General features: G+C 44.1%; 6 protein-coding genes and 1 pseudogene across 6 annotated transcripts; 6 read left to right on the top strand and 1 right to left on the bottom strand.

Moving 5' to 3' along the window:
• The first annotated feature begins 31,087 nt into the window (after nt 1-31,087).
• Nucleotides 31,088-32,699, top strand: LOC136527110 (uncharacterized). The gene is made up of 3 exons (XM_066519729.1): nt 31,088-31,469; nt 31,552-31,614; nt 32,390-32,699. Exons 1-3 carry the CDS (start codon nt 31,173-31,175, stop codon nt 32,441-32,443), a joined length of 414 nt encoding a protein of 137 aa, XP_066375826.1. The 5' UTR covers nt 31,088-31,172; the 3' UTR covers nt 32,444-32,699.
• A 2,889-nt stretch (nt 32,700-35,588) lies between these two features.
• Nucleotides 35,589-43,438, top strand: LOC136529269 (uncharacterized). The gene is made up of 8 exons (XM_066522355.1): nt 35,589-38,766; nt 39,084-39,187; nt 40,204-40,257; nt 40,391-40,453; nt 40,541-40,636; nt 41,018-41,089; nt 41,221-42,643; nt 42,765-43,438. The coding sequence occupies exons 3-7, from the start codon at nt 40,221-40,223 to the stop codon at nt 41,424-41,426; spliced, it is 474 nt and encodes a 157-aa protein (XP_066378452.1). The 5' UTR covers nt 35,589-38,766; nt 39,084-39,187; nt 40,204-40,220; the 3' UTR covers nt 41,427-42,643; nt 42,765-43,438.
• On the top strand, nt 42,301-44,083 carry LOC136525800 (uncharacterized). The gene is made up of 2 exons (XM_066518665.1): nt 42,301-42,643; nt 42,765-44,083. Exons 1-2 carry the CDS (start codon nt 42,301-42,303, stop codon nt 44,081-44,083), a joined length of 1,662 nt encoding a protein of 553 aa, XP_066374762.1.
• A 17-nt stretch (nt 44,084-44,100) lies between these two features.
• LOC136525799 (uncharacterized) lies at nt 44,101-45,372 on the top strand. Its single transcript, XM_066518664.1, has 3 exons — nt 44,101-44,500; nt 44,610-44,801; nt 44,897-45,372. Exons 1-3 carry the CDS (start codon nt 44,101-44,103, stop codon nt 45,370-45,372), a joined length of 1,068 nt encoding a protein of 355 aa, XP_066374761.1.
• Nucleotides 45,373-45,720: 348 nt separating this feature from the next.
• LOC136526994 (uncharacterized) lies at nt 45,721-49,104 on the top strand. Its single transcript, XM_066519586.1, has 6 exons — nt 45,721-45,918; nt 46,034-46,089; nt 46,202-46,265; nt 46,420-46,512; nt 46,603-46,683; nt 48,942-49,104. The coding sequence occupies exons 1-6, from the start codon at nt 45,859-45,861 to the stop codon at nt 49,059-49,061; spliced, it is 474 nt and encodes a 157-aa protein (XP_066375683.1). The 5' UTR covers nt 45,721-45,858; the 3' UTR covers nt 49,062-49,104.
• A 245-nt stretch (nt 49,105-49,349) lies between these two features.
• On the bottom strand, nt 49,350-50,315 carry LOC136525798 (E3 ubiquitin-protein ligase RING1-like). Its single transcript, XM_066518663.1, has one exon. It carries the CDS (start codon nt 50,313-50,315, stop codon nt 49,350-49,352), a length of 966 nt encoding a protein of 321 aa, XP_066374760.1.
• A 19,546-nt stretch (nt 50,316-69,861) lies between these two features.
• On the top strand, nt 69,862-74,838 carry LOC136527597 (mitochondrial phosphate carrier protein 3, mitochondrial-like; annotated as a pseudogene).
• Nucleotides 74,839-101,607: the final 26,769 nt, after the last annotated feature.

The following is a 101,607-nucleotide window of genomic DNA, read 5'->3' as shown; positions in this document are numbered from 1 at the left end:
AGCTTCCATGAAGAAACGACTGTCTTCTGCTTCATCTGCATATGTCTGCCCATGCAACAGAACTCTTGGTAGTGGATATTTCTAAACAATTGTATTGTCATGTGTCTTGGTGTAGGACAACAAATACTTGTTCTGAAATTGTTCTATAGCTTTGCTGATGACATCTTTATCTCCATCAGGTAAGTCTTCATAAGGCACCATAAGAATATCGTTGTTGTTGTAAGCCGCCATGACGATTGTGGGGTCCCACCGAGCGTGCCAGAACGTGTGTCGGCAAAAAAGATGTCGTGTCGGCACACAGCAAGCCAGAAGGGTCTGCTCGATGGAGCTGGAGATCCATCTGGCTTCACCACAGGGATAATCGATCCTGCGTATTCCTCCTGAGACGTGCCAGTCAATTTGACCTAGCAATTGATAAGGAGAGAAAGTTTATCAGTAATTTGGGGTGGAACATGCCGGTCTGTGCCCAGATAGTTCCAAGTGTGCTGCTTCGGGAGCAGCCATACGGGAAGAGCGATTAAATAGCCGATACACACAGAAATTGGCTGTTACGGACTATAAGCCTCATGGGTAGCGATTGATTTTATGTTGATAGGTACAATGCACGTATATGTTAATGAGATCATCAGCAAGGTAGATATTACTAGTATGAATCATTGAGCCAATGAATCTAATGATAAAGGATATAGCACGCGAACAAATCGACTATTTAATATTAACAGATCTACAGACGCTCTGAATCTAATCTATTACCATCAACAGTGAGGTTAGACTGGATCGATGGTAGCTATGATGATAATAACAAACTAAAACTGAAGAATCCATAAAACCATCTACACTTCGACTGGCTTTTCGAAAGACATGCTATATGTGAAGGCTCAGACAAATCGGCTAAAATAGTCAATTCTGGTGAAGAGGACTACAGCGTGTGAACAATCGACTATTTTACATGGATAGACCTATGAACTCATCAGACCTAACCTGCTATCTCTAACAGTGGGGTTCGACCAGATTGATGCAGCCGTGAAAAAGATATCAAATCAAACTTTTAAAGTAAACAAATCCATTCAGGTTCGACAGAATCATGTAAACATGTTGTAGGCGTTAACGCACAAGCGACCGGCTATTTAGCCAATGCAGGCATAGCAAATAGTTAAGGTCATGCCTAATCAAGAACAAATCTATAGTGCTATCAGCGGGGATCGACCGGATCGTTACAGCCATAATAGTGAACCATAGACTAGATTTAACTAACCAGCAAACCTCTCTAAGATTATTTATGCCTTAACCGTGTACTATGCACGATCAAGATCAAAGTAAAACAGCCGATGAAACATAAATCGTCGCTCAAGGTAGACAATATCGTGTTGTAACAAAATGAACGACGGATCTAAAGGATATGAGGCTGATCTAAATCGATCTTGAGTGGGCAGATTGATGTTGTTGTAGACTAATGACAATGAAAAACATCAGCAAGATCGGTAACTTAATGAATCTACCAAAGATTGCCATTCTTTAGTAGAGCCGATAACTTGACCTTAATCTAATTCGAGCAGTGGAGGTCGACCGGATCGATGTAGCCATACTTGAACTAGACAAGAGTCGATAACTAGCTTATACCAGAGTCGCAGTAGAGGTCGACCAGATCGATGCAGCCATACAAACAAAAATATAAGCCATGACGGTACTTACAGACAAGCCAGAGGCCGGGGACCGATGCAGCTCTGTACGCTGAAGAACTCGCCGAGATCTACTCTACTCCTACTCCTAAGGGGTGGCCAGAGCTAAAAAAAGTAAGTAACTTGTATTTGATTGATTGTGTGTCCTTTACAATAGTCAGGGTTCAATATTTATACCCGGAGCCTAAACATGAATCCTACTCTAGTATGACTCAATACAATCTTTGGTATATAAGAGAATATTCCTCAGTTAAGATAACTTGGACCCTAATCTTTCCCTTTTTGTAGAGTCCGATATGTATTTCTTGACGCCAACCGTAGCCCATTATCGTTATCTGCTAGCGTCATTCAAAGGGAGCCAATTACAGTGCCTCCTCTAAATTAGCTGATATCGATCTTCATGCAATTCAGTCCTTAATCGACACAATTTTGGAAGCTTCAAGTTCCCACGTTCTTTCCCCCAAATTTTGGGGTAAACAAGAATAGAATAGAGCCCTCCAGACCACTATGAACTCTGCACCGAGGCAGAGCAACCCAGAGAGGAGCGACCAAGTGCTCCTTCCCTCCGTCTTTCTTCTCCATCGCTGGGGAAGTGACCTCACCATCGATGGGCCATAGGATACCACCGAGCGATCTCCTTCCAAATCTCTTACACACTCTTGTTGTAAACCCCCGATTTTTGGGTGCTCTCGAATACAAAGAACTACTACTGTTGGACGTAGGGCCCTAATAGCCCAAACCAGGATACATCACCGTGTCTTCTCTGTGTTCTTGAGTCCACCTGAGCCACCGAAGACTCACACTTAGTGACACCCGATGAACAACAATGCTTGCCATGGTTTCTACCCCACGACAGTTATCGCGCTAGGTAGGGGAGCGCGAACAATTCAGTTCAAAAACCTCCACGACCAGGCCATCCACGTCACTCAAAAAAGAGCAGTCATTCATTCCCTTCCTCTTTCCCTCCTCCATCCACATGCCCCCTCCCTTTTACTCTCCAGAAACATAATTCTTGGCTTAAAAAAATGATTTCCCCCTACAATTTAGTTCAAAACCCTTTGCGACCAACCGACCACGTCACCCGAAAAAGAGCAGCCATTCGCTCCCTCCCTCTTTCCCTCCTGCGTCCACGTACACCCTTCTACTCTCCAAAAACTTGATTTTTGACTTAAAAAATAAGGCTCAATCCTTGACTTCCAAAGGGGAAAAAGCTGAGGCTTGATCCTTAACTTCCAAAGGGGAAAAATGAGGATCGATCCTTGACTTCCAAAGGAAAAAAAAGATCAACTCCTTGGGCATGATTGGTAGGGTGGACAAAGATGGATCGCATGTATGAAGAGGGCCTGGCCAAGATAAGACAGGTTGGGTTGGTGCAATAGGTCTTGTTTGGTTTGATGTGTCTGTGGAGTCAGGCTTGTACAAGAGATTATGCTTACCTTGCAAATCTTTGGCAGAGCTATCGGTTACCACCCTACCATCTCTCTTCTATCCCCTGCTCGCTTCTTAATCTTTTTTTATCTATAGAGATCTTTGCTTTGGTGATGGCACTGTAGGTGAACAGTGTTTCTTATGATTCCTACAATCATTTTACTGTTCATCCACAGTGATCCGCCCATGGTCGTCCGATCCTGCTGCGGTGCAAGGATGCCCGTGATGCGCGCCGAAACTCTAGAATGCTCTAGATTCCCCACGGCCCCATGGCCCAGCATATTCGCCCACCGCAGCGGGGGATATTTAACTTTTTACCATCATAATGGATGGCGTAGTGGCAGAACCGCTCGAAATAGCACATTTATAGAGGCGCTCGTCTTCCACCAGACACTAAGCACCCCATAAGCAAGCTACAGCGGGCGGTATTCGCCGGGCATACCCCAAGGGAAAGCCTAAAAGATCCACATTTTTCCCCAAGGATCCAATAATGAGAACGAGTTACAATACTTAATCCATTTCATACATCCAGAGTTCTTAAAAATTACATTATTACATTGCCAAATTCAGAGTGCGGAATATTAAACATCGCAATGACAATAAACATCAAGTAAACATCTATCGATAAAAGCAAGGATTCGTCTGTGCCCACTAGAAGAATCCTTCACACACGGCTATATCTCAAGCAGTACCTACAACAGGGGTAAATAAACCCTGAGTACACAATGTACTCGCAAGACTTATCTAGCTAATGGGAATAATTTCCTGACTCCAAGGGATATGCAAAGCTATCTGGCTTGCTGGTTTCCTTTTTATAGAAAGTAATACTAATAGTGAGTCCTTATTTATGTTATTATTAGCAGCCATGATTAATTTATTATCTAGCCATTCTATGTAAGCACATGTTCTACTTTCAAGCAAGAGTTGAGCAATCAGTTCCATTTTATCACCTTTCATCTTTCAATTCTTACTACGGTGCTAGAGTTTAGACAAGTTATACTAGATTTCCTAGCTATTCATGAATCAATGCCCCCAGCTGGGTATCTCGAAAACACATGCCCTGCTTGTACCCTAGGCACAAGCTGGACCAACCCATCACCCTCCTGTCATGGGGTCCAAGTCCTCGTCCAAACTTGGACTCTAAGCCCCCGCTCCTAAGTCCCAGACTTAGTACGGTGCAAGGACCTCCACCATCCCTGCCTCCAACCAGTCAGTCTAGAAAGAGCTAGAATCCATGATAAGAGAGCGACAAGTCTTCCCTACACCCATACCCAAGTATGTGCTCGGGATAATAAGTCTATGACTTGCCTAGCGTCTAATGCAATGGCCGGTCCTTAACCAACATAGATAGAGAAAAGTGTAACCAAGCTATGCCATGTTGGTCATAGGACACAACCTCTTACACCCACTAGTACCCAAACCACATCCCTGCCCGATCACCACTTTTTCTTTCCACCATTTTATCATGAGTGATCATAATTATCACCTATTATGAGTAACGGTAGGTTACTCACGCTACCGAAATCCTGAGCATAGCAGCTACTCGACCTATACTAGTATGGCTCATAGGTAGATATATTTATGCATGTAGTTTCCATAAAATGCCTATAACGTAAATGCACATCATATATATTCAGTGATCATTTAAAATAAGGGTTATGCACCGGGGCTTACCTTGGGTAGGCGGTGGGTCAACAAAGTCAGCACCAAAAGGCTCTAGGGCTCCCTCCTACACGAGGATCTCCTCCTCATACTCCTCAATGATCTCCTCGTAGTCTTATTCATCCACGGGCATGAACTCTACCAACTCGTGATCTACATGCATAAATGATGATGCAACACTTAGTAATACGACAATAGCAACTCTTAACATAAAAATATAGCTATCAAGCTACTCAGTGAGTTCTACCGACTAAGGTGCTAAGTTACCTACTGTCAACACTAACAAGTATGCCACATGACATATATTATCTTTGCAACTAAAGGTATTCTTACTCTTAATACCGATTTACTCTATATATGATTAAATAGGGAGTACTAGCTACTATATTTATCAACCTACTCTAGGGCTACAAAAATTACAGTGAGTACATAATAATCTAATGAACCTACTATAAAATTTTTATGGCTAAAGCTATCATCAATTTGCCACACAAATTCCTATAAATATTAAGCTACATAATACTAAGCTTTCTAAATTGAATTTATGAACCTATCATTATCACAGCTAACTGTAAACTAACTACACCAACAGATAGATAACATTTTTGTGAACTTAATAAATTTTGTTTCACTATTTTTGGATACCTACAACATTTACTATCATTTTCAAACTTCAGCTCAAAACTAAATTGAATAACTGGAAAATGAAAAACTGATTTTTACCCGCGCGGTCCATGAGCGAGCGGCTCAGCCCACTCTAGCACTCCACGCGCGCATGTGCAACACATCGGCGTGGCCCATGCACGACCGTGGCCCAGCACGGGGAGACCCACGCGTGCGCTGGTGATTATGCAAAAGAGACCCTAGATTTCAACTGAATGAACCCGTAGTCCTTTCCACTATTTCACTCTCTCTCTCTGACGCTCGCACTTAACCCCCGAGTTCACTATGAATTCTCATTTTGAGGTCCTTGGCCGGAACTTAATAGAGGCCGCGACATCTTCGGCCAAACGCCGGCGAGCATAGACCCCCTCTGCAGCAATCCTCACCACTGCGACATTCCTCATCACAAGCTCAATTCATAGAGGTAATAAACACCCCGATTGGTGCCGCACAGAGGCATGGCCATGCACCATGGCAGGGTTTGGCCACGGTGACGCCGGTGAATTCACCTAGCCTAACGCATCTACCACTACTCCAGGAGCGAAGGTGCCTCACCAGATACACGAAGGATGGCCTAGACGAAGTCATGGGACATGGTAGGCTGGTTGGCCATGAGCGCGAGGTCGTTCTAGTTCATGGCAAGCACGACGATGACGTCCCTAGTGACCTGCTGCTCCACCAGTGAAACTATTGCACGGGCGAGTCAACCAAGTCAAGGAGGCACAATTGCACCGCTCAATTGAGATAAAGGATCAAGGAGCGATGCCCGGATGAGCACTCGCCTTGACAGCCATGGCAGTCCACCACGGGGAAAACACCCTACATTACCGCACTAGAGGATGACGGCACATCAAAACGACTCCAATTGCAAGCTAACTACCAGAGCTAGTTGGTTGCTCGGTTAATTGGACGGAGGTGGACTACGCAAGGCTAATTAGATGGACGATGGTGTTCGGACTTAAGGGGGTCGACCGCAGGGGAAAACTCTAATTGAAGCCTTGACACTGTATGACCGCAATAGTGGCAAGCTTGGCACAAAGCTGGACTCTAACTCGACCTCCAGACGTGTGCAATTATAAGGATGGGGCTAGCTCTATGGGTTTTGCCTTGGCGCGGCTCGGCCGGCGTGATGCCATTGAAGGCGATGTGATGGAGGGCTTGGCGTGGCACAATTACTAATTGGGAGAGGATGACAGCGCGATGGTGATGGCTCCATGTGCACGTACGAGTTCAGCACGACGATGTGCGACCGCAGCGCCACGACCCACAAGGCGATGATGGCTTAGAACTACGTGCCATAGAGGCTGATGACAGCATCAGGAGGCAGTAGCATGGCGATGCACGAATGTGGACATGATGGCAAAGGCAGGCGGGCAGGCCCACACGTGTGAAGACATGAAGGGTCAACGACAGTAGTGGCCGGTGAGCGGTGGTCAGAGCATAGCACAACCGGGGGCGCAGCTCAACATGACAACGAGCAGCATGGCTCAGGTGCACACAACGATGGGTAGAGCAGCTAGGCTTGCTGGACCCCCTCCGTGTGCGCATGTACATGAGACTTGTGTGCCAGGGCACGGCAACGATGGTACAGGCCCACGCGGTGGTGCGCGTGTGCGCGCCAGGGGTAGGCCAGTGCAGCGCACCAAGCCAAACCGAAGCGTGGTGACTATGGCCAGACGCTGCAACCGCTCGGGAACGTGTCTTGCACGCTTTTTAAAGCCACTAAAAAATCCAACTCGATGATCCAGTAGCTACACCACCTATTTTACGCTCGAGATAGTATGTTAAACTACTAAAACTAACCATGAAATCACACTACTTCTTAATCTAATCTGCCTACAAAAATTCCCAAACCTAGCTTCGTCAAAGCGTTGTCCGACTTAGGAATTTTGACTAAGTCTTAAACGGTTTCACATCGAATGCGATTTCCAAGCAATTAAGTAAGATATCTAGTGAACTCCGTTCTCGACCGCAAGTATTTCACTACCACCTATGAAGCTTACACTACAAACTTTATTAAAGTGTCGGGTATGTGTTCTATAGCATTTTCGTTCAATAAAAATTCATTTAGAACTCTAAGCGATATAACGCGACATAAAATATAACATTCGTTTCCCGTTTCCCACAAATGTTTCAAGTCACATGAATTTATTTGCACATTAGATTTCATACACTATCACATAACCATGATGCACATGCAGTGTCTTAGCAAAAGATTGTATAGTGTAACACTAAGGGTGTTACAGGTGCCTCCTCAAATAGCAGCTTTAGGTTTGGCGCTGCGCTTTTAGCAGCAGAGAGAGAAAAACAATACATATTTACCACTTTTGCTCGCTAGCTCCGCTGTCCAGCTCAGATCTAAGACAGTAGGCTTAGGTAAAAAGACCTCCCCTGTCCTTGGCATCTTTATCCTCCCCCGTGTGGCCCGGCCCACTCCACTCTCCCTCCCTTCACCGTCTTTCTTTACTCCGTGCAACGCTTGCCCGTCACCGTCGTCGCTGCCACCGCCATGTAAACCACCGCATTAGGATATGTACTGATGTATGGTGTAATGAAGTGACAATGTATGGATGAATCCAGTGACATGAACCAGCAGTACTAAATCCAGTGACATTAACCAGCGGTACTAAACCCAGCGACATGAAACACACAAAGTTTTGCCATACACATTGTTCTGGCCACACACACTGAGCTGGCCACATACATTGTTTTTGGCCACATACATATCGATGTTCTGGCCAACAGAAGGCCTTAGTTACACAAAAGAGACAATTTTTGGGCCTTTACAACCAAAATGAATTTGTCCTTGATGGTGCTCTCATTTTTTCTTTTTGTTGGCTGGTCTCTTCCTTACCTTTGTAGCTAGCTGCTTCTTCCTTGGAGTCATTTTCATAGGTGGTGGGTCCATAGATGCACTTGTTGTTTCATCTACCTCATTCACAACTTGTAGATCCCAGCAGAGATTCCTGTTGAATGCAAGACATGTTATCAGAATGACAACAGTAAGTTTTTGCCAAGCATGTATTTTGAAGTAGGGCATACCTTCTAGTTGTTGTAGTGGTTGAAGGTGGTGCATGCTCAACCTCAATTGGCTGCAGCTTCCAAAGCCTCCCTTGCTGCCTTAGTTGCTGCTTCTTTAGCCACTGCTGCCCTTGTTCTTGTTGTATTTCCTCCATTAGGGGTAGGATCTGTCTTGCTCTTCTTCCTTCCAGGTTTAGGGGCTGACTTTTTAGTTCTTTTCCTGCAATGTAGTTGTTAGGGTCAGTGGTTAACAGTTAGAATTAAAGCTAATAGTAGGGGTAGTACATTACCTTTTTTTGGTACCAGTCAGTGAACACCTCCTGCCTCTAGACCTGTGGCCATACTCACCACATCTAGGGCATTTGACCTATCTTGTTGCTTTACCACTTCTCTCAGATGGAGCCATATGTCGTTTCTTCTTCTATCTGCTTGGGTCTATCTTCTTCATATTTGGTGGGAACAACTTGAAGCCCTTGTCCACCTCTGGCCATTGTCCTCTATCTATTATGCTAGGAATGATCCCACGGTATGCATGTAACACCCCTGGTGTTACGATCTCGTTTAGCACCGCAATTTAGGCCTAAGTAAAATTTTTAAAGTGAGTTTCTCATGTTTTTAGTTTAAAATGTACTTGAGGCGATAAACGAATCCGGTGACCCAGTTTTGTGGACTCGAATAAATGCTCAAGTTAAATTACACAGTGCGTAGAAATAACTGAGAATGTCGAACGACGATGCTAGCGGACGGTTTGTCCTGTTAGATTAAGCATGAAAAATCAACTTTTATAAATAAAATAAAATCCATTAATAAATAGAACGATACATATATATAAACTCATGGGTTTATTTTGTTAAGCACGAACTGACGAGAAAGAGAGCACAGCAGCTTCGTTTATTTTTTCGGCGTGCAACGTACTCGCCTGGCATTACTTTTGATTACTGTCTCGTTCTCATCGTGGCCCTGCAATTCTCTGCATTGTAAAGTCTCCTCATCCATCCGCTCCATGCTCTCCAGCTTTTGCTTTGCTTCTATCTCTGACTTGATTACTTCTATCTACATTTGCTGAGCCAAACTACCGTGTGTGCACCAAGGCCACGGCTCTGCTCTCCCTCCCTAGCTCGCCATCCCTCTGTTTGCCTCGCGCCGATGCCGACTGTAAATATCACGATTCACAAGTCTACCACTAACAGTTAGGATGCTCGTAAGTAATGCACGACTAATAACAATCTGGATCCTTCCCATGTACTCTGACTACAGGCAGTCAACATCTTCCTGGAATTGATTCCGACTGTACAACCACTGAGTCACCGCATCCAGAACCAGGTGCAGCCAATAGAAAATCTAACTTTCGAAGCATACAAAGGACTAGAAGCTAATGACAGTGATTAGACTAAGCTGGCCTGCCAACCACGACCACACTGTTGTGTTCAAAAGGTATACCCGGCCGGTCATAGTATAATGATGGCTCAGACTTTGGTCATGGTCACCTCTGTAGTCAAGACTTGCCCTTCGGGCACTCCACTTCTCAGGCACCCTTTCCACACGGAGCACTGCAGCACCGTAGGATCACTCTAGCACCGTGAGAGTCGCTGTAGCACCGTGGAAAACACTGTTCATCATAGAAAACACTGTTCATCCGAGCATCACGTCGTGCACAGGCAGCACTTTATTACCTTTAACCAAGCTAGTTAGCCACTAACCTTACGACGCGTCGCTGTCATGCCTACGCTTCTCTAGTTCATTCACAGTAGCCATGCCTAACCTTCTCGCCGTCCTTCTTATCCTTCTCTTGCTTAATTCCATCCCCGCGTCTCCTGCCTTTAAAAGGATACGCCGAGCCATTTCGCTCCGCTGCTCACTTGCTTATCTCAAATCAAGTTTCTCTGTTCTTGCCCGTGAAAGCTACGTCTATCGATTTCTTCCGAGCTGCAATAATCAGTTGAGGTAGCTAGTCTGCAATTGATCTTCTCATTCTCTAATGTTTCCTTGCCCTGTGGTCTCCTCCCCCATTAATTCCTTGACTTGCATGAATGAACCAGCACCCCACCGCCAAGCACGTTTAGCCCAAAGCACACTTTAGTCCTGATGTGCTCATTAGGTCCAAAGACCACTCAAAGTCCATCATCTGAATTGATTCAGTCATGACCAAACACCCACTCCAAGTCCATCATGTGAAATCCAATTCACATGACCAGCTAGCCAAATGCTAGCTCCCCCTCCAGCCTTCGCGTCTCATGCCTATAAAGGACACACCAAGCCCGCCGAGCTGTCCCACTCCACCACTCACCATCTTACTCTCTAAATCGAGTTCCTCTGTTCTTGCTTGGGAGGGTTGCGCTCTGCCGATCTCTCTCTTCGAGCTGTAATCGACCGAGATAATGAGTTGGTAGAGTTCATGACTGTGGGCGAGCAAGAGTACGATGAAGTCATCAATGAGTACAATGAGGAGATCCTCGTGCAGGAGGACGTTTTAGAGCCACCCGTCACTGACTTTGCTAACACCGTGCTCGCTGAAGGCAAGCCCCGGTGCATAACCCCTACTTTTCTGCAGTTTAAATTATATTTGTGCATTAAGTTTTAAGGTGTTGAATGAAACCCACTTGCATATATATCTTTATCCTATGAGTCTTACTAGTATGACCGGATCATGTAAAATGCTATGCTACAGGACTCCAGTAGAAGTCGAGTGATTGCCTGTCACTCGCGAGAGATAGGAAATATATTATTTGATTATTGTCACTTGAAAAATATAAATGGTGGAAAGGAAAAATGGTGACCGAGCAGGGATATGGTTTGGGTATTGGTGGGTGTAAGAGGTTGTGTCGCCATGGACGCGGGGCATAGCTTGGTTACACTGCTTTCCCTATCTGGTCGGTTAAGGACCGATCATTGCATAAGGCTCCAGGTAGGTCACAGACTTATTATCCTGAGCACATACTTGTGTATGGGCACTTGGAAGACTCATTGCTCTCTTGTCGTGGATCTGGCTCTTTCCGGACCGACTGATTGGAGGCGGGGATGGTGGAGGTCCTCGCACCGCTCTAAGTTCAGGACTCAGGGGCGGGGGCTTGGAGTCCAAGTTTGGACGGGGACCTAGATACCCAGGACAGGAGAGTGATGGGTTGGTCTTGCTTGTGCTTGGGTACAAGTGGGGCATGTGTTTTTGGGGTACCCAGCTGGGGGCATTGATTCACGAATCATCGGGAAATCCGGTACGGCTTGTCTATGGTTTAGCATCGTAGTAAGAACTAAAAGATAAAAGATGGAAGATGGAAAAAGGAAATCTGATTGCTTACCACCTACTTGAAAGTAGCACAGGTGCTTACATAGAATGGTTAGTTAATGAACCAATGTGGCTGTTAATAAAAATCGAATATAAGGACGCACGCTTAGTAATGCTTCATGCAAATACAATAAACCCATAAGCCAGATAGCCTTGCATATCCTTGGAGTCTTTTCTTTCCTCCTGTCGAGTAAGTCTTGCTGAGTATAATTGAGTACTCAGGGTTTTATTCCCCCTCTTGCAGGTGACAGGTGGATGCTAAAGCTGACTCTTGTGTGTGGATTCCTCCTGGTGGACTCAGCGAGGATTCTTTTACGCTGCGATCATAGTTGTTATTTATAACTCTCACCAAATGCTTTTATAAATGAAAGTTTCATAATCTGTTATCATAGTTTATATATCAATGCTTCATCATGTCATTAATAGATGTTTATTTCCGCTGTAACTCTATTCACATGTTTATATTCCGCTGTTCAATTAAGTTATTCATAACTCTGATAATATAATTACATTCCTCTGTTATAGTAAATAAATATTATACTCTAATGTTGTACTAAAAGTGATGTAAGAAATGGTTAAGAATGTTGTAAGCTTTATTCTCTCATTTATGATCCTAATGGCAAAAATGTGGATTTTTCGGGTTCTCTCCTAGGGTGTGCCCGACGGAACCGAGTAATTTAGTGTTCTCCCTTGAGTGCTTAGTGTCTAATGATAGACAAGCACTCCTATGAGGCATTAGATTAGGTAGTTCTGCCACAGGTGGTATCAGAGCGCAAATGAGGAAATAAGGCTTCAAAAACCTTTTCTAAAATAAAATTTGACAACAAATTCTTTTCAAAAGTTAGGACGTTTATATGCGAAGTATATAAGTAGCCCTATTATTATGGTTATGTATCCAGGATAGAAGGCACTCTGCTGACTTAGGTAGGCTTAATCAATTTTTTCTGCAGGAACACTGACTCGAGCATAGTCCGATAGTATCGACTAGCTACTGGGAGAGAACGATGTGCCAAAAATCTAAGAACGGTTGCCCTATATGTTGGCAACAGTGAAAGGACATATAGGACATGCATTCATGCATATCCTAGTTGTGCATTGTAGCGCTCGTATTGCTTACTGGTACGCCATCCATAGGTGTCACGCGTGTCGTATTATGCACGACTGAATCGTTTATGTTCTAGAGTTAGGTCTACACTGTGGCTTCGTGCTCCGCGTTCGCCCATGGTTCATGCCTGTTGTGACCCACGTCTCCCCGTACCCCTTTTCTATGCTCTTGTCGGACCCTTTCCCTACAGTCATACTAGTCAGTAATGGCTTCGGACGTCGCTCACCTCGAACGCGCGATATTTGGTCGATTCGTTGTTGTGATCTCGTGCGGGAACCCTGATGAACCATGCCAGGACCACTGAGCGCTCCGCCTTTATAAGCAGAGCCTGACTTAGCTATTGGTATCACCACTTGATGCACTTTAGCTCGCTTAGCTTTTCCTTTGAGCCCGCCTTTCTTTTCGCTCAGCCTTCCTTGCAACCACCGCCAGGGATGGCAGGAGCCTGGGTTAGTACCTACTGCCTAAACATTGAGGGTTTTCCCAAAATCCTACAAGCCACCCTACAAAAGCTTGGAGTCAAAGATTGTCCCAAGTATGAGGGCCATGAGTATGAGGAGCATGGCACCGAGCGGTGTGAGGTTACCGTCTACATCAGGAAGAGTGAGGAGTTCCCTGACCTCACTAAAGCCTAGAGTGTGACCGCAACCAGGTTTTGCTTCATCGATGCCTACCAGGTTGTGGCTCGTAAAGCCTTGTGGTACCTCTGCCAGATCTATGAGGAGCCTATTGCCCGTACCCCCATGCAGTTCTTTCCACCTTTGGACAGGAATCGGTGGGCATGGAGGGCTCGCATGGAGGCTTTGCAAGGGTGGGGTGCGCAAGAGGATAGTCCTACCATGCTGCACTTGACCACGTACCTGCTTGCTCTGGATGAGCAGTATGACCGGCAAGCCTTAGAACTAAGGATCTGCCTCCGTCGAGCTGAGGAAGCCAAGATCTTCACCCGGATGCTCGAGGTGCAGCTCGCTGAAGTGCATGCCAGTGCTGCAGCTGCTGAGAGCCAGGAGACTGCCATGTTAGAAGATCTGAAGGAGGCTGAAGACCGGCATGTCCATCAGCTACGTGAGGCCTATCTTGTCACTAGGGCCAAGCGGAGGACGTTGGCTGCTGAAAGGCAGGATGCCCCAATCTTAGAAGGGATCCCTATCCACTCACCAGAAGGAAGGAGAACCGGTCTGGCAGTGCCGCTAGCACCTCCACCCTCAGAAGTGTCAAAAGTAGAGCCCTTGATTCCTCTCACTCAGCCATTGCCACGAGAAGATGTAGATTAGTGGCCTTGGGATGTTGTACCCATAGTAGTAGTGTTTTTCGTTGCTGTCCTCCGGTATTGTGTTCACGCCGTTGTTGTTCATCCATAGTTGTTGAGATCATTTGCCAGTAGGGAAGGTGAATGTTGTATCGTGCATGGGAGCCTGAATGCCTATATGATGTACCCATATTAGACTGTTGGAACATGCATTTTATTTATTTCGCTATGTTTATTGTGTTCATCTACCTTAAGTTCGTTAGATGTGCTTAAGAGTTTTCATGGGCGAAATTAAGCAGGCTGCAAGAGAAGTTGACATTTAGATGCCAGCAGATTAGCCATGAACATAGGGCACTGTATCGACTAATTGTGGATGTCCCAACATAACACTTGAATCTCTTTAAAACAAATCCGCCATTGGATTTGAATTCCTTGTCCCTTGTTGTGACAGAAACCTTTGTTGTTTGAATTTTTTCCCTTGCAATACTCCTCTTATTCTGTGGTCTATGACCCCACCGCCCTCATGGCATGTAAGTTGGTAATAGTTGCCTGGTTAAAAGCCTATGGTGCCGCAATGAAATCGAGGGCTCTCTGTGGAACAGCTGCCACATGGTGACACTGCTCGGCACGCACTGGTATCGAGGTTGTTGACCATGTACTTTTACCAAGTTACACTACCATACCGCTTTGCTACAAATAATTTCCTTGGAAATGTTTAGGTGTTTAAATGGGAAATCCACAACGGGTTGATGCAATGGTATTCTTTAAAGGTAAATAAAAAGAGGTGGTTTTGGAGGAAGAAAGTATGACATGGTCTCAGTCTACAGAAAAGACGGATGTGGGCAAGGGCAAGGAAAGGAAGGAAAGAAAAAGAAGAGTAGTAAGGAAAGTTAGCCTCACGTAGTAGGGAGTGATTGTAAAGCCTGAGGGGATGTCATGTCCCAAGCCCTGTGTTTAGTTGACTGCACTACATATGCTGGGTTATTACGTCGCGTGTCCTACGAACACCGTCGGTGTCGGGTCCATTATCGCCCCATTTTTGCATGGCCATGACATTGTGCCGCACTCGCCGTCCTTATGCACTGTGCACTTTTACTTTTCCTGGCATCCGGTCAGCTCTCTACCCCGCACCGTCATTCCCCATACCGGACCCCCCTCATTTCCCCTTCCCTCTCCTTTCTCTCTTCTTTTGGTGACACAACCGCCCGCATGCCTACCTCCTCGAGCGGACCCCCTCTCCTCTCCTTTATTTCCCCCTCTACCGCTCACGCAGGAAGCGCACCATGTTCGATCTTATCTTCATAGCATGAACCATCTATGTATCCCATCCACTCCACCTCCACTGCTAGTGATTTGCGCTCCACCTCCGTTCGCCACTATAAGATACCCTTGGTCCTCGCTTTTCTTCTTCATCCCATTCCCTCGCATACGGAGCAGAGCTACGAAATCCAATTGACCTTGTGAAGCTAGGTTCGTCAGTCTGAGGTGATGGTGTAACCTGAAGAGAAGAAAGGATCTGGTTCTCCGAAGAAGTTCAAGTTCCTTTGGATAGTTCAATTTTAGGATTCGCAATGTTTTACTTCTCAGTCGACTGTTTTTGGATCTGTTGGTGCTATGCCATGTTTTGGATAATCATTATCTTGTTGTTTCTCTATTGTCCTCATCTATCTCAACTTCTGGATTAAGTCTCGGTTGTACCAGGTTGTTCTTAACCATGTATCCCTAGATCCCCGTATGGTTAAGTGTTCGAAGTCATGTAATATTTTGTGTAATCCCTGATCTATGGAATGAGATCGCGTTTTCCCCTCTTCTGGTTCTTGCTTTGAATCTCGGGACGAGATTCTTTTTAAGGGGGTTGGTTGTAACACCCTTGGTGTTACGATCTCGTTTAGCACCGCAATTTAGGCCTAAGTAAAATTTTCAAAGTGAGTTTCTCGTGTTTTTAGTTTAAAATATACTTGAGGCGATAAGCGAATGCGGTGACCCAGTTTTGTGGACTCGAATAAACGCTCAAGTTAAATTATGCAGTGCGTAGAAATAACTGGGAATGTCGAACGACGATGCTAGCGGATGGTTTGTCCTGTTAGATTAAGCATGAAAATCAACTTTTATAAATAAAATAAAATCCATTAATAAATAGAACGATACATATATATAAACTCATGGGTTTATTTTGTTAAGCACAAACTGATGAGAAAGAGAGCGCAGCAGCTTCGTTTATTTTTCCAGCGTGCAACGTACTCGCCTAGCATTACTTTTGATTACTATCTCGTTCTCATCGTGGCCCGGCAATTCTCTGCATTGCAAAGTCTCCTCATCCATCCGCATCCATGCTCCCCGGCTTTTGCTTTGCTTCTATCTCTGACTTGATTACTTCTGTCTACATTTGCTGAGCCAAACTACCGTGTGTGCACCAACGCCACAGCTCTGCTCTCCCTCCCCAGCTCGCCATCCCTCTGTTTGCCTCGCGCCGATGCCGACTGTAAATATCACGATTCACAAGTCTACCACTAACAGTCAGGATGCTCGTAAGTAATGCACGACTAATAACAATCTAGATCCTTCCCATGTACTCTGACTATAGGTAGTCAACATCTTCCTGGAATTGATTCCGGCTGTACAACCACTGAGTCACCGCAACCAGAACCAGGTGTAGCCAATAGAAAATCTAACTTTCGAAGCATACAAAGGACTAGAAGCTGATGAGAGTGATTAGACTAAGCTGGCCTACCAACCATGACCACACTGTTGTGTTCAAAAAGTATACCCAGCCGGTCATAGTATAATGATGGCTCAGACTTTGGTCATGGTCACCTCTGTAGTCAAGACTTGCCCTTCGGGCACTCCACTTCTCAGGAAACCTTTCCACACAGAGCACTGTAGCACCGCAGGAGCACCCTAGCACCACGAGAGTCACTATAGCAGCGTGGAAAACACTGTTTATCATAGAAAACACTGTTCATCTGAGCATCACGTCGTGCACAGGCAGCACTTTATTACCTTTAAGTAAGCTAGTTAGCTACTAACCTTACGACGCATCGCTATCATGCCTATGCTTCTCCAGTTCATTCACAGTAGCCATGCCTAACCTTCTCGCCATCCTCCTTATCCTTCTCTTGCTTAATTCCATCCCCGCGTCTCCTGCCTTTAAAAGGATACACCGAGCCGTTTTGCTCCGCTGCTCACTTGCTTATCTCAAATCAAGTTTCTCTGTTCTTGCCCGTGAAAGCTACGTCTATCGATTTCTTCTGGGTTGCAATAATTAGCTGAGGTAGCTAGTCTGTAATTGATCTTCTCATTCTCTAATGTTTCCTTGCCTTGTGGTCTCCTCCCCCATTAATTCCTTGACCTGCATGAATGAACCAGCACCCCACCACCAAGCACGTTTAGCCCAAAGCACACTTCAGTCCTGATGTGCTCATTAAGTCCCAAGACCACTCAAAGTCCATTATCTGAATTAATTTAGTCATGACCAAAGACCCACTCCAAGTCCATCACGTGAAATCCAATTCACATGACCAGCTAGCCAAATGCAAGCTCCCCCTCCAGCCTTCGTGTCTCCTACCTATAAAGGACACACCAAGCCCGCCGAGCTATCCCACTCCGTCGCTCACCATCTTACTCTCTAAATCGAGTTCCTCTATTCTTGCCTAGGAGGGCTGCGCTCTACCGATCTCCCTCTTTGAGCTATAATCGACCGAGATAATGAGTTGGTAGAGTTCATGACTGTGGGCGAGCAAGAGTACGATGAAGTCGTCGATGAGTACAAGGAGGAGATCCTCGTGCAGGAGGACGTTTCAGAGTCACCCATCACTGACTTTGCTGACCCCTACTTTTCTGCAGTTTAAATTATATTTGTGCATTAAGTTTTAAGGAGTTGAATAAAACCCACTTGCATATATATCTTTATCCTATGAGTCTTACTAGTATGACCAGATCGTGTAAAATGCTATGCTACAGGACTCCGGTAGAAGTCGAGTGATTGCCTATCACTCGCGAGAGATAGGAAATATATTATTTGATTATTGTCACTTGAAAAATATAAATGGTGGAAAGGAAAAATGGTGACCGGGCAGGGATATGGTTTGGGTATTGGTGGGTGTAAGAGGTTGTGTCGCCGTGGACGTGGGGCATAGCTTGGTTACACTGCTTTCCCTGTCTGGTCGGTTAAGGACCGATCATTGCATAAGGCTCTAGGCAGGTCATAGACTTATTATCCTGAGCACATACTTGTGTATGGGCACTTGGAAGACTTGTTGCTCTCTTGTCGTGGATCCGGCTCTTTTCGGACCGACTGATTGGAGGCGGGGATGGTGGAGGTCCTTGCACCGCTCTGAGTCCGAGACTTAGGGGCGGGGGCTTGGAGTCCAAGTTTAGACGGGGACCTAGACACCCGGGATAGGAGAGTGATGGGTTGGTCCTGCTTGTGCTTGGGGTACAAGCGGGGCGTGTGTTTTCGGGGTATCCAGCTGGGGGCATTGATTCGCGAATTGCTAGGAAATTCGGTACGGCTTGTCTATGGTTTAGCATCGTTGTAAGAACTGAAAGATGAAAGATAGAAAAAGGAAATCTGATTGCTTACCACCTGCTTGAAAGTAGCATAGGTGCTTACATAGAATGGTTAGTTAATGAACCAATGTGACTGTTAATAAAAAGTGAATATAAGGACACACGCTTAGTAATGCTTCATGCAAATACAATAAACCCACAAGCCAGATAGCCTTGCATATCCTTGGAGTCTTTTCTTTCCTCCTGTCGGGTAAGTCTTGCTGAGTACAATTGAGTACTCAGGGTTTTATTCCCCCTGTTGTAGGTACAGGTGGATGCTAAAGCTGACTCTTGTGTGTGGATTCCTCCTGGTGGGCTCAGCGAGGATTCCTTTATGCTGCGATCGTAGTTGTTATTTATAACTCTCACCAAATGCTTTTATAAATGAAAGTTTCATAATCTGTTGTCATAGTTTATATATCAATGCTTCATCATGTCATTAATAGATGTTTATTTCTGCTGTAACTCTGTTCACATGTTTATATTCCGCTGTTCAATTAAGTTATTCATAACTCTGATAATATAATTACATTCCTCTGTTATAGTAAATAAATATTATACTCTAATGTTGTACTAAAAGTGATGTAAGAAATGGTTAAGAATGCTATAAGCTTTATTCTCTCATTTGTGATCCTGATGGCAAAAATGTGGATTTTTCGGGTTCTCCCCTAGGGTGTGCCCGATGGAACCGAGTAATTTAGTGTTCTCCCTCGAGTGCTTAGTGTCTAATGATAGACAAGCACTCCTGTGAGGCATTAGATTAGGTGGTTCTGCCACAATGTAGCCTAGAACTTCTCAACTGAGTAGTAGTTGTGCACATACATGTCCATATTGGGTTGCCTTAGGGTCGTGATTACAACCAATGCATGTGGGCAAGGCTTTCCAGTCACTTGCCACTCTTCACAAGTACAGATATGTTGTGTTGGATATACAACATGCCTCCTAACCTCCTCATCTTTGTAGATCTTAGTTACTTCTACTTCCTCTGGGTGCCCTTTAGTCACTTTCAGATGGCCTAAACCCCTGGAGGCTGCATTGAGCTGATGGATAACTGCAGGTAGAATTCCATGAGACATAGCATTAGCTATCTTCCTCCTCTTTGCAAAAAGAGTGAGTGTCTTCTCTCTAATAGCATCAGCCAAGCAGTGAATAGGTAGATCCTTGTGCTCCTTCATCCAAGCATTCTAACTCTTAGCTAGATTATTGTTGATGTAGTCACATTTGATGTCTATCCTTGCCCACAGCAGGTTGTGATGTTGTTTGAGCTAGTGAAGCACATCTGGACTAGCATCTACTACCTTTTCAAAGAAGTACTTGAACTTGTGTGGTGTATATGCTCTAGCAGTAGGCCACATGTTCTTGGCATAGACATCTCCTGCTCCCTCTGTTCACTGTTAGGGAAAACCTTGGCAATTGCAACTTCAAGGCGCTTACAAGCATCAGTGCAAACAGCTAGCTTGTCCATGGGGCCTATTGCCTTGCTCAGTTGTTCCATAAACCATGTCCAATTTTCCTTTTTCTCAGAGTCAAAAAGTCCAAAGGCCAAGGGGTACATCTAGTTATGCCCATCCAAAGCTTGAGCTACAGGCAGGTGTCCATTTCAAAGTCCATTCAGTGTTGTTGAGTCTATACTAATATAGGGCCTACAACCATTTCTAAAACCATCATTTGCAGCCTTGAAATAGCAAAAAAACATTTTCAAATGAACCTTGTCCTCCACAGTCTCAGTGTCTATCTCCAATATACTCCCAGGTGACCTCATCTCAACCTCTGCCTTGAATCTGTACAACCAATCAAATGAATCATCCCATTTACCAAACAACTTGTTGGCTGCCCTTTGTCTACCATAAACTACAATCTGATATGGGATCTCTATTTAGTACTTAACCTAAAGCTCATCCTATACTGCCTTTGGCCCTATGCTAGGCTTCCTCTTGAGTAAGGGTATGGCCCTCTCTACCACCCAAGCCTATGATGCCATTGAAAACCCAAGGACTCTAGCTCTAGAAGGACAATTGTGAATGCCTTCATTTATTTGCATCTGCAAAATGACATAAGAAGCCTGCATAAGTAAATATTTCATGAAAACATTCACAAGAATATTAAATTAGTTGAATAGCAAAAACAAGAAAATATACCCTGACACTCCCATCATGTTGTGTCCTAGCTCTAATAATCCAAGGGCACCCAAGAGTAGCACAGTGTCCCCTAAACCTTTTCTTGTCAGAATGAGCAGTACCAAGTTCAAACTCCTTTACTATGGCATGCTGCCTCACTGCTAGCCTAAAATCATCCATACTAGGGTAACAAGTCCCGACAGACATGTTAGGATTATCCCTATCCCACCCAAACATTGGCTCTTCTTCTACATTGTCGTCCACTGGAACAACAGATTCACTCATATCTTGTTGCATTTTAGCTATCATTGTAGGGATACATATTGCTTCCCTTGCTGCTTATTTTGCCCTCTCATCTGCTACCTTAAATCCCATTGCTTTATATACTTTGTCCTCATCTACAGCTATAGTAGCATCACCATCATCATTGACATCTGGAAGTATGATCAGATTGGCCCAATCCACTGGCTCTGGTATATCAGTAGGCACAGATGGAGGTGGTGAACTATATGTATCACTAGTGCCCTCTGCATTCTCAGGTACATTAGAACCACTGCCTCCTACATTTCTAGGAATTCCACTACCTTCACCAGTAGTGACACCAGATGCACATCTACACGTAGAACTATCATTACCAGAGTATGCATGTTTACTGACAACGTCAACTACAAGAAAAGCAACCCTTTGTCCCCATTTGTCCTTTACCATTTGCTAAAAATACTCATCCCTTCTCACTCTCCATTCAGAACCACTGTTAGTGTCAACTACCTAGACTAATAGTGTTTGCGATGGCCCCCAGATGATCTTTGTGGCCATCTCATCATGAAATTTCTCTAGAGTATACTGCCCAATTCTATCCAACCACAACTCATGCTCTTGCTCGACCATTTCTACTAGCCCATACTCCCCATCAGTGACATATTTACCAACCTTAACAACTAATCTAAATGCATTGCCAGGATCAATCCTGACAGAATCAATCAACAACAAAACAACCAACAAGTTAGAACAAATATCCTACACGGCATGGTTCTAAACAAGTCTACCATTTCCAGTGCAGTCAAAGATTGAACTTACCAAATGGGGCACCTGCTAGATACCATTGCAAGGAGTAGTACTACATAGCACAGATGGAGAAAAACTGAATCAGATCGATGAACCCTAACCCTAATCCCAAAAACACAGTGCAATGCAAACTGCGGATAGGGCTCGAAGCAGGCACATACCTTTACTCCATCGCAAAAGTGCTTGGGGGCGACTAGGACCTAGCTCTAGGTGGGGGCGGGCGGCAGCGGTGGTGACGGGCAGGCATTGCATGAAGCAGAGAAAGATGGGGGAGGGAGGGAGAGTGGAGTGGGCCAGGCCACGTGGGGGAGGATAAAGACGCTAGGGGTAGGGGAGGTCTTTTTACTTGAGCCTGCTGACTCGAATCTGAGCTGGATAGTGGAGCTGGCATGCCACATGAGTAAAAGTGGTAAATGTGTATCGTTTTTCTCTCTTTGCTGCTAAAAGCGTAGCACCAAACCTAAACTGCTATTTGAGGAGGCACCATCCATTATGATTGTAAAAAGTTAAATATCCTGGGTGAGGGGTGGGCTGGTGGCACCGGTGGCCTCACGGGCACCAGCAATGGCGTCGTGACCTCAGGGAGGGGCACTGTCATGCCAGGAGGAAGCCACTGGTGTGGCCCTACTGGGGGCTGTGCCATAGAGCCTGGGTGCCGTCGGGCCGGCCGTGCACGGAGGTGGCCGCACTCTGTTCCTCCCACAGCGCCACCATGTTAGGAGAGAGGGACAGAGAGAGAGAGGGGAGGCTACAGCGGGGTGGCGTGCGGCGTAGAGCCAGCATCGGGGATCGGTGAGGCCGATGCAAAGGCCTTGTGTGGGGCATTGCGGCCATGCAGCACAGCGACCGGAGGGCGCAGCTGGGACGATCGGAGCACGGTGGGGTTTGTAGGAGCGTTGGATTTTGTTTTTGCTTCCTATTTGGACAGCCCCACCATCTCTGGCTCTATGTAGTGACATGCTTCGCCTCTCTCAGCGCCTCAGTGGTTGGCCTGGGTGGCTTGCCGGTGGATTTGCTTGGCGGCCAGACCTGCTGCCGCATCTGCTCGGCGGGCCACCTCTTCCTGTCCCCTACTGTCGGATCTGATACATGGTTAGCCTTGCTAGCGAATGGACTAGATGGCGATGGCGCATCGCCTCTTCCTCTCCCCGGCGCATCGCCTCTTCCTCTCCCCGGTGCTTTCCTCCCTACCTAGGTGCCAACAAACTAACATGTTTTCTCCCAATTTAGGAAGGTAAATGCAGAACCAGAGCAGGGTGGAAAGGTCAGAGAAATCACCAATCCTAGGTCATTCAGTCTTACGGAAACATGTGAGTTTTTACAAGGGTTAATTGGATCTGTGCCATTATAATTCTCCCATTTTTGAAGCGCACCATTACTATTCGACAAACTACGCCATTGCCATTATAATTTCGCGCTTATTTGAGGCACGCCACTATCTACGCCGAATAGCATCTTGGGGCCACTTTCAGGCGTACAAGAGTGATACATATATTCGTATGGACTGTTTTGCCCTCTAATGAAAGGATAAGGCCGCCCGATGCTCACATCCTCTAGACAATTTGGTCGTCCCCGTTTCCCATTCTTGTTCCTCAATCCCTAACCCTAGAACACCCGCGCCTGTCCCCGTCCTCTGTTCTTCATCGACAACGGCACTCTCCATTGGCTTCTCCCCTCTCCATCACCCGTGCCTTGGTCGTCTTAGGAGATGGCCAGCGGCGTATCGTCCAGCAGGACCTAGTTTGGTGACCTCCCTAGGATCGACTGCCCCAAGTGCAGCCTCAAGGTGATAAGATGCAAGAGCAAGAACAATGATGTGTACTACAAGTTCCCTAACCACTTTCTGGTATGTTGTGCGCTGGCAGCCTTTGTTAGCTTCAATTTTCTATGTTTGTTGGTTTGAGCAAGGTTTTCTGTTGTCGCAAAATGACAACAAGCGTCCATACTATTGATTTGAGGAAGCCTATGTGGAGTACCTATGCTCGAATCACCATGAGTTGATGAATCTAGCTCCTATAGAAGAAGTTCAAGTAGTTGGAGGAGAGGTCCATACCGACCTGAAACTCAAGGTTTGTGAGTTGAAGCTGCAGATGTGTGAGATGAAGGCCCAGCTTGGTCAAGTGATCGTCAAGATCATGGAGGCCAAGGAAGAGATCAAAGAAGAGATAGCTAAGGGAAAGAATTCTCCACTAGTGATTAGTTGTCAGATTATTTAGGTTAGCTGTAAGTTTAGTTGGTAGTATGTTATCTGAACCCTTATCTGAATGTAATTTAGGCACCTTTTATCTGAACCCTTATCTATCAAGCTTTGGTCATGTCATTTAGGTAGCTGTTATCAAAACTCTTGTCTGAATGTGGTTGATATGCACTGGTTAATGAATGTGGCTATCATCGGACATGTTTTTGATGTTTGTGACTGAATGTTTTGCCATTGCATGCCCTCAATAACATACCAGATAAGCAATCATGCAATTAACTAAAATCACCAGATCACATAACAGGTTGGCAATGCCCAAATAACATAACAAGTTGGTTTTGTCCATGCAACATAACATACCAGATGACAAGAGGCACCATTCTAGGTGCAAAGTTCCCAAATTAGTGTTACCTAACATGACTACGCATCATGACTACAAAAGACACATGAGGTGCTACTTTAACAATTCAAAAGAGGCACCATTCCTGTTTGCCCATCAACCAACTCATGTATCAGCAGCCCTTTCATGTCTTTAACTTGACTGTTGAAGTTCTCTGATACATTGTTTGTTAGGTAGTCACATTTGTTGTCCTCTAAGAACCCACACCTATACCAGATCGTATTGTGGTGATCCTGCAAGTATTGAATTGCATCTGGAGCAAAGTCATGTATCTTCTTCATGTGCCACCTGAACAGCCCTTTAGTGTAGCTCCTAACAGCTAGGTACAGATGAGTTATGAAAACATCTCTAGTGTAATGCTTCATGAAGTTGGAATAGAGATGTCTCATGCACTCTCTGTACTCAACCTCAGGAAACACAGCACCCACTGCCTTCTCCAAGCCCTTACATGCATCTGTGTAGATCACTAGATCATGAGGGCTCCCAACAGCCCTTCTCAACTGCTGCATAAACCACTTCCAACTGTCCTCATTTTCACAGTCAAAAATTACATATGCAATGTAATACAACCAATTATGTCCATCAACTCCTATAGCAGATGCCAACTGTCTAGTGTATTTACCAATCAGACTAGATGCATCTACACCAATGAATGGCCTACAGCCAGCTAGAAACCCATCCACACATGGTTTGAGAGCTACAAATATCCTCTTAAACCTTCTTTTCTTGCCTACTTTCTACACATCTATCTCTACAATGCTACTAGGACAAGTTATCTCCATCTGAGCTTTCCAATTAAATAGCATTTTGAATGACTCTGAATATTTACCATGAATTTGCTACAGTGCCAACTGCATGCCTAAATATGCCTTGCTGTACTTGAGCTTTATTCCATAATCTCCCTCAACCTTCTCATTTGTTGCCTTCAGCCCCTTGCTTGGATTCTTATTTAACCAGTCTATTAGTCTATCTGCCACCTAGCTTTGAGAAGCCATTTTGTTTTCAACAAGCTTCGTGGTTGGACAATTGTGCTCTGCTGGTAGAACCTTAATATGGACAAGGCAAGCATGAATAAGTAGTATGCACATCCAAACTAAATTAATACAAAAGGAGCAAGTAGCTACAAGTAGCATGTACCTGTATAGTTTTCTAATCATGAATCCTTGAAGCATGAATGCGCCAAGGACAACCAGGGTGTTTGCACTTTGCAATAAACCTGGTAGGGTCAGTCTTGATGCCACGAGCAAACTCAAATCATGTCTTCACAGCATGGTGCCTCATAGCTTTCTTGAATGCTATTATGTCAGGAAACAAGGCACCCTTCTCTATTCTTGGGTTCTCAGGATCATGGAGGACCCTTATCTCATCAGGATCTGCATCAGTAACCTTTGCCTCAGGAGGTATAGCCCCTTCAACAACAACATTTTCATTGGCATCATTAGTAGGCATAGATGAATCAGCAGTAGCATTCATAGATGGTTGTACGGGTGGAATTGAAATGTACATATGCTCATCATTGACACCAACATATTCTTCTTCATTGTCAAAGATGTCAGGGACTTCTTCTTCAACACCTTTGGATTGTTTACGCTCTGTACTAGTAGGCATTGTTGGATGAGGCTGTGGTTCTGGATCATGATGTTGTGGTGGTTCAGGCTGCATTGGTGGATCAAGTTGTGGTTCTGGATCATTAAGATGTGGTAGGTCTGGTTGCATTTGTGTACAGGCAGGCTTCTTTGATGCATCTATGTCAGGTGGAATCACACACAGGGGTTCTAAATCATCAAACTCATGCTGTTCCCACACAGTATTATCCACTACAACTAAGAGCACTTGGCAATGCATCTCTGACTTAAACATTTCAAACAAGTTTTGGAACTGCACTTCATCTACAAGCATTACATCCTCACCAACAATCTTGTCAAAGAACCAAACTGTGGCCTTCTGGTTAGAGCTCCAACTGACCACACTGGACAGGCTAGAAAGCAGCAAATCAAATGTAATCGTGCCTGCCTCCACAACCCAGTTAACAACCTTTCCCTTACAGTATGATTTTTTCCCATCACTGTCTTTCGTCATAAAGGCTTCAACTTTGATCTCTAACGAAAACATAGACATCCTAGCACAACAGAAATGAGAAGAAAAGCAGTCAAAGCTGAATTGAAACAAGTACGAGCGGAAAACCCTAACAACTTATACTGCATAATCGTCCCAAGTTAGTCCACAGCAACTTCAACCACGAGTTAGCGTTCTACTAAGAGAGAGCATACCTGAATCCGAGGTCGGCGTCTTTCGGCGCCGTCGCTGAAGACGCAGGTGGGATGTCACCGGTCTTCATGGCCACTACAACACTACTGGACCGGCGCCTCAGCGATGTCAACCTTCATGGTTGGAGGATGCCCACTCCGCCTAGTCTTCGCCGGAGACCAAGTGCACCGCCGCAAAGCGCCTCGCCGTCGCCGGTGAACAGGATTTGCGCCGCTGGTGTTCTAGGGTTAGGGATTGGGGAAGCGAGTGGGGAACAGGGACAGCAAATGGACAGAGGACGCGGGCGTCGGTGGCCTTATCCTTTCGGGGGAGGGCAAAAGAGTCCATACGAAAATACGTCTCACTCCGATATGCCTGAAAGTGGCCCCAAGACGTTGTCGGGCGTAGATAGTGGCGTGGCTCAAACAAGTGCGGAATTATAATGGCACTGGAGTAGTTTGTTGAATAGTAATGGTGCGCTTCAAAAACGAAAGAATTATAATGGCACGGATCCAATTAACCTTTTTTACAACCTCCAATTCTCAGTGCGTCTCTGAAATATGTATAGCTGAATTGTTTTCAGCATCCTTGGCTTACCATATACAGCTGTGACCCTGAATATGTGCTCCATGCTTACAATGAATAGTCCTACGATGCTCCACAAGATCTATACCTGATTACTGATAATTGCGTGAATGATATAGTCATATATGCATTAGTGCTTTGCTCAGACTGATTCTGTTTCAGGTGTGCTCTCTATGTTATTGCTTTGCAGTCTAATAAGCGTCACTTCCCTGCAACATAAAATGCATCACTCAATGTCATATTAATCTTGACAAAACCTTCAACTTTATCTTTCGTTGTAATTTATTTTATCTACAATGGCTGAAGTAGTGTGCCCCTAATTTGGTCGTAGCTTATGTTATCCCTGTTTTTAATAGAACCAATATGCTACACATAAAGAATTTCCATTTCCTCAATGTACCAACAAATACAAGTACCAGCCATTTTCCATGGCATGCCAACATATTTCATCATCAGGTGATTATGAGGTGATAGGTTCATTCGTATTTATGATAGCAAACAAACCTTCATTTAATTGCTATCACTTCCTGCCGCAAGAATGATATACATCTGTAACCCAATATTCAGGAAAACATTTCACAATCTATGATTTACACTTCCTGCAACTATATTGGAGGGAAAAAAATTCAGTTTGCTGTACAATATAAAAATCTGCGTGTACTCATCAGCTGTCCACCTAAAATGTAGCTTATATAATATAACGTGGTGGTTCACAGATCACCTAGCGGAATTGAATTTATATGCTTCGCCTATATTACATGGACGACCAAATTGTCTAGAGCACATGAAACTAAATGTATCCCTCTGCTCACTAATATTCTTCTTTACCTCACACCCATTTGGTAATTTGGTTTCGCAGAAAAAATCTGACCATATGCTTTTCGCCTATAGACCTGCTAACAATTTGTCGTCCGCGACTAATTCACATCAGTCTCTCAGGTTTAATGGTGTTGCAGCTTTTAAAATAGCAATGCAGCATGAAATTTGTTTGCGGCATGGTCGATGGAGTGCCTACAAGTGCCAAGGGAGATGGTGTGCAAGCGATGCTATAATATGGTCTCCAACTTTATTACTGTCGTGGATGTATCCGAATAATATTGGCCTTGCTCGTTTCTCTTATAATCCGTACTTTTCAGCTTATTTTTTTCAGCTGAAACAGTATTTTTTTCTTACAACAAATTAGTCGGAACAATGTTTCGGCTTGTTTTTTCAGCGAAGCGAACGGAGCCATTGTTACGGGCACTTTAGCTTTTGCAATGTTTAGTGCAAAGCAATTATTCACTTCCACATCCTTCTCTGTGAGCAATACTGTGGAAATACTACATTTTGTACTCGCAGGGCGCTGATTCTGTGGATCCCTCTGCTTACTACATTTTGAACACCAATTAAGAAAACCAATATCGCTGAAAAAATAAGCCAAAACACCGTTCCACCTTATTTGTTTTGAGAGAAAAACGCTGTTCCGGCTGAAAAAGACGGATTATATGTTGCACCTGCAGTTCCCTAAATACATGACATCTTACTTTGATGAAGCTGATATGTTTACTCTTCTGCCTTCCTGTGGTTTGCACAAAAAATGTATCATGCCAGCATGCCCTCCACTCCATGGGACATCATCGCCAAACAGTTTCCATTTCCAACTGCAGGTGCAACATATATTTAGTGTTCTAGCTTGGATTGTGGGAATACTACATATTAGTAATCTGCAAGCAACACTGGAATATAACCAGCAAATGCTATTCCCGTTCAACACCCCGCGAACGCGGGGGGACTGGCTAGTTTTATATATACTTGTGAGCACAAATCGAGTAAGACTGTCTCCAACAGAGTTGGCAAAACACGAAGTCGACGCAAAATGCATTCTCCACAGTAGTTTTAGGCGAGAGAAACAACCTCCAACAGACGACGCAAATAGAGGATCCATTTTGCGTACCAGGCGATTCGTAATGCAAAAAAACGTCGCCTCTCTCCACGATGCAAATCTCCGGGTGCGCTCCTCTCTTCCTCCTCTTCTTGGCTAGCGGCAGTAGGGGCAGAGGCCGCCCCGTGGGGCTGGAGGACGAGCTCGCCGTGCGGTTGGTGGACTAGCTCGCCGCGGTGAGGCTGGGGCCGGAGCTCGCCCGCACGGTGGCGGCGGGTCCAGATCTCGCCGGGCACAGCGACGCCAGGTCCGAAGTCGCGCGGTGAGGCTGGGGCTGGATCCCGAGCTCGCGCTGTGAAGCTAGCTGGCACGACGACGGCCGCCCCGGACCACGCTCCTCTTCTTCCTTAACGCCGGCAGCCACTCCCTTCTTCCTCAACCTCCTCCTCGGACGACGGTGAGGCGCGGCCGTCGGAGGGCACAGGTAGGTCCACATTCTGGCGGGGTTGCGGGCCAGCGGCGGTGCTGCTGCGCCGGGGCGCTCCGATGGGTCGCGTGGGAACCGGCGGATTTTCCTGCGGCAACCGCCGGAGCGCGTCCGTGCGGCCGCGCCGCAAAGCTGGGGCGGCGCCAGTCCTGCCGCCTGCTGTGCTCCCCTGCCGCGGGGCTGCACCAGGGCGAGGTGCCGGGGAGGGGGAGACGGACGCAGGGGAGGTCGAAGAGGTCGTGGCAGGAGGCAACGGCGAGGAGGGCGGAGTCGGCGGAGCATGCGAGGTGGTTTTTTTTCTGTCTCGAGGGCGAGGAGGGCGGAACCGTGGCCGAGTTTTGCGTCCGTCGTTGGAAATGTGAAGATTTGGGTGCGCGACCTAAATCCACGAATGCGTCGTCTTGTACAAATCGACTTAAACAAGTAGAAACAAGCTAAAGAAAAAGAAGCTTCGCACGCATCTTGCGATACTGCGTGCAAGCTTGCCATGCTTGACGCCGCGCGCATGACGCTGCCATGGCGGGGTCCTCGTCAAGATGGCGTCCAGCAGCAACGACCTCAACAAGATACTCCCCAACGCCGCCATGCGAGCCTTGAGCCTGCGGGCGCGCGGGGTGCCCTGCGTCGTGCTGGACCGCGCCGACTGCATCGCGTCCCTGTGGCAGCGCCGCACCTACGACCGCCTGCGCCTGCACCTGCCGCGCCACTTCTGCGAGCTCCCCGGGATGCCCTTCCCCGACCACTACCCGGAGTACCCCACCAAGCGCCAGTTCGTCGACTACCTCAACGCCTACGCGGAACGCGCGGGCGTCCAGCCGCGGTTCAACCAGGCCGTCACGTCCGCGCGCTACGCCGCCGCCGCGGGGCTCTGGCGGGTGCGCGCCGAGGACGTTAGCGTTGTTGCGGCTGCTGAGGACGCCGCTGCTGCTACGACGACCGAGTACATCGGCCGATGGAGCGTGCACGGCGTGGTGGCTGCCTCGCTGGCGTGCTGCGACGGCGCCACCATAGCGGCACGAGCAGCGACGCGCGGCAGATAGCGGACAGCGCGGTCGGGGTCGGCGGGGCGTGGCCCCCAGCAGTGCGGCCACAGCCCACAGCGCCCACGTGCTGAGGCAGGACGGGTGGAGGGACACAGAGGTGACCGACAAGGGACGAGGTTGCGGCCTCCGGATTCCGGAATGTTCGACGACGAGGAGGTGGCGTCCCCCGCGGTGAACTCCGACGCGGTGCTCGACGCGCTGCTGCTCAAGGCCGACCGGTGCTCCGACTCGCTCCGGCGGGCCGGATGGAGCTCCGAGGACGTGTCGGACGCGCTCGGGCTGGACCTCCGCCGGTGCAAAGAGCGGCCGCGCCCCGCCGTGCGGTTACCGCCAGAGATCCATGTCAATGTCAAGGTTGCATCCTGCATCGATGGATAAGCTCCTGCGAAGGAGAAAAAAAACAACACGGGGTCACGGGCGGTGATTGGATCGTCCACCACAAAACGGGGTCTCCGCATGCAGCATCTTTGCTGCCTCGAGGAGCGTGTTGGCCTGGCCCGTGACGCCGTTCAGCCTACCAAACACCGGCACAATGCAGCCCGCGAGCCTGGCCGAGCTCTCATCTCATCCAGCAGCCTACCAATACGCCCCTTGTTTCCTCCGCCCCGCCCGCATCGACCGGCCGGCCCCCGTCGGCGCGGCCGCCCCAGCACTGGCCAGGCTCATCGCTTCTTGCTCTCCGTCGGCGGCGGCGCTCGGTGCTGGCTGCCCTTGCCCGCGGCGCATCGCCTCTTCCCTTCCGTCGGCGACGGCGGCTCAGCTGGGCACCTGGATCTGGCAGCAGTTCGCGCCCTTGTCCTCCTCCTCCGTCCCGTCGCTGCTCCCCCAGGTCCTCCATATCCTGTCTTATCTTATCCGTCGTGAAGTTCTTCTATTTTTTTTTTCCTTTTACCGACTCTTTAGCTCTTCAGATATACTGCCGCCAACACCAGCTCCAAGCAAACAGGGAAATCATGGTCCTCAAACACCAGCAGGTATAAAAACTCAATTCACACGCTAACAACCTTCGCGTCTATGACCTATAGACACACCTCTTGTACGGCTCCATGGTGGTTTTGGAGCATCAGTGCATGAGTAGGGTCACTACCTGCCAGCCATCAGTACATTCCTCTTTTGGTGCTTCACAATCTTTAAGACTTCCTCGAGCAGCTACGTCAAATACACTCCTGAATTTCTTTTCCCATAGACATGGCCCTGTAAATTTCTTTAGTTACTTCTATGTTGTCTGCAGCAACATTGTGGACGATCTATCTTTTCTTAGGAAATTGTATGGCGTAAAAGTATGCATTTGTAGCCTGTTCATTGTACAAAAGCGTGCGGTGTGTTACCATTAGGTTTATGCTCCATTGGCAGTTCCTTTTGCTCGCCTGCTCATTTTGGACTGCTTAGTTTTTCTGGTGAATATACTCATGCACGTCATGCTTCTTTCAGTCAATGCTGCATCTATGTAGTTTTCACAATCGTTGTGCTGTTATAGACTGCTTAGTCCTTTCTGCCACCACGCAGTCTGTTAATTTTAGCTCTTCTGCTCCGTTGGCTGCTCCTTTTGGTCAGCTGCTCGTTTTAGACTGCTTAGTCCTTCTAGTGGATATGCTCGTGGATGCTATGCTCTTTTTCAGCCAATGCTAAAACTATGTACTTTCTAGAATCATTGTGCTATGTTCGGGTTCATGGTCGCCTCCGCTACGCGTGTGGATCATTGCCGCCCCAACTGTTTTGTTTTTACCAGTTTAGCTCATCTTCCTGCAGATGTGTTTATGCTTGGCATGGTCCATGTCTGTTGCCTCCTCTTTGTGCTGGTGAACTGTTGCAACGACGTCACTGTTCTTACGGCGCAGTGGGCTAGAGGTAATGTTCCGCAGTCTTGTATGCATCTAATGTTTCAGCCTTTGATATTGTTGCGTCCTCTTCTGACTTCGTTGTGTGCAACATATGTTCTATCTTCCTAATTGTTTGTGTACCAGGACATACCGATGGATTCATTTAACCTTTTTTTTTCTTTTGTTCCTTAATAAATACAAGACAGCAGTGTTAGTTGATCTCCACCGATAGACCCGACGGCCTATTGGGCCCTTATCTCTGCGCCCTGATCGGGGGTATCCAACCATAACTGGTTGGTGGACCCCTGTCGTACAGCACATATATATAGAGGAGTGGGGAACTGAGCTCAGCTCACGAGGTTGAACGGAGCCGTCATCCCACCTACAGAAAACTCTAATCCGATCCTAAAGTAGTGCTGCCAGCAACGGGATGAGCCCGCCACCACCGCCGTCGCCTCTGCAGGGCCACCGGACCACTGCAGTACCACTGGACATCACCTCCTCGCCACTACGACGTCTACTACACCGCGGCATCGGCGTCCACGCTTGCCGATGCGCCTCAACAGAGAAAGACGAGGAGCCTTCCCAGATCTACGGGTCACACAGAGAGGTAATCATCGATCCTAACAATGGTATCAGAGCTAGGTTGCCTCTGTGTAACCCTAACCCTAACCGAGTAAAAGAAAAGGGAAAGGACCGGGGGTGGCGGACGTCACTGGAACCCCGGTCACCACCGCCACCGCGTGGGGAAAGAAGTCGCACCGTTCGACGACGCACGGCAAAGAACAGAAAAGATCAAATCCAGTTCGGATCTGACAAGAAAGAGGGTTTTTCCCAACTCTAACCCTAACTCGCGTGAGAAAGAAGAAGAGTGGGTTCGGATTTGGCCGAACCCTAAGACCTAACCCTAGATCCCCTTTTTCGGGTGAACAACTAAAAAGAAAAAGAAATAAAAAAGAAAATGAAACCCTAACCCTAGATCCATTTGGATGAACTCCGAAAAGAAAAGACAAAAGCAAATCAGAGAAAGGGGAAAGGGGGAGGGTCGGATACCGAACCCTAACCCTAGATCTAAACCCTAATCCCCAACACTCAATGGTTCGGATAAGAGGAAAACAGATCCAAATCAAAGAGGGGGAAAAGGGGAAGAGAACGAACTCGCCGTGCACCGCGCTGCCGACATCGCCGTCGCGCGGGAAAAGAAGACCAAGCCGGGGAAGATTTTTCGTCAGGCTCGGCCAAGGGGGCGCCACTGCCAGGCCGCTCGACGGCGGCGTGCTCACCCGTCGGGGAGCACGCATGCCGGCGAGGGGGTCGGCGACGGCGCCATGGCACTCGCTCCACCGCCCGCTCGCTCGCCGTCTCGCTCTCGGTCACTCGGTTGCGCTGCGGCTGAGAAAGGAATAGAGAGAGGGCGAAGAGAGAGAGCAGCTGAGAGACTGAGCTAGGGTTCGCACCGGCTGCGGCGTCGGTGGGTTTTTATACCGCCCGAAACAAGCGCTCGGCCGTCGGATCAAAATCAATGGCACAAATCAGATCGGGCCGTCGCCGGCCCAGGCGAGCGAGCGCGCGAGGCTAGATTCCTGGCCCAGGCCCAGGTTGCGGCCTGAGCGTGGGGGGAGCGCGCGGACGTGGGCCATGGGCCGCTTTGCCGGTTGGGCCGAAAACAGTGAAAGAATCCAGATCAGTTTTTAATTTTTCCTTTTCCAGTAATTGCTAATTTCTGGAAAATGAAAAATAGCTCAAAAGAAAAATAGAAAAAGTATTTTTCTGTGTGGGTAAAATTCAAGAAATTGAGTATATGTTTTCCGCTGCTAAAGAAAAAGTATATTCTCCAGTGTTTTTGAATCGACGTGATATTTAACTGGAGAAAAGAAAAGTTTTCCCAGTAAATCTTTATTTCCTAGAAATTGATTAATGGATTAAAGGAAATCGAAAATACAGTTTTCCCTGTGGGTAAAATTCAAGAAAAAGAGAATTTTTCCACAGCTAAAGTAAAGTTGTTGATTCTCTAGTTATTTTGAACCAATGTGGTATTTAATTAGAGAAAAAGAGATTTTTTCTGCTGCTAAAGAAAATGTTGATTCTCTAGTTATTTTGAACCAATGTGGTATTTAATTGAAGAAAAAGAGATTTTTTCCGCTGCTAAAGAAAATGTTGATTCTCCAGTTATTTTGAACCAATGTAGTATTTAATTGGAGAAAAAGAGATTTTTTCCGCTGCTAAAGAAAATGTTGATTCTCCAGTTATTTTGAACCAATGTGGTATTTAATTGGAGAAAAAGAGATTTGACATGATTATGATGTTGTTATTTTTTGACCAACGTTGTTAATAACAATATCATAATTTTAATGATTTATGCATTAATTCTACTTCTGCCCAACGGTGATGTAGAATTAGTGTATAAGAAAAGTTGATAATTTTAATGATTTATGCATTAATTCTACTTCTGTCTAATGGTGATGTAGAATTAGTGTATGAGGACAGTTGTAAAAGTTAATGATTTATGCATTAATTCTATTTCTGTTTAACAATGATGTAGAATTAGTGTATAAGAATAGTTGTATATTTTGATTTTGACCAACGTTGGAATCAAGGCATGCAAATGGTGTTATTTTTATGATAAGAAAAGTTTTGACCTAGTTTTCATCTTGTCTAAGGTGGACTGGGTAGTCACCTCACTATGTTCCACTGAGTTTGTGGCACCGGTGAGGGAGACAAAAGAGAATGATGCCACTTGGGTAACTAAAGAGAGGGATTTTGAATTCCAAAAGATAGTCCTATGACTTTTGTGCATAGGAAGTGGGTCACTGCCAACAAAAAATGTTTTGGCTGTGATAAAGAAAATGATTAAACCTGTAATTGTAGGCTCAATCTCAGAGTGTGACACAGTCACCGAGTACCTCGATAGAATAAAGAGTCAGTTCACTGGCTCTTCAAAGACATGCTACCCAGCTGATAAAGCAGCTGGTGACAGAGTGTTACTCTGGAAATGGTGGCATAAGAGAGCTCACGATGCATTGTCGAAATTATGGCACTGTCGTTTAGGCCATATTTCGAGGGAGAGAATAGAAAGACAAGTTAAGAATGATATTCTTCCTCCATTAGAGCTCTCAAATTAAGAACAATGTAGGAAATGCATAAAAGGAAAGTATGTAAAAAAGATTAAGAAAGATGACAAACGAAGCGTAGGAATTTTATAGATTATTCACACAGACATCTGTGGTCAACTTTCCTGTAAAGAGTGTGGATGGTTATGATCCGTTCATAACATTCACAGATGATTACTCCCATTATGGCTGTATTTATCCAATCAAAGAAAGAACAGAAATATTGGATAAATTTAAGATATTAAAGATTACGATAGTCAGGTCTGACTGTGGAGGAGTACTACGGTTGGTATACCCTAAAAGAATGGCATAGTAGCCCAGTATTCTATACCGGGTGAACCTCAGTAGAATAGAGTAGCTAAAAGAATCAATCGTATCTTGATGGATATGGTGGGCAGTATGATAAGTTACTCCACCTTACAGTTGAGCCTGTGGATGAAGGCGTTAAAAACCCCATTCATATTCTCAAAAGAGTACCAAGTAAGTCGGTGCCCAAAACACCATATAAGTTGTGGACAGAAAGTGTACCCTCACTAAACCACTTGCGTGTGTGTGGAGGAGCCCTGCTGAGGCTAAAGTATTTAACCAAAATATTGGGAAGTTAGATTCCAAAATAGTAAGGTGTCATTTCTTTGGCTACCCAGAAAAGTCAAAAGGTTTTCGTTTTCTACTGTCTAGAGAGACATACAAAGTTTGTGAAAACGAGACACGCTGTCTTCCTAGAGGACGAATTGATGAGGGAGAGCATGTTAGCTCGAGAAATTGACCTTAAAGTGAAGCGGGTGTAAGCGCCCACTCCAATAATTCATGAGCCAATTTTCTCACTACCTGCTATAGCTGCACCGATAGTGCTAGATACTGTGGTGTCAGCACCTGTTGTTATCCCACCTATGGCAACAATGAATGACGATAAGGAACCTATTCTTTAGGATTCTATAGAACCTATTGTCACACATGAGGGGGAGCAACAACAGCCTCAAACAGAAGATGTGCCAAAAGTGGAGGCCCCTAGAAGGTCTCAAAGAGTTAGAAAATCAGTTATTCCTGCTGATTATGAAGTGTACAACACTGAGAAATTTCAAATGGATGATGATCCCACCCCATTTGAAGAAGCCATGAGAAGTGATCATTCATCAAAGTGGCTTGAGGCCATGGAAGATGAAATGAAATCAATGAATACCAATATAGTTTGGGACTTGGAAATAATTTCTAAAGGAGCCAAAACAGTAAGCTGTAAAATGGGTCTACAAAACAAAACTTGACTCTCAAGGGAATATAGAGGAATATAAAGCGTGACTTATGGCAAAAGGCTTTATGCAAAGAGAAGGGATTGATTACAATGAGACCTTTTCTCCAGTCTCATGTAAGGATTCCTTCAGAATCATAATAGCATTAGTAGCACATTACGATTTAGAATTACATCAGATGGATGTAAAGACGGCATTTCTCAATGGAGACTTGGAGGAAAATATTTACATGGCACAACCGAAAGGTTTTGTCATGGAAAGAAAGAATGAATGTGATGCCGCCTAAAGAAATCCATTTATGGATTAAAACAAGCTTCAAGACAGTGGTACTTGAAGTTTGATCAGACAATAAAGAATTTTGGGTTTAAAGAGAATGTAGAGGACAATTGTGTCAATACAAAGTTTAAGAATGGGAAGTTTATCTTCCTTGTCCTGTATGTAGATGATATCTTACTTGCTAGTAGTGATGTCAGTCTACTACTGGAGACAAAGAAATTTGATATGAAAGATCTTGACAAAGCCTCGTTTGTTCTAGGGATCGAGATTCACCGAGATAGAAGAAAAATGGTATAAGGACTGTCACAAAAGGCATACATGGAAAAGATCTTAAAGAAATTTAGTATGCACAAATGTAGTCCCTCACCTGCTCCTATAGTCAAGAGCGATAGATATGGGGATTTTCAATGCCCTAGGAACCAATATGAGCTCAATCGATAAAGTGAAAGTGGTTCCATATGCTTCAGTTGTCGGAAGCTTACAACATGCTCAAGTATGTACGCGCCCTGACTTGGCATTTGTTACCGGGTTTTACTTGGCAGATTCCAGAGCAATTCTGGAATAGAACACTGAAATTAGTAAAGAAAATCTTGCATTATTTGCAAGGAATGAAAGACCTCATGATGACATATAGAAGATCTGATTCACTCCACATGGTGGGATATTCAGATTCTGATTATGTGAGAGTGAATGCATATCCAGACGTGGATTTTCTATCATCTCGCAAAGGGGAGCTATTTCATGAAAAAGCTCAAAGCAAACTATCACTACATCGTCCACAATGTATGACAGTTTGTAGTGTGTTATGAGGCAACGGGCAGGTAAACTGACTAAAGAAGTTCATACCCGGTTTGAAGGTGGTTGACGACATCTATAGACCACTTAAGTCAAGTGGTGCTGCCAAACATATTGATATAGAGTATTATGTTGTGAAAGATAAAGTCCGGGATCAAGTCATAAGTCTTGAGCATATAAGTATCGAAAAGATGCTCGCGGATCCACTTACAAAAGGCTCACCACCCAACATGTTCAGAGAACATGGTGTTCAGAGAACATGTAGCTAGCATAGGTTTAAGGGGAAGCCTAAAATTCCTGGACAAAAGAAGGCCCAAAGATAAGTATCTATTTCAGAACAGAGTAGTGTGTTGTAGCTGTTAAGTCTATTAGCAATGGACCGTGACGATGAGACATGCTCTATGCGCTAATCTGTAATGGAATGAACAAAAGTAAATGATATAAAATTGAAAGATGGAATGAGATCAAGGGGGAGAATGTTAGTTGATCTCCACCGATAGGTCCAACGGCCTATTGGGCCCTTGCCTCTGCGCCCTGATCGGAGGCGTCCAACTCTAACTGGTTGGTGGGCCCCTGTCGCACAGCACATATATATAAAGGAGTGGGGAACTAGGCTCAGCTCACGAGGTTGAACGGAGCCGCCATCCCACCTACAGAAAACTCTAATCCGATCCTAAAGTAGTGCTGCCAGCGACGGGATAAGCCCGCCACCACCGCCGTCGCCTCTGCAGGGTCACCGGACCACTGCAGTACCACTGCACATCACCTCCTCGCCACTACGACGTCTACTACACCGTGGCATCGACGTCCACGCTTGCCGATGCGCCTCAACAGAGAAAGACGAGGAGCCTTCCCAGATCTACAGGTCACACAGAGAGGTAATCATCGATCCTAACAAGCAGAACACCTATTTTTTTTATCCTTTTCGTCTTCATGCTCAGACTAGCTGCTCTTAACGTGCTTTTGTATCCAGGTGCTATTTTGTGTTCTTATATGCACTTTGTGTTGAAGCCATCACTGGCCACTCTGTCAGTTATCCACCCAAATAAGACATTTAACGTGCCTATGTTGCTTTGTTTCCTTTTGTTCCTTACAAATGCGGCTGTGAGCCTATTCATTCCTCCTCCTTGTTATCTGCATTTTGGGTTAGCCTCACGCAGTTTTGGCACTGTTTGTTTGTGCCGTTCCCTGTCAGATATCCATTGCTGGGTGATTCGTACCGCTTCCATTGCTGGATCCTCTTCTTGCTGATGAACTGTTGCGACAACATCTCCCCTCTTACGGCACGGTGATCTCCAGGTAATGTTTCGTACTCTTATTGTGTGCTCTTATTACTTCATTGTGCACATTACATGTTCTATCTTCTTAGTTATTTGTGTAGCAGAAGATACTAACGGACTCATTTTATTAGTTTCCCCTTTTGTTCCTTTAAAAAAAAACAGAAAACCATCTTTTCCCCTCCCTTTTCGTCTTTGTTTCGTATTGCCTTCGCGCTATTTTTTACCTGTGCCTTTCTGTTACTTGCTACCATATATAAGCTCGCATCCTTTGCTTTCTAGGTGCCTTTCGGGGCTTGTTATTTTATTTTCTGTGCCAGGTTCTATAGTTACTGTGTGCTCAGCTTCTCAGCAATGTTTGTTGTTCATGTGTCTTATCTATCCATTCTGCGAGTAGTGGTACAGCGTTGTCAGCTTCCATATGTTTCGCTTGTACATGAGGTCCCCGACGACGGTACTGACCTATATGGCATTGAGGTTGACCTGCCTTCATTGTCTCCACAACGTGTGCCACACCGGCTTTTTTTTTTGGTCAGGTTCACATCTCGGTTGCTCTGCCACCAATGAAGATGCTTCTTTTCAGGCACTCAGTTGTCTACAGGCTATATATGGTTTCACCATAGTAGACTATAGTTCCTGAGAATTGGTTCTGTGCAGGCAGCTTATGAGGCGCCTATTTTCGGTTGCCAATAGAGGCGCACACATTTCGCGCATGGTTGTTACAGCTTCGCAGTATGGGTTACCAAATAGTTTAACCATGCTTACCTCAGGGGAGGAGTTGCTGCAGGAGATTGACTGTATTAGCAATCCTTTCTGAGGTTTGCTATGTTCAGCCTGTTGCTCGTGTGCTATTTGTTATTGTTTGCGGGATTTCACGGCAAAATTATGCTGCGCCGATCACAAAAAAAAAAAAAAGCTGCACACCTGCCTTGTTTTCCAACACAATCTCCCTTTACATTACTGTATCTGTGCTTTTGTTTGGGGCCTTTCCTCTCTCTTGTCTCCTTGTTTTTATTGCGTCATTAGTGTCCACAGCAGTGAGCTCTTGCGCCCTCATGGATGCAACTATTCAGGGAGATACGTCGGGATCATGTACGTGGTACCAAAAAAGCTTCTGCTTTTGCCTGCCATTTTTTACAGCCTTGTTTATTTGATGGAATCCCCTTTTTCCTTATGCATGTTGTATGTATGGGCACGACTGTTGTCAAATACAATCTGCTTACAGCTGCTTCGGTGTCGGTGTCGGCGCCTGAGGCAGGATCTTCTATACCAGGACATAAAAGAGGCTGTATGTTGCTTGTCTGCGTTCTTCACGTTGCAACCTCTGTTTTAGACTGCCTCTATTCTCTTCTTATCTCATCCATTCTTGTGCCAGATGTCCCTGCCCGCCATGTTGTTTCCACTCCTCGTGCTACTGGATGTCGCCGGAAACGGAAACAAAAATTAAATCAGTGTTGCTTGGCTCAAAGAGGTACTAGATTGTTAAGTTGGCCCTTATCTATGCGTGCTACATGGCATAGCTATTGGCGGCTTTTCTATTCCGTGGCCCTTTTCTTTTGCCTTCCACCTATCTCCTCTACTTGCTGATGTAGCTATACAATCAGGAAATTCTGCCGCTGGTTCGATAGATTCCAGATGCAGACTGCTTACAGCTGCTTCGGTGTCGGTATCGGTGCCTGAGGCAGGATCTTCTATACTAGGACATAAAAGAGGCTGTCAGCCTGTTCGCTTGTTGGTTTTAGCCAGCCCAAACCAGCCAGCCAACAATGTTTTTCTCTCACAACAAACCAGCACCAGCCAGTCCAAACCAGCCCAGAAACTAATCAGTCTGCGTTCTTCACGTCGCAATCAGGAAATTCTGCCGCTGGTTCGATAGATTCCAGATGCGTACATTTCGACGAGCCCTTCATAGAAGCACTAAAAGGTATACTTTCCTTGGTTTCCGTAAGCCTTTCCCAGTCTATGAAACGAAACCCGGTGTTTCCTGCTTTTCGGGCACTGCATTCTTGTTAGCACAGCATAGTTTACATCCTGACACCTTTCCCATGTCTGCAGCATCATATCCAGGAAGATCATACCATGGCTCACCGGATTTGCAATTCCCCTACTGCCATGCTGTCTTCTGGTACAGCGAAAGGGTTAAGCGTGAATCATCATACCGTGCAAGAAAGGTGGTTTATAACGGTTGCTGTAAAGGCGGGAAAGTCTCTACCACCGTTTCTACCACGCCCAGAACCTTTGACCTCATTGGCAAGGTTTGATGGCGATGCAAGGTCCAACGAATTCATGAGAAACATTAGGCAGTATAATTGCCTCTTCGCTTTCACATCGATGGGAGCAAACATAGACCGTTCAATGAATGATGGACATGGTCCTCCCGTGTTCAAGATATGCGGTCAGATTCATCATCGTATTGGCTCTTTGCTCCCACCAGACGGCAGGCCTCCAAAGTTCTTACAGCTATATATATACGACATGTCTAATGAAATCAACAATAGGATAAGATCGTTAAACCGAGAAGAGGCATCCCAGGCAAACAGATTGTTAAACCGAGAAGAGGCATCCCAGGCAAACTTAGATCCATCTATAGTCCAGTCCCTTGTGCACATGCTTGATGGACATAATCCTTTTGCCAGACAGCTTAGGATTGCAAGAGACAGGCGGCAAGATTATGGTGACCAAGAATTGATAATCAGAAATGTAGGAGCCAGAGAGGGAGATCCAGTTCAGTATAACTTGCCGACTACCGATCAGCTTGCTATGCTTGTTGTGGGGGATTTCTCCTTAGACACGTTTCAGCGTGACATAATCATAGAAACACGGTCCGGTGAGCTTAAACAAATATCTGCTCTCCATCCTGCTTTCATGGCCTTACAGTATCCCTTGTTATTCCCATTTGGTGAGTGTGGGTTCCAGGTGGGTGTCCTATACCAGGGTGCTAGACCTACGAACAGAAAAGCACGCATCAAGGTCACTATGCAGGACTACTTTCGCTACATGTTTCACTATAGACAGAACCAACCCAATCCATATCTTTGTTGTGGAGCCTTGTCGAACCAGGCTAAGGTCGATGCTCGGGCCTGTATCGACGAAAGCAGGCTATGGTACATACTTGATAACCAAAAGGATATCTGTATGGAAAGCATCCAAAGTATATCCGATGCTGTTAACCGTGGTTGCATAGATGGCAATGAAATGGGCAAGCTGACTGTGCTGCCTCCATCATTCACAGGTGGTCGGCGCTACATGATTCAGAATTATCATGATGCAATAGCTATATGCAGAGAGTATGGCCCGCCCGATTTCTTTGTCACTTTTACGTGCAATCCTAAATGGCTAGAAATTGTTGAAGGTATCCTTGAAGCAGGGCAGAGACCAACTGATAGAACCGATATTATTGTTACAGTCTTTAATATGAAGCTTGAAGAACTCTTAGATGATATACGAAAAGGACACGCTTTTGGTCCGTGCGATGCAGGTATTGTCATCAAACTCTACATGCAAATTGTTCAGTAATGACAGGCCTATCTATTCCTTGTTCATCCAGTCATGCTGTTTTCATGCTTCTGTGGATCTTGACTGCCTTCTTCAATTTACAGTTCTCCATACTGTTGAATTCCAAAAACGTGGCCTTCCACATGGACATATCATTTTATGGACCTCCACTGATACATTGCAGCTGACTCCAACATTAATTGATTCTTTTGTGAGCGCCCAGATACCTGACCCAAAGATTGATCCACTGGGCTATGCTCTTGTGTCCGAACACATGGTTCATGGCCCATGTGGAAAATACAACGTTAGCTGTCCCTGTATGAAGAATGGAAAATGTTCCAAGTTTTTCCCAAAACGCTACCAAGAAGAAACATGCGTCGATGCGGACGGCTTTGCTATATACAAGTGTTGCCAAAACGATTTATACATCGACAAAGGAGGCCTCCAGCTGGATAATAAGTGGGTTGTTCCACACAACATTTCGTTGCTGAAAAAATACCAGGCTCACATCAATGTTGAATGGTGCAACAAAACAACCTTCGTAAATTACCTCTTCAAATATGTGACCAAAGGTGCAGATTGTAGCAAAGTGTACCTCCAAAGAGTTAGGAACGCGGAAGATACTCCATATGACAAGGAAACTGAAACTGTCAATGAAATAAAGGAGTACTTAGATTGTCGCTACATCTGTGAGCAAGACACTTGTTGGCGTGTATTTGGATTCGACATTCACAGGCACTATCCTTCTGTTGAGAGGATGCCCGTTCATTTGCCCAACGACAACTTCATCACGTTTAGTGCCAAGGCCAAGATGGATAGGGTTCTGTCACAGGAATTTTTACGCAAAACAATGCTTACTGAATGGTTCATAGCTAACCAACTACATCCTGAGGCTAGAGAGCTTACTTACTGTCAGTTCCCTTCTAAATGGAGATGGGAAGCAAAATCAAGGTCATGGGAAAAACGTTGCCACCACCGTCCCAAAATATGCCGCCTAGGTTATGTGCACCCCTCTGCAGTGGAACGTTTTTACCTTAGGATGCTCCTGCTGGTGGTCAAAGGAGCACTCAGTTTCACAGACCTCAGATATCACAACGGTATTCAACATCCTACATTTAAAGAGGCCTGTAGATCTCGTGGCCTCCTTGGCGATGATCAGGAGTGGTACAATGCTTTTGATGAGGCTGCGGCTGGGGCTACGTCAGCACAGCTGCAGAATCTATTTGTGACTATGATCCTTTTTTGTGAAGTTGGAGATGAATATGCCTTCTTTGAAAAAGTCTGGCGCCTCTTGGCTGATGACATTCAATATCAGTTTAGGGATATAGTAGGTCACAAGAATTACCAGATGCTTGACAGTCATATTAGAGACTACTTGCTCGATGAATTGTCAACAATATTTGCCAAAAGTGGTTCTAAGTAGGTCACAAGAATTACCAGATGCTTGACAGTCATATTAGAGACTACTTGCTCGATGAATTGTCAACAATATTTGCCAAAAGTGGTTCTAGCATTCGTGACTTCAACCTGCCACAAAAAACCAGCTCCAGTTATTCTTTATCTACAAACCATCTCATTGATGAAGAGCTGTCATACCATTCTGTTCAGTTGTTGCATGAGACCAGCCTGTCATCCACTCTGAATTCTGACCAACTTCGGGCCTTCAACTGTATAATTGACAGGGTGCACAACAATAAGCCCGGTTTTTTCTTTGTCTCTGGTTATGGAGGCACAGGAAAGACCTATCTATGGACATGTATAGTCACCCATCTAAGAGCGCTAAGAAAGATTGTTCTTACTGTTGCCTCTTCGGGAATAGCTTCTCTGCTGCTGCTGGGGGGTGTGTGTGTGTGTGTGGGTGGGGGGTGGGGGGGGGGGGGGGGGGGGGGGGGGGGGGCGCACAGCTCATTCCCGTTTCAAAATTCCGTGTGATCTAGACGATGCTACAGTTTGTGACATTAAAAGAGGGTCCATGCTGGCAGAGCTAATAGAGGCAACATCACTGATAATATGGGATGAAGCTCTAATGACTAATAGAAGAGCTTTTGAAGCTTTGGATAGGACTCTTCGCGATGTGCAGTCTACTCATTTCCCAGATGCTGCTGCTGTACCGTTTGGTGGAAAGGTTGTAGTGCTCGGTGGTGATGGCAGATACTACCTGTTATTGAAGGTGGGAGTCAAGCAGAAATTGTAAATTCGGCTATAGTTAACTCCAGTCTCTGGTCCGCTGTTACAGTTCTGCACTTAACAGAGAATATGCGTCTGTCATCATCGAGCGAAGGTTTAGATGCCCAGAAAGATTTAGCTGATTTTAGCAAATGGATATTAGATGTCGGTGAAGGCAATATAGAGGCTGTGGCAAAGGAAGGGGAAACTGAAGCTTCATGGATTAGGATACCAGATGATTTACTTCTTATGACTGAAGATGATAAGTTATCTTGCATAGTTGATTCTATTTACCCAGATTTGCAGATACATTATTGGAACGAAGCGTATCTTAGAGAGCGAGCTATTTTAACACCTACAAATGATGTAGCAGCGGCAGTCAATGACCACATTGTGTCTTTATTACCAGAGACACAAGAAGAGTACCTCAGTGCTGATAGCGTATCAAAGTCCACAGGTGGCCACAAATCTTATGATTTATTATATCCTGTTGAATTCTTGAATTCCTTAAATGGAAACAATTTCCCACCCACAGATTACTTCTGAAAAAGGGTGTACCAGTGATGTTACTGCGTAACTTGAACCAGTCTGATGGTCTGTGCAATGGCACAAGGCTTACCATTACAGCCCTAGGAGACAAGATCATAGAGGCAAAAATCATGACTGGAACTCATGCAGGCGAAAATGTCCTTATACCTCGGATTTCTTTGACTCTAAAAAATACAAAGTGGCCATTTGTTCTTGAGAGGCGTCAATATCCAATAAAAGTATGTTATGCTATGACTATTAACAAAAGCCAAGGCCAAACTCTTTCTACTGTTGGTGTCTACCTTAAGAAGCCGGGTTTCACCCATGGCCAGTTGTATGTTGCCGTCTCTCGTGTTACTTCAAGACAGGGGCTTAAACTTTTAATAGAGGATGAAAATGGTGCCTGTACACATGAAACAAAAAATGTTGTTTACAAAGAGGTGTTCGCTTCTCTTACATCTACAGAAACACCAGCGCCGCTTACTATAGGCGGCACCACGCATAATGTGTCACAGGATGAACAGTGGTCTTATCGCTGATATTATGAACCCAGTTAATATTCCGGTAAGCAGCTTGAATGCCCTGTACTTATATTTATTTCTATATTGCTACCTTTACATTTGGGTAATCTGGACCAACCAAATAAACTAACAAAATTTCCCTTATATTCCCACTGTAGACAACTCCTTCGGGTTTCGAGCTTCATCAGACACTGCAGGAACACACTTTCACTGAGTGAGTTGGATTACCATCCAATACCGGTGCACATGATCATCACAGTTCAGACACTCGCGTTGTGTTTTGCAATCCATATCACTGACAGACCTCACCGTCTTACTGTTAACAGGCGTCCTACACAAAAACAGTCTGTTCACAGGCAGCTATTCCAGGATAGCAACACCGATGAAGAGGTACGCATGCAACAATTGTTTGGTGCCATCATTCGGTACTTTGTAAATCAATGCACAAACATATGTATTCAAGTGCTCAGGTTTGCCGCAGCTTGTTCATTCCCTGAGCTACCTGAGTATTAACATATGTACACATTTGTTTCTCAACATACAGGAACAAACAAGTAGTGAAGAAACCAACAGAAACAAGACTGGACACCGCCAAAAAAAAAAAGGCTGCCTCATTAGCCGACTCCACAGCCAAGAAGTAGGTTTGCATACAGAGCTCAAGAACAGCCCTGCTAGGCTGCTACACCGACATCAATCCAATAATATTAGCTTTTTGTATTATGTACAGGTCAAAGACAGAAGACTCCAAACAGGAACAAAAGAGCAGTGGACGAAACGAACGCTAACAACAGCACCGCAAATGCCCCAGGTTCAGACAGATCTACCTCCTTGATACAGACCCCCCTGGCTCTGCTTCTTATTATATAATCAGCATTACTTATATAAACTAAAATGTTTGTTCTTCCTCTGCTGTTGTACAATCTATTATAGCATTTCCTTCTCTGTTTCTCTCTACGCAGATTGCTTAAATTTTTTTGGGCTAAATAAGACAATTCCCTACATGCTCCATCATATGCATGTTACTTTTTGACATGCCTCCACTTTGTTGCGTCATAGATCGCCTCTACAACTCCGTTTTTTGCTCTCTAAGGTTGCGTTTGGTTCGGAGTTAAGGTAGAATGGGATGGTCCTGACTCTAGTTCGTGGGATGGTCCTGACTCTAGTTCGTGGGATGGGGTAGTTTCATTTTCTGTTTGGTTGAAGAGATGAGATGGACCCTGTTTTTTTTGGTTTGAGAGACAAAATGGGATGGAATGGTCCTCACTCTTGTTTGGATGAGGGGATAGAGACATGACATCTGTATGGGGTTACCTCCCTCACAACATAGGTAAAGTTACCTCTATCTATTTGTACTCACACCTGATTAGTGAACTCTTGGTACATGTACACGTGATTAGTGAACTTTTGGGTACATGTATGGGTATTGTCATTGAAAATAATCATCACATCACATGTATATAATAAATGGCAAATTCATATGTAAAATGCAAGTGTGAGGCTTACTATAATTTTAAAGTTCATGCCTCACAAATATTAGCAAGTGACATGCTTACAGCTAACGTCAAGTTCTAGTTTTCAAACAGTACAGATTGCAGGCTTTTGTACATAATAACAGCAAACTGAAAGCCTTATGCATAACAGCTAACACATACTACAAGGTTCAAGGCTATGACATAATATAAAGTTCATGCCTCCGACTTAGTTAAACCACACCTAAATTGTTCCATTGGTCGCAAGCAAAAGAACCATTACAGTCACCATTTTACTGTCCTGGGAACCTCTCAGCAACGAACAAAGCAACCCAAATTAACTTATGATCAAATGGAAGCTTGTAGAATGCCTTCCCAATGCCTGGGTTGGCCACCAGATGTTGGAAGTACACAGATATGTGTGTGGCCTCAAAACCTGGAAGGCCAACCAACATATCAAATAGATCTTCTGGTAATTCATTGCTGGGGCCTGGCGGGGGTGGAGCAGTGGACTTTTCTATAGCTTCTGCAACTACAAGTCTGTCACCAACACGATTGATCGCAGCAATCAGTCCCTCTTCTTCATCTACACTAACTTTTTCTTTCTTTGTCTTGCTGCCCGATGAAGTAGCCCCATGATTAGTAGGCAATGTAGTGGCATCACTCCCACCTTGTCCATTCATCTCACCCCCAACATTTGCAGCCATGTCTTCATTTTCATTATTAGCATCTTCTGTACCTAATGCAGAATTCGAATCCTCGGCGAACCTTCCTGTAGCCATGCTGTTTCCAAAGATTGTTTGCATCTCAGAAAAGTGTGCAAGAGGCTTGTTTAAGAATTCAGCATCAGCATTGTGATCCTATAATGCCAACACAAGTAGCTAAATCTGAGAAGCCAACATATTTAGAAAGGTTGGGCCAATTATACCTGAACATAGCCATTGTAGTGCTCATCATCAAGAGTGATTATGAATTGATTTCATCCCAACCAGCAGCACTCAGTTTCCTAAGCCTTGTTATCTTTGCAAACGTTCTTTGCCATGTCAATACATGTCCATACAAATTCATTCCAGCAGCGAACTTGTCCATACAAATTAAATTCAGCAATCAAACATGTCCATACAAATTCATTCCAGCGGCGAATGCTCCAAATATTTAGGAACAGATGCTCTTATGTGTGTGCCATCAATAGCTCCAATACAATCCTAGTTTAGTTTCAATACAATGAAAATAAGTTAGGGGCTAAGACAAGGTGGCATAACTTAATGTGAAAAATGACGTAGGGATTAACCTCAAACCTTAAAATAAGGATCCCACCGACAAAAATGATTCCTCTTACTGCACCTTACGTAGGCTCAAATGATTCCTCTTACTTTTTCTCCTACTTAATGAAGCAAGTGTCAATGCACGCTTTCGAAAAAAAATTCCTCTTACTTTTAGTTTTATGCCCCATAAAAACACTTCCCTCAACATTACTCTCTATTTGTAGCACTGTTTACCCTGCTTTTAGCTTGTTGCTCTACACAAGTACACATGCCATGTATACCTATGTGCTCTGTTCATTAGTTTCCTAACTTTTTTTTGCATATTTTTCCAGACAAAAAAACAAGGGAAACCAGTTCGTGCTTTTGTTATATGGGAAGGATTAGCTTCTGCACGCTATGACCCCCCATCTTCTCTGCTCGCAACAAAAGAGATAGCCTGTCCAAATATGTAGAAACAAAGTGCTTGATATCTGTGTGTTATATGTTTAGCGTCAATATGCCTAGAAACACTTCCTTTCTGCATCATCATGGACTTATTATGGGCATCTCAGCTAATGAAATGTTTGCAATACCAACACATGTAATGTATACCTACACAGATGTAAAATACGCATGGTGTGTATATATCTACACCATCATGGACTTATTATGGACATCAACAGCATATATATGTAGCATGCAAAACCTGCATATAAACCTACATGTGTTTGCTCAGCCATTGCGCGCGGTTCCTACTAGTCTCAAACAAAGAACGAGAGGACGACAAAGCAAGCAGCGACGACGACAAAAGACTGAAGGATAGCCGGTGCACAAGCACCGCCGCCGCCGGCGTCAGCGTCACCGTCGTTCGCTTCATTCCTCACCCAACCGTCCCCGTCCGGCCCGCGTGGCAATGGCAGCCAAGCCAGGGGCCCCCATCCGGCCATCACCACGGGCCCCGGTGCCGGCGCCTCCGTCTCGCCACTTCCTTCTTCGTGGCCGCCGCCCTCCTGTGCCCCATCCGCCGGCTGCTGCGGCAGCTCCTGTCGGCAGACCGGGCACGAATTGTGGAGCCGGAGCCACGGCACGATGCAGTCGGTGTGGTACGCGTGCTTGCACGGCAGCTCCCGCGCGGCCTCCCCGAGCTCGAACTCCTCCTTGCACACGGGGCACTGCGAGCCGTCCGACAGGTGCGCCGGGGAGACCTGCACCGTGGGGAGCGAGTCGATGGCCGACTCTGGCGCCGGCGCCGGCCCGGGGCGGTCGTCCTGCGTGAGTCGCTCGATGAGCGCGTTCAGGTTAGGCCCGATGAAGAACTCGTCCCAGCCGACGACGGGAGGTGGCGGTGGCGCGTCGACGTCGTAGTCCTCGTCCGGGCGCCGTGTCGCCAGCGCTGGCGGCGGGGACGGGACGCGCCGGGGGCGGCGAGGGAGCGGCGTGTCCGCGTCGGCCGTGGGGTCCCTGGCGTCGCCGGTGTATATGACCCAGCGGCGGGGCCCGTCGTACGGGAGGAACGGCGGCTGGAAGAACTGGTCGGCCGGCGGGACCACAGGCCGCGGCGCGGGCAGGTCGATCTCGTGCAGGAAGCGGCCGAAGCAGCGCGGGCAGAAGACGTCCGACGTCGGGTACGAGACGGCGCGCACCGTGCGGCCGCACACGTAGCACCAGTACAAGCGCCACGTTCGCCGGCGCCGTCCTCGCACGCCTCCGCCCGCGCCCGTGGACATGGTTGGAGAGCAGAGCTAGTCGGAGTAGTCGCCGCACCCCGGCTCCGCTCGCCGTGGCTTGAAGGAGGCGCGCACGAGATGGGAGCATGGACCTAGTATAAGAGGATTCCAAGGGAACGGGACAGCAATTTGATTTGGACAGCGGCAAGGTTGGCATAGAGAGGGTTGGCGGGAAGGAATGCCTTTTGCCAAGAGATGAACACGATTCTGTCTTACGGGGCGTGCTGTACGAAATCTGAAGCAAAGCATTGCACGTTCCTTCCTTCATGCGAGCTGCGAGAGGCCCGCCAGTGGCAGGTCCGCCGGTGAATGGGATACTGACATGGCAGTTGGCACTGGCAGTGACGCAAACTTGTGGCCGATGCTATTTTCCATTCTACCCGAATTTAATTCACTTGTCTTGTGTTTATGGGTTCATTTCCTGGATTTTTTTTGAAGAAAAAATAAATTTCATTCTAAGTTTATATATGTAGCACACAGAGATGGGATATAGAAAATGTTTCAATGAAAGCTTTTCAGGACAGTACAATTTCTAGAATGCATCCAAGACTCAAAAAGAGAACAAGCAAGAGGTAGGTTATCATCCACTTAATTATGTTGATAAATGTGTTATCCTAAATTGTTATGGAGTACGTGCAATAGTTGGGTTGATACATAGACCATTCGTTGTTAAATACTCCTTCCGTTCTAAAACATAGTTCACTTTATGTCAAATATTTTCAATTTTGGCTAAGTTTTTTTCTCCTACAACTAAAAAGAACAAAGTGTGGATATCGTTTTGGTGCGACAATTGCCTTGGGTCATCCGTCTGCCACCCCATGTGATCGATCCCACCTCCCACGTTGTTTAAAGGAAAGGAGCGAGCGAGAAAAGAAAAGCCCGCGATTTGTCTCCTTGATTGAATATTGCATGTTTGCAAAATAGAAAGTAGAAAATTATTGTGCTATCCATATACACATTGCATGTTTGCATGCACCAACATACATGGTAACGAGCAAAATGAAAGAGAATTAACACAGAAGGAAAGAAAAATAAGACAAAAGGAAAGAGAGAGACTGCTATCGATCATCTGCTATAAATACTGTGGCCTCGCCATAGCGCCCACCCTTGCCAGCTTAGCTCGCCCTCGCTCGCACCGGCCTCCGCCCTCGCGCCCTCCCACGCCCATGCCCTGACTTGTACATTTTTATTAATTGGACACTATCTTTCCACGATTTATTGACAAATATTTAAACAAGATGCTCATAGATTAGCCAAACAAGCTTGACAATTTGTTTCTCAATCTTGTACTTCTACCTGTGAAAAAATAGTTATTCTGGTGTTTCTATAATGTATTAGGGCAATCACAATGCTATACCTATTAATTTCCATAGTCACTACATATAGAAACCATGGTCCTAATGGATAGTTTCTACAGAACAATTTTTTATCCAACCACATATATTATCTCCATTCTTTACCAATCACATCCCTTCATGCCTTGGTTCTCATGTAGACATGTCCCAAAAATCTGATATGTGTCATGATTTTAGAATTACATGCTACTCATAGGGCTGGATGATGAGCAGATGGTTTCTTTGTGCCCAAACTACTTGCACCAAGCACTGAGGTCCTGGGATCATGCAACGGGGATGTTGTATAGTTTGGAGAGGATGGTTTAGAAGTAGAGCTTGTTGAAATCGAGCATGGAATGATGCTTACATGGTGTTGAAAACTTTAGACATTTAGAGGTTGGCTGGAACTAGATGGTGCTTGGGAGGTAGTAAAACTGACAGCCATCGCGCCTCAATGAAGAGTTGACGATTGACTTTGTGAAGCAAATTTAAAAACCTTTGTGTTATAAGGGGGCAAAAATTAAATTTGTGGTTTCTGAGCAGATAATTTCTCCTTGTGAAAGTGTTTCTAACTAATTTAGAGTGGACCAATGAATCTATGAAAAATTATTTTCTCAATTCCAACTTATATGACGTTTTGGCTTTTCTAGATACATAACTTTTTTATATGCTTAGATATACATAATTAAAACAATATATCTAGAAAAACCAAAATATCTTATAATTTCGAACTAAGAGAGAAAATTTCAATTATTTATACGGTGAGTATAACATACTTAAGGTATTACAAGAGATTTTTCAAGACACACAGTATTACCCATGTGACAGGAATTAATATTTATATATATACTCGAACTTGTGTATAGGATGGTATGAAGATACAGCAGAACTTATTCGTGGATTTATTGGCGTACGAAAGAAATAGATATCAGAGATTTCTTTCTGCCGATATAAAACATTATCTTAGTCGCATCATGGAAAAGTCTATACAGTAGAGTTTGTGAGCTTACAACGCCGCGCTCCGTGACTGTGTTAATTTCACGAACTTTGCCTTTTAGATTAAAGAGTAATATGCATCGTAGGCCCTAGAACTTGTCTTGGGGTGCTACTTAGGTTCACAAACTCTCAAATCGTACTTCTAACACCCTAATGTTGTTTAAGTATGTCACTTAGGTCCATAACTCATCGGAACAACGTTTTGGCCGACGTGGCGTGGACAGTGTGGCGCTGACTATGTAAAATGTCCTAATATGGCTAGAGGGGGGTGAATAGCCTATTTAAATTCTACAAACCAATTAGAGCAATTTGATTAGTAAGACAAATAGCGAAATGCAAACTTGCTCTAGCTCTACGAGAGTTGCAAGCCACCTATCTAATAATTCTAGTTGCAATGATTACTAGACACACGACTTGCTATGATACTACTCACTAAGAGCTCTCAATCTTGCTACACTAAAGAGCTCCACTAGATGAACTTAAATAATAAATCAAGCTCTCAATTCTAATTACACTAAAGAGCTTGCCATAACTAGTTTGTAAGAATATAAAAGAGTGAGTAGAGTGATTATACCGCCGTGTAAAGGGATGAACCAATCACAAGATGAAGATGAAATCAATCACTGAGAGAATGCCAAATAGCAAGAGACAACCGATTTTCTCCTGAGGTTCACGTGCTTGCCAACACGCTACGTTCCTGTTGTGTCGACCAACACTTGGTGGTTCGGCGGCTAAGAGGTGTTGCACAAACCTCGTCCACATGATTGGACACCGCAAGAACCTACCCACAAGTGAGGTAACTCAATGACACAAGCAATCCACTATAGTTATCTTTTGGCGCTCCGCCGGGGAAGGTATAAATCCCCTCACAATCATCGGAGATGGCCACGAACAATCACCGACTCGTGCCAATCCTCCACCGCTGCACCAAGCCATCTAGGTGGTGGCAACCACCAAGAGCAACAAGCGAATCCCATAGCAAAACATGAATACCAAGTGCATCTAGATACAATCACTCAAGTAATGCACTTGGATTCTCTCTCAATCTCACAATGATGATGAATCAATGATAGAGATGAGTGGGAGGGCTTTGGCTAAACTCACAAGGCTGTTATGTCAATGAAAATGTGCAAGAGAGTGAGCTAGAGCCAGTCATGGGGCTTAAATAGAAGCCCCGCGAAATAGAGCCGTTGTACCCCTTCACTGGGTACTGATCGGGGTGACCGGACGCTCCGGTACTACTGACCGGACGTGGGGCTCCGTGTCCGGTCGCTCGATGGCGGCCACGTGTCATCCTGTGTTCAACATGAATCGTCTGATCTCAACGGTCGATAGTTCACCGGACGCTCCAGCACAGGTGACCAAACGCTAAACCTCCAGTGTCCGGTCGTTTACAGTAAGGTTCCAAAACCAGTTTTCTTCAACCGGACTCGTCCGGTGGTACTTGACCGAACACATCCAGCGTTCGGTCAGTCACCCTAATCACTATGCAGCTACGTCACCTTTGACCGGACGCATGCTTCCAGCATCCGGTCAGTCAGAGGCCCAGCGACCAGTCACATGATCGACGCTGGGTCATCACTGCCACGCCTGACCAGATGCACCGGTCCCTCAGAGACTAGCATTCGGTCAGAAGAAAAACAGCGAGACTGACCCTCTATCATCTCTATCTCCTTCACCCTTGCTCAAATGTGCCAACCACCAAGTGTATCACTTTGTGCACATGTGTTAGCATATTTTCACAAATATTTTCAAGGGTGTTAGTACTTCACTAGATCCTAAATGCATATGCAATGAATTAGAGCATCTAGTGGAACTTTGATAACTGCATTTTGATACGAGTTTCACTCCTCTTAATAGTATGGCTGACTATCCTAAATGTGATCACACTTACTAAGTGTCTTGACCACTAAAACAAAATGGCTCCTACATTTTATACCTTTGCCTTGAGCCTTTTGTTTTCTCTTTCTTCTTTTCCAAGTTCAATCCTTTGATCATAACCGTGCCATCACCATTGTCATGATCTTCGTCATTGCTTCATTACTTGGAATAGTGCTACCTATCTCATGATCACTTTGATAGACTAGGTTAGCACTTAGGGTTTTATCAATTAACCAAAACCAAACTAGAGCTTTCACTGTGTCCAAGAGCACGTGAGCCTAGTTTGGGGCGTGAGCCTGGTTTTCAACTGGCCGGTATGGCGGCGGCCATTGCCGGAGGCGAAACCTCATCGACGAACACAGAGAAGGGCCTACAGGCCATTATTCGTCTTGGTAAAATCACGGGATGAAAGAGGAGATGAAAGCGAGCTCACCATGGGGCTTCTCGCGGCCGGAGGTGGCTTCGAAGACGGCGTACGGCTCTATGAGCGGACGACAACTCATGCCCTGTACTTTTCTCCTGTACTTTTTAAAGACGGCGGACGACATATGGCTCGGCGAGCATCCGAGCGCCATTATGGCGCGTGCTCGTGCTGCTGCTGCTACGCCTGTCTCGCTGCGTACTACCACTGTGTCGCTGGCTCACTACCACGCCGCTGCCCTACCATCCACCGCGACTTTGCCGAGCTACGCCACGCGTGTGTTCACACCCGCTCGAGGCAGCGCCCTTCGTCCAACTGAGTCGTGACGACCCATCAATGCCTAGCTCGCCTGCTCGCAAGTGGACGCCCTGCTCCGGCCATTATTGGCCTTAACCGAGTTGGAGTAGTCGACGCCGTCTCCACCGGGTGTAGCTTAGAAAAACCACACCTCTTCACCTATTCAAATTTGCACTGCCATGAGCCTCCCGGTCCAATTCCTCACACCAGAGAGTGTCCATGAAAGTTGCTTAGCCATCCAAACCACATCAAGCCTTAGCCGTTCACTGTCCCTGGCCAATTTCAGAGTTTCCGAGCCACCGGTCATCTTGCCGCCTAAACAAAGCATCCTTGGGGGTAAGCCTCTACGGTGGGAGTTAGCTCAATTCCTTGAACCAGTCGATTGATCCTAACCATATAGTGTTGCTAGGGCCAAGCTCGCCTGGTCGTGCAGCCGCTAGGGGCACCGAGCTCAAACGCAGCCTATGAGGGCATGGCTGGTGAGGGCCACGACCGCAAGCAGCGGGAGGCGCGCATGCCGCTGCCCCACACTAAGCGCGCGCGGGCGCCATACGTTGACTTCCTCAAGCTTGTGTCATCATGACGTGATCTGACGATGGGGTGCGCGACATCCACCGAAGCGCGGCGTGACATGGTGTGGGTTGGTGCCGATGCCCATGTGCAGCGGAACTTCTCGCTGCCCTCCGTCAACCATCAGTGTCTGTGGCTAAGGGCCATGTCGATGCTCAGCACCCTCGGCCTCACCGGCAGCGCCCGTCACTCTGGCTCGTGTAGGCACGCGATGTTGTCGGTGGAGGAGATGATGAAGGGCGACAATGACCACGCCCCTGAAGCTCCACACACCGACGCTGATGTCGCCCAATGAGCCTGAGGTGATCAACATGTGGGAGCTCATGGCAGGGCTCGAGGATGACGTGTCGATGCTGCGCGCCACATACAAGAGTCTGCCACTCGATAAGTCACCACAGGAGTTCGCCTTGGAGGCGCCACCGCTGCCGCAGTGGATGCAGGCCGACATGGACATGCCCATCGCCTTGGTGTCGCCCCTATGGCCATCGGGAGGTGAGCTGAAGTGAAAGGTCCTAATGGCTAGAGGGGAGGGTGAATAGCCTAATAAAAATTTCTATAACAACACTTAACAAAATAGTTTGACAAATATGAGGTGAAGCAAGTGTTGCGCTAGCCTACTCAAAACGCAAGTCATCTACCACAATTCTAGTTTAGATAGTATCTATACACACAATAGCTATGACACTACCCTATGTTAGTGTGCTCTCAAAGGCAAACTAAAGAGCCACACCAACCAACCATGCAAGCTCTCACAACTAGCTACACTAAAGAGCTTGACAACTAGTTTGCAGTAATGTAAGGAGAGTGATCAAGAAGGTTATACCGCCATGTAGATGAAGGAACCAATCAATCACAAGGATAAATAACAATGAAGACCAATAATCTCATAATCAATGATGAACACAATGATTTTTACCGAGGTTCACTTGCTTGCCGGCAAGCTAGTCCTCGTTGTGATGATTCACTCACTTGGAGGTTTGCGCACTAATTGGCTTCACATGTCAAACCCTCAATAGGGTGCCGCACAACCAACACAAGATGAGGATCACACAAGCCACGAGCAATCCACTAGAGTACCTTTTGGCTCTCCACCGGGAAAGGTCAAGAACCCCTCACAATCACCACGATCGGAGCCAGAGACAATCACCAACCTCCGCTCAATGATCCTTGCTGCTCCAAGCCGTCTAGGTGATGGCAACCATCAAGAGTAACAAGTGAAACCCGTAGCAAAACACAAACACCAAGTGCCTCTAGATGCAATCACTCAAGCAATGCACTTAGATTCACTCCCAATCTCACAAAGATGATGAATCAATGATGGAGATGAGTGGGAGGGCTTTAGCTAAGCTCACAAGGTTGCTATGTCAATGAAAATTGCCAAATGTATGAGCTTCAACCGGCCATGGGGCTTAAATAGTAGCCCCCATGAAATAGAGTTGTTGTACCCCTTTACTGGGCACAACACGGGGTGACTAGACGCTTCGGTCCGATCGACCGGACGCTGGCCATCAGTGTCCGGTCACGTGATACATGCCACATGTCCCCTACTTCAAATACTGTTCATTAGATTTCAACGATCATCTGTTGACCGGACGCAGCGCACAAACTGACCGGATGCTCAGCCTCCAGCGTCCGGTCGTTTCCAGTAATGTTCTAGAAACGATTTTCTTTGACCGAACACGTCCGGTCATGCTTGACCGGACCCTGACAGCGTCCGGTCACACAATGACTTTCCTCAGCGCTGTCTGACAACAGGACCGGACCCTAGACCTCAGCGTCCAGTCAGTCCAAGAACCAGCGTTCAGTCATTTGACCGATGCCAGCGTCTTTACTGTCACACTTGATCGGACACGCCGGTCCCTCAGAGACCAGCATCCGGTCACTCAGTGACCAGCAAAACTAACTCCTTTCACCTCTAACTTCTTCACCCTTGCTCAAATGTGCCAACCACTAAGTGTATCACCTTGTGCACATGTGTTAGCATATTTTCACAAATATTTTCAAGGGTGTTAGCATTCCACTAGATCCTAAATGCATATGCAATGAGTTAGAGCATCTAGTGGCACTTTGATAACCGCATTTCGGTATGAGTTTCACCCCTCTTAATAGTATGGCTATCAAACCTAAATGTGATCACACTCTCTAAGTGTCTTGACCACCAAAACAAAATAGCTCCTATGGTTTATACCTTTACCTTGAGCTTTTTGTTTTCCTCTTTCTTCTTTCCAAGTCCAAGCACTTGATCATCATTATCATGCTATGATCTTCATTTGCTTCACCACTTGGAATGTGCTACCTATCTCATAATCACTTGATAAACTAGGTTAGCATTTAAGGTTTCATCAACTCACCAAAACCAAACTAGAGCTTTCAATCTTCCCCTTTTTGGTAATTGATGACAACCCTTTCACAAAGATATGAATTGAAATTTAATTAAATCCATGTTGCTTGTCCAAGCATATTTACCATGTGTAAAAGAATATGGACAAGTTTCATGAACCCCATATGGTAGCAATTGCTCCCCCTACATATGTGCTAAGAGTTTGGATTGTAGCTTGCACATATGCTTAGATAGGAAATATAGGAGACAATGTCTACCAAATGATGCTAAGGTATAAAAGATGGACCTTTGAAGCGTGATACCAATTGTAGTGCACCATTATACCATCCTTAGCACCATGGTTAGCTCTATACTTCTTGAAAACACACTTTGAAAAGATACCACTTGGAAATACTTGGAAATGAATTCATTAGATATCCTATGCATGCTAGTTTTTCATTTTATCATTCAAACCTACAACTAGCATGCACCACACAAGCATGGATATTGAAATTTAAAACTTGTGCCATGCAAGCGAACATATGAAATGCACATTCAAATGCACTATACAAGTTCATGAGCTTGCTTCCCCTACTTGTGTGCTCAAAATTTTAATTGATCCCTTTCCTTTGTCATATTTTCCTTCATGTCAAGTTTTTCGCTTTGTCCAAATTCTCCCCCTTGTTGTCTTCTCACCACCTTAGTACACTAATATATCTTTTGACTTTCTCTCATGTACTAATATCTTTGTTATTTCTCCCCCTATCACATATATCTTTGTTTCTCTCCCCCTTTGTCATTAATGACCACAAAGGCTTAAAATATAGATAGGTAGAGATTATCAATGTCAATCAGTGGGGTGAGGATTATTTTCCCAAATTTGGTCCAATCTAGATCATTTACCAAAGATATTTAACTCGGTTTAATCCAAGGATAAGCTTCTTCATACCTCCAAATAAGGGTTATCTTGTACCATGTTGAGTTAAACACTTAGAGTTCATTTTCTAGATTAAACACTAGGTTTACAAGCCCACAAACATGTCATATGCTACCACTAGATCAAGTCAAGCATAGAAGCAATAGTGGTACCATACAATCATCAAATTCATTTGATTTTCATGAATGAGCCTAATAAAATTGAACCCCTTTAAAGGTCCTAATAAAATTAAAAATATGACTAGATGCACTAAACATGTCCTTAGTAAGGATGTATGTCATGCCAATCAACTTTTACCTTGAATAGCTCAAAGAAGAGGCATGTCATATGAGTGGGGGTGCATCAACACATATTTGAGAAATCCAATATGTTCAACTCATTCTTTAGCTTGCAAAACCTTTTCTCATCCAATGGCTTGGTGAATATATCGGCAAGTTGATCTTTGGTGCCCACACTCTCAATACAAATGCCCCCTTTTTGTTGGTGATCTCTTATGAAATGGTGGCGGACATCAATGTGCTTTATTCTTGCACGTTGAACCGAATTGTTGGTCCACTTGATTGCACTCTTATTGTCACATAGCAATGGCACTTTCTTAAACTTGATTCCAAAGTCATTCAAAGTGGCCTTCATCCAAAGAATTTGTACACAACAACTACCGGCGGATATGTATTTGGCTTCGGCGGTTGATAATGCAATACTATTTTGCTTCTTTGATGACCATGAAACAAGTGATCTTCCCAACAATTAACATGTGCCTGATGTACTCTTCCTTTCAACCTTGCATCCCGCATAATCCGAGTCAGAGTAACCAACTAGCTTAAACTTTGCTCCTTTGGGATACCATAAACCAATATTTGGTGTATGCTTCAAGTACCTCAATATCCTCTTTGTAGCCTTCAAATGACTTTCTCTTGGTGAGGCTTGAAATCTTACACACATGCATACACTAAACATGACATCCGGCCTTTATGCGGTCATATAGAGTAGGCTTCCAATCATAGACCGATACAATTTTTGATCCACCATATTTTCACTTGCATCACTATCCAAGTTGCCATTGGTTCCCATTGGTGTGCTAATGGCTTTACTATCAATTATTCCAAACTTCTTGATCATGTCCTTGATATACTTGCCTTGACTCACAAATGTACCATTCTTCAATTGCTTGATTTGAAGACCAAGGAAGTAACTCAACTCTCCAATCATGGATATCTCAAACTCATTAGCCATCATTTTTCTAAATTCTTCACAAAAGTCTTGATTGGTGGATCCAAATATGATATCATCAACATATATTTGCAACACAAATAGATCTTTTCCAATCTTCTTGATGAAAAGAGTGGTGTCAACCTTGCCCATTGTGAACCCTTTAGAGAGTAGGAAGTCCCTCAATCTCTCATACCATGCTCTAGGTGCTTGCTTCAAGCCATACAATGCCTTTTTCAACTTGTACACATGGTTGGGCTTCTTGTCATCTACAAAACCAGGAGGTTGCTCAACATATACTTCTTTATTGATGTAATCATTGAGAAATGCACTCTTAACATCTATTTGATAGAGCTTGATGTTATGGGCACAAGCATAGGCTAGCAAGATTCTTATTGCTTCCAATCTAGCAACCAGGGCATATGTTTCTCCAAAGTCAAGACCTTCAACTTGTGTATAGCCTTGTGCTACTAATCTTGCTTTGTTCCTTACTACTATCCCATCTTGATCTTGCTTGTTTCTAAAGACCCATTTGGTTCCAATCATATTGTGTCCCTTTGGTCTCTCTACTAATTCTCATACTTTATTTTTTGTGAAGTTATTCAATTCTTCATGCATAGCATTCACCCAATCATCATCCTTCAATGCTTCTTCTATCTTCTTTGGTTTAATGGATGACACAAATGAGAAATGCTCACAAAATAAAGCCAATCTTGATCTAGTTTGCACACCTCTTGAAATATCACCAATGATAGTGTCCAATGGATGATCCCTTACAACATTGGTTGGTTGGAGTATTGGAACTTGATTGCTTGCACTTGCTTGATCATTGGATTGAGATGATGTACTAGCCACTTGATCTTGTTCATTATCATAAGAGCCACTTGTACTAGTTTGATTTGTATCATCTTGCACATTTGAGTTTGAGAGCATTTGCACTTGATCATCTTCATCATTATTCACTTGCATAGGCCTTAATTCACCAACATCCATGTTCTTCGTGGCATTTGAAAGTTAAATGCCTCTAACATCTTCTAAGTTCTCATTCTCTACTTGTGAACCCTTGGTTTTATCAAATTCAACATCATGAACTTCCTCAAGAGTACCACTATCCAAATTCCAAACTCTATATGCTTTGCTTGTAGTGGAATAACCAAGTAGGAATCCTTCATCACATTTCTTGTCAAATTTGCCCAATCTAGTGCCTTTTTTAAGATATAGCATTTGCAACCAAAGACCCGAAAATATGCAATGTTGGGCTTTCTACCATTCAAGAGTTCATATGGTGTCTTTTCTTTCAATGGGTGACAATAGAGGCGATTGCTATAATAGCAAGCCGTGTTGATAGCTTCGGCCCAAAAAGATTGACTCACATTGTACTCACTAAGCATAGACCTTGCCATATTAATGAGTGTTCTATTTTTCCTCTCAACAAGTCCATTTGATTGTGGAGTGTACTTGGTCGAGAATTGATGTCTAATTCCAAATTCATCACATAACTCATTAATTCTAGTGTTCTTGAACTCACTACCATTATCACTTCTAACTCTCTTGATGGTTGTTTCAAACTTATTATGAATGCCCTTGACAAATGATTTGAATGTTGCAAATACATCACTTTTGTCCACTAGAAAGAATACACATGTGTATCTAGTATAGTCATCCACTATCACAAAGCCATATTTGTTTTCACCGATACTAGTGTATTGTGTTGGCCCAAACAAATCCATATGCAATAACTCAAATGTTTTACTAGTGCTCATCATGCTTTTCTTAGGATGGGTGTTTTCAACTTGTTTGCCGGCTTGACAAGAGCTACAAAGCTTATCCTTCTCAAACACAACATCTTTCAAGCCTCTAACCAAGTCATGCTTAACCAATCTATTCAATTGTTTCATTCCAACATGACCAAGCCTTCTATGCCATAACCAACCTATGCTAGACTTAGTGAACAAGCATGTTGATAATCTAGCTTTACTAGTATTGAAATCAACCAAGTATAGATTCTCATATCTAAAGCCTTTGAAGATCAAGTTAGAGCCATCTACACTTATGATCTCTACATCATCTATCCCAAATATGCATTTGAATCCAAGATCACACAATTGAGCCACGGATAGCAAATTGAAGTTTAAGCTCTCTACTAGCAACACATTGGATATGCTTATGTCATTGGATATTGCAATCTTACCAAGCCCTTTGACCTTGTCTTTGCCATTGTCACCAAACGTGATACTATCATAACCATCATTGCCATTGGTGTTGATTGAGTTGAACATTCTTGCATCATCGGTCATGTGTTGAGTGCACCCACTATCAAGAACTCAATGCCTTCCTCCGGCTTTGTAATTTGCCTACAAAAGAAGATCAATTCTTTTTAGGTACCCAAACTTGCTTGGGTCCTTGAAGGTTAGTCACTAAGCTCTTTGGTACCCAAATAGCTTTCTTCTTTGAGCCCATCCATGGTTTACCAATGAACTTAGCCTTTATATCATTTGCACCCTTGGTAAGTATATAGAAAGAATCAAACTTAATGGAGGATACATTAGCTTGTGACTTCTTGTTCATGCACTTTTGCTCTATATGACCAACTTGCTTACAACTAGTGCAAAACCGACCATTGTTCTTCACAAAACTAGTCTTGCGAGGAGCAAAGGTCGCCTTGCCTTTCTTGGTGGTATAGCCCAATCCTACTTTGTAGAGAAAAACTCTTTGGCTACCTAAGCACATAAGCAAGCGGTCCTCACCACCATAAGCTTTAGCTAAGGTGTGAGTGAGCTTGTTGACCTCCTTCTTGAGGTTCTCATTCTCAACCACTAGTGAGGTGTCACAAGTGAGACCATCACTACTATATGAGGTAGAAGTGGAAGTGCTACAAGAAGGGTTAGTAGGAGCAACAATGATAGGCATAGATAGTGATTCATCAATTATATCACAAGTTAAACCTACATTGAAAGTTTCAACATGCTTCTTTTTATTTTGCTCATCAAGCAAAGAGGAATGAGCCTTTTCAAGCTTTTTGTGAGCTTTGCCAAGCTTCTCATTGGCTTCCTTTAGCCTCTTATGAGATGCATTGAGCTCATCAAAGGCTTGTTTAAGGGCTATTAGTTCCTTATGCAAGCTTTTGCATTCCCTTCTCTTGATGTCAAATTGTTCTTTAGCATCTTCTAGCATGTCAAATAATTCATTTTTGGTAGGCTCATCATTATCACTATCACTATCACTATCATGGTTATTTTCATTTTCATCATCATGTTCTTCATCGCTTTCATCATCACTAGTTTGTACCTTAGTGGCCTTAGCCATGAAGCATGATGAAGATTCTAAGAGAGAAGGCTTCTTATTGATAGCAATGCTTGCAAGAACCTTCTTGGTGGTCTTGACATCATCACTATCATCATCATCACTTGAGGAAGCATCACTATCCCAAGTGACCACATATGAACCACCCTTCTTTTTCTTGAAGGCCATCTTGTCCTTCTTATCTTTCTTTTCCTTCTTGTCCTTCTTCTTATTCTTCTTGTTGTCATCATCATTGTCGCTATTATATGGGCACTGAGCAACAAGATGATCTTTGCTTCCACAATTGAAGCACCTTCTTGACTCTTCTTTGTTCTTGGATGAAGACTTCTTCCTTCTAGCATGGTAGCCCTTCTTCACCATGAACTTGCCAAATCTTTTGACAAAGAGAGAAATCTTTTCATCATCATCATCATCATCCCATGAATCATCATCTTTACTTGATGTTTCTTGCTTAGCTTTGCTCTTGGATGATGTGGCTTTGAATGCCATGCTCTTCTTCTTCTCATCCTTCTTCTCTTCTTTCTTCTCCTTCTTTTCTTCCTTCTCATCATCATCTCTATGTGTATCATCGATCATGATGTCTCCCAACACTTAGTTTGGTGTTATGGTGTCCAAATCACTCCTTACTAGAATAGTGACCAATGTGCCAAATCTTGAAGGTAAGCATCTTAAGAACTTGTGAGAGAAGTCCTTGTCCTTCACCTCTTCTCCAAGTGCTTTGAGATCATTGATAAACACTTGAAGCCTATGAAACATCTCCGGCACACTCTCATCCTCCTTCATCTTGAAGCTTGCAAACTTCTCCTTGAGAATGTACGCCTTCGCACCCTTCACGGCTTGAGTGCCTTCAAATAATTCTTCCAACTTCTTCCATGCCTCATGAGCCATCTCAATATTCTTGATTTGCTCAAATATTCTTTCATCAATTGCATCATGAATAGCACTTAGAGCAATGCCATTGTTTTGGAGAAGCACTTCTTCGGCCACGGTGGAATTCTTCGGATCTTCAATCTCAATTTTGGTTTCTACCACCTTCCACACTCTTCTATTGATTGACTTGATATATGTGGTCATCTTTGACTTCCAATATGGATAATTTGTACCATCAAATTAGGGTGGCTTCTTGGTGTTGTTGATTTAAGCCATTTTTACACCGAAGGTTGTTAAGCCTCAAATCATGGTGACCTTGGCTCTGATACCACTTGAAAGGTCCTAATAGCTAGAGGGGGGTGAATAGCCTAATAAAAATTTCTACAAAAAACACTTAACAAAATGGTTAGACAAATATGAGGCGAAGCAAGTGTTGCGCTAGCCTACTCAAAACATAAGCCACCTACCACAATTTTAGTTTAGATAGTATCTATACACACAATAGCTATGACACTACCCTATGTTAGTGTGCTATCAAAGGCTAACTAAAGAGCCACACCAACCAAGCAAGCAAGCTCTCACAACTAGCTACATTAAAGAGCTTGACAACTTATTTATGGTAATATAAGGAGAGTGACCAAGAAGGTTATACCGCCGTGTAGATGAAGGAACCAATCAATCACAAGGATAAATAATAATGAAGACCAAACATCTCGGAATCAATGATGAACATAATAATTTTTACCAAGGTTCACTTGCTTGTCGGCAAGCTAGTCCTTGTTGTGGCGATTTACTCACTTGGAGGTTCACATGTTAATTGGCTTCACACACCAAACCCTCAATAGGGTGCTGCACAACTAACACAAGATGAGGATCACACAAGCCACGAGTAATCCCCTAGAGTACCTTTAGCTCTCTGCCAAAAAAAGGTCAAGAACCCCTCACAATCACCATGATTGGAGCCAGAGACAATCCCCAATCTCCGCTCAATGATCCTTGCTGCTCCAAGCTATCTAGGTGGCGGCAACCACCAAGAGTAATAAGCAAAATCCGTAGCGAAATACAAACACCAAGTGCCTCTAGATGCAATCACTCAAATAATGCACTTAGATTCACTCCCAATCTCACAAAGATGATAAATCAATGACGGAGATGAGTGAGAGGGCTTTAGCTAAGCTCACAAGGTTGCTATGTCAATGAAAATTGCCAAAGGTATGAACTTCAACCAGCTATGGGGCTTAAATAGAAGCCCCCATGAAATAAAGCCATTGTACCCATTTACTGGGCACAACGTGGGGTGACCGGACCCTCCGGTCTAATCAACCGGACGCTGGCCCTCAGCGTCTGGTCATGTGATACACGCCACGTGTCTCCTGCTTCAAATACTGTTCGTCAGATTTCAACGGTCATCTGTTGACCGGACGTAGCGCACAAACTGACCAGACGCTCAGCCTCCAGCGTCCGGTCATTTCCAGTAAGGTTTCAGAAACAATTTTCTTTGTCCGGACACGTCCGGTCATGCTTGACCGGACCTTGACAGCGTCCGGTCACACAGTGACTTTCCTCAGCGCTGTCCAACAACAGGACCGTACCTTGGACCTCAGCGTCCAGTCAGTCCAAGACCCAGCATCTGGTTGTTTGACCAACGCCAGCGTCTTTGCTGCCACACTTGATCGGACACGCCGGTCCCTCAGAGACCAGCGTCCGATCACTTAGTGACCAGCAAGACTAACTCCTTTTCACCTCTAACTTCTTTACCCTTGCTCAAATGTGCCAACCGCCAAGTGTATCACCTTGTGCACATGTGTTAGCATATTTTCACAAATATTTTCAAGGGTGTTAGCATTCCACTAGATCCTAAATGCATATGCAATGAGTTAGAGTATCTAGTGGCACTTTGATAACCGTATTTCGATACGAGTTTCACCCCTCTTAATAGTACGACTATCAAACCTAAATGTGATCACACTCTCTAAGTGTCTTGACCACCAAAACAAAATAGCTCCTATAGTTTATACCTTTGCCTTGAGCTTTTTGTTTTTCTCTTTCTTCTTTCCAAGTCGAAGCACTTGATCATCATTATCATGCTATGATCTTCATTTGCTTCACCACTTAGAATGTGCTACCTATCTCATGATCACTTGATAAACTAGGTTAGCACTTAGGGTTTCATCAATTCACCAAAACCAAATTAGAGCTTTCAGGAAGGCTGTGGTGTACTTCACGAGCCTCTGCGGCATGCGCAAGACGTTCATGGACTGCTGCGTCGTGCGTAGCATCCTACGTAGCTACAGCATGTGCTTAGACGAGCGCGACGTCTCCATGCACGCCGTCTTCAAGGCCGAGCTCGCGGAGCTCCTTGGGCCCAGCTTCGTAGGCGCCGCGCTCCCACGCGTGTTCATCGACGGCCAGTACCTCAACAGCCAGTGCCGAGGACGTGCACTTCCTGCACGAGGCGGGCGAGCTCGGGCGCGCCCTGGAGGGGTGCGAGGCTGCGCCCTCGTGGAAGCTCGGGTACATAGAGGCGTGCACTGCCTGCGGCGACGTCCGGTTCATGCCGTGCGGTTCGTGCCGTGAGAGAGAAGGAAAGGTCTATTTCTTTAATAAGAAAACGCGCGGTTTGCGTGCGCTTACGCCACGCTGTCTAAGCCACGTCGGCCAAAACGTTGTTCCGATGAGTTATGGACCTAAGTGGCATACTTAAACAACATTAAGGTGCCAGAAATACGATTTGAGAGTTTTTGGACCTAAGTGGCACCCCAAGACAAGTTCAAGGGCCTACGATGCATATTACTCTAGATTAAATATCACTTTAATATTGGTATTTAATTTTATAATATTGTTATCTTATCGTGCAATCCATGTATTTTTTGTATAAAAGTTTAGCTGTCCCTTAGCAACGCACGAGCACGCTACCTTAATGCATATTTGTTAGTTTGGAAGGTTAACTTTCTTTGACATATTACCATTTGTAGGGCCTTGGAGCAGTAGCTATCAAACTCATACAGTTTGTTCAAACATGCGGTGTATCCTGTGGCCATTTAAATAGACCATTTCGTCCAATACTGTTGATCAGCATATAGTTTAATTTTAGACAAGCACGACCACTAGCGGCTCAGCAAAACTGCTTTAGTTTGTTTTAGTTCTTAAGACAATTCAATTTTCAATTCTAGATTTTTTATTATTATTTTCCAACTTGTTGGAGCTATGGACCCTGCGGATGTCATTTGTCTATTGCATATGAACCTTGGTGGATGTAATTTGTAATTCATTTATTTAGGCATTATTATGAGTAGGGGTGAAAATGGTATGAATATTTTTCGACCGTATCCAAGACCAAATTCATTTAGAGGGTTTAGATCTATCCGTATCCGAGTCCGGATATTCAACATTGGAAATTATTGGCGCACGAAAGAAATTGATATCAAAGATTTCTTTCGACCAATATAAAACATTATCTTAGCCGCATCATGAAAAATATCTATAAAGTAGAGTTTGTGAGCCTGCGACGCCGCGCTCTTCGTGACTTGTGTTAATTTCACACACTTTATTTTTTAGATTAAATGTCACTTTAACATTGATATTTAATTTTTATAGTATTGTTATCTTATCGTGCGATCCGTGTGTTTATAGTATAAAATGTTAGCTATCCCGTAGTAACGTATGGGCACGCTACCTATTAAAAAAAAGGGAAACTAGGTATAAAAAACGAGACAGAAAAAAAACATAATAACATGCCTCCTTGAATCCTTGATCCACAACCTACATCACCTGGACCTCTTCCTGGACACAAAATGTATGTCTACTTGATTCACAGCCTACATCAGTTGGGCCCCCTTTTCGTAGGCAGCCTGGGCTCATGGAGACCCTTCGGCGGTTACTCCTTGCTTATAGAAAACGGTACGGACAAATTCGAATTTGATTTGAAATTCAGAACACTAAATTTAAAACCAAAACAAAAACGGTTTAGACTCTTTTTCGACCGTTTTCTACTTTTCTACTTTTAATTTAGAATATCTCGAATTCGAAATTCGGTTTAACACTTGCATTCCAGCTTTAGAAAAATTGTATCTTTTTCATACGATCTCAGATGAATATGATTTTTATATGAAAATTATAGCTCTCGATGAGATCTATAACTTTCTAGTTTTTAGTTTTTTCATTTGAGGTCTCTAAGATGTTCAAAAAAATTAAATAAAGTTTCAATGGTGTATTAATTAATCGCGTACAAGCGCTTGTTGCCTTAGAAAAATCATATTTTTTTACATGGTGTCGAATGGAGATACTTTTCAAAAAGTTGTATGACTTGTTAATTATTATGCACTTGGTCCTAGGGTCAATATTCTGTGTTGATTTTTCATATACCGACCGTGTTCGACATAATTTCGCTCGAATTAGTTCATTTTCGAAATTCTCGATATTCCGTAAGTTCGTGTTCATTTTCATGTCCGGCTTTACCACTTTCGCTTTCATTTTTGTATTTAAATGTAGAAGTAGAAAACGGTTGAGAGGTTTTCCGACCGTTTTGATCCTCAGAAGTATTACCCGTACTATTGCCGGCTCCACAGCTTTCTAGTAGTAGGTAGGCAGATGATAGAAAAGAGTAGATAGATGATTAGATGAAAATTTTATTTATAGAAACTATATATTATGAGTATTGTAGAAACTATATATTATGAGTATAGTTTTTTTATATAAATAATATCTATATTAATTAGCAAGTATAGAAACTAGTATACCATAGTTTCATGATTAGTACGAGTTAGATGAGTTTTATACGGAGGTGAAGGGGAGAAAAAAGCGTTTGTAATCTTATAGCTAGCTTGTGCATAAGAACAAAAAAAAATATACTTTACGACAGAAGGAAGTGGGTTTACTGTTAAAAAAATATGAATGGGTTGATTGATGGGCTGTAAATATACGTATTCTTGCTCTTAGGACATCCTCAACGATAGAGTCAACTTTCTAAATCATATGAGCTCAAAAAAGATAAAAATGAAACAATATAATATACCAATATAGAAAATATATAAACATAGAGATAAATAAATCGTAAGAAAGTGTATATATATTAGTTTTTCATAAAAAACTAGTTTATCATTTTTTGAACTTTTTTATTAAATAAAATATTCTACTAGCCCGCTGTTTTTAAGAACGGTCCTTGCGGAACCGGCTCCTGCAAGCAAAACACCTGCACGAAAAACCGCAAAGCCAATCACAAGGCGTAGTCCCGCGAGATCCGTCAAGCAAGCACGCACTACTTCCAGGTCCACTTCCCAGGGAACTGCATCGGCATCGTCGCGGCCGCCGAAATAGATCGGGGACCTGCTGGACTCCGCCGCCTCTCCTCTCCCGTTCCCCATCGCCAAATCCACGTGAACGCGAGAGCGCAGAGAGCACCACCGCCGCCGAGAGGATTGACCCAGCGGAGCAGACCCTCCAAAGTTCGGCCTCCCGCTTCCCCGCCGCGGCGGCCTCTGCCCCGAGTCTAGCAGGAGGTGCCCCGCTGCCGTTCACGATCCAGGCACCCAATGAGAAGATCGAGATGTATTCGCCAGCGTTCTACGCCGCCTGCACGGCCGGAGGCATTGCCAGCTGCGGGCTCACCCACATGGCCGTCACGCCGCTCGACCTCGTCAAGTGCAACATGCAGGTGAGTGGCTGGAGAGGTAGATCCGGCGATTGACTGGTGCCAGGGCTACTAATCGGGTGCGGTTTGATAGATCCAGTCGTGCTGATTGTCTGATTACGCTTTCTGTTGAACCATCATTCTCATAGCCGCTTCCTTTCTTTGTGTTGTCCAAGCAGGTAGTGTGTAGTTGTGTACTTGGCGTATGATTTACTGATGATAGGTTGTCAATGAGTGTATCATGGAGTATGTTATATATGTTTGATTATTCTTTAGCCATCTAATAGGGATGCTGTAACCTATCATTTACTATTAGAACTGTTGTTTAGTTGATGTTTGTGATCAAATTTTCTGTGCATTTTCACCTTTCTAGTGTCTAGTATCCAACTGGTTTCATAATAACAATATATCCTATGGGTTTACTTCCCGGATTGTTTTAGTGCAATTTGCACAGTTTTGTGAGCAAATGTGTTACGTCAGATTGTTATATGCGTGCTTCTGTAATTTATGTGCACTAGTTACACTACTAGAACGATGTCCCAATTTGGCATTAGCCTCAACGGTCGTCCGCGGGGCAGGGATCTTTAGTCCCGGCTGGTATTCCTTTAGTCCCGGATGGTAATACCAGCCGAGTCCCGGTTTGGGTGATGCCCCGGGAATAAAGATTAATCTTTAGTCCCGGTTTGGCCCCCTAACCGGGACTAATTATCACGGCCTATAGACCAGCTCATTTCTTCCTCCCCGAGCCCGAGCCATTCCATTCAAACTCACTGCCTCTATTCTTCAGCTTGCTGTTGTTCTTGCTCTCTCCCCCTCCATTGGTGTTGCTCTTCGATTTTGGAGGTAACAAACTTAATCCTCTTATGTTTTATCAGTAGCTTATCTCATTTTGCGATGTAGATGCATGTGTAACTTTATATGTTGGACTTTATTATGATTTTATGTCATTTTTAGCTCAAAATCACATAATGATTTGCATATATGTTTGGATAAACAAAAGTTAAATTAGTTCATCAAAATCACTTGATAGTTTAGTATTGCTAGTATATGTAGTACATTTCATGGTTTAGTTAGATAAATAAATATTTTTATTTTTTTTAATATATTACTTTAGAAATGAGAAATTTACAATAGTTTGCAAAAATAAGTATAGAAAGTAACTTGATATGGTAGATTTGATTATGATTTCTATGTCATTTTTAGCTCAAAATCACTTGATGATTTACAATAGTAAAATCACTTGATAGTGCTAAATCCCAACGGCGAGTTCTACTTTGATCCTAAGGAATAAATGATGTAAATTAAATGTTTATTGATATCGTTATTTTCGAGAACAAGATTATGAAAGTGTTGTATATATACATATATATCTATAATATATATAGTTTCATACTTTATTCGAATATAATAATGCTCGAGATGAGAATTAGATGTAATTATATGCGTGCGTGTATTTATATTAGCAGCGTAGAATACGTACATAAAAACATATTATATATTAAACAAATATGTGTAACTGAACTGAAAACAAATTAAACAAAAAAAAAAGAAAAAGAAAAGGAACCTTTAGTCCCGGTTGGGGTTACCAACCGGGACTAAAGGGTGCGGCCACGTTTGCTCGCTGGAGGGCCTTTAGTCCCGGATGGTAACACCAACCGGGACTAAAGGTCCTCTTTAGTCCCGGGATCGTTGTCCCGGCGCGGTAACCGGGACTAAAGGCCGTTACCGCCCGGGACAACAAGGCCATCCTGTAGTAGTGTTAGGTTGACATAAATCATTCGCTGTTATATGGATACATAAGTATATTTCCGCTGGTAACTATAGCTAGCTTAATAGGGCATGAGGTTTTTTACTTCAGCTTGTACCAAACTTTTATATGCTTTCTATAAAAGCAGGATTTTTACCTCTGTCAAAAAAAAACTTTTGACTTTAGCATTTTGATAAACTTTTCAGATTGATCCGGCAAAATACAAGAGCATCACATCTGGTTTTGGAATACTGGCCAAGGAGCAAGGAGTGAGGGGCTTCTTCAGGGAGTGGGTGCCCACCCTGCTTGGTTACAGTGCTCAGGGAGCTTGCAAGTTTGGATTCTATGAATTCTTTAAGAAATACTACTCAGATATTGCTGGGCCTGAGTACGCTCAGAAATACAAGACCCTGATATACCTGGCTGGGTCGGCTTCTGCTGAGGTGATTGCTGATGTGGCTCTCTGCCCCTTTGAAGCCGAAGGTCCGTGTGCAGACACAACCTGGATTCGCTCGTGGTCTCAGTGATGGGCTCCCTAAGTTCATCAAATCTGAGGGTGCCCTGGGGTTAGGAACTAACCTTGTTTTTCTTTAATCCGAGTTAATTTATTCTGTCGGCACTAGTTTCTTTTGTGTTCCAACATTTTCTTGTCAAACCTGCAGGCTTTATAAGGGAATTGTCCCTCTCTGGGGTCGTCAGATTCCTTGTAAGTAAATCTGATCTGGATGGCTTATTTGTTTTGTTAAGATGTAATGCTTATATTTTCTCCATGTTGTATGTTTTGGGCCCTTTGGTGGTGTTTCATATTAATGGCTCTCCATGTTGGTTGTATTATTGTAATTTATTGGTCTTTGATTTGGTGTCATTTGGTTGCTTGAAACTGTGCTTTTCCAAATCAAACCCTGTTGAAACCTACCCAACATATTTCTCTCAGTTAGCCTCATATGTTAGTCCCACGAGGCCACGAGCCTTGTGCCTTCCATTTTGAACTTTATGATGTACGAGTAACACAACTGCACTTCATAGTTCATGTTTTGTTATTCCTCTTTGATGACTTGGGTGAAAGTTCACCTCTATTTTGTATTTTTTTTCTTCTTTATAATATATAAGGTTTCTTACCCTTTTGAATGGCCTTGATTTAAATTATGTTCATGGAGTTAAAATTCGTCTTGATAAGTTGTAGTGCTCTGATTTCGTTGAGTTTAAAACTGGCCATTTTTATTAATCTATTTTTTTGTTTCTTAATATAATGCAGCCAGCTCTCCTGTGTTTTTCGAGAAAAAACCTGTTTCTGTTATAAAAGCAAATCGGAGCTAAACTGATTTTGATATATCATATATGCCTCTCAGCTTTGTTTGATATCCATTGTTCTTGAATTGAAGTAGCTGTGATTCACGGTTTCCATTGCCATTATTTTTGTGTGTGGAGCAATGATTATATCATTCTCCTGCCACAATGATTATATCATACAAGAAGGGATCGAGTTCGGAACGATGATATACGTGATAGATTAGGGGTAGCACCAATTGAAGAGAAGTTTGTCCAACACCGGTTGAGATGGTTTGGACATGTCTAACGGAGACCTCCAGAGGCACCGGTGCGTAGTGGAATCCTAAGCCAGGATAGTAACGTAAAGAGAGGCAGAGGAAGACCGAAGTTGACTTGGGTAGAGGCAATAAAAGGAGACTTGAAAGGATAGAATATACCCAAAGACTTAGCCTTAGATAGGAGTGCTTGGAAGACAGCTATTCACGTGCCTGAACCTTGATTGCTTCTGCTGGGTTTCAACTCTAGCCTACCCCAACTTGTTTGGGACTTAAAGGCTTTGTTGTTGTTGTTGTTGTTGTTATTGTCAGAGTTGTGATTTCTTCACATGCTGCTTCAACAAAGTAGGAAAGGATACTTTTTGTTCACTTTCAATATAAGAAAAAAGCTCTCCGTATATTACACATTGCGGAATTACTCGCCTTATAATATAGACATGCTCAACACATTAAATTTCTACGTTTTAAAGTGGTTTGTTTCTTGACTTATGGCAGAACTACAGATATGTGCTTCTGTTGTGGTTATTGGTTAACATAGAAACTTTGTTGATGTTTCTTGGTTTTGAATTTTAGGAGATCAAGTGCAGCATCTATTTTAAGACTACATCACTGCACTTCAACTTGATATTTGTGCCGGATACTTTGTGCTTCTGGTAGCTGTTAATTTATGTTTGACCTGATTCTATTCAGATACGATGATGAAGTTTGCTTCATTTGAGACCATTGTTGAACTTATCTACAAGCACGCTGTTCCTGTTCGAAAGTCACAGTGTAGCAAACCTTTCCAATTGGGTATCAGCTTTGCCGGTGGCTACATTGCTGGTGTTTTCTGTGCCATTGTTTCTCACCCTGCTGATAACTTGGTCTCTTTCCTGAACAATGCCAAGGGTGCTACGGTTGGTGATGTAAGCACTTTCTACCTGTCACCTGTCACCTATTTAAGATGTTTAATTCTCTTTCCAATTTGGCTTTGTTGTTCATCAGCTACTTGCTGTATATTTTGTAGGCTGTTAAGAAGCTTGGCCTCTGGGGCCTCTTCAGTCTTCACTCGTGGTCTTCCTCTTCGTATTGTGATGATCGGTACTCTTACTGGAGCCCAGTGGGGTATTTATGATGCATTCAAAGTCATGGTGGGACTGTAAGTGTCTTAGTTTAACAGAATATACATCAACTTTTTAGAAGGATAAAAAAACTGATGATTCCTAAACCCTCCTTTTGCAATCACACAGGCCGACAACTGGAGGTGTCACGCCAGCACCAGCTCCTGCTGCTGAGGAGGCTGCATTGAAGGCCAGTGCATGATCTCCATATTAAGATATAACTAAACAATTATTCTTCACAGAGACAATTGTATTCATTACATGAGTTCAACCCTACTTATGCGTTGAATTTTTTAGAGGATGGTTGTCATCTTCTGAACGAGAGCAACTTGCTAAGCCGGGAATCATAGTGTTCTGCCCAAGTATATCGGTAGTGCTTGTAATAAGTTTTAGGTGGGCAAATTATTGTTAGTAGCCCAGGTTTTGCACCAGAGGCAAGGTTTATTCATGGTACACTGCCTGACTGCCTTTCTGCCGTTCATGTTCCTGAAGGAGCTGTCAATTTTGATATACAATCATGTGAGTGATGGGAAGATTCAAGCAGTCTGTTTCAGTAAGATGCTTTTATTTTTCCTCAATTAAGAGTTGCTTGTGCATTGCTCATTAAATCAGCATTCTGTTGGGCTAGCTACTTGTGGCAAGCATGCTCTAGTTCATATCTTCGATAAATTCTCTGTACAAATATTGAAGCTAAAGATCCCTTGTGTGATGGTTGCTGCTTTCTGTATTATCCTGCATTCAGTTGAAGCGTCGTTTCCTTTCATTTTGGTATATATTATTTCAACATATTCTTTTATGCTATCCATTGGCAACGAACAGTGTTTTTCTCTCGTAACAAATCAGCATAAGTATTAGCATAAGTCAAATTTCAGTGAAACGAACAGGGCAAAGGAGAATGGTACTAGCAAAGGAAAGTTGTAGGTTTGATTTCAGGAACCAAACCATTCTAGAGGGTCCATGGTAAGTCTATTCTTTAAATTTGGTAAAATAACTTCATTTCTCACACTAGTAGGAATCATTAGTCTATGAGGAATGAGGTAATGGTACATCAAACCATCCTATCCTACAAACCAAACAAAAAAAAATGAGTGAGATGATGATGGAGTAAGCCACACCCTATTGATGTGCATCCTCGCACGACTTGATGGTGCAGAACTGTAGCCACGAACCTGCCCTTCTGCATTTTCCAATCTCGATCCCTGATGTCGCCATTGTCATTCCCCATCAAATATATTTGGGCACCCACAATAGGTTGTTAACCCACTCTATAAGATTCCATGCAGGAAAGAGAATAGAGCAAAGAGGAGTTGTCGCTATCTTAGAGTTATCGCTATCTATATGATTCCACATAGAAAAGAGAATAGGGCAGAGAGGAGTTGTAGCTATGGTGGGCTAGCAGTACTCGACAGTCACTAGCCTGCCCTTCTCCATTTTCCAATCTAGATCCCTGATATCGCCATTGCCATTCCCTATCAAATACATTAGGGCACCCACAATAGGGTTGTTAACCCACTCTATAAGATTCCACGTAGGAAAGAGAATGGAGCAGAGAGGAGTTGTCGCTGTATGATTCCACATTTCCACATAGGAAAGGAATAGGGCAGAGAGGAGTTGTCTCTATGGCGGGCCAGAGCCGCTAGCATGCATCCTTGTGCTAAGTGAGCTCCGCCTTGTAAGCCAACACAGGAGGGCAGAAGACATAGAGGAAGGTAGAGGGTGAGATGGCACGGGCTCACGACTATCAGCGCGATGAGACAAGGCACACGGCGTGGCCACCCGCCCAAAAAGCCACCACAAGGCTCACAGCCACCAAGGCGAGTCGTTGCTCGGCCACCACCGGATGTGAGGCGAGCAGTCGCTTTGCCACTGCCGCACCCTTAGCCGCGCCGACGGCGAGCGCTGCTTCAGCCTCAGCCATGCCCACGTCATGCCTAGGACCTCGACACGATGGGTCGTCCAGCACGACACGTAAGCACATCTACAATGCTACAATGCAATCTTTTAATATTTACTATACTACATCTTATCTAATTCTTAAATGGATTATGAAAATCATTTAAACTTATAAAAAAATGGTACACACAACATATTTTTTTATGTCACAAGCGAATAAAGAAAACTAGCAAAGATATTTTAAGGTCTATATTTGGGCTTGCATGACATGGACGTGCCATGGACCATGCTTGGGCTGAAGCAAAGACTTCTCATGCCATATCGGTACAACCCGATGTGACTCTGTGCTAAGATGTCATGATCCGAAGCGGCATGAAGTATGAGATGGCCGTCTCATGCCGGCATGACATGGCCAAGTCCCACCTCTAGTTTTGTCTAGACATATTTGTGATGACCTCTCATCACAGACGCATTTTGTCTAGACACGTCTATAATGAGTACTCATCACAGACGTGTATGATGTGACATCACAGACACAATCTCAAACACGTCCAATCCACGTTTGTGATGCGTGTAAATGCATATCAACATAGTGGTATGTGCTAAATAAGAGTAGGGTGTGTGTGTGCACATGTAGGTCTAGAGGTGAATGTGCGTGGATACATGTGCATTTGCATGTGATTCACAATATATATATATATATATATATATATATATATATATATATATATATATATATATATATATATATATATATATATATATATAGACACACACACACACACACCACATAAGCTCTCAATGAAAAACACTAATAAGCTATTTCCCTCGGCTCATGAAAAATGTTACATATAAATATATACCACAGAATAAGGTGATGAAAAAATATGCAAGATGCCTTTGTTTGACCCTTGCATCAGAACAAAATGATTACAAATAAACAAAACTATTAACAATAAATATTGCTCAAGTAGAAAAAAACCCTAAAGGTGTAACAATAACAAAAATGAAACATCTAGCTATCAAGCTATTTACTCAGACTACCTTGCTATATATCAACTTCCTGATTTTCTATGTAAATGCCTTGGATGAAGCTTTGGTATTGGAACTGACTTCGAACTCCAAGCTATTTAAACAGCTATACATCCAGACCTCACCAATACCAATTTTAATGTTTGAGGCTATTTGTTTACGTCTAAACACAATGTAAAAGTTACTACGAGATAAATCCTGCTAACAACTCATATTATCTGGAGTTTCTTTGGAACATAGAAATTTCATAATTATTATATAGGAATTTTACGAAAAACATAGAAAATAAGGGGGGGGGGGGGGGTGGAGCTCGCATTCAAACGGGCCTCGCTGTCACTTGGACCAGCTCTCTATACTGTAGGACATAATTTTGCCTTCCAAGTTCGGAGCTCTTGTGTTCTTGCCCCTACTTTGATGTGCAATTGTGATTTTGCCATCGTTTTTCTAACTTTATGATTTTGCCCTTCACTACAAGTAAGTCAATGCGATTTTGCCCCTAATCAACGGTCAAAACAGGGGCAAATTCACAAAGACCAGGGGCAAAATCACGTTGACTTGCTAGTAGTGAAGGGCAAAATCACAAAGTTAGAAAAACAAAGGTAAAATCACAATTACACTTCAAAATAAGGGGCAAGAACACCAAAAATCCTCCAAGTTCTGTACGCCGCACAGTACACCCCCCAATCTTTGTTGTTGCGTGTGCGTGCATGCCACTGCTATACCTAGGAGCACGGCTCCTCTCCCCGTCCTATTCCGCGGTAGACTAGGGGGAGGAACCACTGGGCGCCGGTCGGAATCAGGAAATTTCTATTTGCCCCGCGCGCGCGTTAGCCGCCGCAAATAAGACAAGCAAGCATAGTGACAACTGGTCGAGCGCACGAGACGTACTATGGCCCCGTTTGGCCGGGCTCCGGCTCCTGCACTGTAGGCGGGTGTCGGTCGCCCAGCGGCCGACAGGTGCCTACAGGAGCCGGAGCCGCAAAGCCAAAAAAACGAGCTTCTCTGGCTTCGGTGGTGTCAGTGAGAGAGGAAAGGAGGAGAGAGAAAAATGGCTCTGGTGAACAATAATCGGGTGTCGGCCGCCCAGCGGCCGACAGGCCAGAGCCTGGCCAAACGGGGCCGACGTGTTCGCCGGTTTCCTCAGCACCTGCTGCACCTGCGCGCACTAGTGCTTACACTGTTGCGCACGCGGGTAAGTAACTTGGAAGCATGGGCGGCTTTTGTCCTTCCCAAACCCTGCATATCCTCCTGCATGTTTTGTTTTGCCTTGGTTGCCGCTGACGGCCTCTAGACTAGTACTCCCTCCGTCCGGCGAGCAATGCAATTACACTACAGTGTCATAGTTTACTGATTATAGATAAAAAATATCAATATTTATGATATCAAATAAATATTATTAGATTAACTATGAAATATATTTTCATAATAAATTATTTTCGAACCATAAATGTGAATATTATTTACTTGAAATTTGGTGAAACGTGAACCACTTATGTTGGCACATAACTCGTAGTTGCATTTTTTTTCTGGATGGAGGGAGTAGCTCTCTCCAGTAACCAATTGTGTGCGCCAAACATCGCCTGTTCCTGGCCATCTATGATATATCTACTAGCCACTGCTGCCCGCGCTTCGCTGCGGGTGATATGCTTGGTATAGGAAATCTTAGGAAATATGGCAAGGGAAGATCATATGTCTAATATGTTTTTGTATCGCCTTGCTACGAAAAGGCAGGTCTATTTGGTACATTAAATGTTGGAAAAATATGGGAAGGAAAGGTAACATGTCTTTTTTCATTACAGTGTTGTAAAGGAACATAGAAGTTGGTTGTCATTATATGATAACTATTTTAGGCCAGCAAATCAATGCCACGTTAGTGTAAAGAAGTGTTTAATAGAGTTGGGCTCAAGCAATTAACACACTTAGATTCAAAGCACAATATTGGGTGGGATTACATTATAGGTGGAAAGAGTAAGAACTACAACGCAGGTACATCTCTTGATGCGAGGGTCTACAAAAGAGTGAATTATGATTCACTTTCCTTAGGCCAAAGCATTACAGTGTGTGGGATTACATTATACGCAGAAAGAGTAAGCACTACAATATGGGTACATATCCTCCTGCGCAAAACAACTTTTAAGGGTTTAGCTTCGGACCATATTAGCTTCATTCCATGAGGGGACGATGTGTCCACTTAGATCATGCTTCAAAGCTTGAGGAATCCTTTGGGAGGATGGCATGACAGCAGACACCATCCCTTGGCAGTGGCTATGTGAGTGGGAGGATTTATTCTCCATCAGCTGACCCTGTCATAGAAATTACATGGGGACGTGTGTAACACCCTCGGGGTTACACTGTACAACTTTTTGCTAAAACACTGCATAAGCATCATACTTGTGTGTAAATAAGTGAAGTATAGAGTGTAAAGCAACGTACATAACTTCAAACGTTCGTCGAAAAAACGAAACAAATGTTATATTTCATGTCACGTTGTATCGCTTAGGGTTCTAAGTGAATTTTTATTGAACGAAAATGCTATAGAACGCATATGTGAAACTTTGATAAAGTTCATAGTATAAACTTTGTAGGTGACGGTGAAATACGTACGATCGAGAACGGGATTCGCTAGCTAGTGTATCGAGTAGCTTGGAAGTCGCATTCGACGCGAAACCGTTTAGGACTTAGCCGAAATTTTCTAAGTCGGATAACGCATTGACGAAGCTAAGTTCGGCAATTTTTGTAGAATGATCGGGTTAGGTAGTGGTGTGGTTTTTGGGTTTCTTTTAGTAGCCTGATATACCGACTAGAGCATAAAATAGGTGGTGTAGCTACTGGATCGTCCAGTTGGGTTTTTGGGTAGCTTTAAAAAGCGTGCAAGTCACTGTCCCAGCCAATTGTAGTGTCTGGGCACGATCACCATGCCGACACTCATCGTTGCTGCGTCTGCTGCCTAACACCCGAGCCACACACAGGCCGGCCCTACCGCTGGCCCCATGCTGTAGGCCATGCCGTCGTTGCTGCGCCTGGGATGCCATGCACACACACGCACGCACCGCTGCCGGGCCTGCCTCTGGCCACCGTCGCCCGCAACGCTGTGGCTGGCCCTGCCACTAGCCTCTCACTATAGGCCAGGCCATCATTGCTGCGCCCTGGCACGCCACACACGTACATGCTCGCGCACAGCCACGCGGACCCATACCGCCGTGCCGCGCACTGGCCGCTTTGCCACCTCGCGCTCGCACAATGGTGCCGTACGCGCGTATGAAAGGTCCTAATGGCTAGAAGGGGGGTGAATAGCCTATTAAAAATTTCTACAACAACACTTAACAAACTGGTTAGATAATTATGAGGCGAAACAAGTGTTGCGCTAGCCTACTAAAATAGCAAGCCACCTACCACAATTCTAGTTTATATAGTTTCTATCCACACAAAAGCTATGACACTACACTAAGTTAATGTGCTCTCAAAGCCTAACTAAAGAGCCACACTAACCAAACTAACAACCTCTCACAACTTGCTACACTAAAGAGCTTGACAACTAGTTTGCGGTAAAGTAAAGAGAGTGAGCAATTTGTTTATACCGCCATGTCGAGGAAGGAGCCAATCAATTACAAGAATGAATACCAATGAAGACCAATCACCTTGGAATCAAATGATGAACACAATGATTTTTTACCGAGGTTCACTTGCTAGCCGGCAAGCTACTCCTCGTTGTGGCGATTCACTCACTTGGAGGTTCACGCGCTAATTGGCTTCACACGCCAAACCCTCAATAGGGTGCTGCACAACCAACACAAGATGAAAATCACACAAGCCACGAGCAATCCACTAGAGTACCTTTTGGCTCTCCACCGGAGAAAGGTCAAAAACCCCTCACAATCACCACGATCGGAGCCGGAGACAATCACCACCCTCCACTCAACGATCCTCGCTGCTTCAAGCCGTCTAGGTGGCAGCAACCACCAAGATTAACAAGTGAATCCTACAGCAAAACACGAACACCAAGTGCCTCTAGATGCAAACACTCAAGCAATGCACTTGGATTCTCTCCCAATCTCACAATGATGATGAATCAATGATGGAGATGAGTGGGAGGGCTTTGGCTAAGCTCACAAGGTTGCTATGTCAATGTAAATGGCCAAGAGAATGAGCTTGAGCCAGCCATGGGGCTTAAATAGAAGCCCCCATGAAATAGAGTCATTGAGCCCCTTCACTGGTGAAAGGTCCTAATATGGCTAGAGGGGGGGGTGAATAGCCTATTTAAAAATCTACAAATCAACTAGAGCAATTTGATTAGTATGACAAATAGCGTAATGCAAACTTGCTCTAGCTCTACAAGGGTTGCAAGCCACCTATCCAACAATTCTAGTTGCAATGATTACTTAGGCACACAAACTTGCTATGTAATTACTCACTAAGAGCTCTCAACCTTGCTACTCTAAAGAGCTCAACTAGATGAATATAAATAATAAAGCAAGCTCTCAATTCTAATTACACTAAAGAGCTTATGTCAACTAGTTTGCAAGAATGTAAATAAGTGAGTAGAGTGATTATACCGACATGTAGGGGATGAACCAATCACAAGATGAATATATAGCCAATCACCGGGAGAATGCCAAAGACAAGAGACAATCGATTTTCTCCTGAGGTTCACGTGCTTGCCAACACGCTACGTCCCCGTTGTGTCGACCAACACTTGGTGGTTCGGCGGCTAAGAGGTGTTTCACAAACCTCGTCCACACGATTGGACACCGCAAGAACCGACCCACAAGTGAGGTAACTCAATGACATGAGCAATTTACTAGAGTTACCTTTCGGCGCTCCGCCGGGGAAGGTACAACTCCCCTCACAATCACCAAAGGCAGCCACGAACAATCACCAACTCGTGCCGATCCTTCACCGTTGCTCCAACCATCTAGGTGGTGGCAACCACCAAGAGAAACAAGCAAAATCCGCAGCGCAACACGAATACCAAGTGCCACTAGATGAAATCACTCAAGCAATGCACTTGGATTCTCTCCCAATCTCACAAAGATGATGAATCAATGATGGAGATGAGTGGGAGGGCTTTGGCTAAGCTCACAAGGTTGTTATGTCAATGAAAATGAGCAAGAGTTATCCTTTGAGCCGGCCATGGGGCTATAAATAGAGCTCCCATCAAATAGAGCCGTTATACCCCTTCACTGGGCAAAACGCGCTCTGACCGGACGCTCCGGTCATACTGACCGGATGCTAGCCCTCAGCGTCCGGTCGCCCGATGGACGCCACGCGTCACCAGCTTCAAATGCTGTTCGTCAGATTTCAACAGCTATGAAGCTGACCGGACGCTCCGGTAAAACTGACCGGACGCTGAAGCCCCAGCGTCCGGTCGTTTCCAGTAAGCTCCCCGAGGCATGTTTTTTTCGACCGGACGCGTCCGGTCCACCTTGACCGGACATAGCCAGCGTCCGGTGCTCAACCCTTAGCCACTGTGCAGACCCGTCAGTTTGACCGGACACAGAAACCAGCGTCCGGTGCATCTCAGGTCCAGCGTCCGGTGCAACACCGAAATTGGCGACCTCTCTGCCAGCTCGACCTGACGCAGCCTTTCAGCGTCTAGTCGCTGAGTGACCCAGCGTCCGGTCAGTAGACCAACGCCAGCATCATTTCGACCAACTCCATTTCAACTCTAACTTCTTCACCCTTACTCAAATGTGCCAACCACCAAGAATTTTGCATCCAGCGCAAATAGAAAATAGATATTTCATTTTTCCAAAAGCCTTGTGCACATGTGTTAGCATATTTTCACAAATATTATCAAGGGTGTTAGCATTCCACTAGATCCTAAATGCATATGCAATGAGTTAGAGCATCTAGTGGCACTTTGATAACCGCATTCCGATACGAGTTTCACTTCTCTTAATAGTACGGCTATCTATCCTAAATGTGATCACTCACTAAGTGTCTTGATCACTAAAACAAAATGGCTCCTACATTTTATACCTTTGCCTTGAGCCTTTTGTTTTTCTCTTTCTTCTTTTCCAAGTTCAAGCATTTGATCATCACCATGCTATCACCATTGTCATGATCTTCGTCATTGCTTCATCACTTGGAGTAGTGCTACCTATCTCATAATCACTGTGATAAACTAGGTTAGCACTTAGGGTTTCATCAATTAACCAAAACCAAACTAGAGCTTTCAACTAGGCACAACACGGGGTGACCGGACGCTCCGATCATATTGACCGGACGCTGGACCTCAGCGTTCGGTCACGTGATACACGCCACGTGTCCCCTCTCTTTGAATACTATTAGCCCAATCTCAATGGTCAACAGTCGACCGGATGCTGCGGCATAAGTGACCAGACGCTGAACCCCAGCGTCCGGTCATTTTCAGTAAGCATCTAGAGACGACTTTTCACGACCGGACTCACCCAGCGTTCGGTCATACAGTGACTTCCCTGTGCATGATCGACAACACGACATGATGTAGCCTTCCAGCGTCCGGTTGCTGAGCGACCCAACATCCAGTCAGTTGACCGATGCCAGCGTCCACGCTACTACAACTGACTGAACATGCCGGTCTCTCTGAGACCCGTGTCCGGTCACCTTGTGACCAGCGAGACTAACTTCTTTTCACCTCTAACTACTTCACCCTTGCTTAAATGTGCCAACCACCAAGTGTATCACCTTGTGCACATGTGTTAGCATATTTTCACAAACATTTTCAAGGGTGTTAGCATTTCACTAGATCCTAAATGCATATGCAATGAGTTAGAGCATCTAGTGGCACTTTGATAACCGCATTTCGATATGAGTTTCACCCCTCTTAATAGTATGGCTATCAAATCTAAATGTGATCACACTCTCTAAGTGTTTTGATCACCAAAATAAAATAGCTCCTACCATTTATACCTTTGCCTTGATCCTTTTATTTTTCTCTTTCTTCCTTTTTATTCCAAGCACTTGATCATCACCATGGCATCGCCATCTTCATGTCATGATCTTCATTTGCTTCATCACTTGGAATGTGCTACCTATCTCATGATCACTTGATAAAGTAGGTTAGCACTTAGGGTTTCATCAATTCACCAAAACCAAACTAGAGCTTTCAGCGTGGCCACGCTTGGCTCTGCCCACACATTGCCTTGCCGTGCATGGGAGTGCCACCTGCTCTTGCCATCACTTTGGCTCATCAATGCTGCGTTGTTGCTTCCCCTGGCCGACGCTGTCCACCGCAGCATAGTGTCGTGCCGCCGTCAACTTGCGGGTTGTGACAGTGCGGCCAAGCGTCTTGTGCACGTCTTGCTGTTCCCCATCGCCCGTGCACGCTTGTGCTTTGAGATGACGGCCATGTCCGTCACGACATTGCCGTGCCTAACTTGCCCGCCTTCCCTATTCCTCTATCGTCGGGCCATGCCAAGGCAACCTCACAGCGTCAGTTGAATCCATGAAATTGCGTGCGCCCGTGGTTGGAGTAGAGACCTAGCTACATGCCAAACCCTTCCACTATTGCTATCGGCCGTTGCCGAGCCTCAATTTGGTAGTTCTGTCATCGTCGGTCATTTAAGACCCCGCGGTAGCGCCCGTCCAATTCCCCTAGCCCCGCCTATCCCCACCCAATTCATTGGCATGGTACCTTCGCTCTGCTCCACTCTATCCTGTGTGCACCCCATTTCACCCCGTTACTGCCTGCTCAGCGCTGCCACCGTAGTCGCACCATCGCCGCCGTCGCAAGGCTTGCCGTGTGCACGTGGCCAAGCTCGCTCGGTTAGTCTTCAGTCAAGCCACCACGACCGATAGGTTTAGGGTGAGTCTCTATTGCCCATCCTTGAGCTTGTTCGCGTTATCTGTGCCATGGCTCACGAGAACATGCCCGCCATCGTAGGGAGGAGTCCCTCGCCATGGAGGGAGCTCAGGACAGCGTCCTGTTCACCGTATCACCTCCCACCGCTTCATGTTGATGTTGAGGTGAGCATCGGCTCCTTAGATAGGGTTATGAGGGTTTGGTGTGGCCGGCGTAGCCGCCTGATGCCAGCGCTGCCGTGTCGGTGCGCGCGTGAGTGCCGAGGGACTCAGCTGTGGTAAAGAAGAAAAAGGGGAGGGTGCTAGATGCGAAGACAGTGACTCAACTAAATAGTGTTTGAGTAAGCTTTGTGAATCGAAAAGAAAATGGGGGTTCTTTAGCAAAAGCGCCAGCCACGTGCGGGCTCCGCCATGGCCCACGTAGCGTGGGCTGTGTTTGCGTGCCGCTGCGCGGGCCACGCCGGGTGCTGCGTGTGCGCGTGGTTGGGACGTCGGGGTGGGCCAAGTCGCGGTTCGCGGACCGTGCTGTGAAATAAGTTTTCCAATTTTTCAGTGAATTATAAATGTTTATTCAATATAGTTTTTAGCTGACCTTTGAGAAATTATAGTAAATTCTGTAGATGTCCAAAAATAATGAAACCAAGTTTGTTAGGTTCACAAAAATTCCATCTATCTATTAGTTTAGTTAGTTTATAGATAGCTGTGATAGTGATAGGTTCATAAATCCAAACTAGAGAGCTTAGTATTATGTAGAGTAATATTTGTAGGAATTTTTGTGGTAAATTGGTGATAGCTAAAGCTATGAAAATTTTATAGTAGGCTCACTAGATTATTTTATACTTGTTGTAAATTTTGTAGCCCTAGAGTAGGTTAACAAATAGAGTAGCTATTATCCTTGTTTTATCATATATAGAGCAAATCGGTATTAGGAGTAAGAATACCTTTAGTTGATATAATAATGTATGTCATGCTTCATACTTGTTAGTGGTAACAGTAGGTAGCTTAGTACCTTCACCGGTAGGACTAGCTTAGTAACTTGATAATATATAGTTTATTTTAAGAGCTGTTGTTGCCATATTATTAAGTGTTGCATCATCATTTCATGCATGTAGATCATGAGTTGGTAGAGTTTGTGCCCGTGGATGAGCAGGATTATGAAGAGGTCATTGAGGAGTACGAGGAGGAGATCCTCGTGTAGGAGGGAGCCCCGGAGCCTTTTGGTGCTGACTTTGTTGACCCGTCACCTACCCAAGGTAAGCCCCAGTGCATAACCCCTATTTTTAATGATCATGGACTATATATATGATGTGCATTTACGTTACAGCTATTTTATGAAAACTACATGCATAAATATATCTACCTAAGAGTCCTACTAGTACAAGTCGAGTAGCTGCTATGCTCAGGATTTCGGTAGCACGAGTAACCTGCCATTACTCGCAATAGGTGATAATTATGATTACTCATGATAAAATGGTGGAAAAGAAAAGTGGTGACCAGGCAGGGATATGGTTTGGTACTAGTGGGTGTAAGAGGCTATGTCCTACGGCCAATAGGACATAGCCTGGTTACACTTTTTCCCTGTCTGTGTCAATTAAGGACTGATCATTGCATATGGCTCTAGGCAAGTCACAGACTTATTATCCTAAGCACATACTTGGGTATGGGCGCAAGGAAGACTCGTTGCTCTCTTATCATGGATCCGGTTCTTTCCGGACTAACTGATTGGAGGCGGGGATGGTGGAGGTCCTTGCACCGCACTGAGTTCAGGACTCAGGAGTGGGGGCTTGGAGTCCAAGTTTGGATGGGAACCTAGACACCTAGGATAGGAGGGTGATAGGTTAGTCCTGCTTGTGCCTAGGGTATAAGCGGGACGTGTGTTTTCGGGGTACCTAGCTGGGGGCATTGATTCGCGAATCGCTGAGCGATCTAGTACGGCTTGTCTATGGTTTAACATCGTAGTAAGAACTGAAAGATGAAAGGTGATGAAATGAAACTAATTGCTCAACTCTTGCTTAAAAGTAGAACATGTGCTTACATAGACTGGCTAGCTAATGAATTAATACAACTATTAATAATAACATACATAAGGATTCACTATTAGTACTGCTTTCTGCAAAAAAGAAACCATCAAACCATAAAGCTTCTCATATCCCTTGGAGTCGGGAAATTACCCCATTAGTCAGATAAGTCTTGCGAGTACATTGTGTACTTAGGGTTTATTTACCCCTGTTGCAGGTAATGCTTAAGAAGTGCCCTTATGTGGAGGATTCTTTTGGTGGGCATAGACGGATCCTCGTTTCTTATCGCTAGATGTTTATTTTTACTTAATTTCACTGTTTAATATTCTGCACTCTGACATTTGGCAATGTAATAATGAATTTCTATGAACCCTAGATGTATGAAATGCATTAAGTATTGTAACTCGTTCTCATTATTGGATCATTGAGGAAAAAGGTGGATCTTTTGGGTTCTTCCTTGGGGTGTGCCCGACGGATACCACTCACTGTAGCTTGCTTTCTGGGTGCTTAGTGTCTGGTGAAAGACGAGTGCTTCCATAAGCATGTTATTTCGGATAGTTCTGCCACAAGGCATCCGTTGGGGAGGCATGGGGGTAGGTCCACAATCACCGCTTGGATTTTTCTCCATAGTTGAAATTGAAATTCCACCTAGCATGGGGCACTCCCTCTCTTCCAAAGTGAGGGTCCTTCTCCTAGCCCTAGTGATAAGGTAGAAATCCTTTAACTGTTGAGTGTGCTGGCCTTCGGCTTGCTTGAAGGCTTCAATTGTTGTAGCCTCACGGCTCTCCACTCTAGTTGCTTATGCCTTAGGCTCCGCAAGTTGCACTTCAAGGCTTATGTCTGCTTCTCAGCGTCCTTTGCTCTTCGAATGCACTTCCTCAAATCGGTGGCCTGCCTGTCATATTGCTTATCTAGGGAAAGCAAGTGGTTAGACATGAACGTCGTAGTTGGGTCAGCTTCCCGTAATTCAGGCCCTTCCAGGGCTATCAAGCAATAAATAAGTCAGAAAAGTTTCGATCAAATAGTGCTATAATATTATAAGATCATATAGGGGCGACGTCTATGAAATATTGCAAGTACGAAATGAAAGCAGACATGGAGGAATGAAAAAACAAAACAAGGAAGGAAAATAGTGCACATAACGTACGAATGAAGGAGAATATATATCAACAGTGTAAATAAAATATAAAAAAGGAAAAGATAAAAGGAATGGAAATAGAAAAATAAATAGAGAAAGGAAATAAAAACGGAAAGGGAAAAACATTCTTGGACACGGACGCACCCTAGCCGCAGGGCTATTTCTTTTCTCGTATAGTTTGCTCAAGTCGAATAGCAGTCTGAGCGAAGTTTGCAAGCTGAAAGAATAAATAAGGCCCACTAAAGAAAAGCCCACTTAATAATAAAATTAATACCTGAGACTAGGAAGATTAGCGCCCAGAATCCCATCCTCAAGCTCACATCCCCGACACCGCTGTATGCTGAAGCGCCGCTATGGCCGTGTGCTGGGAACCCTAGCACCACTCGGGCCCAGCGCCCTGGCGGAGTCGGCCCACCTTTCGCTGTCCGCCTAGGTGCTGACACCCACTCACCCAGCGCGGGCAGCGCTTAGGCCCCTAGCCTCGGCTGCCCACTTGTAGGCCCCCTGTGCCTGGTCTGCAATAGAACGGTGGCACATCAGCGCGGCGACGTGCTGGTTCCCTACCTACCTACCCCGAAGGCGAGGTCGAGACGACTAGCAGCGGTGGTTTCGCACGGCGGCGAGAACTAGCTGTTGTGGCTATGCATGGAGGCGAGGATTGGCGGCGGCGTGACGCACGGAGGCAACGATCAATGGCTGGTGCGCACGGAGGCTTCAAGGTGAAGCCCACGCTCATCGCCCTCATCAGCGCTAACCACCCCTCATCGGTGTTTTTCTGATTCTTTTCCCTAATTATTTTTTACATCTCTCATATATGTAGGTACTTGTTAATTATTGTTATTATGTAGCTGCTTATTCAATATTTGTATGTCATGGTTTCAAATTTTCAGTGTTGGTCATGGCCGAAATTACGGCCAAATTTAATTTAATAAATTGATTTTATAGTCCTTAAATTTCATGGGGGAGGGGGATGATATGAGGTTTGATCCTTTCACTTTCTGAAAGGTGGAGGTGGAAACTTTCCTCTAGCCTAGATACTGGCTTATTTATTTTTGTTGACACAAATCCTATTTAACATATGAATACGGTATTTTTAAACCAAAATCTATAATTTTGGTCACCTCAAAAACACCATATTTTGTGAATTCTGGCTGAAATTTTGCCGTAAGTTTGAACCCTAAGACATGCACAATTGGGTTAAGGGCAGTTTTGCCAAGGCTCATTCGCCTGTAGCTAACATCATGTTCCTAGTGCCTCTACTGCTGTATTATGCGCTAACATTGTACAATTACAAAGAACCATTTTAAACTCATCAAGTATAATAATAACGTGGTGAACATGTACTGAACATTAGACAAAATGATGTTATGTGAACTATGCTGATCCAACATGGTTGCAGCCATGAATCTTGTTTGTCTTGAGGTGGAGTTGCCTCGTTAGTTTAGGCTCACCAGTTCAGAGCCATAGCCATCCGATCCCAAAGTCAGTAGAATAAAAAGCAAACATGGTAAATGGACATCAGCAGTCACACCAACACACATGTGCGGAGATGGCACTTGTCAGGATCAAAGTCATGTGTTACTTATATATCGTTACAACCATAATCACATGCTAATTAAGTCATCGTGCAAAACCACAACACAGATCTATCATGTGGTTCTTGGCATGCAACATGTTCTTAGGCCATTAGCTGTGCTTGATAAAATTTACTAGACCTATGCAGGTGTTCTTATGGCTTCCTCAGGTATGAACTACGCTGAGGACATATGCAAATGTTGGGAGGAGTGTGTGCGATGGAGCAAGGGATGACACATGTTTATATACGCATGCGAAGATGAAGGAGTAGTGAGCGTACCAGCTATTGTTAGGTGCAACAATCTCATTTATGAATATGGAAGTACAAATGCCCATTGGCACCGGATGGATGGTCCTCGAAGTGCCCACTTGTTTGTTTTCGTCCGTGGTAAGAAATGCCCGCTTGTTTTTATCTATGGTAAGAAGTGCCCACTTGTTTTTCGTCTGTTGATGGTAAAGGCCCTGTTCGCTTGAGATTATCCACCAGAATTAGTCCTACTTTTCAGCCATGGAAATAGTGTTTTTTTCTCACAATAAATCAACCCTACAAATCAGCCGCAGTAGGGCCAAAATCTTGCATTCAATGGATAGATGCATTGAATGTGTCCACCTACTTCTGATTTACTACCAATGAGTGACATGAATGATAGCACTCAGCGAGTGCATGCATGCTTGTCTGAATTTTGTGTTTCATTGAATGCATTCACTTGCTTCACCTACCCATGGACGTGGTTGAATGCATGGATGCTGGTTGTGAGGTATTTCATTAAGGCCATAGAATTTCTATCTAACGCACCAACTAAATGGAACATTACGTAGACATCTTGGGAGGCCGCCTAGGCGGCGTGGCCTCATATCTCTAATATTCGCCTTGTTCGCTTGGCTTATAATCCGTACTTTTTCAGTCAATGAACAATATTTTTCTCTCATAATAAATCAACCAACAGTACTTTTAGCCATGGCTTATCAGCCAAGCAAACAGGACAATTATCTCGCAACGCCAAGTTCTAGCCGAAAGTACACAGGATTGGGCACCTAGGCTAGCAATTAGTGGATTCCACTCCACCCATCCACTTTTAATGTGCTCCATAGTGCTGTGTCATTACTCGTCAAGCACAAGTTTCTTTCTGTCTACTCTCATCGGTCGCTATCTAGTGTTGATATTTGGAACCCCACGGTTGGTAACTGCACCTCGCCAAATTTGAACATACAAATGCTAACATAGGAAAGGAGTGGACCAGACTTAGACCGACTCCAATAGAGCAGGCATAGTGTGACCCAAACCTAAAATGTGTTGTTCACAGTGTTTTATCCGCGTTTTACAAGCTCCAACAGTCTAGGCAAACGAGTGACGCATTTTGGGTGTGAGCCGATGTGGGACGCAAATAAGCATCCTCTCTCTGTTCTTCTATGACTCCTGCTGACCTCGACGACACCGATGCGGATGCACGAGCCAAGCAGAGCACCCAGACAACGGCGGCGGTGCTTGTGAGAAAGGCGACAGAGGCGAGGGCGACGTCCACTGATCCCGATGGCACCGCGTCTCACCAGATCTCACCAAACCGTAGAACATGAATTGAAGTCATAGAAGGGACGAATCAGAGAGGTAAAAGCAAAACCCTAAAATACAAGAGGAAACAGGGGCACCTAAGACTGCTCTGTGCCAACCGTGGCACCGTTGAGACCCACCGGCACTGGGCACGAGCACCATGAGCGGCCACAGTAGGAGAGAGGGAGAGGGGGAAAGATGAGGATGAATGGCCTGCAAGGCCATGCCTCTGCCCTGCCCCGCGCCGGCCGCACCATGGGAGCGAAAGAGGAGAGGGGGGCTGCCCGTGCTGCACCACCGCCGCAGCGGCGTGCCACCTCGCCGGAGGACGGCCAGTGCGGCGGGCCCATACGATGCGCCTGCACACCAGGAGAGGGGAAGAGAGAGAGGCGGCGTGCCACGCTGAGCCAGGCTCGCCCACCGCCGAGGCCCACAGCCACGCGCAGCGCAGGGAGGCCGCCGCATTCGGGACCTGCCGCAGCGCCACCACCTCAGGAAAGAGAGGGAGAGGGAGAGAGGAAGGGGAGGCAACAGGAGCAACGACGACGTTTTTGGGTCGGCTGTTGGAAAAGCAAAGTTTTTAGTCCGTGACTCTCTCACTGTGGGCTACCCAATTCATCGAATGCTTCTCGTTTTTAGATCCTCACTGTGGGCTACCCAATCCATCGAATGCCTCTCGTTTTTAGGTCCGAGCTGTTGAAGACAATCTTACCTGTTATGTGAGGTATGGACAGGACCACAATGGGCGGGTGTGAGAGAGGTGGCCGGTTAGATGGCTAGCTGGATGGTCTGGTGGGCATCGTGGCTCTCCATGTGGGCAGTTGGGCCCACTTGTCAATCACTCAAAAGAAACACAGATGAAAGAGAGCGTGCGTCGCGGTCTCAGAATTTCTCTATTAGCGGGCGCAGGGGACAAGACCGAGCGGGGGCCAGGGCACCAGGCCACGTACCCATACTAACTCCGGGTCTTGAACGCATAAAAATTGCTAGATGTTAAGCTTCAAATCCTACGCACTGTTGGGGACCGAGCTGCAGCTCGGATGGTGAGCTCTACCGAAGTGGAAGCCACGAGTCCTGAGTTTGAGCCCTGCTCGGCTCAGCGATTTCCCACTGTGGGGATTTATTCCCAAAAACAATAATCTTGCAGGTCCTAGATACTCGCATGGCGCTACAATGGGACTACGATGTGCCCGTCGTCTAGGAGGCTCGTGTGGCTTTGGTGATTTTCAGAAGGACGTTTGAGGTGTATAGGTTGTAGCTTCTAGGGGTATGTGTGTGTGGTGGTGTGAGTGTGTTGTGTAGAGTACAGATACTACAACTTGTACACTAAGAGTCCAGGATAAAAAAAATCCTACGCACTGTTCGCTTGATTTATAAGCCGTACTTTTTTAATCAACGAACTATATTTTTCTCTAATAACAAATCAGTCAACGATACTTTTAATCATACCTTATTAGCCAAGCAAACAGGACATAGAATATCTAATGAACCATACATCTAATTTATTATTTGTTTTCATCATAATATTTCTTGTAATTTTTCCTACAAAATAAGATCTCACATGACCATATTTTCTTGAAACAAATAATAACATATAAAATATTACTAAAATTTGGCTTGGCACATTAGCAGCAGCAACCATGATGAATCAACACTATGTAGTCCTCAACAAATCATCGCATAATCAAATATGATCTAATGATAGTCAATCTGTCCACGCTATACGATTCTTGCAATTTTTACAGTGATAAATAATTGTATTTTTTTTCTTTGTCAACGTCGTTGCATCCTTCTTTGCGGCTTCAATAAATTTATCCATCTCTTTACAAAAACCTGCCTTGAACCTTAACGAACCATACATCCAAGAGTTCTTGTACTCCATTTTTTACAACAACAACAAAATAAATATTAAAGGACTACTTATTCAGATATATATATAAATGAATTAAATTAATAATTACTTGAGAATGATTGTATATACTTTAGATATATATGAATATAAATCAAATATAATTATATGAAGCAAACACACCATGGTAGAGTAAAATTAATTAATGGTCCATTTACCCATAAATAATTAAAATACATATTTGTTGATTACAATAAATAATTTCAAACATAACAATTAGCAATAATTATATTTTACCCAATATCTTTCATGCAAACCCTAGTCCAATTTCATCAAACATAAATTTATAAAAACAAAATTAATAAAAAAAACCAAACCCAAGATCTAGATCTACATGCACATAAAACATCCATAAAAATAACTAATTGTTCACTAAAATCAAGAAACATGGACCAAATAAGGGTAAGATCTTGTTCCCCTACCTAATTTACTCTAGTACATTCAAAACTTACGAGCTTGTTCGTATCATTGTTGGTTCGTGAGGAAGTACTATTGGCTGGTTTGTGTGAGAGAAAAATACTGTTCCAGCTGGAAATTTACGATCGTTTACGACAAGCCACAGCCAAACGAACAGGCTGACCACTTGGGCATTGTATTACACGGTGCGTACGTACGTTCTGACGGAGATTCTCAAAGATATTCTTCTGCATGTGTAAAACATAAATAGCACAAGAAACCTCTAAATCTAATCAATAAGGCAGATACTGAAAGAAGATCGATAGTTTCTTAAAAGATAGGTCTTCGATAGGAGGTGTGCTTCTATCTCTCTTTGTCCTATCCAGATTCTTCTTTTCATAGATGACGCGTATGTTTTTTACCATTCTATACACATGTTCTTTGTTATGACGTCTCTCCAGAGTGGGTTCAATCTCTGGGGTGTTGTGTATAAAATCTAAAGAACAATTTGCTGCGGTACTTGTGATTTGTCTTTAAAAAATGCCGGTTCCTTAGATAAACTATCTTCTTGGATGCATCCAAAAACACCCATATAGTACCATCCAAGCAAACCAAGCATCCTGTCCTTCCTTTAATCTGTCCAGATAAAGCAAACAACGTGGGATAATCATTGATAGTAACAAATATTATTGCTTTGCATATGAAGTCCTCCTTTCAGAACGCATTGTACATCGGCTCCCCATGCCTACATAGCCTCTCCATTTCTTGCATCAAAGGCTCGAGGAACACGTCTATATCAATGCCTTGTTGTTTAGAGCCAGAAATAAGAATAGTGAGGAGAAGGTACTTTTTCTTCTAACACAACAACGTTGGGATGTTGTACATGGTCAAGATCACTGGCCAAGTGGTGTGGTCGCTCATCCTCTCATTGAAAGGATTCATTCCATTGGTGCTCAAGTCAAATCGTACATTTCTTGGGTCATCGCTGAATTTTTTGTGCTTCTCATCGACCCTTTGCCACTGACTACAATAAACTAGGTGTGCATTCTTATCATTATCCACCTTGCGCTCATTATCCCACCATGTCATGAGTGCGGCTTCTTTAGGGTTTAGGAAGATACGTCTTAAGCGATCGGTCATTGGCAGGTACCATATTACCAAGGTAGGAATTTTTCTCTACTTTGCATCGTTGCCTAATGGAGTGTCCTCTATGGGCTGAGATTCTTGTACCACCTTTTTTTGTACCATTCTTATTCTATTTTTCCCCGTGGAGGCTTCGTCCTCATCGTAAAGGTCATTGTTCTTGTACCGGCTCGCCCCACACCAGGGACATTTATCCAGTGACTTGAACATTTCGCCACGAAAAAGGATACAGTGGTTGAGGCATGCATGGATTTTTATAACCCCTATTGACAATGGACTTATGACCTTCTTCGCTTGGTATGTGTTGGCGGGAACTGTGTTTGGTTGTCGCAGCACCTATGACAGGAGATGCAATAGATCATTGAAACTACAGTCTGACCAGCTGTACTTAGCCTTCAGGATGAGTAGCTCAAGCACAAAACGTAGCAATGTCCAATGTGTCAGACAGCTCTTTTCAATACCATACACAGTCTTCTTCGATGCTTTTATCCTTTCTAAATTTTCTAGACCTTTCAGACTCTTTAGTAAAATCTGTGTTCCAAGGGCTCGAATCATGTCCTCCAAATTATCTTCATCCTCGACACGTGCTCCAAGATCATTATTAGCACCACCTTCATCGTTACCATCCCAAGCACCAGCATCACCACATTGTTCATTGCCAAACTCAGGATCCATTCATGTATCTAGCTCTACTAAATATTGGGATAAGGATTCTAGGGTTTCGTCGTCGTATTCCTCCTCATCCTCGTCGTTAACAATAATCGTTTCACTATGATGAATCCACACTGTATAGTCCTCAATAAATCCTCGCATAATCAAATATGATCTCACATCTGTCCATGCCATACGATTCTTGTAATTTTTACAGGGACAAATAATTGTATCCTTATTTTTTATCAACGTCGTTGCATACTTCTTTGCGGCTTCAATAAATTTATCCACCTCTTCATAGAAACCTGCCTTAAACCTTAACGAATCATACATCTAAGAGTTCATGTACTCCATCTTTTACAACAACAACAAAATAAACATTAAAGGACTACTTATTCAGATATATATAAAAATGAATCAAATTAATAATTACTTGAGAATAATTGTATATACTTCAGATATATATGAATATAAATAAAATATAATTATATGCAGCATACAAACACACCATGGTAGAGACAAATTAATTAATGGTCTATTTATCCATAAATAATTAAAATACATATTTGTTGATTATAATAAACAATTTTAAAGACAACAATTAGCAACAATTATATTTTACTCAATATCTTTCATGCAAACCCTAGTCTAATTTTATCAAACATAAATTTACAAAAATAAAATTAATAAAAAAACCAAACCCTAGATCTAGATTTACATGCACATGAAACATTCATAAAACTAACTAATTGTTCACTAAAATCAAGAAACATGGACCAAATAAGGGTATGATCTTGTTCCTCTACCTAATTTACTCTAGTACATTCAAAACTTGGGTCTAATTTGTTTCATAAGTAGCCCAAGCACCATAGAAGAGAGAGAAAAGCAAAACTCTAATTACTCACTAATTAACCATTAAAACTTTTTTAAAAATATGGAATATCATTTTCTTGCCTTCTACGACCTCTCTACCAAAAGATTTGAGGTCAAAACCTTTTCCTTCTTAGTATAGCAATTTTTGGGAGGTGCTCAAGACCTCCCTGTCTTTTTTCATGGGTTAGAGTGAGTGACCCGAGAATAAAGAAGGGGGCTGCAAGCATTTATACAACGGACATTTTGTAGGGGCGGTTGGTGATTGAGCCGTCTCTACAAATCTAATAGTAGGGGCGACTAGAATCATGGGACCCGAGCTCATCCACTGTAGGGGCGGTTGGTAGTGCAGCCACTCCTATAAAAAAAATTCCGTTGCTAAAAATTGTTTTTTAGTAGTGACGAATGCGTACTAACTCATGGTCTTGAACGTATAAAAATTAATAGATGTTCAAGCTTCAAATCTTACGCACTATTCGCTTGATTTATAAGCCGTACTTTTTTAGCCAATGAATAATATTTTTTTTCTCACAATAAATCAGCAACAGTACTTTCAGACATGGCTTATCAGCCAATTCAACAGGGCATAGAATATCTAATGAACCATACATCTGATTTATTATTTGTTTTCATTATAATATTTCATGTAATTTTTCCTACAAAATAAGATCTCACATGATCATATTTTCTTGAAACAAATAATAACATATAAAATATATTAGCAGCAGCAGCCATCGCTTTCGAGCTCTGACATATAGCAGCAGACAACGCCTCCCCTCTCATATTTCTATCATCTCTCTCCTGACGTCACTTTCAGCAGTCAATAAAGCACTGCATGCGTACAAAAATTAGTGAGTTAAAATCAACCTACTCTAAATTCAAGTGCTGGACCTCGTTTAGATTGAGCTTAGAAATCAGTATTTGGCACTGTAGTACTTTTATTTGTATTTGATAATTATTATTCAATTATGGCTTAACTAGGCTCAAAAGATTCGTCTCATAATTTACAATCAAACTATATAATTAGTTATTTTTTATCTATATTTAATATTCCATGCATATGTCCAAAGATTTGATGTGATGAAGAGAACGAAAAAACTTACGATCTAAACCAGACCCTGATGCATTTTTTTTGCATCGACACAACAAGGACGCCTGTGGGTGTACTTTTCGCATGTGCTAGTACTTCTGTTCCAAAACGCAAGCAGCTGATCGATGTGGTGTCCGTTTTCCTACGGACCAAATATATTTGTATCAAGATTAGCATTTGTAAAAAAATAAGAAGCCGTATATTTATGCTATACAAATCTGACGTGGCCTTTTTACAACTGGAAGAAAAATATGATAACTTTTTCTCAAGAAAATATGGGGATCTTATTTTGTACATCCACCAGCGCACTCCTGCTTTGAAAAAGCTGACGCTCTCCTCCATGCAATGGACCTCACTGCTCTATCTAGGGATAAAAATGGTAGGGATATTTTCCGACCATATTCGAAACCGAATCTGTTTAGAAGGGTTGAGATCTGTCCGTATCCGAGTCCGGATATCCAACATCCGATACTATATTCGTATCCGAATACTCAAATCGCATATTTATTATTTCGATATCTAATCGTATCCTATCCGACATAGTTGACACTATCCGTATTCGAATCCGAATCCGGACAGAAATATGAAAACAAATGTAATATCGGTGATATCCGTCCGTATCCGATCCGTTTTCATATTAGCTCCATCCCCTAAACCAGCGCTATAGGAAAATTTGGTGACCACGGCTCACACTCTATTTCCTCTGCGTTTCGTCGATCCGGACCAATGGTGGTTATCATTTACCACACGGTACTGTCGTTATTACTAGTTCTTTTTGTGACGCTAATAGTGGTATATGGAGCGAGAGAGGCAAACTTTGACGACGCATGCACACGCGCTCGCTCTGTCCACGTCAACTGGTACGGTGCCCAAAGCCCCTCCTTTTTTTCTACCCTACAACAGGCGTCTACTCGCGAAAGTACCACGATAGTCACATAGATAATATGACCACTTGGGGATTGTGTTACACGGTGCGTACGTACGTTCTGACGGAGACTGGATCATAATAAACTTTTAGCGCGTGTTCAGGTAGGTGAAAGATGGAAATTTAGCTAAGGTCGTTTTTATTTGATAAATAGTGTTTAATTATGAACTAATTAGACTTAAAATGTTCGTCTCGCAATTTCCAACTAAACTGTGTAATTAGTTTTTTTTCGTCTACATTTAATGCTCCATGCATGTATCGCAAAATTCGATGTGATGGCTACTGTAGCACTTTTTTAGAATTTGGAGTGAGAACTAAACACACGCTTACAGATAAATTACAATTGTCGTCAGTTTGGCTATCTAGCTAAGTCCAACGTTAGGTGTAACACAACTACACAAAGGTGCACTTTTACAGAAGCAGGATGCACAGAAAAAACGATGCATCATACATTCAAAGGAAACTACTACTAAATCTGAATATGAAAAAAAGAGAGAGGACCTGTAGACCATCAAAAACCAACCACTAACCACAAAAAATGACTCCTTTCCTCGATCCAGGGATCAATCGATCGGATCTGCACCAGTCAGCAGTCGCCAAGCTTAGCTAGCACCACACCTCGATCGGATCGGACATGCATGCACTAGAGGCAAAGCAATCCTAGCACCTAGCTAGCTTTTCTTGCCGACCGAGATTTCCTGGTTCTCGACTCGTTGCGTGCGAGGAACATGGTTCCTTTTCCAATTCCATCGACCGCGCGTACGTGACGACGAACTGGGATGGTTGCTCGTTCCACCTTTGAGCCCGGTCCGGTCCTAACCCAAACCTAGTAATACTTTATTTAATGGTAGTTGTTGCACATTGCCTTATACTAAGCCCTTGTTTAGTTGGAGAAATTTGGATTTTGGGGCTACTGTAGCACGTTCGTTTTTATTTGGTAAATAGTGTTCAAACATGGACTAATTAGGCTTAAAACGTTCGTCTCGCAATTTCTCACCAAACTATGCAATTAGTTTTTCTTTTCGTCTACATTTAATGCTCCATGCACGGGCCGCAAACATTCGATGTGACAGGTACTGTAGCAATTTTTTGGAATTTGGGTTCCAACTAAACAAGGCCTAAGTATACTAACTAACACACACTACGCCAGATTCTCACACTAGAAACGGAGCATTTTTACTGTAGGGGTGGCTGGGGTTGGGGGCGCCCCTACAGTGGGCGTCCTCGGGCCCCAGCAGCCCAGCCACCCCTGCAGATGGCACATTAGGGGCGGCTGGTAACCTGAGCCACCCCTACAGTTGGAGTTGATCTGTAGGGGTGGCTCAATTGCCACCCGCCCCTGCTGTTCGACTATAGGGGCGGCTGAATCACCAGCCGCCCTACTGATAGCGCACGAATAAATAGCAGTCATCCCCTTCTTCCACCTCGGGACACACTCTTCTACAAAAAAGTTAGGAGGCCTGAGGCTCCTCCTAAAAATTGCTCTACTAAGGGGGGAGGTTTTAACCTCAAATCCTTTGGTGGAGAGGCTCTAAAAGGTAAGGAAATGCTTCTCCAACTCTTTATTTAAAGTTTAATTCGTTGGTTAGTGAGTAATTTAATTTTTGGTTTTCTCTCTCTTCCATGGAGCTTGAGCTAGTTATGAGTGAAATTGGACCATAATTTTCACTATACTAGGATAAATTAGGTAGGGAAGTAAGATTGCATCCTTTGTTAGTACATCTTTATTTATTTTAGTGTAGTATTAGTGAAGTTTGATGCATGTGTCATGAAACCCTATATCTAGATCTAGGATTTTGTTTTTTTTTTCTTTTTTTAATTTTTTATTTATTTGACTAGGGTTTGCATGTAGGTGAATGTGTAAGATTTTAATTGTTGCTAATGTGTAAAATATCCTCTACCATGGCTACTAATTATCATTTAATATTTATTTTGATTCCTTTCTATAATGTGTGTTTTTAATTAGTTATGGATAAATAGGCCATTAATTAATTATCCTCTACCATGAAATTGGAATGGAGTTTGCATGAAAGGTAGTGGATGAAATATTAAATCTTGCTAATTGTTTTCTTTGAAATTGTTTATTTGAACCAATTAATTTATATTTTAAAATATTTATGCATTAACAGTCAATTAATTAACTATCCTCTACTACCATGGTGCATGTCTCAGGTATATACAATTATTCTCGAGTAATATTCTTTCTTTGGTTGTTTTGTTTCTATAAGATGGACTACAGGAACTCTTGGATGTATGGTTCTTTAAGACACGACGCTCTTTTCCGTGATGAGGTGGACAAATTCATCAAAGCCATAGAGAAGCATGCAGCGACGTTGAAAGAGAATAGTGACACGACTATTTGTCCCTACAAAGATTGCAAGAACCTTATTGCATTTTGAGATGTGAGTACCATCAAAGAACATCTGATTAGGAGAGGATTTGTTCTGGACTACATAGTGTGGATTCATCATGGTGAAACAGTGGTTGTTGATGACAACGACGATGATCTAGCTGATGAAGCTGAAACACAAGCATACTTGTCCCGATTCACAGACGATCTTGGTAACAAATGGATCGTGACTATGGCAATCAACAAGGTGGTGGCTTTGGCAATCAACAAGGTGGTGGCTTTGACAATCAATAAGGTGGTGATGATGCTGGTGGTGCCAGCAATGATGGCGAAGCATGTGAGGGGGATGCAGATGACGGTGACAACTTGGACAAAATGCTTGGGGCCTTTGGACCAGAAATATTAGAAAAGAACAAGAGAGGTCTAGAAAATCTTGAGAGGGTGACAAAAGCATCGAAGAAGACTGTGTATGATGCTGAGAAGGGTTGTCCGACATACTTCACGCTGCTACGTTTTGTGCTTGAGCTACTCATCCTGAAGGCTAAGTACGGCTGGTTAGACTGCAGTTTTGATGATCTATTGTGCCTCATGTCACGGTTGCTCCCACGACCAAACACAGTTCCCGTCAACACATACCAAGCGAAGAAGGTTATAAGTCCACTCACATTGGGGGTTGAAAAAAATCCATGCATGCCCCAACCACTGTATCCTTTTTCGGTGTGGCACATCATTCGAGACTTTAGATACATGTCCTAGGTGTGGGGCTAGTCGGTACAAGAACAATGACCTTCAAAGTGGGGTGGAAGCCTCCAC

This window comes from Miscanthus floridulus, chromosome 19 (genome assembly GCF_019320115.1).
Source record: "Miscanthus floridulus cultivar M001 chromosome 19, ASM1932011v1, whole genome shotgun sequence".
Classification (NCBI taxonomy): Eukaryota; Viridiplantae; Streptophyta; class Magnoliopsida; order Poales; family Poaceae; genus Miscanthus; species Miscanthus floridulus.
This window is presented reverse-complemented; position numbering and strand designations above follow the sequence as displayed.

Excerpts from the sequence above, each read along its gene's own strand:
- LOC136527110 (XM_066519729.1), top strand. The coding sequence starts at position 31,173 with ATGCAGCCCGCGAGCCTGGCCGAGCTCTCATCTCATCCAGCAGCCTAC. Across the intron at positions 31,470-31,551 it reads TCCCGTCGCTGCTCCCCCAG|ATATACTGCCGCCAACACCA; the intron begins GTCCTCCATATC and ends TTAGCTCTTCAG. Across the intron at positions 31,615-32,389 it reads TGGTCCTCAAACACCAGCAG|ATGTGTTTATGCTTGGCATG; the intron begins GTATAAAAACTC and ends ATCTTCCTGCAG.
- LOC136526994 (XM_066519586.1), top strand. The coding sequence starts at position 45,859 with ATGTGTCACAGGATGAACAGTGGTCTTATCGCTGATATTATGAACCCA. Across the intron at positions 45,919-46,033 it reads TGAACCCAGTTAATATTCCG|ACAACTCCTTCGGGTTTCGA; the intron begins GTAAGCAGCTTG and ends TTCCCACTGTAG. Across the intron at positions 46,513-46,602 it reads GCCGACTCCACAGCCAAGAA|GTCAAAGACAGAAGACTCCA; the intron begins GTAGGTTTGCAT and ends TATTATGTACAG.
- LOC136525799 (XM_066518664.1), top strand. The coding sequence starts at position 44,101 with ATGCTTGACAGTCATATTAGAGACTACTTGCTCGATGAATTGTCAACA. Across the intron at positions 44,501-44,609 it reads TTCTCTGCTGCTGCTGGGGG|TTTGTGACATTAAAAGAGGG; the intron begins GTGTGTGTGTGT and ends ACGATGCTACAG. Across the intron at positions 44,802-44,896 it reads AAAGGTTGTAGTGCTCGGTG|TTCTGCACTTAACAGAGAAT; the intron begins GTGATGGCAGAT and ends CCGCTGTTACAG.
- LOC136529269 (XM_066522355.1), top strand. The coding sequence starts at position 40,221 with ATGGATGCAACTATTCAGGGAGATACGTCGGGATCAT. Across the intron at positions 40,258-40,390 it reads GGGAGATACGTCGGGATCAT|CTGCTTCGGTGTCGGTGTCG; the intron begins GTACGTGGTACC and ends ATCTGCTTACAG. Across the intron at positions 40,454-40,540 it reads ACCAGGACATAAAAGAGGCT|ATGTCCCTGCCCGCCATGTT; the intron begins GTATGTTGCTTG and ends TTCTTGTGCCAG.
- LOC136525798 (XM_066518663.1), bottom strand. The coding sequence starts at position 50,315 with ATGTCCACGGGCGCGGGCGGAGGCGTGCGAGGACGGCGCCGGCGAACG.
- LOC136525800 (XM_066518665.1), top strand. The coding sequence starts at position 42,301 with ATGGAAAGCATCCAAAGTATATCCGATGCTGTTAACCGTGGTTGCATA. Across the intron at positions 42,644-42,764 it reads TTTTGGTCCGTGCGATGCAG|TTCTCCATACTGTTGAATTC; the intron begins GTATTGTCATCA and ends TTCAATTTACAG.